The sequence below is a fragment of the Rhipicephalus microplus genome, chromosome 9 (assembly GCF_043290135.1).
Source record: "Rhipicephalus microplus isolate Deutch F79 chromosome 9, USDA_Rmic, whole genome shotgun sequence".
NCBI lineage: Eukaryota > Metazoa > Arthropoda > Arachnida > Ixodida > Ixodidae > Rhipicephalus > Rhipicephalus microplus.
This window is the reverse complement of record NC_134708.1, coordinates 126,158,767-126,302,945: the sequence shown is the minus strand read 5'-3', so window position 1 is coordinate 126,302,945 and position 144,179 is coordinate 126,158,767. Positions and strand designations below refer to the sequence as shown.

Sequence of the window (144,179 nt, the reverse complement as noted above, 5' to 3'; positions counted from 1 at the left end):
AAATATAAAATTTCCATTCATGATTTTTCTGAATTCCTGTTTGCCTTGTTTATTAGCTGCATGTGATTTTAAGCCTCACCGCGGTGGTCTAGTGACTAAGGTGCTCGGCTGCTGACCAGCAGGTTGCGGGATCAAATCCTGGCTGTGGTGGCTGCATTTCTGATGGAGGCGGAAATGCTGTAGGCCCGTGTGCTCAGATTTGGGTCCAAGTAAAAGAACCACAGGTGGACGAAATTTCCGGAGCCCTCCACACGGCGTCTCTCACATTCCTATGTTGGTTTTGGGACGGTAAACCCCACTTATCAAGCAATGAATTAATCAATCATGTTGTTTTAATAATATAAACACCCCCTATTCCTCAACGAGGGATGCTCCTTCTTCGCACACACGCACCAAACTAGGTCTTTCGGGCCATTTTAATAAAATCAATGTACATTATGCCTACTGCACTGCACTCCTACGACAGTATGTATCAGTGGCAATAGCATTGCTGCACAAGACACGTGCCGCTTGTTTCGATGCCACCAATCTCACGGCCATACACAAAGGATGATTAAAGACGATAGACTTTCTTGGGGACCTTGGACGCTAAAACTTTGGTCTGTCTGTCTGTCGGTCCATTTGTCTGTTCGTCCGCTCTTAGCGGTACTGTTTACGGCATCGAAGTGGCCAAAAGATGCTCCAAACGGCCGACCCCATCTGCAATGCCCACCAATATTGCTCAATATTCAGCGTTCATACTTGTGCGATTGTCAATTAAAAGCAACTATGGCGCATATCTGAGACACCATAACAACACGTCAATATTCTGTATGTGTATCTCTTACTAGAAAAGGCATACATAAGTAATTATATGGACCGTAGCGTTTATCACGTTGCGCTCACCAGGCAACACTTGCACGAAAAGGAAAGTGTTTCTGACCCTTTGCTAAGACGGCACGGTGGTGGCACCTACCCGTCACCTTGCATACTACATCTTATCACCTCCACGACAGGCGCACAGGGCGAGTGCACTTCTTCTTCCAAGATAACTGCCAGATAGCGCTCATGTCTCTCGTGTGACGTGGCTTGATGTGCTCGTTCGCCTCCGCTGCGCGCTCGAGGCACTCTAACGCAGCACCTCCAGTATACTATTTATCGATTTTCTTGCGCAGAACATCAAATAAATGTTTTGTTAACTCTATCCAAAGGCAAAACACTGTAAATGTCATCTTTGGACGACATTTACAGTGCAAAATGCAGATAGGGCGCCAATTTTTTTCAATACCTGAACTGTGTTCGCACGCAATATTTACTATTCTGCATGCAGCCAGAAACCAGATGCAATATTTATTCATCCAGAGGGGAAAATTTAGTTGTTGTTAGGAAGTTGTGCGCGAGTGCACAACGACCATGAAGCCGTGATTTTTTTTGAAACAGTGTGGTGTAATAGGGGAGTTAAACGCATTTGATTATCTAAGCATGGTGATCATTCAATTCGTTTTTCTTTTCACTACCCTCCGTAGGTACCCCTCCCGAATCTGCTTTGCCCTCTTGCCGAGCAGCTCTCCCATTCTTGCGCGGCATACGTCATTGATGATATGCTGCCCCGAACACTGTCTTGTTCTGGTTGCCCCGACTCCACCCTCTGTCAACTGTGTGCTTGTTGGCGAACCACTCTTGCCGTGCCAGCCCGTGCTTATACGAATTGTGCCGGTATAAACCCAGTGCTACAAGCCAGAATACCTGATTTGCAAGCATGAGCATGCATGAGGGCATCACGACAAACCACAAGTGGCGTGGACAGCTTCTTGCAGACTAACCGGATGCCATAGGTGCTTGCTTGACCAATCACAGAATGGTTATTCTGCACGTCAGCAGATTCACCTTCTTGATGTCATGTGCCAGCGTGAAAGGCATGGAGGGATTGTTTCTTGGAATTCGTGATGCACCGATGGCTTGTTACGCTGCCACGTGGAGAATGGTTGATCATGCAGCATTCTGCATACGATGCGCTTGTTTACTTGAAACATTTATATATATATATATATAAATATATATATATATTTATAAATAAATAAATAAATAAATATATATATATATATATATATATATATATATATATATATATATATATACATTGTAGTGGAAACAAATGCTCGGGCAGTCCAGCGTCTACAGCTCGTGCTCCCACTCGCGCTTCGCACTCAGCGATGGTCCCACTAGTCATTGCCTTGCGAATTCCCCACTACAATATATATATATATATATATATATATATATATATATATATATATATATATATATATATATATATATATATATATATATATATATATATATATATATATATATATATATATATATATATATATGGGGTTGGTTTCAGGGTTCCTTAAATGGACTGGAACTGTCACTGTATTCTAAAACAGGCATCGCTCTAGTTATTTGCTCATCGTGAGGAATAATACAGGGCGATTGAAAAGAGCCTGTAGCGTCACAAAGCTGGGGTAAGGAAGCTTTGTTACAGTATTTGACAGCGTAGTTTGCTAGGAACGATCCATGTTGACGTGGGGATCAATTTGTAAGCGTTCTATTTAGAATCCGAAGAAGATGGAATGAAAAACAAAACAAAAGGAAGCAAACAGCTCATAGGCAAGCAAAGAAAATTCAGACATGCTTTCAACACATGAAGAAATATAAAATTATTGCAGCTTGACATCAATATTTGCACATGTTGCTTTTTCGAAGCTTGAGATTGCAGAGCGAGATAACTTTAGCCATTTATTTCTGTCTTGATTAGACGCTAGGTGGTGTCGCAATTCAGAGGAGTCGTTTCATTGTAATTTTTTCATCAGGTTTATGGTAAGCCAGGTACAAAGCAGACTAATTCAATTTTGGGGGGGTTCAAGTGCTTCATTTTAATCGAATCTGTCTTGTTCGGGTGCCGTTTTGCGTCCATATAACATTGACACAATGCGGCCTTCATGCGTTCTATGCACATTCCTTGGCTATTCTCATGTCTTGACTTTGAGAATAGGCTCGACGAATTTAGTGTGGTTCTCTTTCATTCTTCCGTTTGATCTCTGCCCCGTTGTAGATAGAATGCTTACAAAATAGCCCCTCCGATTTATTGCACATCTAACTTGAAATGAAACTTTTTACTCTTTCTTTATATTTCAAGTGAATAATGCTTTGCTGCTGTAGTCATCAACGTACGCTATATACAGCATTAACACACAAATATATTTTTAAAACTTTTAGTCTTCTGTGCGTGAAAAAGAAAACTGAAAAGCGTATCCATAATGTAGATGCTGATTGGCTGGTCTTTCATTGAATACCCTTTTTTTTTGGGGGGGGGGGGGAGGGGCATGTGCTCGTAAACAGCACTGAAGGCCTAAAATATTTGCGTTCACGTCATCGCCTTCGGGGCTTATTTCCACCTTACAATTTCACGCCGTTTGCAGCAGGGCAGTTGTGTATCGCCTACAGAACATTTGCGAAACCACCTTTGTTCGTAAGTAGTGGGAGCCCACCCGCAGTTAAGGTTGACAAATTTGCCAGAACAGAATGTTTTCAGTTTTGAATAGTGTTCACACTTGAGACATCTATTAACATTTTACGGCACACAAAGATGGATACAAGATTTTTTATGAATAAGGATCACCATTTGGACAAAGATATTTCCTCTTCTTGGGGTATAAAAATAATAACAGGGGGAGGGTCATGGCGTTCGGGCCGCCCTTCTGAAATCGGCCAGACCTTTCAAAACCACATGGAGTGTTTGAAAAGTACACATAGTGAAGCAACACGTGTGCAAACCACACCACCAAATGTTACCTTATTAAACGCCAAAATAAAACAGTAACTATAATCAACATATTCGAGCACAACTAGTGTTTACTGAGAATTGATGGCATGCCGGAGCTACGTGGGTAATATTTATTGTTATCATGATGTAATCGACGAAGTAATGCTGTCAACAACAGCAGAGGAAAGCATGAGTAGCCACGATGCCGCTTTTAAGCTCGCACACAAGGCCGGTTTGCCGGTGCCTGGAACCACACGGTGCAACAACAGTTTTATTCTGGCATGACATGAAAAGGCGTGCTGTGATGACTCCCTATGCTGTGCAACATGTGTCTAACAGCGAACATAAACACGCATCTCATTGTAAGCAGCGAAATGAGCAACCGATCTGGGCCTTCACGTCAGCCAGCAGAAGTCAAACAACAAGGAGAATAATTTTCTGCAAATATTTTTTAGCATCTCAGTTTCCTCAGTCTGAGTAATATGGCAGACTAAAATATGTTGGCACTGCCGCCCCAACCAGCCACTACACTTTGGTATGGACACTCCATGGCTGCACAGGTGCAGCGTACCTAGCCTTCAACGTGGCAGGAATGCACTCGGCGTGGGCTAGATGGTAGCAGATTGTACACAAGGTCTATACAGCGATGTTGGGTGTTTCAAAAACACATAAGTTTCTCAGTGTCTTTTTCTTTAGCATAGCAAGTGCGGTCATCCTGCAATGATAACAAGAAGTTCCTTTTTTATTGTGCTGTTGACTCGTGGTCTGCATTCCAAAGCTTGTTCAGGGCAGTGCATCGGCTGTCGCTTGGACACCGGTGCTTGTTGAGAGTGATTTGTTTCATTTTGTCTCATAAGTGGTATCTATTCATAAAAACCAGAAAAGCTGAAGTTGCAAAGTGACGGTTCCCTTAAAAGTTAAGGTCCTGGCCTTCACATGCTCTTTAAAGCACGGCTTTTTTTAGAACTAAGGCACCTTAACTATATCTGTCTGTCTCTGGGTCTTTGTGCATATCTATCTGATCGATCGATTTATTCTAGCCTTTTAAGTTGGGTGCTCTGTGGTCATCTCCTTAACTTGACACCTAAGGTCAACAACTTACTTCGGCTTAGTGGAGACTTGCTCATACTCAAATTAAGCGATGTGCCTGGGTGAGTAAGGGTAATTAATACTTTAGCGAGCTTGAGCCCGAGCCAGTCTGATTTAACAGAGTTATCATGAGTCAGAATGAGCATCAGGCGCGATGTATGTTTAAGTGAGCTTGGGTGAGCTCTAATTTTTTGCCAACGGATGTTTGACATGAACCAAAGTTTGCACGACAGAACAGAGTATGTTATAAAAGGGTTTGATTTAACAGTCCACTGACATTTTCTTTCAATGCTATACAAGATGTTTATTTACACTATTTTCAACTACGTTAGAGAGCCAAGAATCTATGGGTGACAGTTTTTAAAATGTCACTTGTCACTGTCTCTTCGACCACTGAGTCACCCCCACCGGTCACTCTATCTCCCTTTATCGCTTGCTGCGCCATCCAGTTTACCAAGGGTCGGTGATCTAGTTCCCCAAACATATTGGGCGTGAGGCCCACTATCGGAGGCACGAGCGCTGGAATCGCTGTGGCCTGCAGGCTTAGATCACGTGATCTCGCCTCGCTTTGGCAAAGAAAAGCTGATGATTGCATGTGTGTTTTTACTATGACTTCTCGTTATTTTCCTTTTCAAAGAGCGTTATTTTGCTCAGGCTTCATGTGGGTGGACTTCTGAACACAGGTATTGGCGACTTCGATAAGTTCATTTCATTCGCCACATGCGTGGAAATAACTTTTACTTGATGGCGTCACTTCAATAATTTCATGAAACGTGCAGCCAAAAAGCAAAAAAAGTTTTCGGCGGGAGATAAATATATAAGGCAATGCTTGCTATACAATAGCCATGAGTTGTATTATTGCAGTCATGGTGGAACAAGCATATTCAAAGGGTTTATTTTAGTCGTCCATGATACGCCTAAAGATCGGAGAACCAAAATTTTCGCATTATATTTTGGAATTCCTCACAAGCACAGCGAATTAATCGGAAGTGATTTTGTCAGTGTCTGGTGCTCATAACTCTGCCTCGTTTTCTTGCATTTCTTCATGCTGCCATTTTTTTTCACAATTGTGAATGAATTGGCAAGCTTAAGGGTTTGGTGAAACAAAACGGGGGTAGTATGCTAAGCGAATGAATCACAGAATATTCTAACAATATGCTTGTTCTCTTTTCAGTTAATGAAGATTGTTTCTTTGGCTCTATATTGTTGAAGATGGCGATGTTCTTCCTAGTAAATCCGCTTTTGCAGTAGTTATAGCCGCAAAGTGATAAAAAGCATCTCGTCCTGAAATATAACAAGACCATATTCACATCGGAATAAGGAAGCAACTGTTAGCTGTGAGGCTCCAAAAGGCGTGGGTTTGTTCATTCCTTGCATGCATGTAACTGTCTATAGTTCCACCTTTGCAAACTGCCCACTACTTCGTCCTTGCAAACATCCTACTACGCCCTATCACGGATCTACCACTTTACCTACCATGGGCGCTATGCAGGATAGGCCAAGTTTCGCGAAACTCGGGATCTTCAGGAGTTTCGACACCTCCTTACGAACGAGCCAACAGTGGAAAAATTTAAATCCATGCCTCAGCGCGCTGCGTTTCATTGGTTACGATGGAACCAGTCATCGCGTCAAGGACGGTTGAGTAAGTTCGGTTGCGTTTTCAAACCACATGCATCTTCTTTCATTTGTTTATCGTTCCGATGAGTGCAGAAGTGCACCCATGAAATAAAAGCGTCAGGAATATTTCCTGATGGTATTTTTAGAGGAACGGGGTGTTTAAATTAATTTTGAAGCTCCTAATGCGCAACTACCAGTGGCCACTGTCTGTTTTAGAATAATCAGCTCGGTGGCCTCTTGAGATCAGTACCAGGCGAGCGTTTTAAAACATCGCAACCGCAGCTAAACCCGAGGCCAAATGTTAATCATCGTGGTCACCTTGTACATTCTAGCACGCTGCTCGTCTGGTGCACGTCGTCTTTGTTGTCATTGAAAGCAAGCACCAGAGCACGCGTGGCCGGCTAATTAGCTATATTAAGGGTGAAGCTCCTAAAGCCGTGGGTCTCTCCCTCATGGCTCGTTTGATGTGACAGCATAGTGAATGACTCACGCAGCAGGTGTGGATGGACGGACAAACGGACCGACAGACAGAAAAACAGACAAAGCAGATATACATACATACATACATACATACATACATACATACATACATACATACATACATACATACATACATACATACATACATACATACATACATACATACATACATACATACATACATCAGACAGACAGACAGACAGACAACCGATTCACAGTTTGAATCGATAAACCCACGAAAGCTTTACTCCCTGTATATGCTGTGGTTTTTTTTTTGCTGTACGGTATATTTAAATAGTTTTGTCAGGACATGCTACGGCCAAGCTGATTATGCAAGGTCATGGTAAGGCTGAGGTAGTTGCGCCACATTTTAAGATCTTGCTGTTGAAGTAAGGTGAGCCTAGAACTGAGCTAACTAAAGCACGCTAGTTGATGAGCTAACTCATCTGTGCTAATTACCACGATGGTAATTATGAAGATGCTAAGTGAAAGCAGGTAAATTACCCTTTCTAATATTCTTACAATTATTATCCTGCTAATTAGGATTACGGTTAATAGTTTGATACTGATCATGGCCTCCCTAAGGCGCCCGAATAATTTACTTTTACTTAAAGCCTTACCAATGAAGGCAATACAGCTTAGCGCAATGGTTGTTAAGCCTCAGCCAATTAGTACAATCAACTGATGTGGTCTTCACTTCAAAGCTGACAACGCACATGAGTAGACAACCAACCTAAAAATGTGCGAGAAACTAGGGCCCGTATTCAGAAACGCTCCTCGAATCGACCCTTCACTCGAAACGCTCCTTAAGTGGCGTTTTCCCATTCACAAACCGCCCTTCACTTGAAACGCTTCCTTCACTCAAGAAAATCTTGAGCGTTTCCTCGAGATTGTCAAAGAAGTGATCGAGCTACCTTGAATCGTCCCTCGAGTGAAATATTTGCGCCAGCATCGCGTCCATGGTGGAGCCCGTCTCACTTTGACGGCGTTGATCGATTTATTTGGCTGCTACCGCCGCGTTCTTTCGACAATGACGGTGCGCGTTTACTACGGAGCTGTCTTCGAACGGTTCAACAACGGCTACTGTGGCGCCAGGACAAGCGGGCGTGGTGTCAAGAGGAGCACTCACCAGTGCCGTGATGTGTTGCGTTCCTTGCATGAGCCAGTGGATTACCTGCCTTCGGGTGTGCGTATACACCTCGTGCGAGTGCTCCATGACTTACTGCAGATTCCAGTGCTTTGGAGTGTTTTGATGAAGCTCGCACACCGCATCAGTTCAAGCGTGGTGCGAAAGCTCGACAAGCAAGCGGCATAGCAAACTTTTGATGCGCTGGGTTCACCGTACTTTAGAATGGCTTCCTCTCCGGTGAACCTTTGCTGCCCTAGCCGAAATTTACGACGAAGCATATTTCCGTTAGACGACCGTCTGTATCAACGAGAAGGTAAGTTCTCCTGTGTTTTTTTTTCCTGCTTCGGTGAGATTACTATTAAAGACAGTTTAGGAAAAGCACAACACAATACATTGGGATACAATGGGTGCAATGAGTGTGCTGCTGTAGCTACTACGCGTGAAACATAGCTTCTTTACACAGTGTCTATGCAGCTCACAATACCAATGAACAACCAAGTACACATTTAGGGGATCAAGCAGATGATCATGCTCTTTGAAACCTGCATGTACGCAAACGTGCGTCGAGTGTCGTATGAAAACGCAAACATATGAAATATAAATACAGCAGATACATAATGAGATTGATTTTTTTAATTTAACCCCATTCCTACCCCCCGAAGAAGAATTGCTGGCTTGTGCACTGATTCGTGCAATTAGATATTGAAATTATATACCCATATGCCTGGTCAGCTGCCCAAGTGCCTGAGCCAAACATGTGTCAAAATAGTCAAAGCTCAATACTTCAACCATGTCTGTTCTTTAACGCGAGACATACTAATGAATATGTGCACCGCTAGAATTAAAGAAAAATGCGGCTTTTGTATCCAAGCTATTACGTTTTTCTGATACTATTTCTTGCCTCTTTTGTGCAGGGGACCAGCTGCCGATAGAAGATCACAGAGAAAAGGCCTCCTAAGATCTTCCGTATTATCAATGCATTGCAGAGTTTGCACGACTGTATACAAAAGCACAAAAACAGCAGTGAATGCGTGCAGCTACACTGCATTAGGCGCATTATGGTGTCTACTTCCTCAATCTTATTTTTGATGTCCTCCGAGCTCGTACTTTATCTTTACAGTGTGTAGATTGCATATGTTTGATTGATGAACATTTTCCATTTGCATTCTTATGTTTGCCACGTTGCTCCTCATTAGCCACATGTAACACAGGTCCATTTGTCATTCACAACTTCTGTTTTGTTCATTTATCAATACATAATTATCGTCGTGTTTGTCTTTTCATCATGACACAGGACTGCAAAAACCACTTCTCCGATTCTACAGAAAAGCAGTTCTAGGAAACTTAAACTTGTTTTATATAAAGCAGCACCACTCCTCTTCCACGGGACTGAGATGGCGTGGTTCTAACTGGTAGACGTGCTAATGATGCAGCAATAGCGGATATTTTATTTACAGGGTTCTGACCAGATGTATCCGCGATGACTGCAATACTCTTGAGCATTTTTCACCGCTTTGTTGCACTGGTCTTCAATAAATAAACAGAATAATATACGCTGCTCTTGACGACACTTTCTTGAAGGTTGAGAGAACCCACAGGATAGTTTTTAGAACAGAACTGCGCCAGAAGTCAGACGCGGCTTCAATTTTATGATTTCCGAAAAAATAAAACATCCCCTATAATTTATGTTGTGCCGGGGCTTTTGAATGCAGCACAGACACCACGATCCTTTTCAACAGGTATTTCCAGTAGTTATATTGCAAATAAAATCCAAAACATTAGTGCGAAGGTCATTCATGCACTAACGAATGTGCTTCTGCGCATGCAGATAAAGGATACGGGAAAAAAGTTTAAGACGTTGCCGCTGTGTGAACTTGGAGACGGAAGCTACACAAATTTAAAGGTTACGTCTATGCGAATCTGTCAAATTAGACGCATCCACAAATGCAGGGCAAATAGAAAAACAATGCAAAAATAATAACTTATTCCTTGGAAGTGTAAAATGTTAAAGTTGACACACACACACACACACACACCAGTCCCTGTTAACCGACTCTATATGTTGCTAAATGAAGAAAACAACTTTAAAATGTATTTTTCACCAATAGTGAAAGAAAAGCACACGATCGCTTTTCTTAACTTGCGTAGCAGTCTAATTCGAACGCTCAGCCACGAGTATAACATGCCTAGTTTTTAACGCTACCTTAGTATAACCTTGAATATCAGTTGCGAGCAATGTCTTTCAAATTTCCTATTATACGCAGAGGAACAACTACGAAAGCGCCACGGTGAAATTCGCAGTAAATGAGAAAAATAAACATTGCACAGGCCCCTGAAATTAGGAACTGTGCACGTACTCCAGTAGCGAGAACGAATTTACGTACGAGTAATCCTTATACATAATGCGGTGGTGAATGCTGAAAGCGCACGCTAATATAATGTGATATATAGTAAAAAAAATACTCATTCCACCGCGTTATACATTCGGTGGCTACATTAGTGATCAGAAGGCTCTCAGTAAAGCGAAAGTAAACAAAGCAACAAACCATCTATTGCGCTTCCTGTCATCACTCACGTAGTTCGTTAGTCACCCCGGCCAAAGTAGGCTCTCAAACGACACACACGTAAACACTACCGTAAATATAAACTGCAATTAATAGACGCATACAAGACAAAACAAACTAAGCAGGTAGACACGTTCAGCAGCAGACGAAATGCCATCAGCTGTTCGTTCAGCTGCCTGGGTGCGATTGTTGCCAGACTTGAAGCAGGGTTTCGCTAACTCTATCAGCACAAGGCTTAGAGAAACAACACTACCACTCTAAATTCACTTATTTTGCTGTAATGTCAATTTAGAAAAAAGAATAACTAGAAAAAGCATTCTTTTAAAGTGCAGAGATAGGCGATTCTTACCACAATTGCGAATACTCTGGATATCAGGCGCTTTTCTCGGCGCATGCAGTTCACTCAAGTGAAGGGAGCTTTTCCGAGGCCTCCCTTGACGAAGGAAGTGTGGAGGAGCGTTCATGAAACGCAGCGGCCCCTTGGGTGGAGGAGCACGCTCCACCTTCACTTCGTCAAGTCGAGGGGAGCCCTTGAGTGAAGGAGCGTTTGTGAATACGGGCCTAGGTTATCACAAACTCCGCTATGGCTTCAGCGTTGCACAAGTAGTGTAATCTCACCAAATTATTGTATATGCAAAGAAGCTGCCGCTTAGCGTTCAGCGCATCAAATGCTTGACAGTCACAAGAGCATTACCACAGTTCCGAGTTGAACTCGGGCCTTCTCAGAATCAACGAGTTTGTAAACGAGTTCACGCGTCCATCACTTGGATTGACAGACAACGGCGGCGAAGATCGGGTACGGCCACCACGTTTGCTCATGCCGGGGAGTTGTACACGCGTCAAGCGGCACGATTAATCTTATACAGCTTCCTCGCGCAGACTATGCACACACGCGAGCAGAAGTAAAAGTGATATCACCTCGTGGCTACGATATGTCGCATTCAATTTCACCGCTCTCGGGACTCATTCAGTCACAGCCACGTTGCCGATAAAATTCGAGCACCCCTGGTGACCACCTGTCTTTATATATTATCTGCAATACTTGATAGAAGCAAAACGAGCAGCACTATCGTGCTGCATGTGCACCTTTTTTGCCTTTGAGAGTAGAAATTATCATGCTGCAGGTGGAACAACCGAACCTGAGCGAAAAGGAGATACGCCTACGAACACGCCTGGAGGAGGCGCATGTTGAGTTGGCAAAAAGACAGCACAACAATCATACTTGTATACGTTGCTGCACTGCTGAAATGTTGATTTGGTGGTGGCGCTGACGTGTTCACACGCGGTGTTTGTTTCGTAATCATCCCAAATGTCCCACATGTGTTTATAGCGCCACCCGCGTTCATGTAATCATTTTTATCAGCGCTGCTATCGCGCACTCATCACTGTCTTCATGCCACGGCCACCTCAAGCGAGCTCGGAACAAACTCGGCTGCCCGAGAAGCTCGAGCCATCCTGCTTTTGCACCGCGTAAAGCAAATACTGTTGAGAAGTGCCCACCCAGTAGGAAATGCAAGATGGTCGTGTACTTGTATTCAGGTGCGCGGTAAAAAGCCATAGATTGTCCTACTGTGTCCATTCTTTGTTCGTACGTAACCCCCTGTTGTTCCACCTTTACAAACTGTTCACTACTTCGTCCTTTCAAACATCCTATTACGCCCTTTCACCAATCTACCACTTTACCGACCATAAAAAATACTGTTGAAAAGTGGCCAATAAGAAATTCAAGATGATCGTGTACTTGTGTCTAGAAGCGCTTTAAAAAGCCATAGATTGCCCCACTGTGTTCATCCCTTGCTTGTACGTGACCGCTTATAGTTCCACTTTTCTAAACTGCCCAGTACTTCGTCCTTGCAAAAATTCCACTATGCCCCTTCTTCGATCTACCACTTCACCGACCATAAAGCCGTTATAATGAAGGGAGAATGGAAGCAACGTATAGCTATTACTTAAGAATATTAAGTTATTTTGTGGAAATATATACATTGTTTGTCACGTTTTCAATTATAGTGGACGATATTTGCGGATAGTTAACGGTTAAGCTATAAAATCCTCCAGCGTTTCGCTCGACTCGTGATCATTCACACCCTGGGTATTCATTTATTTATTTAGTACCGGCCTCGAATTGGCAGGTCTCGCAGCAGGAGTGTTTATACATCACCAGATAAAACTGCCTTTTATTTCTACACTGAAAGCGTGGTAAAAATTCCCACTACATTGAATTTCTCCAATACTTGACGAAAGAGCATTGCACTCGCTAGCAGTCCTACAAAAAATTAATAGCGTAGTGTCACTTTTAAAGAAGCACTGGCATCAGATTTACTCATGCCAATTTTTTTGCATCAGAGAGTAGCTATAGAACCCGTAGCAGCGATTCACGACGTAAAACGCAACTGAGAGATGAATAACCATCACTTTTATTGATTTATAACACTGGTATTTAGCACAATTCAAAACGGACGGTAATACCGCCATTTTTAGCGTTGGGATCACCAGCAGTGGCGCTACCTCGTGGTCACCTCCAGATCACGCCACAGCTGACCACCTCCCAACAGAAAAGAGTGACATCAGGCTCAGCTGCTCCGCAAACATTTCGTCTGCTAGGCGGACACATTCAGTCATGCCTTGTCACCTGTATTGCTGTCATCGCCGTGCAAGGTGCCGATTCGGGTTCAATACGATAGTCTGCAGTTTGGAATCACGGCGATTCGCGAGGTAGCAAATTATTTTTGCTTCGATCTACTTTTTTGCAGAACAGCGATTCCAAAATGGACGCCGTTCCAAGCACCACTGCAGAGTTGCCCGAGGATGCACGCTTCAGCCATGTTCACCCGTGTGTCTCAGTTAGCTATATTAGTGTGTTTTGTCGTGTAAAACATTCAGGTATACGCAGAGGGGTCAACGCAGTATAGCTATCGCGAATGAGCATCAGCTTAGAATAGAATACGTTTCCTGCTTGCCAGGTTATTTTTCGCGCCTCCAGATGGCCCTACCCATTCAGCCTCTCGCGGTTAACACGGTATTGCCACTTTTACGCGGACGCAAAGTCTACAGATGAGCTATATTTATACAATACCTGCATGTTTCTTGTTATTGAAGATATCTGGCTATACGCTGTTCCACTTCTGATAGCTTGTCGCTGTGTTGATGTGTAACACATGCGTGATTTGAGAAGACTCCGTCATTGTGCTTTTTCCGTGCTTCGAACGAGACGACTGTAACTCGCCTGCAACTCACCGTAATTTTCCGACATGCTAACCGACAAGCACATGTTTAATCAGGCTCTTTTCTTTTACCATTCCTTTAGAGGTGGTTTTTATCTTGATAATTTCACGAAATCATTCAAACCGGTGCAACAAACATCAGACGCGACGGGCGAGGGCATATCTGCGCTTCAGTGCCGGTCGGCGCCGCGATAAGAACACTCGGATCATACACGTCATCACTACGAGGGCATAGTCACTCAGGATGGTATTTGTGGAATGTATCACACCGAACACGTAGCACTAGTGTCAATGTGAGGGGCATGCATTTTCGGTTTTTTTCTTCTTGGCATTTCTACGCCGTTTGATATCGAATTTAACTAACTTCCACGTGACAGATGCCGTTCAAATTTGGCCAAGAAGACCTATGCATAATAAGTGATCGAATCATGGGTACATCTCAATATTGAAATTCGATGTGAGTGCTTCTTTAATGAAAATTCAACAGCTTCCAAAGCATGGTTCCTTCTACGAGATATGTATGATGCTATGCGATATATTTGTTTTTGTCATTACCAGTACTTGAATGGTAAATGCCGTGAAAAAATTTGAGTCCTATAGTGCTTTTCGTCTGTCCTTTAGGTCCTGCCAATAAAGCGCACGCTTACTTTCAGAAACACTAAGGTATTTGTCATGATTCGCCAAAACAATTTGAACAGCCCTGTTTTAAATTTTTTCTAGTAAATTGACTAACTGTTCATTATGAGGATCTCAGCTGACACACGCGTACTAAAGTATCGAGCATATGTGAGTAAAATACAGCCGTTATTTCAAATCACTAGGTAGTTTTTCAATAGTTCGACATAGCACAGCTTATTCGCATGCTGCCTTTCTTATTTCCTGTACCTGCCTATTCTACTTTAAATACCCAGTAGAACGACCTCTAAGTATTTATATTGTCACGAGAGGAAACAATAGGCAGGAACTCGAAGTGGAGGACTGTTTACTCAGCCACAGCTGCCATTCACTTCTTCGCTCTAGTCTTCGGCCACCAAAAGAGCGTGGTATTACCCCCTCCCCAAAGAAAAAAAAAGAAGCACCGCATGAATGCCACGGCTCCGAAAAATAACGAAATGTAGTCAGAAATGTCTGTGTCCTTTGAAAAGAAAAAGGACGAGATGAAAAATAAAGAAGCAAGAAAATAATGCACAATTGTCTTGAAGGCTATTGCCACATCACAAAGTTCTTGACTTGCAGTCAACGCGAACTGTACGGCTTCATCCTGGAGACGTGAACCACATCCGAGGAGCGTGGTCTGCGAGAACGGTGTGACGTGTCGGCTGGGACAACTTCGTAGTTCACTTCGCCGAGGCGATGAAAAACACGTTAGGGTCCGAAGTACCGACATAACAATTTTTCTGAGCGTCCCCGTTGACGTATAGGAGTCAAACCCAGACTAGGTCACCGGGTTCGTATATTACTGCTCTGTGGTGGGTTTTGTATCGGTGAGCATCTTGATTTTACCGCGAATAAATGCGAAAGCGCGCCAGCTGCCGAGCATCTTCGGCACGCTTAACAAATACATCTGTGTCCGGGGTAATCGTGCAAGGCAGAGTTGGCTGCAGCATGATGTCAAGCATTGCGGTGACGTCACGGCCGTAAACCAGACGAAAAGAAGCAAAGCCGGTGGTTTCCTGCAAAGCCGTATTGTAGGCAAATGTTATATACGGGAGGATTTCATCCCAATTCTTCTGATCCTTGGCGACATACATCGAAAGCATGTCTGCAATCGTTTTGTTAAGGCGTTCGGTTAACCCGTTAGTCTGCGGGTGGTACGCAGTTGCTGTTCGGTGTGTCGTGCCACTCAGAAACAGGATCTGTCGGAGCAACTGTGCCGTAAAAGCAGTACCACGGTGTGTGATCACGACAGCGGGAACACTGTGGCGGAGAACGATGTTCTTGATGAAAAGGTCAGCCACCCCGGAAGCTGTTGCTCGCTAGGTGGCTTGTGTTTCGCAGTATCTGGTCAAGTAGTCGGTGGCAACCACAGTCCAGCGATTACCAGCCGTAGACTTCGGAAATGGACCTAGTAAATCCATCCCGACCTTTTTAAGAGGTTCGTGAGGAGGTCGCAAAGGCTGAAGCAGACCGGCTGGTTTCGTCGTTGGAGTTTTGCGGCACTGACAGGCTGTGCATGTCTTGACGTACTGCCGGACGGTTTTCGCAAGTTTCCGCCAGTAGTGTTTGTCTTTGATCCGCGCCAGAGTACGCGCGAAGCCAAGATGCCCTGACGATGGCTCGTCGTGACAAGCACGCAAAATATCATCGCGGAGAGCAACAGGAACGACGAGGAGGTAAAAAGTTTTCGTTGAATGAAAGTTGCGCTTGTAAAGGATGCCTTGGCGTAGACAGAAAGATGACAAATCACGCATGAACTGACGTGGGGGTTGTGGGCAACGTCCCTCAATGTATTCGATCAGTGGTTGTAGTTCTAAGTCTTCGCGTTGCTGCTCAGGCACGTTTAATGATGCGAGAATAGCAAGGCAGCTAAAGTCATCATTGTCTTCTTCATTGACCTTGACGGGTGCGCGGGAAAGACAGTCAGTGTCGGCGTGTTTCTGGCCAGACTTGTAAACCATCGTTATATCGAATTCTTGTAACCGAAGGCTCCATCTTGCGAGACGGCCCGAAGGATCTTTCAGATTCGCTAGCCAGCAGGGAGTGTGGTGGTCACTGACGATTCGGAAGGGGCGTCCGCACAAACAGGGCCTAAATTTTGTTATGGCCCATACAACAGCCAGACATTCTTTTTCAGTCGTCGAGTAGTTCTTCTCCGCAGATGACAACGTGCGGCTGGCGTGGGCAATGACGTGTTCCATGCCATCTTGATATTGCACGAGAATAGCTCCGAGGCCAAGGTTGCTCGCGTCAGAGCGGACTTCTGTGTCTGCTTTGGTGTCGAAGTGACCTAGTATCGGTGGCGTTGTAGGCGTTGTTGAAAGTTGCGGAAAGCGCCGTATGCTTGGGATTTCAGACGAAGGGGACGTCATCCTTGACAAGTTGTTGTAGAGGATCGGCAATTTCGGAAAAGTTCGGCACGAAGCGGCGGTAATAAGCACAAAGGCCCAGAAAACGGCGTACATCATGCTTTGTTTTCGGTATCGGGAACACAGCAACTGCCATAGCCTTGTCAGGATCGGGGCGAACACCACTGCTGCTGAAAATGTGGCCAAGGAATTTCTGTTCCTCATATCCAAAATAACACTTTTCCGGTTTCAGAGAGAGGCCGGCAATGCGAATAGCCAGAAGAACCGCCTCAATCGGCTCAATGTGCTGTTCAAAAGTCGTAGAAAAAACGACTACGTCGTCTAAATACACTAAACAAGAGTACCACTTGAAGCCACGTAAAACTGTGTCCATTATTAGTTGGAACGTGGCTGGAGCGGAGCACCGGCCAAAAGGAAGAACTTTAAATTCATAGTGACCGTCATAGTGACCGTTTTTTCTTGGTCCCGTTCATCTACTTCGATGTGCCAATATCCGCTACGGAGATCCAAGGAAGAGAAGTAACGGGCGTGTCGCAGGCGATCCAAGGAGTCATCAATACGAGGAAGAAGATATACGTCTTTTGTCGTTATCTTGTTCAGTTTGCGGTAGTCGATGCATAATCGTAATGAACCATCTATCTTTCTTTTTAACCAGAACAACTGCTGACGCCCAAGGACTAGTCAATTGTTGAATTACGTCATCGTCGAACATTTGTTTGACTTGATGACGGATAGCATCTTGCTCCTTCTGCGACACACGGTAAGCATGTTGGCGCACGGGTTGCACGTTGGGCTCAGTGATAATTCTGTGCGTCATTAGAGGAGTCTGCCGGACTCTCGAAGTAGTGGCAAAACAGTCACTAAAGGATGAGAGGAGACTGAGGAGCCTGCCCTCTTAGGTTCTTCCAACTGGCGATTGACGTTGAGGCGACTAGTCACGTCAGTATCGCAGCTGTTCTCAGTCGAGATCGTCGTAATCAAAGGGAAGGCGTCTAAATCATCCAATGCCTCCAAGTAAGTTATGGTTGTGCGTTTCGCAAAATGCCTGTGTTCGCCACCGAAGTTCGTAACTGTAACCGTAGTATGGCCATTTCGTATTTGAACGAGACTTCGAGCAATGGCCACTTCCGATCAAGCAATAACGTCAGGTTACTTTCGGTGATGCCCGTGATCGACTGCTCCCGTCGACACTCAACAAGCACGAAGATACTACGGCGAGGTGGTAACGTGACGCAATCATTGACTACGCCTAAGGCCACGCCACGATGTTCGTTCTCGATGTCGGTATCTGGAGAAACACAGTTAACAAAACTGACGAACAAATCACGCAGATAATTATCGCTCCATACTCTTGCAAAAAATCTATGCCCAAAATGACCGGCCGAGAACAATTTGGCAGTACAAGAAATGATGCTACAAAAGCCGACGCACAAATCTCAAGCCTGGCGGTGCACCTTCCTATAGGGAATACGAGGTGTCCTCCTATAGGAAATACGAGGTGGCCGTCTCACGTTGTCAGCACCTTGTGTAGACGGGTGGCCAATGAAGTACTCATCACCGAGTAATCAGCTCCCGTGTCGACTAGCGCAGTCACCGGATAACTGTCGACGGAAACGGAAATGGCAGCGGACGTTCTGTTGGCGGTTTCACAAACAGGCTTTAACGGCACGTCGTAAGGCAGGGGCGGAGGGTATTTGTCAGTTCGCGTTACAGCGGCTTCACCTCCGGAGGTCGCCGTTTTCAGTTTCCCCGGCGTGGGCTTGCGCCACTGACACCAGCGGACCCAAAGGCGGGTTGGGGACGCTGCGTTGATGTGGACGGATGGGGTGATGGTGACCGTGACTGTCGTCGTGGCGGGACAGGAGCGTGATGACTACCTTCCAAGTAATCCGCAATTTTTTGTGGGCGCTCACCATAGCATGGACAACGTGCATCTGGGTGGAATCCGCGTAGGCCTACTCGTCGGTAGTAACAGTCGCGGTACATGTGTCCAACTTCGCCACGATGGTAGCACAAAGGACGATTGTCGGATGCACGCCAGACGGTGGACTTCCGCGGGCCAGGACGAAAATTGGCCTGAGAAGGCGGGCGACGGGCTGGTCTTGGAAAGCGTCTGGGGATCCCAGTGGGTGGATGAGCAAAATGTGCCGTCGACGGCGTAGAGACGCATAGGGCATCCGCGTCGATGAGCGTGGGAGGTTCGACTTGCGATGGTGGTGAGGAGTGAACGAACTGCCTGATTTCGTTACGAACGACGTCCGTAAGAGCAGCGCTACTGGGAGGGCATGCTGCATGAAATTTCCGAAGTTCTTCGCGTACAACTTGCCGTATGAGTTCTGTGAGGACCTCCCAGTTATCACCTTCTGGTACAAGCGAGCACGCAGCGGACATGGCCGTCTGACGCTCATACTGCGACACCCGCTGCCGAAGCATGCGCTCCATAATTGTGGCCTCACGTATGAACTCGGACACAGTGGTAGGACGGTGGCGCGCAAGGCCCGCGAAAAGTTGCTCCTTCATGCCTCGCATTAGCAGGCGCACTTTCTTGTCTCCTGGCATGTTGGGGTAAGTCCGTCGAAACAATCGTGACATTTCTTCGAAAAACATGGCGACGCTCTCGTTTGGCATTTGAAATCGCGAAGAAAGTGCCTGCTCCGCTCTCTCTTTCCGTTCGGGGTTACTGAACGCCTCGCGAAGCTGCCGATGGAATTCCTGCCAAGATGTGAATGAAGTTTTGTGGTACTCATACCACACTCTTGCCGCGTCTAAAAGGGAGATATACACGTTCTTCAACTTACGGCGATTGTCCCAGTCGTTGATGGCAGTGACCTGGTCGAAATGGTCAAGCCAGTCTTCGACATCCTCACCGGCATCACCATGGAATGGGTTCGGTGTGCGAGGCGTGTTGATGACACAGGGTACGCTAACGAGTGGGTCATGCTCGGTTTGGGTTGCGGATGTGGCAAACATTGTCCTCACGGAACCTGCCAAGGGGCTGTACTGTGGTGGTAGTCCTTGAAGGTGGCGGCTGCTTCGATAGATATCAGCAGACCCTGGTGCACTGGCGCTGGTTGCTTCTGGTTGAGGACCAGCAGGCATAAGACGTTGCAGTGCAGTACCCAGCACGCCCACCAGTCTGTCGCGAGAGCAAACGGTAGGCAGGAACTCTAAGTTGGATGGTTGGTTCCTCAACACCTTGGCGGAACCCACCTAGGGGATAGGCCGTGAATGGGACGGTGCCTTGCTTTTTAATTTAATTCACTTCTTGAAAGAGAGGGTTGGAATAATTAGGTAATATGGGTAATAATAAAAAGTGTTATGTTTCTAAAAAACCTTGAAAAGAAAACATTATAAACATACAAAAAAGAATAAAAAATTATACATAAAACAACTGAAGTTACTTATTTTTAGCATTCAATTCTTTTCAATTCTCGTAAGAAATTTGTAACAGCGGTAAAAACGCTCCCATGGCTGAATCCAAATGCGACTGCGCCAAATGATAGAATCACCGGAAGTGTCAAGTTTGAGCCCAACTTTCGTAAGAAGTTCTTCTAGTAGGCTTTCCCTTTGAGTTTTGAATTTTCGGCATGACAAAAAAAGTTCCCCAAAGATTCCCTCTCATTACAATAAAGGCACAAAGGCGACTGTGCCAGACCCAACCTGTGAAGGTAGACGTTCAATTAGGGGACTCGACAACGCAGCCTGGTAATCACTATTTCTTCCTATCTTGATGAACACCACTTGTTCTTCCAAGGGAACTTTAGCTGTGGGAAGTTTGATACAAACAAAGGGGATTTTTTAAAGTTATTGGCCGTTGTGCGTTTTTCAAAGCGTGCTGCTTTGATATATTCCAAAGTAGGCAAAATAGGTAAAACAGGACAATCAAGGGAAGATACAGCTAGTGCATCTGCATGCTCATTCGGAGCTAAACCTCTATGGCCTGGTACCCAAACTAGTTAGACGAGTCGCACATGTATACGAATGAGCGAGTAGAAAGTTTCTAAGGTACGCGAAAAAGTTGGTGAGCTTAAGGCAGTACAGACCTAGAGACAGTCTGTTAGAACAATCACCGCTGATAGATCTTGCGGCACTTTACGCAATGCTAGGACTATTGCCAGTAGTTCAGCTTGGTAAATAGGTGTAAAGTCGGGTAATTGAATTGTGAAAGCCCAATCTAGAGAGGATGATGCGATTCCTACGCCAGCCTTCTCTTCATAAACTGAAGCGTCAGCCGCTATCACAATGGATGTTTCTAGATTGGCCAAATGATCTTCCCAAATGCCATTTATATACTGATATGGTAAATTTTTTGCATTCTTGGGATATTAATCGTCCCATTCTATCCTAATTGCATCTACAGTGTTGAGCACAAGTGTTTCCCAAAGGTTAACTCTTAAGGGCTTCAAAAGTTTCTCAATAAATATTATTGAGGACACCTTAATTTAAGCCATTGGTGGTTGAAGAATGATTGATTGATTGATATGTGGGGTTTAACGTCCCAAAACCCCTATATGATTATGAGAGACGCCGTAGTGGAGGGCTCCGGTAATTTAGACCACCTGGGGTTCTTTAACGTGCACCAAAATCTGAGCACACGGGCCTACAACATTTCCGCCTCCATCGGAAATGCAGCCGCCGCAGCCGGGATTTGAACCCGCGCCCTGCGGGTCAGCAGCCGATTACCTTAGCCACTAGACCATCGCGGCGGGGCGGTTGAAGAATGAGGTCTGCTGGTTAATGAACACATACTGTGACCTCCGCTGAGGTGATGCATAGATTTTAAGGAATGTACGTACTGTTAGAATATGAAATCTTTTGAGAAGAGAAGGCAGGCGGGATTCTTCGTATAGGATATTGTTGGCAACATATTTGGGTAGCCCTAGGCATAAGCGTAAAGATTCGTGTTCTAGCAGAATCAGTGGTCAAACTTTGTAGGCTGGAGCGCCAGAAAAAAAAACACAGCCGAATTCTAATATCGGTCGAATGTACATGCAATATATCATAACGAGCACGTCTCTACACAAACCGGCATGATAATTACTGAGCCTGCGTAGCATCCCTACGGCACGTGCTCCTTTAGCAGCCGTGTTTTCTATGTGGGGACTCCAGTTAAGTGTTTCGGTGTAGGTTACGCCCAAATGCCTAACTGACTCGACCTGAGGTATGGCGTCCTGTCGGTACATTAGGGAAATTCGCACTGGGGCATTTTGTGCAAAAACTGTGATTGTACTTTTGTTTGTATTGAGGCATAGGTTGATATCCTCCAGCCACGTTTCCAGACTATTCATGTATGTCTGCAGAATCAGGTACAGTGTGTGAATGTCCGCCGACGCAGCAAAAAATGCAATATCATCGGCATAAACATAGACCTGTACATCTTGCTGTATGGGAATGGTACATAGTAGTGCATTAAATAATAAGGGCGATAGTACTGACCCTTGCGGTATACCTCTCGTTTGCCTGTATACTGAAGAGTTGCCACCAGATTGCGAGCAGTAAAATTCTCTATCACCTAAGAAGGCATGGATCCAGGCCACAAAGTATTGAGGCAGTCCTGAATTCTGAAGTGAATCTAGAAGTTTAACATGCTCCACACTATGATAGGCTTTCGTGATATCTAAGGTTACCAAAGCGGAATATTGTTTCTGATATCGAGCAAGTTGAATTCTGCTTTCGAGATCCACGTGCGCACACCAAATGGAGCAACCACGCCTGAATGGAATCTGACATGGGCTCAGTGTCAGTTTTTCTGACATCCATCGATCTATACGTCTATATGAAAATCTTTCAACGAGCTTTACTAGGATCGATGTAAGTGAAATGGGGCTGATATTACCTAAGGTAAACCCAGCGCCTTGCTTTTTTAATACTGGAATCACTTTTGTCATTCTCCAATCAGGTGGCGTCCAAGAGCTTCTAAGTGATTGAATAATAATTTCGAGTAGGCCAAGTGGGTATATTTTATGTACTGATTTTATCACCGACGTCTTCGTGCCATCGAGACCAGGAGGCAAATGGGGTAGTGTTCTGACTACGTTTGCTAATTCTGCAGGCGTAACCTCTTCAAAATCCTCAGCCCTTTGGGGGGACTGGGCTTGGTATGAGAGAAGTGTCGTAAAGCGACTTTCTAGGTCCTGAGCAATATCTTCTAGAAGTTCCTTCAGTTCAACTGGTGATAATACTACAGATTCTATATTTATTTGTACCGGAAGAATTTTCTTAGTTCTCAGAAAGCGAAAAAGTGCTTTTCTATTGACCGGCTTTGACAGGAACTCTCATCGGTCGTTGTTAAATCGGTCCTTCGCATTAGCGATGGTTCTCCTAAAAATAGCGGCCGAATACTTATAATCACTCCAGTTCCTGGGACACTGGTTGAAGAATAATTTTATCCATGCAGCCTTTCTTAGTCTATAAGCCCGCGAACATTCCGCATTCCACCAAGGGTTGGTAGACGGTTTGGAGCTTTCAATGGTGAATTTTGGTTTATTTAACTACTCTTTTAAAATGTCGCTAATTCTCATGGCGTCTAGTTCAGGTTAGATAAGGCGCCTCGTAACGATTTCTCGAAAGTATTAAAGTTTACATGTGTTACGGAAGATCTATTATTGGAGGTTATTGGACATACAACCTCGAACAATATTGGCATATGGTCACTACTTGTTCTCGAGTTAATCGCAGACCATGATAAGATGGAGAGATTAGCGTTAGAAAAAAGTTAGATCGAGTACCGAGGAGGACTAATTACACAAAAAAGTAGGAGTTTTTGTGTTTATGCATATAAAATTATTATTGTTCACCCAATCCCATAAATGTTTGCCATTCAGATCAGTTTTAAAACCCCAAGAAATATGATGAGAATTGAAGTCACCAACTAATACAACATCTTTTTTGCAAATAGTGAACTGCAGTATCTAGGACGGAAGAATTTAGAACACCCGCCGGAAAATAAGCATTAATATATGAGAATGGGAGGGACCCAGGAATAGTAATGCTTAATGCCAAAATCTCGCTTTCTGCAGCCAATAACTGATATATAATTTTAGCTCTATGGGCGATTTTAGGTGAGATAAATATTGCCAAACCTCCACCCCGAGTTAGGCGGTCTAGACAAAATGTGCGGTATTTTTAATCCTAAAATACTCATTTTCTGCAAGCCAAGTTTCTTGTAAAGCAGCAATATCTAGGGAATATTTATCGCAAAGTTGAAGAAAGTCTGTAGCTGCTAAAAAAATGGAGCAGCAATTCGACTGTAGTACTTTTAAACTCCCTATTTTGAAGAGATACCAGCAGCACTCACTGCTTTCTCTAAGATGCTATCCTTTAAAATCCTTTTTGATGGGTTTTCCTTCTGATATCTCTTAGTTTTTGATTTAAAACTAGTTGAGGACCGTTGTGCCTCAGGAGAAGCACATCGTTTCATATTTCTTGAGTCAGAGTTCATTAGTTCTGGTTGTGAGACATGAGAATCGGAGTCCTAGCTCCAATCTAAGTCCTGTAAAAGAGGCATAATTATTGTATGGCCAGTGTTCGGCGTGTCTGCCTTTGACTTCAAAGGGCCTGGTTCCGATGGAATATCAGTACCCTAACTGGTGAAGGTAGAGAAGGGGGCACGGTACGTTGGTTACCTCCCTGCAATATTTGATCCAACTGAGTGCCCACTATTTGTGCCAATGACTCCGTTAGGCTCACGAATAGAGATTCCATAGGTTTCGTCATGGCCTTTTCCACTGTTGATGTTATTAAATCAGGCAACGACGACTCAAGCATCTGGTTCGCCCGGTTGGCAACGGAGGCATAGGCACGTGAGCGATCAGAAAGAATAGATCGGGCCTCACGCCGGGAGCATCGTTGTAGTTCGATGATCTATAGAAGTTGCAACTCACATGTCCTCATGGGGCAACTTTCATCGTCCGCCACGTGATTTCCTCTGCATAGACAGCATCTCACCTCTTGGGTTGAAGATCTGTCGTGTTTACGTTGGTCAGTGTATGTGCGACACCTCAAATCCGATCTACATTCCTTGATGGTATGTCCATACCTCCAGCATTTTTTGGACTGTAGTGGACGAGGGGATAGTGCATCTACACGATAAATTAGTGGCCATGCCTTAATTTCGGTCGGTCGAGCCGTGCCGGGAAAAGTCACAATCACTGATTCTGTGGGGACCTTTTTGTTCTCAACGTTTCGCGAAAATCGAAATACAGAGACTGCTCCTGCGGCCGCAAACATTTCAAGTACTTCGGGTGGTGTAAGGCTCAAGTCCACTCCTCGAACCAGTTCCTTCACAGGCCAAATGGACAGCTACGAAACAGCTCACCGGATTTGAGGCAAACGTTACGCAACTTAGAAGATCTGTGATGCAGGCCTGGTCCGGCGAGCAGCAAAGGATGCCTCCACGCCCAAATTCACGCACCTCACTAATCATTTGGTAATAATCGGAAATCTTTCGGAGTTCTTCCTGAATTAGTTTCGGATTTTTCACGCGAATAAACTCGCCGTTGGTTGGAACTAGGGCCACAGGAACGCTCTTCAGACCACTGCGCAAAAATACATCGATTGGCAAATGACTATGAGGAAGCGAAGCCGACCAGGCAGAATATGCCTGGCCGGGAGAGGAAAGAAACATAAGGTTATTAGGCTTAACAGCACCGCCCGATTCGGCCGCTCCCCCACAGGAGGAAGCACGAAGGTGCCCTTAAAGTAGCAGTGGGGGTAGATCCCGAATTGAAACCGGACGCTCAGGCCTCAGGAAGCACCGGAGAAAGCACCGGAGGAAGCACCGTTCGGTCCGCTTCTTCTACTGAAAGCGGAATTCATCCATGGCGGCCGCTTCACTCCGCTTCACTCCGCAACACGGCGATCGACAAGCTTCTCAAAGTGGAGGACTGTTTACTCAGCCAAAGCTGCCATTCACTTCTTCGCTCTCGTCTTCTGCCACCAACACAGCGTGGCAATATTCCGTGGCCCTGCGTAACATAACGTTATTAACTTGTACTGATATACCCCATCTGAGTGTTTCCTTGTAAACGCGATGATTGAACTTTTCAACATTTAGAGACTTCTCCCACTTCATACATCACGCTGAAACTTAGTCTAAATCACTCTGAAGGTCATAGAAGTCAGAATCACAATCAGTAAATTTATACACCACAAAGTCGTCTGCAAACATCCTGATGGATGACATGATTCTACTAGTGATGTCATTTATGTACAGTAAAAATTATTAAGGCCCCAAGAGAGCAGTGACTTTTTTATTATTTTTGAGAAATGAAAGATATGTATACTTTTTGTCATAAGAAGTCCTGCAGCAGTACAAAAGCCTAAAAGACATAGCTAAATAGATAACAAACAATTTCTCACACTCTGAGCGTAGCTGCTGACATCAGAAAACACGGAGCTTATGAAAATCAAACTGGAGAAATTTGTATTTTTCCTTGTTCCCTGCTGGCTCTTGATTCTGCAAATTGTTGGAGAAACAATGCCGCGCATATTCTGCCAGGCCTACAAGCCAGCATACCTTAGAGACAACTGCAGAACGATACTAATAGCAATTCAAAATAAATAGGTACCAACATGACGGTGCCTCAATTTCAATATCATGAGGAAGTTGCGTGCAGTTGTGTTGCGCACCAAAACTGCCCCCCCCCCCCCCCCACTACTAAGATCATTTCAATAAAAGCTCTATTTTCAATGCCTGATTGGTTCCCGTATAAGGTTCTTACTGAGAAATTTTGCGATTTTGCGCTCGTAGCACACATTTGACAACATCTCGAAGAGTACCAAGTAATAAAGGTACACAGTGCTGGCAGCGAGAGCGTTCCTCTTACATCTCACACTATAGCGGTAAAATGAATAGCGTTGGACAAGGCCATGAAAAGAGGCGCTGTCGTTCAGTTTCATTTCAGTTATATTGAACATGTGTGCACTTTTCAGATGCTGCAGAAAAAAAGAAAAAAACAACACTTGTCTTGCGCGCCAATCCATATAGCTCTCAGATAAAATCGGAAAAGCATGCTGGCACATTCGTCTCCGGTACCAGCTATCACCGAGTTACGTACACAATAAAGATGATAGCCTTTCTTGGGAACGTAAATATCTTGGTTGTCGGTTGGTGTTCAATATTCGGGTCACTTGGCGATCGATAAATTTATGCCTTGCTCAACGCCCACCCATCTTGATCTGCTGACTGCTTCTATACTGGTCAACAGTGTCAATAAAAAAAAACAAATACTACGCATATATTAGGTGCAACAACAACACTTAGGTGTTAGCCAGTGTATGTTTTTATTTAGAAAAGGCATAGATACGTAATTTCAGAAACCAGTGTTTATTACACTGCGTTGGCAACGCAAGGCTATGAACGTAAAAGTGGGCGTTTCCTGCGCTTCGCTAACTCAATTCAGGGGCTTCAAAAGATTTCGTTCTGTCTGATGCCCCACTCTACGCAAAACGGTTATCAAAGACTGGTTAAGTGCGCATGTGCGCACCTCACGCGTGTTTACCGGACATGCTCGAACGCCCAGACGCCTAAAATGCAGTCTTGTACTCACAAGGTGACCGTTCGTCTTTCTACGTTGCGCATACGCATATTTGGCGGCAACCGCTACATGGGCGTTGTCAATTTGTTTAATCAATGGAGTTAATTTCGTTGCAATATAATATAAAAAATGCGTAAAAAATATTTGGACTCTAAGTGGCTAGTAAAGGGTCCAATACACAAAGTTTGTAACAAAAAGTATTAGCAGCCTTTTAGAAAAAAGGTTAAACAATTGTGAAACATCCTGCTTTAGCAATCTAGGGATATACAGAAAAGGGGGGAAAAGCAACAGTCACATAATACAGCAAGTTCACATGATAACAATATTAACAATGCCTAATATCTCAAGAAAATGTCTGGTTAGCAACAAAGTATGGTTTACATAACATGTCAAAGCTATTGGGCCTTTTCCTTCCAAAGGCAAATTGCTCCAAAGCTCAGCACCAGGAAATTGGATTAGTCTTTCACCGTATGCATTTGGTCGTGAAGGAAGGTTAATATTTCCAATGATAGCGTGCCCTGTTTTAGCGATAGAAACGAAAAAGTGGTGTTGGGAAGAGGCTCGTCTGTGTTTATTATTTTATTTACTAAACACGAAATCTTGTAGCTGCGTCCGACTGTAAATGGCAGTATACGCAGTTTCGGAAATAGAGTACTGAAACAATAACGCTAAGGGGACAAATTATTCAGACGCACAGTTCGTTTTTGTAATCAGATTAGGGGAGTGAGGAGTGAGGTATCTTACGTTTGGCCCCACGACTCACAAGAATAGCTGAGGTGGCAATGAAATTGACTGAGATATAATCAAACTAACGTCAAAGTATTGACGTGCTCGTATGAGAGTATAGCAACTGTAAGACAACTATTTGCGCAGTGTTGATTTGCTCTCTCCAGTTAAGGATATACGTCCTAAAAGCTCGTTACAACGATACATAATGTGACACCCTCCGGCATCCTTGTACATTAGGCACGGTGGTGCAGACGTCTAACCCGCTGTCCTTCTTCATGCAGCTAGCTCTCAGGGCCTTCTTTGTCAGTGGAGGTGCATGCACCGTGCAGCTGCCTGTGATTATCAACATTACGAACGTCAACAGCACCGATTTCCCCACACTCGATGGCCTACCCTATCTGCAATGGGACAACTGGCCGCATGGTGCAGTTACCGACACGTGCTGATAGATTCATGACGAGCATCCAGCACCACATATTCAACCGGCTCTATACGGTGGTTCATCACACCTAGGATCTATTGGCCATGGTGGTACCACGAGGATGCAGACGTCTAACCCTCTTTCCTACTTCATGCAGGTGAGGAGGCGACACGATAAATGCTTTAGGTCTAGTAACCCATTCTTGTATATGGTGTTGTGCCCACGGCTTTTTGTAGCAAGTGTTGCTGTTGTTTTGTATTTATGGAGACTTCTTTGAGTGGCTGGCGACGTAGAGGAAAATCCAGGCTGCGATAACAGCCATACTTTGTAAACAATTAAAAGATGTTGCCACTGATATAAAAAAATCAAATTTCTACTACATGGATATAGAAAAAAAGATTGATGCTCTTTCGAAACACGAAGAAAAAGTGGTCCCATGTGAAAATCACGTATTGCAGTTGTAAAGGACCTTTAAGAAACTGGAAACTACGGTTGACGACTTGGAAAACTAGAGCAGACGGTCAAATCCTACTGTTCAGGAATTGCCTGATGTTGAGGATAAAAACTACGAAACACTGGGACGTAGAGTTAATCAAACAATCATGAAGAATACGCTTGGTTTAGAGCTAGTTACCTACAAAATATTACATCACCTAGGTAGGCCCAATAAAGATAATAAGAGGCTGGTCATTCACAAGCTACTCGACTAGCGAAATAAATCAATAACACCAAGAAAATGCTACAAGCTTAAAAACACTGACTACTCTATAAATGAATATTTTAGTCGTAAGGTGGGGGAAACGAAAAGGAAACTATATGAATACTACCAAGATTTCAATATCAGCCGGTGAAAGTATAAGCGATAACATACATACCTTACTTCTTTTAAATTACAATACCTAGTGCAGACACGCTTGCATAAGGAGCTCTTAAGCAAGCTTAAGAAAACAATTAACCGATGCAAATGCAATATCTCAAACATTCGCGTGCAACATTCACATCAGCCATCAGCATGACGCGAAGCCACGTCAGGCCGAATGGCCTTTAGCTTCGCTTCGTTGTTCTGTATCTCTGCAGAAATAAAATCTGTTCATTCTGTTCATTCAACTTTGCGGTGTGTTTTGAAAACGTGTCTTGGCGGCTTCACACACAAATGTCGCAGTTCATTCGTCTTTGCGAAGAGATTGCGCAGAATAGAATACACATCAAATGATTCACACTCACTTAAATGATTTTAAATCATTCAGTTATTCGAAGAATTCCAATATATTTTCTTGACTAAATGAATCACTCTACGTTATCACTTTTTTAAGAGAGCCACTTGCATGCACTAACTTTATGACCAAACTATATGTAGTTCTCTCATTCGTACATTTAATTTATATTTTATGAACCCAATTCCTCGCAGTTATAATCAAGTATTATTCACAGAGAACTGTGAAGAAAAAGCGGCAGCTTCGTCGCTCAGTAGAGGGCATGAGCCAGTGACGAAGAAGTAGACCACAACCATGAAAATAAAAGACTTCACGTTTGACCGCTACTCGAGGTGGATCTACCTGCACCAGTGCGTCGCCATGGTGATGGGTATGGGGAGCCTGTGGCGTTTCCCCACGCTTGTATACGAACATGGTCGCGGTGAGTAGCAGCTTTTCATGACACAGTGTAAAGCTAATGCTATGCGCTTCCGAGCACTTGCAATCATGCACTTGAAAGTCAATAGTCATTGGTGTACTAATTTCTTCTAGGCAAATGCTTACCAAATCTCTAGCAGCTCTTTGTTCTAGCAGCTATATTGTTTGCTAGAGCCCTACTGCGTACCCGTGTGACCCGTTGAATTCCGGTGATTTTGCGTTGCCGAGGACGATGCTCGCATGCCTGCCCGGGAGGAAGTCACGCATATAGATATAATTCTTTCGCGTAATCTCAGTGATCGAGCACGGTCGAGAATCCCCGCATGCTAGGCGCTGTCAAAAGCTTTCTTTCAGACCAAGGCCGATAATTACTTAGGTGCAAAACATGTGTTGCCTAGTCTTTCATTTTTTTAGCTGTAGCATGAAGTCCTGCGCCGAAAGGTTGTGACTAAGTTTTATCAATGTATGGAGAAATCGCTGGCATCTTCAAAGTAATCAGTCAGGCGAGTCAGGACAGCGTGTTACAAAACCTTCCCAACGCAGGACGTGAGCTAGATTAGTCTTAGGTTATCGATCATCACCTGATTGCCCAGTTTGGGAATCATAACCACGCGGGCCAATTTGCACGCGTCGGGGAGGAAGCCCGTTTACCAGCAGTCGTGCACGTAAGCCGCCAGTGCCATAATTGACTCATCGTTCATGTTGCGTAAAGTCTTGTTGGTCACCTGATCCATGCCGGAAGCAGGCCTGGTGTTGAGATTGCTTAAGGTTGCCCTGATTTCGGCTATGCTAAACACCGCGTCTTGCTTCTCAGTGTCGTCTCTGTCGTACATTGCGTGCTGCATTATCTCGTTTATTCTAAAATAGCACTCGCACATGGCCTCAAGAAATTCATCTGGTGTGCCCGCAAAGCCATGTATGAGACTGCGAATCTTGTGCCCCTGAGTGGTCTTGGTCTCCAACAGATCCGGAAGGTGCCAAAACAGGCGCCAAGCGTTTACACTATGCAACTGTCTCTCTAGGCCATTGCACGTCTCCTCCCTTTGTGTGCGGTGTACCTGAAAGGCGCGTTCTTCTGTCTCCCTGTCAAGTTTAGCTATGCGCCTGCGTAACGTCCTATTGCGTATTTAACGTTTCCATCTCTTCAGCAAACACTGCTTGGCCGCCCACATGTACAGGAGCCTAATACAAATCACGTGAAGGTTTGCCTCAGGACGCACCTTAAGCGTTGCTGCCTCCATGTCTGTCCTGATCGTCTCAATCTATTCTTTAATGTTCATTATGGGTTGGTCCCCTCTCTCGCGATTTTTGCGTGTTTTAAGGAATGCATCCCAATTCTCGAGACGGAGCTTACGTCGCCTGGCCCTTCCTTCACTCTCGAAGTGACATCCGCTAGCACGCAGTCCTCTATCTAGTTTGATCCTTATTAAGGAATTATCAATTTGGAGATCCCCCTGCATGTTGTGTCACTGCCTGTTGGCTAAGTTCACCACGAATTCATGGTCTGGTAGCGTGTCAACGCATGCACTATTGTTCCTACTCGTGGGATCAGCCGAGTTCGCGATTAGTCCTAGTCCTTGATCTGCCAAGTCCTCCAACAAAAGCCTGCCCTTGGATGTTTCTTGTGGCTATCCCCAGGACGCATAAGGTGCGTTAAAGTCTGCTGCAACGACTTCGGCCAATCCCGGCGACTGCGTGCATTTTGCGGAACCATGCCCCAAATTTGTATGGAAGAGAGGGCTTGCTCTATACGTTCAATAAAAACAGTCTTCGAACTCTCTTCAGAATTAGCTCTATGACGACATTCGGTATCTTAGCCCCTTGAAGCTCACGCTCCGCCTCTCTGAGGTTGTGACGAAAGCGCACAGCAGCGGCAGGTGGCGTCGCCTCAGCGCCGGTCGAAGCAACTCGGCGTCTTCTTTTCCTTCGTCCTTCGTTCTTGGCTAGACACGGCGAACCTAAAGCTCTGTAACATGCTAGTTTGACCGGGTCATTTATTTCCTGTAACAAGATTACGTCCGGCTTCTTTTTTCATTTGTACACCAACTACTGCTGATTGCCCTGCTTCCTTCTGTAGTTACGGCAGTTCCACTGCCATATCGTGTACTGTTGTGGATGTTGTATAGTGTCTTTGTGTGTGTGTTGTGATGTGTGTACGTGTAGTTTGTCGTGTATAGCCATCGTGTTGCGTGTGTTAATGGTATTGTCAAGAAAGTCGATTACTACACGCTAGTATCATGGTCCGCTTGTAGTCTATTCGCTAGCTTTACAAGAATTGAACTTGCTGATAGGGGGTGTGAATGGATGACGAAGGTATATGACTGGTGCAAACGTGATGATGATGAGATGCGTGTCATGTAAGATCACTACATGCCACAATCATTATGCGCTCGTGGCCATTTCGCAAAATTCAGATATACCAAATTTGGTATTACGTGAGGCCAAGCATGGAGAAGCTAAATCACACGTCCAAACATGAAAATCATGGTATGCGTGTCATCTAAAACAAGATTACATGCTACTCTAATAGTGCACTCACGGTCACTTCACTGGCTTCACACATACTGAATTTCACGTTACGTGACGCCAAAGGATGAAAAAGGTATATGACCAGTGCAAACAGGATAATCATGACAAGCGTGTCTTGTGAAAACATGACAACATGCCACGCTTAGTAAGCGCTCGCGGCCGTTTCGCTAGCTTCACATATACCAAAGTTAGTATTACGTGACGTGAATAGACGACAAAGGTAAATGACACGTTCAAACGTGATAATCATAGCGTGCTCGTGGCTGTTTCGCTACCTAGACATATACAACATTTGTTAGTACGTGACATGAATGGACGAGAAAAAAGTATATGGACGTCCAAACATGATAAGCATGATATGCGTATCATTTAAAACATAACTACATGCTACGCTCATAGCGTGCTCGTGGCCCTTTTGCTTGCTCCACATATACCAAATTTCGTATCACGAGACTTGAATTGACGGCGAAGGTAAATGACACGCCCAAACATGATAATAATGTTATGCGTGTTCGCGGCCATTTCGCTTGCTCCACATATACTAAATTATGCATCACCTGACTCGAATAGACGGCAAAAGTAAGGGCCATGTCCAAGCATGATAATCTAGGCATGAAAGTCATATACGGTATAATTTACGTCTGCCTCAGAATAGTGAGCTAATTTTAAAGTGGCATATCAACCTTCCTCATCGGTGCATCGCATATAATTGATTATCTTTGTAGGTGGGATCTGTCACTTTCTTTAACTCTGTATATTTTCAATGCGAATGGTTCTTCAAGTAAAGGAAGAAAGAGCTAAGTTTTGCCTGCCCAATGCGGCGACACGGCTAAGCTCTTTGTTTAGGGGGAGGAGAGAGGATAAAATTAGGAAGAAGAGGAAGCACTGGCCGCATAGAACTGAGATGAAAAAAAGAAGGCTTATGACAGTGGGAAAACATGGTCAGAGGAATCCGAGCACAGGGCACCGATTGGTGAGAGCTACACGAAACCATGAAATGCGCAAGACTAGCGCTAAGCTTAAAATTTACCGAGCACGTCTCTCCGAGTAGAGTGAGGAAAAATCTTTGATACACGTGTATAAATATTGCGTTATCCTGCGCACCCCTCCCACCATATGCCTAGTCTTGAGCCTGTGATGTATTTAAAGATAATTTAAAAACCTCGCACAATGATGAAATGAATGCTGATTATGGGTCGAAGCAGCCTGAATAAGATCGTGAGTTTTGACTCAATGTTTTGTTCTGGTTAACAGCCTTTTGGTTTGTTCTCGGTAATCTTTTGTTCTGTCCCATGAGTTGATTGATGCGTGACTAAATTTCACCTTTTTTCATGTGTTGTGGCATATTTTGTTTGCTCTGGCTAACAGTATCTTGATAACTTCTTTGCTGTTCAAAGATGCTTTGGGTTTCTACATCTGCTGTTGACGCCATGCGGTGGTTATGTATTAAGAGACGTAGCGTTCTCATGGTGATTCACCCCAAAAGTAATGGGCCCAAGGCAAAAAAAGGCGATGGGCTGCAGGTATCGAATAAGTCCATTCATTCAATTCAAAATGACATTTAGGTGAAATAATGACCTGGTGTAGATTTATGACCTGGTGTAGATTTTATGTGTGTGTATATATGTGTATGTATGTGTGTATGTATGTGTGTATGTATATGTATGTGTGTATGTATGTATGTGTGCATGTATGTATGTGTGTGTGCATGTATATGTGTGTGTATAAAGGTATGTGTATATGTATGTGTATATGTATGTATGTATGTATGTATGTATGTATGTATGTATGTATGTATGTATGTATGTATGTATGTGAGTGTGTCTATTTGTGTGTATGTCTGTGTGTGTATGTATGTGTGTGCATGCATGTGTGTGTATGCGTGTATGTATGTATGTATGTATGTATGTATGTATGTATTTAACTGGCGGAACATGGGAGAGGCCTTTGTCCTGCAGTGGACGTAGTCAGGCTGATGATGATGATGACGATGATGATGTATGTAAGTGCGTGTGTATGTGTGTATGTATGTATGTGTGTGTATGTATATATGTGTGTGTATGTGTGTATATGTGTATGTGTATGTATGCATGTATGTGTGTGTATGTATGTATGTATGTATGTGTGTATGTATGTATGTGTGTATGTGTGTGGTGACTACTCGTGGTGAAAATCAACATTGAAAGTCAATTCAAAACCTCGCGCTTGATTTTTCATGCATGATGTCAGAAATTCTAAAGTATATCTTGGTGTTTTGGGGACATTGGCTTTCGGTGATATTTTCTCATACTTTGTATGCTAAGCCTAGAGCACGCACAGATGCCAATGTACTTCATTTTTGTCGACTACAAGCTAAGCAGGACACACTGGACCCGCCAAATTATATTACGTCATTTTATTTGACGCGAGAATCTAAAGGTGGCGTTCCCACCCGTATTTTTCTTCGCATCTTTTCTTGCTTAGAAAACATTGTCTCACTGTAAGAGTGGCGTATTCAGGATTGCGACATCGCGCGCTTCATTATTCGACATTATTGCGACATTGTACTTCATCGTTTTGCTTATTGGTGTGTATTTAACTTGAAACGTTTGCTTTCACCTGTTGTTAACGTCTGCTCAAGAAGGAAGCCCATCATGTCACTTTGAAGCAGCTTATCTTGTGATTTTTGTAGCTAAGAAGCAAGTTTCCTAGTACATATTGATACACAACAGCCGGCACTGCCTGGCTGCATGAAAGAGAAAGATGTCGTCGCTTGCTGGTTGTTGATGAACTGTCGTCATCTTGTTCGCCGAGCACGGTCCATCGTATATAATGTAATAAATAAGTTACTCGTAACATTATTGGTGGAGGTGGACGACTCCCGTACCTCGATGGAGACGTGCCGCGGTCACAACACCGGGTACTCTTCAGCTACTTCAATGGCAAGCGCCTCATCACCACCGGCCTCTCCAGCCGAGTCGACAACATACGTCATCCTGCCACCCCTGCGGGATCCTGGCACTTTCTCCGCTTACTGTACCATCAACGTTGACTCCTGTCTGCACCGGTACGAGCGTGTCAGTGCTACCCACCACAAGGATCGCACGCTCATGCTTGCCAATGTTGTGTTCTACGTCGACGGCACGCCGCGGACATGGTTCGAAACCAATGAAGCCAAAACCACAAGCTGTGATCTCTTGAAAATGAAGATCCGTGACCTTTTCGGCGATTCTTCTGGTCGTCAGCTTGCTGCCAAGAAGACTCTCGCCACTCGCGCTCAGACGTCAACTGAATTGTACGTCGCATACATTCTTGACGTCTTGGCGCTTTGTAGCAAGGTCGACCAGCGCATGTCAGAAGACGAAAAAGTTAATCACGTCCTCTAAGGAATTGCTGACGATGCTTTCAACCTGCTGGTTTTTAATGTTGTCACGAGCATCTACACGATCCTGACAGAATGCCGTCGTCTAAAACAGGCTGAAGCCAGCCGCGTCCTCCACGGCATCACGCGCCTGCCGACTGCCGAACACAGTAGCTAATTCCTCTTGCGATGACACCGTCCGCCAAGTTCCCCGATGTGACAACCTCACCCGCATCATTCGTCGTGAGGTCGAGGCAGCTAAATCAGTAGTCACTCCATCTCCAACGCCTGATCCTTCACCGACCACGATCCCACAGATACAGGCCGTCGCTCGTAAAGATTTATCGGAAGTCGGCCTACACCCCGTTCAACCAGTCTACTCTGCCGAGCCCTTTTATCGTCGTTCCTCCGCTTCTCGCTTGGGTTTCAACTGCTCTCGACAGCACCATTTGTCCGAATGGCGTACACTGGACGACAGGCCTATATGCTTCAAACGCCGACGCGTCCATCATATTGCTCGCCACTGTTGTAATCACTGCGCTCCGCTGGCACACTATGGGCTTCCTGCCCAGCCACTTCTGTCCACCAGTCGTCCTCAGCATTTGATTTTGATTCCCATATGCCGAAAACATCCTCTGATTCTGCTGAACATCTGACGAGACCTCGCTACGCCCGCTCACCATTCCCTGCTCGCCGTCAATCTCGTTCGCCCCCACAACGCCGTCCGGTCTCTCCGACCTATTCGCAGCACCACCGACCAGAAAACTAGGCAGTGCAGCTTCTGGAGGTGGAGCTGCATTGACGACAACCTCTGCAAGAAATCCTCATGTAACATTACTGACCACCCGGAATCTGTTGAACGTTATTTTAGACCATGTACCTGTGCGCGCGTTGATCGATCCCGGCGCGCATGTGTCCATAATGAGTGCTGCTCTTTGTCGCCCCCTAAAGAAAGTTATCACACCCGCCTTTAACAGAGCCGTTTGAGTCGCCGACAGGGGTACTGCCGCCATTATTGGCATGTGCTCTGCCCCTGTGACTATTGCCGATAGAAGCACTACTGTTCTTTTCACCGTTATAGAAAATTGCCCTCATGATCTAATTCTAGGTATAAATTTTCTAACCGCTCACTCGGCCCTTATATATTGTTCAGCCAGCTGTCTTGACCTTGAGATGCCTCTACTTTCTTATCTGACCAACCCGCTCTAATGCCGTCTTTGATGCATTGATTTCGTATGCCTTCCACCTAATTGTGTTACACACATCCACCTCTTCGCTACGCCACCTGTGCCTGACGGCGATTACATGGTGGCACCGATTCATGCCAGGATACTTTGGCATGATGTCGGTGTTCCGCACATTTGGACAGTTTTTGAAAACCGCACATGCCTTCCTATTGAAAATTTTGCCCTTACTCCTCAAATTCTTCACCAAGGTATCTCCCCGGCCGAAATTACTGCGTTACGAGACCATGGGGTTGAGCCCTTCAGAGTGGATGATTGCAGCACCTCAGACCATGAACCAATCCTATCACGTTCATCTGGCGTCGACGTTGACCACATAGTACCATCGGACCTCGCTCCTGATCAAGCGGAAGCCCTCCGTCACGTCCTGGAGCCCTATAGTGACATTTTCGACTTCGCCAGCATGGTCTTAAGTCGAACGAGTGTTGTTACTCTTTTCATCAATACTGGTAACGCAGGTCCCATTCACCGCCGTCCATACCGTGTTTTTGCGTATGAGCGTACAGTCATACAACAGGAAGTCGAGCCTCCGTGTAGCCCCTGGGTGTCTCCTGTCGTTCTGATCCCAGAGAAGGATGGAACATGGTGCTTTTGTGTAGATTATCGGCATCTCAACAAAAATACGAAGAAAGATGCTTACCCGTTGCCAAGAGTCGACGATGCCTTAGACTGCCTTTACGATGCTACGTATTTTTCCACTATCGGCCTTCGGTGTAGCTACTGGAAGATTGCTGTAGACCAGATGGATCTTGAGTAGACCGCATTCGTCACTCCTGACGGTCTTTATCACTTCAAAGTTATGCCCTTCGGTCTCTGTAATGCGCTGGCCACATTCGAAAGAGTGATGGACTCTTTGCTCTAAGTGTTTAAATGGTTCACCTGCTTATGTTATTTAGACGACGTTATCGTTTTCTCGCCCACATTCGACTCCCATCTCGATCGTTTATCGGGTGATTCTTGAAGTTTTTCGTCGAGCTGGACTTCAATTGAACTCTTCGAAATGCCACTTCACTCGTCGTCAAATAACCGTACTTGGCCACCTCGTTGATGCCGCAGGAGTCCACCCTGAACCCGAGAAAATTCGCGCAGTCGCTGACTTTCCTGTTCCAAAGTCAACAAAGGACGTTCGCAGTTTTGTGGGCTTGTGCTCCTACTTACAACGCTTTGATAAGGACTTCGCGATCATTTCACGCCCACTTACAAACCTCCTCAAGAAGGACGCCGTCTTTTTCTGGGGCGCTGATCAAGCCTCATTTTTTCCCTGCTCATGACCCTCCTTACAACACAGCCAATTTTAGCTCATTTCAATCTATCCGCTTCAACCGAAGTTCGCACTGAAGCTAGTGGGCATGGCATAGAAACAAACTACTGCAACACTAACGCGGACATGACCGTGTTATAGCATATGCTAGCCGGCTGCTATCTACCACCGAGCGCAACTATTCAATCACGGAGCGTGAGTGCTTCGCTCTTGTGCGGGCAGTCGCCAAGTTTCGCCCATAGTTAAATGGGCGTCCATTCCAAATAGTCACTTATCACCACGCGCTCTGCTGGTTGGCCTCACTCAAGGATCCCACAGAACGCCTCGCTCGTTGGTCCTTACGTTTACAAGAATACACGTTCACCGTAACGTACAAAACAGGCCGGTTGCATCAGGATGCGGATTGTTTATCACCCTACCCTGTAGAAGAAGCTGCCTATGCTGACACCTTTCCAGACCTTCTGTCTGTGACGCAGCTACACAACCTTGGCCACGAACAACGCCAGGATGCTTTCCTGTGAACCATCATTGACAAGCTTGAGCCAATGACTCACGACGCATCTCGACAAATGTTCTTGGCCAAAGATGGGATCCTGTATCGCCGTAACATCGATCTATATGGCCATGACTTACTCCCCGTTATACCAGCACATCTTCGTGCGACTGTTCTCAACCAACCTCATGACGTTCCTTTGACGGGCCACTTAGGTGTTTCTCGCACATACGACCGCGTGCGTCGTCGTTTCTTTTGGCCTGGTTTTGCCCGTTTTGTTCGACGCTACGTCACCGCTTGTGAGCCCTGCCAGCGCCGCAAAAAGCCATCCTCCCTACCTGCTGGATTCCTTTAGCCGGTCGACATTCCCACTGAACTTTCTTTTCGCGTTGGCCTCGACCTGCTTGGCCCATTCCTGATCTCCAGCTCAGGCAACAAATGGATTGCTGTCGCCACTGACTATGCAACACGGTACGCTATCACACGTGCACTTTCGACGAGTTGCGCCACCGATGTGGCGGACTTTCTGGTATATGATATTATTTTAGTACATGGAGATCCACGCCAACGTCTCACTGACCGGGGCCAGACCTTCCTATCAGCTGTCGTTGATTAAATCCTGCGCTCTTGCTCTGCCCAGCACAAGTTTGCAACTTCGTACCATCCGCAAACGAATGGTCTTACGGAGCGCCTCAACCGCACCATAACCGACATGCTTTCTAAATACGTAGTGGACTGGGACGTTCATTTACCATTTGTGACGTTCTCATTAATTCCTCACGTCACGACACTGCCGGCGATTCGCCATTCTATCTTCTATACGGCCAAGAACCCACCGTAACCTTTGACACCTTGCTGCCCTCGGTCACTGAGTATGCCGGCGAAGCCACAGCGCGGACCGACCACGCACGTCAACTCGTCCGCAGCCGTCTGCACGCCTCACAGGAGCACCAAAGACAGCTCTACAATTCCCATCATCGAAACGTGCATTTTTTACCGGGTTCTCTTGTCCTTTTCAGGTCCCCCACTCGGCATGTAGGTCTTTCTGAAAAACTGCTGTCACGCTACACTTGACCATACCGTGTCGTTCGCCAGCTGACTGACGTTACATACGAGATCGTTCTAGCCGATCCAACGTCACCATCGTCCGTTTTGAGCGACATTGTGCACATAGCTCGACTTAAGCCTTATCTCCCTCCTTCTACCGCATCCGAGAAGCTTAAGCACCGAGACGGTGCTTCTACTGCTGGGGGGTTATGATACACAACAGCCGGCACAGCCTTGCTACATGAAAGAGGAAGACGACGTCGCTTGCTGGTTGTTGATGAACTGTCGCCATCTTGTTCGCTGAGCACGGTTCATCGTATATAATTTAATAAATAAGTTACTCATAAAAATACTACAGAGATGTCTTACATGTAAATCACTTCAGAACACAAGCTGCCAAAATATATTATCGAATGTGATAAAACACACTTACAGAAATAAACGAAGAAATGCAAGTGCAGACCAACTGTATTACTCTCTTCATAACTCCTTCAATCTTAAGGCGAGTAGCGCAGAGTTAGCCGTGAACATACTCTTTTCTTGAAGGCAGAGTAAGAGACTGTGAACGCTCTGCTACTTGGGTGAGGTTCCCCATCTTTGCAACTCTCGCGCCATTGAGGCGTGAACGGCGTCTGGCACTCCATCCTTGCGGAAGGAGTACAACCGAGCACCTGCAACTCACCACCAACTCTGCAAAGTAATATATTCGCCAAACTATTCGCGTGGACGCCCTGGATGATGGTATTGCGTCAAGTTATATCACAAGTAAGTCGAAATGGGGTGGCACACTGGGCCTGTGTCACCTTCTGTTCCCCCCTCCACTTTGTTTTTCCACCAAGATATGGGGTGTGGAAAGTAACCATTATAATGGAGTACCTCCACCTCTACGAAACAGGTGCACCCCCTATCCCGTTAAATCAATGGCTGTGGTAACAAGACAAAATTTAGTAGTAACAAAGCTATGGTTTTGTGATCATGAACGTTTCGTTCTGGAAAGGCGAACAGCAACACCTTGTGCTATATTATGATTTACAGAAAGCACCAGCATGCCAAAGAACAAGTACTTCTGCAGCAACTACCTTCGAAACACGGCTTAGCGTTAACATCAAACGCGTCTCCAAAAATGAGTTTACAGCAAAGAATAATTGCCATAGGATTAAGGCAGATGCTGGAGACACGAGGAAAAGAGTAGTGATTAAAAAAAAACTCACCCAGTAACATTCTAACTCACCACTTTCAAATAAACATGCGAATATTTGACCAGTACGCCAGATCCTTTTTTATTGTCTATATAAACATAGAATTCACAAACTAACACACACCAAACGAAGGACAAACAGGAAAAAAAAGAAAACGTAAATGGGCGCAAAAACGTGCAGCATATTCACGAAGTGAATGATGATGAGTAAGGTGAAGTTTTGGAGAGTTTTATTGGTGAACCGAGAATTTTCCATCCGTCCGTGTGCCTGTCTCTTCCCCCTTAAAACCACTAACGCCGTCTTATGATATCTTCAAGAACATATACACACAGTGCCACGTATTGAAGAATTCATAAGCTAGAGGTGGCTGCATACATACCAACGGAACAGGGAAGGACCCACATCCTGACAAGCTTCCCCCTAAAAAACTATGTCAGATTTCGCCACGCCGTCTGGGTGATAAAAAAACAGGTAAAAAGAAGTATGCTAAAGCAGAGTATAAAGTTGGGTGGGTTGGTGCATAGCTTAATAAAATATTTGTGGTGCAACTGATACTAGCAAGAAAAAGTTTTGGCAGATCCCACGTACAGTGGGAATTGATGATATGCGAAGCACGAATGAGAAAGGTTGGTATGTCATTTGAAAATCAGCACAACGTTGCGAGGTGGAGGTAAATGATGCCGTACACGACTTTCGTGTCATGTTTATTGTGTTTGGATGTGTCGTTTACGTTCGTCATCTATTCACGTCATGTGGTACCAAATTTCGTATATCTAGAGCTAGCGAAACGGCCACGAGCACGCTACGAGCGTGGTATGCTGTCATGTTCCTACATGAAACGCGTGTCAGGCTTACCATGTTTGCATCATAGACTTTCGTTGCCCATTGGCATTACGTAACACCAAATTTGGTATATCTGGAGCTAGCAAAACGGCTGCAAGCGCGTCATCAAGGGCCCAATATACTCCGATGTAGCGTTGACGCGCGCGCACGCTAGACACAGCGAAGCTACATGAGCAAAACACAAGCACTCTATAGCCTGACGCCAGGCGCGACCGGCGTGACCAGCGTCAGTCCACGCGACCCGATGGGAGCCGGCGCGAAATGCGACATGCTGCTTTTCACACCCACTACGTTACCCAGACCGCACTGCGTCTGCCTCTTTTTTGACGGAGGAACGCCAAACGGGCTCAAAAGCAACACAGCGTGGCGTGCGCCTGCGAGTATATGGCAGGACCGGCGACCTGCGTGGCAACGCCAGCGTGACGCGACAAAACGAATGCCGGCGCACACGCGCACCATGTAACGTGGAAGTGTATTAGTGTCTTGACTGTGACATGTAGTCATGTTCTCACATGACACGCATCTCGGTAATATCTTGTTTGCACACGTCAAATACCTTCGTCATCTATTGAAGTCACGTAATACCAAATTTGGCATAGTTGAAGCTAGCAAAACGACCGCGATCGCATCATGAGTGGGGCATGTAGTCAAGTTGCTACGTGGCACGCATGTCGTAATTATCATGTATGGATATGTCGTTTACTTGTGTCGTCCATTCAGGTAGCCTTATAATGCCAAATTTTGTAAATGTGATGTTAAAGAAATGACCACGAACGCATCATGAGCGTGGCATGTAGTCATGTTGTGACATGACACGCCTGTCATGTTTATCATGTTAGCACCAGTATCGTATACCTTCCTCATTGATTGACGTCCCGTTATACCAAGGTTCGTACAACTGAGGCTAGCAAAACAGCCGGCAGCGCGTCATGCGCGTGGCATGTAGTCATGTTGGTATATGGCACGCACCTCATGTTTTTCATGTTTGCACCAGTCACATACCTTCCTCATCCGTTCACGTACCGTAATACCAAATTTTGTATATGTCACATTAACTAAATGACCGTGAGCATTTCATGAGCGTGGCATGTAGTCACGTTGGTACATGACACGCATATCATGATTTTCATGTGGGTGTTTTTTCATGTGTTCTCCATGCAATCATGTCATACCATACCAGTTTTGCAACATGTATTGTGTACAAAACCGTCGGAAGAGCCACAGGAACTTGATATGTAAATTATGACATTCATGATAAACATGTCCAGTTATGCCGTGCCAAGTTTGGTACCAATATCATAGTCGAAACGGCCAGGACAGCTAAAGCCGTAGGCGGCTATATAGATAGATAGATAGATAGATAGATAGATAGATAGATAGATAGATAGATAGATAGATAGATAGATAGATAGATAGATAGATAGATAGATAGATAGATAGATAGATAGATAGATAGATAGATAGATACGCTCAAAGTCACCGAAGTTCACTAAGAAATCCTTCGCATTTGAAATAAGGAGACAAGATAGGACGCCAGACTTTCAACTCGTTTTTTTTCCTCACATCATTCAAATATATATGCTTCCAGAATGCGCACAAAGAGGGGGCGCAGCGCAAGCGACTTTCACATTGCACGCATGAAAGCCCAAACAGAAGAAAGCTCTCACACAGAGCTATCTAGAAACACGTATTTCTTCTAGTATAAAGTGACTGACTAAGTGATTCTGAAAGGGGGAAAAGAATAGAAAAGTGAGCCCCCAAACACTCTGCATCACGGTGCGACCCCTCAACAGTAACTCACAGGGGTTGGGGGTGAGAAGGGATTAAAATGATAGAACTAAAGATATAGAGAAAAAGAGATGCGCTAGGCCAGCGAGTGAGGACCTATCGAGAGGATAGGAGAGATAGGAAAGATGGAAAAACGGTCACAGGAGTCCGAGGATGAGGCACCACTTGCGAGAGCTCTTGTCGGCGTCAGGAGGTGGTGTAAGGCACGTCCAGTGGGTCAGAGCTACGCTGTCGTCGGAGATCGGTGTCAGCAGACGACGTAGGGCCAGCCCAGTTGGCCAGAGGTGCGCTGACGTCGGAGATCGCGAGGGTACAACAGGTCAGCACGGAATCCAGCGAGCGAGTGATCGACGCGACACTGACGCATTCGTTCCCCTTCTTTTGTAACTAATGTGTTTCAAGTACTTCACGTGCTCGCATGTCCTCACTTCGTCCTAACACGAGTGTTTCTCGGAACGAATGTGTGCGGCTGCACGCAGTCAATGTAATGGCAGGTGTGAACCCACGTCCCTTCTAATCGATAGTATACGCTCCCTAAGACGATTATTACCACAGCGTTCTGTTTGGCCTAAATACACCTTCGCACAGCTTAACGGAGTTTCATTAATAACAGCGACAATGCAACGCATAACTGGCCGGGCGTGCTTCTTTTCACATGAAAACTTGGACTTTTGCGAACAAACGCGGGCACGAAGGTTCGACAGCTTGATGGGTGCCGAGAGGACCACTATAACGTTATGCCTGTTTGCAACTTTCTCCAAATTGTGGGCAATTTTTTGCATGTAAGGTAGAATGAGTGGTTTTTTTTTTTTTTGACGCGTAAATTTGATTTTGATTTGAAGTTCAATGTTTTATTGTTTTCTTGTTCGACATGTGCTGAGCCATTTATTTTCTCTTGCCTTCTTTTTTGTTGATCATTTTATGTTGGTGTAGTTGAAGTAACAGGGATGTGTTGAAATAGAAGTGTAATTGTGAGTACAGTGCCTGATACAGTGTGCCGGTGGGACATGTGTTATTGACGCGTTGACAACAGCTCAAACCACATAGATGAAGGAGGTTGAAATCAAGGTGTCAATCATTACCAATTAGAATGCTTGCGGAACCACAAGGAGAGCCCCAGACACGTCTCACATGCTTGGACAGTTGAGTGCTGTGTGATGTATTTTGTTTCGGTGCAAGTTTTGATTATAAGACAATGTTTCGCGATGGTGTAACCTTGCTGTTTAGTCGTGAACGAGCAGCTGTTTGGAGTTCAAGAGTTTACTCTTGCGTTTATTTTTTTGCCTTGATTTGTTTTTTCATGTTTCGTTGTATGTACTCGTTTTCCTTTTTGTTTGGCCCCGCCGTGGTGGTCTAGTGGCTAAGGTACTCGACTGTTGACCCGCAAGGCACGGGTTCAAATCCCGGCTGCGGCGGCTGCATTTCCGATGGAGGCGGAAATGTTGTAGGCCCATGTGGTCAGATTTCGGTGCACGTTAAAGAACCCCAGGTGGTCTAAATTTGCGGAGCCCTCCATTACGGCGTCTCTCATAATCATATAGTAGTTTTGGGACGTTATACCCACATATAAATCCTTTTTGTTTGGTTAAAAGAAGGAAAGCATATTACTTTTGTCATGTTCCATGGACGAGTGTCCAGCAACGTTCTTGAGAGCAAAGGGTCAGTCTCAGTGTGTGTAAGTTTCTGTGAATGTGCTAGCGGGCTGCATCTTGCTATAGTTTCGAACTGGTAGGCCACAGCAAAATATTGGCCGCAGCGGAGGCGAATCCGCGGGTCCAACGCCACAAGGGGTCCTCGAAAGAGGCGGCTGGAAAGCGGTGACAGTTTTCCCGGAAATATTATTGCTTCGAGAGCTGGTGTCCGGGAAGTGAACCACCGCAGCGGATGCCATCATGGTCAGGCGAGCGTCGGGGTCCGGACCATGTTGGTCCGAACCGGAGAGCAAAAACGGGACATCGGGTTACCTTCACCGGCGATAATGGTCAACGAGTTTGGTGCTGCTGAAGGAGAGCGTCCCGCGAATTCCTTTTTTCCAGGCCGGGAGCAAGGAAGGGGGGAGCGTAAACGCCATTTTTCAAGACAATAGTCTTTCTTGGGGTACTTGGACGCAAGAATATTGGTCTCTCTGTCTGTACAGTTGCCTGTTTGTCTGCTAGACAGTGCTGCCGACCTGCGGAGCCACTTCTTTTCTCTCTGGAGGAGAAAAATTCTCTAGATTTCTTTAGATTTTCATGCAGAGCGGTCGTTTGAAGACTAATGTGTTTTTGCTGTGGAAAACGATTTCTAATTTCACTTTTATGACATAGCGGTGCATTAGTTTGAAAATATTCACTAAAACCACCGTGATAAAAATGAAAAAATATCTCAGCACAAATTGAAAGATTTAAATACATTTTATTTCATGAAATCACAAAGATAACTGGTTATCACATGAGAGTAGGGGAGGACATGCAGTATTGCAATATATCATACAAATCAATAAAAAATAGGCCATGAATATAAGCGGAAGAAGATATAAAATATCAAAATAAAACTTAGGAACACATTTTAATGCATGATGTGATGTTGGCTGCGAGTGGCATGGCTTCGCAACGGCTGCTATTTTTGTCAAAATGTACCGGTGTTGTGTTCCTGGGTGCCGCGGAAACTACGACAATGGGCCAAACGTGTGCGTGCATTGATTCTTAAGTGATGACAAGCAGAAAAAAAGTGAGGCTTCAAGCTATCCTACGGAAGGTTTTCACGCCAAGAATGCATTCGAAAGTGAAGAATGGCAACGTTGCTTTATCAAGTGTGTGTATATTCGTTCTTAGCTGCAACAGCTGTACTCCTTTCGTGCACAGTGAAAATACTTCAACACAACAATGAAGAAGCATGATTTTCTCGTAAATATTTACTGCACAGTGGGTTCATTTGTAAATGAATAGTGCTATGAAAATATAATTCCCCTATAATAGATAAAGTAACTTCTATTTTGCTCTCACTGCCATAAGGTACGCCTGCTTTGGTCTCTGTGTCTTGTTTTCTGTATGTTGATGTGATAAACTCTCCTGCGATTCCAAGCGTGTTATGCCGCAAGTAGTGTGACAATACGTATGGCATTCTCATGATGCGATGTGAGAAATAAATCATAGGAAAAAGGAAAATGCAATTTTCTTTCAATGCAACTGTGAAAACCACCTCCGAGGGAGGTTACACTGTTACGTTTCTGGCTCTCTTTCTTGTTTTAAATGAACAATTGTAGCCGCAGTAGTTGCCCGGCTCATTATTCTCAAACTTCATAATGTCGTGTTAAAAAAAGGAACGTTTCATTGCTACCCAACGCGTCCTGATGAAACATTTTTTCTCTTTCTTTCTTTGAATGACTTCGCGCGTATAAAATAGTTATTAAATATGAAGGAACAACTATTGGCAGGTTATATCTACAGATAGTATGTTTCATGTTATGTTTTCTATGTGGCATTGGCTAGACTTGTTGCACCACGAATGGTTAGACTGTGCAATGAGGTGCTCACAACAAAAATACTATACTTATGATTTAGGACGCTGGTGTAAAGTGTTGACAATTAACTTTCGATTGGAAATGCCATGCTGCGTAGTCGGTGGGGAAGTGCTTTCTATTTCGTAATATTGGGTACATCACAAATAATTAAACAGACATACGTGTCTAGCACTTTTCTGCCTCTACGCTTCTGTGGATCAGTTGCTAGAGGGCTTGGCTGCTCACCCGAAGGTCGCCTGTGTTATCATGGCTGCAGCAGCCACACTTAGATGGAAGCGAAATGGTGGAAGCATATCAGTGCACGTCAGAAAACACCAGGTGGTCAAAACTTCCGACGCACTTTATTACAGAGTCTCTCAATCACAACGTGGTTTTGTGATGTACAATCCCACATATTATTATCTTTTGCTCCTTAAACTACCAGAAGAAAGAAGGGCAGTTTCCATTGATCAATTTGGTCAAGTGTGACAATAACTCAACAACATTCCAATCATTGGAGTCGGGAAGGTCACCGACCCATGCCATGCGGAGAGCTTCAGAGTAAATAACATTCAGGACTTTCCTAGACACATCAAGATAGTATCCTGTGAGCGAATTATTTGATATATTGCCATAAAACAAATTGCAGGTGCAGGACACTGCTATCAAAACACCGTCATAAAAGCTGATCGCTAAAGTATTGGCATCCGCTCATGGCGCGGTGATAACTTTGCTTTCTGGTTAGTAAATCACTTCTGTTGGATCTTTTTTATTCGCGTTTTCTCACTTGACCTCTTGTATTTTTTTTTTTTTTTGCACAGGTGCCTTTCTAATCTGCTATCTTATGATGAACTTCATTTTGGCCATGCCTATGTGCCACATAGAGATAGCAATCGCCCAGTTCTCGAGCTCCAGCATAAAATCTCTGTGGAATTGCATGCCTCTAGGAAGAGGTGAGTGTTCCAACAGCCACACACATGTTGCACGGTAACGCTTGTGTAGAAGATTATGAGCGAGTGATAAAAATATCTTTTTTAGGCATGATTGCACGTGTGCATACACATGTCCATCTTTCTGAGTATGATGGTCAGAATTCACTTCGTCACTTTATGCATTCTTTTCCATCGGCGTCAACTAGTTGATTTTAAAATTTCTACAACTATTGTGAACATTTCCAACATCACAAAAGTTACATAGTAAATGCTGCCTTTGTAAAAAAAATTTTTCTCCGTTTGATGTAATAATAATTTTTGTCATTTTACGTTCCGAAACTACGATATAGTTACAAGGCACCTTGTAAGAGGGGGCTACGCAAATTCAAACTACCTGGTGTAATTTATGATGCACCTAAATCAACGAAAATGGCGCATTAGCACTATTCTTTTTTCTAAGTGTGGTCTCCGTGGCTAAGATTCGATCTCGCAAATTTGGTTTAGCCAACAACTGCCCTTCGCACTAAAGCACGCATGACGCTTTCAGTTTTCAGTTTTGTGGGTGTTGCCATACTTCTACATCTTTACACAAGCAGTTCAAGATCAATCAGTAGAGAGAGCGTGACCAAGTGCGCCACTCAACACTCGCCACTCAACTCGGACAAAAAATTCATGTAGCTTTTGAAGTGAGGGTTTGCTTAGGACTCTGAGTGATATCCAGTGCTAAATAGATGGGAACGGGACCACGACACCAAAAACCAATCACCCAAGCTTATTACCCATGGATATATATATATATATATATATATATATATATATATATTTATATGGGAAAGAAGTGTATACCTAAGGGCTCGTTTTTCCGTGTTTTAACACAATATTAATGAGATCTAACAGACAACAGTGCCAAGGAAAGTATAGGGGAAGATAATAGACCAAATTGTAATGTAAATATGAAGAAAAGTGGGTGAAAAGATAACTTGCCGTGGGCAGGATCCGAACCTGTGACCTTCGATTGACGTTTTCGATGCTCTACCACAGAGATACCACGACAGCTTTCCCCCCACCCAATTTATTGGGTTTATATGTGAATTGAATGTGAGAGTGTCAGTCAGCGCCACCAGTAGCCATGGCGTCCTACAATCTTTTGAGTCTGTTTGGCGTCACGTAGCACGAGAACGTATTACGATTGGATAGCTGACCAATAGTAACTCGTATACAACCTAAAGGCACTAAGTCTGCCAGTACGAGACCCTCGTTAATTAATTAAGAAAAGAAGTGTATACCACGCCATGCCGCGGTGTTCTAGTAGCTAGCTACTGACCCACAGGTTGCGGGATCGAATCCCTGCTGCAGTGGCTGCGTTTCCTATGGAGGCGGAAATGTTTTAGGCCCGTGTGCTCAGATTTGGGTGCACGTTGAAGAACCCCAGATGGTCGAAATTTCCGGAGCCCACCACTACGGTGGTCTCGTAATCATATGGTGGTTTTGGGACGTAAAACCCCACATAACTATCAACACAGTTTATTTCTTTCGACATTTCAGCCAGAGTCTGGCCTTCACCAGGAATGAGGGTACAGTTTGTTGATGCTCAGCTTTTTACAGTTTTAAAAGAGAGTGGGTTACACGAAAAAAACCGCAGAAAAAGGAATGACAACAAGAGGTAACCTCCTTCCCCCCGGCCACCACTTTCCACCTTTTTTTTCCTACGATCACCTCTAAATATCCGAGGTCTGCATATCCTTCCACCCAGTAAGCTATTGGTCCCGACCAGACGGCGCCACATTAGTTCCGGCGGTTGGGTGTAGGGAAAAAGAGCTTTTTTTTTAAGAAGCTAAGGCCTTTAACTGCTCAGTGCCTCTTGGACGTCTCGTCGTTGAAACAGGGGTGCCGCTCATTGCCGCAACGGCTGGGAAGTGGGCGGAATGTCAATAGGTGAGCAGTGAAAGAGCAAAAGATTGTGAGATGCACCGTCTGCACGGACTTCCGGTTTGAGAAGAATAGATGACGGTGAACCGCTTCGCCGCAAGGTTTACATTATTCAAGATTTGTCCTTAATAATCCTAAACCCCACATATCAATCAACATAATGAATCAATCAACGACTTTATAAGAGGATGTCTGTCATGCGTGCGACAGCGCCACGTGTTGTAAATAAGAGCGACCTGCTAAGCTGCGCAGTAACCACGTGACCCGGCTGCGATCGGTATAAAGCTGGCATATCTAGGCTACCTCCCGCTGTCCTTTTTTCATTTGCTTTTCTACCGTCGTACAAGAGACACGGCTTAGCAACAAACGGTTCACTACAATTTCACGTTTGTCTCTTCGCTTTGGAAGTAACACCTGGCGACGAGGATGGGATGGTATTGCATGCTATTTAGACGATATCCTCGTGGCCAGAAAGACAAGAGCCGAACTTACACCGGGAGAACTTGAAAGCGATTCTAACCCACATGGAAAGCCGGGAAAATCAATTAAGAGCTGAGAAATGCGCTTTCAGAAGGGATTGACCTACTTGGTGCACAAGCTGAGTTCAGATGGTATACATCCCACGCCAGACAAGATCGATGGAATGGTAGCCGCACCAGCACCAGAGAACAAACAGCAACTTCGTTCTTTGCTCGTAGCCGTAAATTACTACGAAATATTTCTACCTCAATTGGCTACGCTGGCCCGTCCCTCGTACGAACTGATGTGGGGCGACCACGTTCGGGCGTGGACCAGCGAATGTCAAACGGCTTTTAACAACATTGAGGCTGCGTTGGTTTCTACGGTATGGTCCGTTAAGACCGCCCCAAATGGCTTGCGACGCATCTCATTTTGGCGTTTCGTTCTTCATCGCCCTCTCTGCTTCCAAATCTCTGAAATCTTTTATGCGCTGTCTCAACATTTTGTCTTCTTGTTCTGAGTTGCTGGGAGAATTTTAAGCTGAATGGTTGAGCCGCCAGCTGCCTCCGACGCCAGCGTAGCTCTCGCCCACTGGTTCACCCTCCACGACCTCCTGACACTATGCAGCTCTCGCCGCGTGGTTCCCCGTCCTCTTACTTCTTCGAGCGGCTTCCAACGTTCCTATCTCCTTAATTTTCGGGCACTTCCCTGCCGTATTTCTTTATATCTTTCTACTACTCTTTTTATCTCTCTTTCTTCCCTCTCCTAGAAAGCACTGCAACGTGTTGCCCAGAAGACAGACAGAAATTAGGTGCCTTTTTCTTCTCCTCAAGAACCATTCACTCACTCTTCTTGTTGTTGCGCGTCTACCACTCGCAACTTCACCAACCTTCCTTATTTTCAGTACCTTTGGAGCTGTCTCCGTCTCCTTTGCATTTTAGCGTTCAACGATGCGTGTTAAAGGCAATGATTTCGTCGTGCTTTTTTAGGTGTGTTCTAATTCAATGTAATGCGCTTAATTCTTTATATGCGGGCTCTTCAAAGAAGCGCTATGATCTTCCTGTCTAATATCTGGAGGCATGAAAGGTACGCGCACACTAGCGGGAAGCATGCGGCAAAGGTGTTTTGACTGTCGACGTGATCGCACTGCAAGCGGTGGCGCACTGTCCACAATGTCGGCGCCACGAGATTCTCTAGGCGCGCGCACCCGGCGGCTGACAGCTTCCTCTAATGGGCAGGAGGAGGGAGGTGGTGCGGGTGAGATGATGCCCAATTGAGGAGTAGGCTAGAGCGTTGCGGGTAGGGAAGAGGGTGAAAAGGTAAAGAGCGGACACGCGGTGAGCATGCAGCAGCCGAGAGATAGAGAGAGACGTCACCGCGCGCAACAAGGAGGGTGCCATCTACTTGGCACCGCTTACATAAGTAATTTTGAGAAACGATTGAGAGAAATGGGGGAGCAGCGTTGGGCTAGGAAGGTATTCAGCTTCTTGTACATGAAGAATGTCGATACAAAATAGAGGAAGCGAACCAGAAAATTGACGGGTAAATACTTAGAAAACAGCTGGGGGCCAAACCAAAAAGAGTTATCGGTTAAGAAGGTGAAGGAAGCTGAGACCGATATGTGGAGAATTGGTATGATTAAGAAGTCCGCACTAGAGGTATATCGAACTTTTAAGCAGGAAATTGACAAGGAAAGGATCTATGATAATACTCCAGGTAGTTCTCTACTGTTTGTGGCCAGGACGAGAGTATTACAAACCATATCGGGCCACATACGAAGGGGTAGACACGGTATGCAGTGCGTGTGGAGAGGAAAAAGAAACTGCCGAACACTTAATAATGTTCTGTAAAGGGCTTCGCCCTATAGTTCAGGATGATGGCGCAGAGTTTTTCAAAGCAGTTGGGTTTAGGGACAGGGAGGGCGAAATAGACTTTAAACGGGTAGAATTAACTAGAAGGAGGTTATCTGACTGGTGGCTAAAGTCAAGGCATGAGTGAAAATTAAACCCTTCACTGCAAAGTACGAATCCTCAACCTCACTTTTTAAAAGGAAAAAAAGTCTAGTTTTTGGTTCATTAAGTATTACGGCTTGATTGTGCTAGCCACTGCCCGATCTAAAGGGTACAGCCATATCCATCCATCCGCTTATTGCGCCGTGCTGCCGACCGGGCTGCAGAAATTAGGTGCCTTTCTTCTCTTTTAACCACTACCACCAACACCTGCAGTGAGGGTACTGGTGTGGACGGAAGAACAGCATTGCACAGGATAGTCAAGGATTTGCTTCGCATCTAAAAATCCTGGCAGAGGTTCACCACTTCATTTTACTCATGGATTAATCTCGAGAGAGCTTGCGTTGTATTGATTCGAGAAAAACGGAAAAAGAACATGGCAAGACGAACGTATGGTACAACCCAAAATGGACAAGAACAATGCACCGAATTCACGTTGAAGCGCTCTAGAACAATGATATTCAAAAACTGGAATAGCTCTCTTTATCCCGGAAACCACCAATAACACAACATACCTCAATAAAATTCCGCGTACAGGGGAGAACCCAAGCTGACTCTGGCTCAGTCCCACTTCATTGCTAGCCCTAGCTGTTAGCCTTATCTCAATATGGCGTCCACAAAGAGATGTTATAACGGCTTGTCGTGTTGCGACTCTTTGCCGCGACTCGTTATCACTTGTCTTGTGCGCGCGCTCTCGGGTGACTCTTTTCTCTTCGCGAACCACGCCGTGCTTCCACTTGTGACACGCGCCCCGCGCCTCTCCTTTACCCATCACAAGGACGCGTCCATTATTCTGCTCTTTATAAGCATGACATGCCCTCCTGAGTTTGCCAAGCCTCATTAAATCCAATTCAACACCACCTGATTTCTCAAACTACACAGCTAGATTAGCCTTAGTAGACAGCGCTTTACCGTTAAACATAGCCACGTTGAGATTCCAATGGCAGCCCGTCTCGACACGGAGTTTCTCAGCACCCTCCGTCGCGTCGCAGGTCTGACCACCACTTTGAATATACACTTACAGCCGCTGAAGGCAGAAGAGGACCGAGTGTTAATTGGTCTTTCATGTGGAACCTAGGGGCGGAGTACTACACAGGGGTGGCTACTCCTGCCTCTGTGAAGGAGTGCATTACCGGCAGGTGGCCGTTAGTGAGGTAGCACCTCAGACTTTTTTCTTTTTTTAACGATTCGTTCGTCACGTGTTTTAAGTAAACATACAAGTTAATGGGGTCTGGCATCGGTATTCAAACCAAATTTCCTTATTGCACGCTACAATGATGTGCCATTTGTAAGAGGGTTCTATTACACTCCCTAAGCACTGTAGAATACCATTACTGGTAGCTCGTCTCGCATTCTGTTAGCTGTTTGAAACTCCATATTTTTATGATCAAAATGGCCCTGTGTCGGCATTTTAATCTGCAAATGTCGTCGAAAAATGATAGTCTTGCGTATGGAGAGAGTGAACAAGACATTTGTTCGATGTTCTGCGCAAGAAAATTGGTGAATAGCCTTTTGGAGGCGCTGCGTTAGAGTGCCTGGAGCGTGCAGCGGAGGTGAACGAACGCATCAAGTCATGTCACACGTGAGACATGATCGCCATATGGTAGTTTTCTATTAAAAAAACGAAGCGCGTAGCTCTGAGACGGGTGAGCGCGCCCATCTCAGAGGTTATAAGATGTACAAAGCATGGCGACAGGTAGGTGCCACCACCGTCTCATCTTAGCAAAGCGTTGGAAACACTCGCCTTTCCGTGCTAGCGTTGCATGGTCAGCGCAGCGTAATAAGCGCTACGGTCTTTAAAATGACTTATGTATGCCTTTTTTTGTAATAGAGGCGCATGCAGAATATATACGTGTTGTTAGGGTGCCCCAGACATGCGCAAATAATCCTTTTTAATTGACAATTGCACAAGTATGGACGCTCAACCTTGATCAACTCTGGTGGGCGCTGCAGATGGGGTCGACTGTTTCAAGTACCTGATGTCGTTAAGGGACAAACAGGCAAATGTACAGATAGACAGACTGACAGACCAAGATTTTCGCGTCGAAGGTCCCCAAGAAAGACTGTCGTCTTCAAAAACAGCGTGGCTTCGAATATCTTACCTTGCGAGCTTAGCCCACTTCAATGCTGCGAATGACCCTTCGTTCAACGCGTTTTTTCTGCGCTAACGTTTTTCTGTTTTGCTTAATTTCAATATTGTAGCTTCAAAAGGTCCACAATGTCAAATTTTTGCTCATTAGTGGTCGCAAGCATATTGTAAAGTTTTCTATCAGCTGTCGATTTGCGCGCTCATGCTTCGTGAACTAAACGGCTAATTCTGCGTGATTGGTACGTTGAGCGTATACATCGCGGACGGCTTGAGTGCAAAAGTAGCAAACGCGAAAAATATTCAATGGCTAAGGAATAGACTTGCACTGCCTTCAGAGCTGCACTTCTTTCGTTCGCGTTCTTGTTGATTTTCTGACGAAGTTTCACCTAACCTAAGATATTGTTTTGCTTTAGTTATGTCCCATCGAACAAATTTTGCGGTACCAGCTTTTTTTAGCGAAACGTGTAGCTTACCAGTCAAAGTGTCTAATCACTAAATGGTACGTAAAAACACTCAAAAACAATTATATTATACATTTTTCAATCAGATGAGACTGCATACATACCACATGTTGCAAACAGCTGGAGGTGAGTGCGAGAGCGTTTCGTTTTTATGTGCGGTAGGTTGCTGCGCACGCATGCAGTGTGTGCGCATGTGTCGCGCCTGAGCGTGTTCCACTAGTTCCTGCGAAGTTAGCGCCGCCTCTCAGCGTCCAACTTGTTTTACCTCGTAAGAAACGCTCAATACAGCTGAGACACAAAGCTTATCTAATACCTAATACTGAATATTAGTTACTGTGCACATCAAAGCTTGCGCGCAGTAATTAGTGGTACGTGTCGCGTGGACTTTTCATTCTGATGAGTGTTCTTACGAGAGTAGTTTGCTAGACAACATGCGAAGGCAGCCGCACGGACCATCGATTCAAGATGACGCTATGCGGTGAGTAATGAGAACACGCCATTGTTTTTGGACAAAGTTTTATGCCTTCCGCTACTCTCTTGAGAAAGACTGGCAAATCCCACGTACAGTGGAATTCGATGATATGCGAAGCACGAATGAGGAAGGTTGATATTGTTACAGAAGAAAAGAGACGCCCTATCGATGAGGCTGTGGATGAAATATATTTCAAACCAGCAGCAGCGGCGTGACCGGCTTACCAGACACCAAGCGAAGACCACTCTTCGTCCTCTTCATCCGGCACACACGCGTATTGTCCTACAAATTGTCGAAATGCATGTAGCACAATCCTCGGCGGCAGAAGCACCATCTCAGTGCATCTGGATGTCAACGTCAGCGAGAGGGGCAAGGCTGCAAGCGTGCCACATGTACAACATCGGTGGTCTTTGGGGCAGTTGAAGGCGATGATGCAGCAGGGGCAATTTCGTATGTCACAGGAGTAACCTCACGAAGGACTCGATATGAACCTGTGTAGCGGGAAATAAGTTTTCCCGACAAGCCGACTTGACGATTCGGGGACCACAGCAGCACCAATGAACCGGTTAACAAGGGCGTCCCGTGCCGTTGATCCTACAAACACCGCTGGTTCTCTTGAGAGTGTGGGTGATTTCGCGTGCGTGGGCAGCCTGAGTGATAGCGTAAAGAGAATATTCACTGGTCGGTGTCGCGGTAGACGGAATGACAGCATCTCAGGGTAATGTAGGTTCTCGGCCAAACAACAGAAAAAATGGGGAGTAAGTGGCTGTGTCATGGCGAGAAGAACTATATGCAAATCTCACTCATGGCAAGGCAAGGCCTCAGTCAGAGTGGTTGGAAGAAACATATTTCGCAAGCATGTCTGTAAGTGTTCGATTCAGACGCTCCATGAGTCCATTTGTCTGCGGTTGGTACGACGTAGTGAGCTTGTGCCTCGTTTCACATGACTGAAGAATATCTGCTATTGCCTTTGATAGAAAGGCTGCCACGGTCTGTAAGCAGATGGCGTGGAGCTTTGTGTTGCAAGATCGCGTCCTTGAGGAGGAAGTCAGCGACATCTGTGGCGCAGCTTGTTGGAAGTGCTCGTGTGATGGCGTAGCGCATGGCGTAGTCTGTAGCCACGGCTATCAACCTGTTGCCAGAAGAATACAAAGGAAAAGGGGCCAAGAGGTTTAAGCCAACGCGGAAGAAAGGTTCTGATGAAGTGTCAAGTGGTTGAAGGTGCCCGGCGGGAAGCGTCAATGGTGTTTTGCGGCGCTGACATTTATCACAAGCCGCAACGTATCTTCTGACTGAGCATGAAAGCCCTGGCCAAAAGGGGCGTCGGCGAATGTCGTCGTAAGTGCGTGACACACCAAGGTGACCTGCAGTTGGAAGGTGATGGAGTTCGTGAAGAGCTGCTGAGCGGAGGTGTTTTGAAATGACAAGCATTTGGGCTGGTCCATCTGGGTAGAAGTTCTAGTGGTATAGGATACCATCGCGGAGGACGAATGAGTGATGGGACCTGTCGGAAAATGGTTCGTTTATAGCACGCAAGGGTGCATCACGGCGTTGCTCCTCACTGATGAGGGTCAGCTGCGAAACGGAGAAAACGCAAGTATCGGTGTCGGTGTCAGGGATGGTGCTCCATTCAACGACCGGGTAGCGAAAGAGGTTGTCTGCGTCCTGATGTAGGCGTCCCGACTTGTACGTGACTTCATAAGTATATTCTTGCAGTCGTAGAGCCCAGCGCCCAAGCCGACCAGTAGAATCCTTCCGTGACGAAAGGCAACATAGCGCGTGGTGGTCAGTTATTACAGTGAAGTTTGCCCCACATAAATATTGGCGGCACTTGATGACAGCCCAAACAAGAGCAAGACATCCACGCTCTGTTATTGAATAGTTACGCTCGGCAGCTGTGAGAAGGCGGCCAGCGTAGGCGATAACTCGGTCGTGCCCTCGCTAGGACGGCTCCAATCCCGTAACCACTAGCATCGGTTCAGAATTCTGTCGCAGTGGACGGGTCAAAGTGGGCCAAATAGGTGTAGTCGTGAGGAGGGTGATAAGGTGAGAAAACGTGGCAGGTTGAGCGGAACCCCACGTAGAAGTCACGTCATTCTTCAGAAGGTCAGTGAGTCGTCGAGCGATTGTTGAAAAATCTTTCACAAACCTTCTAAAATAGAAACAAAGTGCCACAAAGCTCCGGACATCCTTGACAAACTGGGGTACAGTAAAGCTCGTGACGGCACAAATTTTCCCTGGGTCAGGCTGCACACCTGATGCGTCGACAAGGTCGCCGAACACTGTAGGGTGACATTTCAGTAACACTACAGTGACATTTCGACGAGTTTAGTTGAAGGCCAGCAGTGCGGAAGATATCGAGAACCGCTTACAAACGCTGGATGTGTCTGAAGGTGAATATACAAGGACATCATTCAGGTAGCACAGGCATGTTGACCACTTGAACTTTTGTAATAGCGAGTCCATCAGACGTTCAAACATAGCTTGGGCGTTGCATAGCCCAAACTGCATCACCTTGAATCGGTATAGGCCGTCCGGTGTTACAAACGCAGTCTTTTCTTGGTCTTTTTCTTCCACCGCAATCGGCCAATAGCCAGAAAGTAGGTCAATTGAAAAAAAGTATCGCGCTCCGTGAAGACAATCAAAGGCGTCATCATGCGGGGCAAAGAATGAACGTCCTTTTTTGTGATTTGATTAAGATGACGCTAATCAACGCAGGAGCGCCACGTGTCATCATTATTTTTAACGAGCACAACAGGAGATGCCCAAGGGCTCGAGGAGGGTTCAACAATTCTTTGGCTAGCATATTGTTGACTTCTTCTTGAATTATCTTACGCTCTGTGGCAGACAACCGGTATGGTCGGCGATGAATGGGAAGAGATTCAGCTTTAACGCAGTGCTTCATGAGAAAATTCTGACCAAGTGGACTGCTGTCGATGTCAAATAAGTCGCGGTAGGAAGCCAAAAGGCGGAATAGGGCGTCGAACTGCTCAGGTTTAAGTTTCGGGTCGATCATGGGGCGCAAGGCCGCATCGATGGATGTGGCATCCTGCGGGCAACATAGAACATCGGAGCATGCATCTGCCGCAAAAGCGGTGACGTGGGCGTCTATTAAGAGTCGAAGCGTGGTGAATGAAATTCAGTATGGTAGTACTTTCTGCGTGAAAGTGAAATTGATAATGGGCAGACATGTTCGGTTAGAGGCCATGGTTACGACAGATTGTGGCACAGTGATGTCGCGCGCCAGGAGAACATCAGGAATAGGCGCGACGACATAATCACAGTCAACAACGGGTGAATGTGTTACCAATTCAATGAATTAGAGGACTTTTGGTAATCATCTGACTGAAGCCAGTGTAACAGAGGCTTTTCATCAGCTCGGGGCGGAAGAAAACGAAATTCTAAACAGAGAGTGCTGGCGGAACAGTCGATCAGAGCAGAAGGCGTCGATAAGAAATCCATCCCCAAGATGAGGTCATGAGGGCAATTGTCGTGCATGGTAAATAAAACAGGAACGTGGCGGCCGGCAAGGCTAATATGAGTGGTACATATTGCAATGACCGCCACAGTTCCATCATCGGCGACACGAACGGCATTTGTTTCAGCAAACGTGAGTACTTTTTTTCAGGTGGTGGCAGAGACGAGTACTCATTATAGATACCTGAGCTGCAGTGTGAACTGAAGCCGTCAAAGGTAAGACCGTCCACATGCACTTCCAGCTGTTCTTATCAGTAGGTAGCGTCAACGACGCGCTTGGGTCTCTCACACTTGATGCAGCACTACTTCCAGGAGCTGCATGATCTAGTGGTTTTCCGTCTGGGAAGGTCCATAGTTAGTCGGTGATGGATAGCGGAGGGGTTGGGGCGACGGATAACGGCGGTGTTGCGGTGACGGTGAGTGTGACAATCTGTGGGACGCGTATCGTCCCACAGATTGTCAACATGCATGTAGCAATATATATTACTTTAAAATCAACTCAGCGTTACGAGGCGGACATAAATTACGCCGTAAATGTTTTCCATGTCATAATTATAAGGTTTGGACGTCATCAGAATGAAGGCCAGACTCTAGGCCGAAACGTTGAAATAAACCACGTTGTGAGCGCTCACGGAGGACATATATATATATATATATATATATTGTGCGTCAAGAATATTTATGCATATAAATATACGTAAATATAATTATGCACGATTTCACTGGTATTGAAGCTTGGCACAAAGCATTTAACCTCACGGAGAATACCAAAGGCATGTACAAATATGTGCTTTTTGTATTCTCCTACAAGATTTTATTTTGAGACCACCTTTTAATGTGTGGTAGGTATATCTTCCTTTATTAGATAAGCGTACTAATAAAAATTTTCGTCAGCTAGCAGTGCAACTCTGAAGGAAGTGTGAAGCAGAAAAGCCCTCTCTGTTGCTCTTCTGGTTTCTTTTTTAAACGCGAAAGCGTTTGATGCGAGGGTCTACGATGACTCCGCTGACGGGATGAAACGCTGTAAAATGCTGCAAAAAAACCAAAAAAAAGTGTTGTAGCGGGGCGTCGAACCAGCGACTTCTCCCATCACAGTGCATGACTCCATTCACGAGGCCACAAATTGTATGTTCTACAGCGCGTCAACCGCTAGCCATTTATATACACCATGTAGCGTTGGTAGTCCTCAGATTTCAGCAACTTCAGCACGTTTTGTTCATCAGCAGTGAGCTGGTGCGAGGGGTGCGCATGGGGCGCGCGCGTATTGAAAGTTCTAGCCCATCGCCTCACCGTGCGTTACTATGTGCGCGCGCATTCACATGGTATGGTCTAAGGTGTAAGAAATTATGGATCTTTTCTTGCATGGTCACTCACTCACACACGAAGTGTAACTAAGGTATTCGGGCAATTGATACACATGTGCTTTCCCCGCAAGTTTCTCTTGAATTTACAGTTGTTAAAGAGAGCACGTAGTTCGGTTTGCTCGCTGCCGTGGCCGCGTTAATGGAAGGAGTGCGCTGCTCACACGTAGAGGACTAAGGATTGCGGCAGTTGTTCACGGCATATTTGTATTCAGTGTTGCGTTCGTTTTGTGTGCTTGTCGTTTTGTTTAAATAGTGGGCTTTAAGGGTTGAGCCATGACAGTTGTTTATCAACACTCGTTCAGTGTATGCTCATTTCGGGTGTGCATTGTGCTACAATTGCGCGCTGCAAGTTTCGAGCTGCTTGCTGATTTTCGCGTGACACTGTTGTTTCTTGCCATAGCATTTAGTTTTTCACCCTTGCGTGGAAACAATGCATAATAAGCACTCAACTACCTCTGTGAGGACATGGTTAATTCATAGGTCATATAAATTCCAAAAAAAGATTGATCAGCCACAATTTCTTCTGTGTTTTTCTCTTTTGATATATATCTATTTTTATGTGTCTCGCTTTTTTTCTTTTCATTCTGTCGCTGTGTCTTGCTTGCTTTGTCTTATCGTTTCTTCTGTAGTTTGTGTTGATTTATATAAGTTAGTAGAAATACTGCATTTTATATTATAATGAAGGCACCCGAAGAACAAGAAAATGAAGAGAACGAAAACATTTCTTGGCAGAAAGGTGTTTGAGTTGCAAGGTCAGCTTAGACTGTTGGTATCGTCTAGAAGTGCTGGCTGTCCTCAGATGGCAACGCCAGAGGCAGTTGCCATCTTGCGGGCCCTGCCGATTTGGCTGATCTGACCGTCAAAGCTATCGCCAAAAATAGCCCTGCAGGTCGATGTACTACGTATTAGTGTAGGTTTCCCAGAGACATTAAGCAGCAAGCATAATATTTTTGTGCATTTTATTGAAAATTGTTAGTTTCGATAAGTTACTGTCTAAAAGAAGCGCCAGTCAACAGAAAACTTCTCTTTGGCACAAGAGTGCACTGATTATACTGCCTCTAGTTAAAGTAAATGTGGTTTTGCGGGCTTATGAAAAGCGACGTTCACGGCATACCACAGCCAGCCACCCCCCTTATGTTATCTGGACCTAATAGCATATACGATTTCACTATGACCACAATCCTTATATCACACCCATCATAGTTACAGCGTTGCAGGTTTTCAACGTCTTAGTAATACATTTGTCTCATTTTCTGTGATTTGTTTTTTTAGTTAGAAATGCAAATGCCTTTAACACATTTCGCTAATTTTGACAGGTATTGGTGTGGCTGGCTGCTACTGTGCCGCCTTAGTGAGCGTCTACAACGCACTCGTGATCGCATACGCTATGATGTACTTCTGCGACAGCCTGCTTTACCCAGATCTGCCGTGGACCCACTGCGGGCCTGCCTGGGGTGCCGATACTTCTTGCTATGGACTAATCGACGCCCAGGTGTGTGGACTCGTTATGAACTAAATAGACTAAAGTTGGAAAAAAAAACACTTGGTAACAATCGGAACACTGCTGATCCCCCTCATTGAAAATAAATTCATCTTTAGCATCTTAGCGCATATCAAACAAGTTCTAAAGAAAAGAGCACCCACAGACAAGTGCAGTTAAATGCCATTGTAGTCTAAAGCTACGTGTACCCTTTTATTTCATTGTTATTTATTCCGCATTTCAGCCTCAATTATCTGTGGCGGAAATCTGCTTCTTGAATACAGTGGAGGCGTTCAAGAAGCATCCGCTATCGCAACCGTCTAAAAAGAACAGATTGATTCCTCTGTAACGGAAATCGGTGTCACGAAAGTGAAACGTGCCTTTATTGTGGTAATTGAATGATTTTTCTGCATTGATATAGGAGGAATTGGAAAATGTATAGTGCTGTTTGATGACGATATTGTCGTTCAAAGTGATCGCACAGACGGCGACGCTTGATGGTACATGTCCATCGTGACGAGGAATGTCTTGGATCAATAATTAAAAAGCCTATGGGGTACCTGTAAATGTTGACAGCAAGAACGTAATTAGAAAAAGAGGTTTTATGGGCAGAAAAGCTCACATATTGGACGCCGACTTTGGGCTAAGGTCGCAACGCCACAACATAGTAGGCCCATTATGTGTCTTGTTTAGCCTGCCCACAATCTTTTTCGGGGGCGGGCTTTCTCGGCACGCTGGATGGTCCATGATTTTGCCGGCAGGTTAGAGCTGAGAACTATGGTCTTCCAGCGTTAGTGGAGGCTGGTGGTAAACAACCGAATAAATCGACACAGTTCTAGTTTTATATTAGGACCCGACACTCCCAGATTATGTGAAAAAAGTGGCCACTTCACAACACTACTTGCATCTGTTAGCTGTGTAAATGTGTGGATACATGGCATGCATGAGTCTGGGGTCCTGTCTACGCTTGAAAGAGATGGTGGGCATGTGCGTCTCTGTAAATGGTTGTCTGTGGTGATACCACATATTGTGCTGATACAATCCTGCCCCGGCTAAATATTTGCAGTACCTCTCGGGGGCTCTTCATCCACCAACGATGCTCAGTGAGTGAGGCTTTGAGAAACGCGAGAGCCACTTCTTGGGGGTGCTCAGGGCCGTGTGCACGGGTATCCATAGCAGGTGCCTTCGGTTATAGAGTTAGATCCCTCCTGGTTCTATGGCCTGTCTCTGGAGTATGTGGAACGCCTCTTGTGAGATTCATACGCTCACAAAAGTGTGAATCGGCGTTCGGGACTCACTAATCACGTAATGGAACTTGGTCTCTGTGAGGGCTAGTGCTATGATATCTTCCTCCGCCACTTCACCGTGTGGCGTTTTGACAGTAAGACTGGTGATGTGTTCGCAGCGATAGATGGTAACTGTCACCACAAAGCCTTTCCTGTCTGTATAACGGTTCGCATGCGTGAAAACTGTTTCTTTTTTATCTAGACTGATTTATTAGCACAAAAAGACAGAACTTTTAGCAAAGACACACACACACGCACAGCGCTGTACTACCAACAGATTTACTATTTCAAACGCAGGTCTTTTTGTAAACCCAAATCGAAACAACAGAAGATAACATGGTGAGAAGAGGCGATGAAAACCACGTGACAACCGCTTGTCAAAAGACAACCCCCCCCCCTCCTGTTATAAAAGGAGAAAAAGAAAAACTATGTACTTGATGCCAACACCAACCAGGCAGAACACTTTAAAATCATAGAAGCCCAGGCAGCTACACATGTAAGAAAAACAACATCTAAAACGTTAAAAACTAAAAAGAATTTTAAGAACAGTGTAAAGCACAGGTTAAAACTTAAAAAGGCATGCGCTGTAGGTAACTTATTTGCTTACTTGTGAGGAAAATGGAAGGCCTGCTTACATGTTTGTCCCCCAGTCTCGAAATTTTGGCTGCTTCTAAAATTTCTTTGCTGCTTCTAGCACTTTTCTAAAAAAAACATGCTCAGTAGATAAGTCAATATTTGTATAAAATGTACATTAGCTTCCTATCTACACACACGATCCCAGATAATTGGCACATGGCTAAGGTCATCCCCATACATAAATCCGGATCTCACGATGTAGCTAGCAATTACCACCCGGTCTCTTTAACAAGCACGAGCTGCTAAATACTAGAGCATATAATATTTATATGTGTTATAACTCACTTAGAGACTACCAACGTGCTCTACTTTAGACAACACAGATTTAGATCTGGCCTGTCAACAGTTACACAGCTAGCCTATATGAACAACGACATCGCGAATGCACTCAACACAACAGGGCAAATAGATGCCGTTTTCCTGGACTTTGCAAAAGCCTTTGATGTCGTCCCCCACCATGACCTTGTAATGAAAATGCAAAAAAAATTTGCATTGAACATGAAGTTATTCAACGGGTAATTTCATACTTAAAATATCTCAAACAATTCGTTCCCGTGAATAACAATATCTCAAGCAGCCTAGACTTCTTGTCAGGCGTACCAAAAAGATGCGTATTTGCGCCAATTCTATTTCTTATCTATATTATAGACATTTCTTTTTGCGTAGACCCATTTATTCAACTAGGGCTTTTCGCAGATGACTGCGTCGTATACACGATGGTAAGTCAAACTGAGGACCAGCTTCACCTTACTCACTACGAAAAATTCAAGCATGGTGCTCGGAATGGGGAAGGACACTGAACGCAAGAAAAACGACAAACAAGAAAAAGCCTCTTAGTTTCACATACAAGTTAGGAAGTTCAGAAATCACCAAAAGTAACCTTGTTAAATACTTGGGAGTTATATTACCATCTAATCTCAGTTGGTAACCACATATAGTGACTATTTGTGCAAAAGCGCAAACAAAGCTGTCGTTTGTCAAGAGAAGACTAAGGAACGCGCCTGCTCAGGTTAAACTAACCGCATATAAGACACTAATAAGACCAGCACTTGAATATGCCGAGATAATTTGGAGTTCTCATCTCAAATTTTTCATCAAGAGTATGTAGCGAGTTCAAAATTTAGCAGTCCAATTTGTGTTTTCAAATTATTCTTGGCATACCCGTGTTACAGCTCTGCACTAAAAAGCCGAGCTGTGCTGTCTTGATCAAAGAATAATTTCCGAACCTAAATTTCTGTATCATTTGTTCAATGAGCATTATAAAATATCCGGAACAGAACATCTCCTTCAACTTCTCGGAAACTCCTCAAGAACTTGCCACAACAAGACATTACAGCTGCCTAAAAGTGACAATTACATTCATAAAAACTCTCTTTTCCCCATTATCAATAGCATACTGCAATATTCTACCATCATATGCGGTGAACTGTGAAACGGTAGAATCTATTGCTCATTTTTGTTCTGGTTAGTGTATTACATTTTCGTATTATGCTCGCACATGATATAAACATTGTATATGTGGAACTGTTAGCAGCCATCCAGCATTGAACTAATATTTTTTTGTTTTTTTATGAAATTGTCACTTTTTACAGAATTGTAATAATTTTTTTGTATTACCACTCCTGCTTGGACCGGAAAGGTCTGCAGTATATTGAAAAGAAATAAATAAAAGTTCTCTAACAATTTGTTCGCCATGCCCGGGTACACTTCCCACGTGCTATCAGCCATGGCAGAAAGCATGTTAAGAGGCTAGAAAGGAGCTGACGCTGACAGGATGCAGGAGCAGGTGCCAACTTAAAGGAAGGGGGCTTTGGTGGTGCCGTACATGCACAGGTTGTCACACATTCTGAAAAAGATTGCCCAGCGTCGTGACATCACTGTGGCGTTTTCAGCCCCTAAAAAGTTCTCCAGGTTGTGCCGAGCGGTGAACGCTCCCTCCCGAGCTTTTCGGCGGTCGCTAGCAGTCAATTACAATACATTGCCTAGACTGTGGCTGCTCCTCGCACTTTGAGGATACAATTGTGATAGCCAGCAATGGCGAAGAAAGTGTTAGAGAAATTTCTGAAGCAGGCGAAATTCAGAGACTGGGGGACAATTGTGTTAGCAGGCCTTCCATTTCCCTCTCAAGTAAGCAAATAAATTGGCGTCAGCGCATGCCTTTTAAAAGTTTTAATCTGAGGTTTACACTGTTCTTATAATTCTTTTTCATTTTTAATGTTTTAGATCTTGCTTTTTTCACGTGTGTGGCTACCTAGACTTTTCTGGCTTCAACGTTTTCGGCCTGGTTGGTTTTGGCATCATGTACATAATTTTTCTTTTTCTCCTTTCATATTGGGGGTATACCTTGTGGCGTGATTGATTTCGGTTGTTTGTCTTTTCGGCAAGCGGTTGCCACAGGGTTTTCATCGCCTGTTTTCATTATGTTATCTTCTCTAGTTTAGATGCGTGCCTACAAAAAACCGCTCTGTTTGAAATAGTAAATCATTTTTGAGTAAAGCGCTGTTTGTGTGTTTATCTTTGCTAAAAGTTCCGCTGATAAATTAGTCTGAATAATCATAAACCAACTCACCCAAGCAACAGTTTTAGCGAAAACTGCTTTTTTGTCGTCGCAGTAACTTACGGTAATGCGTTGTGTTTGCTCTCAACGCTGTCCCACGTGGTATAGGTTGAGATGCAAGGTGTGAAAGAAAACGAGAAAATTCCAAGAAAATGCTGTTTTTCTTTCAGTTTATTTCGGCACAGTTGGGAATATTCGCCGATATTTCCGTAGGGTGAGACGTAACGAGATGAAGCTCATAGCCAGCCGTAGGGTTGGACGTGAAACTAAAGCACAGTACATGATACCGAAACGTCGCACGTGAGAGAAAATCTCCAAACGACGGCTGATCACTCGCGATTACAATCGCATCAAGTAAGCTGCAGCGTCAGCGTAGCTTCGTCGCTTGGGTCACCAATGTCGTGTCGTGGCCCGCGGCCAAAAAGACATCCAACACGCCTCCATAACACAACACAAAGAAGGACGCTTTATTTTACAACACCCTTATATATATACTTTTGAAACAGCCCAACAAGTGCTGCTATACTCCACAAGGGAACCGAAACTAGCGATTAAATAACATTCAAGTTAGTGTGGCTAAGGCCACCTCTTAGACCCCGTCATTTCCTCGCCCCGCCGCGCTGGTCCAGTGGCTAAGGTACTCGGCCGCTGACCCGCAGGTCGCGGGATCGAATCGGGGCTGCGGCGGCTACATTTTCGATTGAAGCCGAAATGTTGTAGGCCCGTGTGCTCAGATTTGTATGCACGTTAAAGAACCCCAGGTGGTCGAATTTTCCGAAGCCCTCCACTACAGCGTCTCTCATAATCATATGATGGTTTTCCGTCATTTCCTCAGTTAACCACCAAACTGAGACTGTCAAGCTCGGTTTCCTACAACTGCGTTAGCAGGATGACCGCGGTTTCATGTGCCGTGTAACGTGAGCCAATTTCGGGTTAGGCTACTTGTGCAACAACGCTTTAAAGCTTGTTGCCCTACCCGCTGTATGCAAATAACAAATACAATGCGCGAGCTGTATACGTCAAAATCTGGCGGAATGAGACATTCTCCAAAGAAGCTGTCTCCCGGTTATTGATTGTGCTAGTGAAAAAAACAGACCATTTTGTCGTCCGTAGATTGACTTGGCTGTCCATTTACGACGTACCGCAGCACTGGTCCGGCTGCTGAGCCGTAGCCCCGCCTTATACTTCACATTCCTTCTGGGAGGCGTTCATCTAAACCTCCAATACGACTCCCGTGTACCACTTCATTCGACAATTGCTAGCAGGCCCATAGCCACGTGGGGTGCTTGGTCACACCCGCCCTCGGTGTTTAGTCCCCACCTCCGGGACGTTCGTGTATGTTGAAAGGGGGCATTTTACCTAGCGAAAATAATGATAGTAGGTATTTTGAAGAGCTTGAATAAGTGGTCCCCCTCATCGCCTCCTCTCAAGACAGGTCTTGGCTAAAAGCATAGTTACTAAGTCTTATTGGTGAGCTGTCTTCCATGAAGACACCGTCTTCAACGTAATTGGTACTTTCTCTCATGACCAACACACCACCGCCCACCAACAACGCTTGGGCTGCTCCACTATTTAAAAAAATCAAAAAGTTGAACGTTTGACGCACTGTCGGTCGCTGTCCTATTTGCTTTTACGCCTTGATTACACTGAAACATCCGCTTTCTGCAGCGACGGAAATTCTCCTGCCACCGAAACGCAGCGTCGTTCGCACTGGACGCGCCCCGAACCACCATATAGGCACCCGACATTGACCAGATGGCGTGACGAAGCTCTTTGGGCCGCCCCAGCATTGTGGGTACCGACCACCAGGGATACTAAGAAAATGGAACGCTCGCTGAACTCAGTGATACACTGAAGTGTCGGTGTCCTTTTTGGCACGTGTTCAAAGAACACTCCCTGGGCGCTTACATAATCAGCCGTGGCCCCTCTTGCTCACAAATAAAAAGAAAATGATACGCACTTGCAAGTTTGGTTTTGCTGCATCTACTTGCTAGGCTACGCATTGAGAGACTCAGTTTTGCTACGCCTACTCGCAAGGCTGTGTGTTCTGGCACTACCATCAGAACTCTTAAGCTGCATTGCCGGGTGTCTATACCATCTATTACGTGGCGAACGCGAGATGGGTGCGCTGTCAGCTGGTTGTTGTCACGGGTCACAAATGCCGCTAGGCTATCCGGTGGTCTAGTCTTCGACGATTCTCGTACGCAAGAAGCAAGAAGGGACAGTACTGCTTATTTTACTGGAAAATGGCTGTCTTGTATTGCACGAAGAGCAGAAAAAACCACCGACGCCAGCGGCGTTGGTGGGTTCGTTTTGCTCTGGAATACCACAACAAGCTCGGTCACGCCAATGACAAGCTTGGTCCCCTCTTCCACGAAATAGAGACGCGAAGTAGGCACAGAGCGGGTTAAACTCCCGTTGGTTACAACAGTCAGTTACGTGCACTGCGACGTAACAAGTGAGTAGGGCTTGGCCGCCATTTTTCGAAATTTCTGGGCTAGTGCTTTTATTGGTCCGAGGTGACCGATTCAGTGGCAGATGCCATGAAAATCCGTCCGATAGTGATTGGAGCGAAGAGGGCTCTTTCGGTGGATTTCGCCGCCGCCGAACCAGGGGCCGAATTCACAAAGCTTTCTCTTTGGCTACGCATTTTCTTAGTCAAAAATTCTCTTATCTGGAGGGATTACTATAGCGCGGGTATGAATTTAACTTATTCGGCACTTAAGAGGGCAAGGAGGACACACAATAGCCGGTGAAACGACAAGGAAAGAAAGAAGTGTGTGCCGATAATATCAAGGTAGCACGCAAAGCGTCTAGCATCGAGAGTATACGATGATAGCCAATGATTTGCTGCATCTAAGTTTCAGTTCCGTGAGCGTCTGCTACAGCGCTTACGGGATGCCGCGTACGTTGTAATAGACGATTTGGTGGGCTGTGCAAAGCCAAGCACTCGCCTTTAATCAACGACTGTAGCTAAAAAAATAATTGCTCGATGGCCTTAAGCCACCGAGCAATCCATGCACTATCTCGCCAAGTACAAGTAAACAACACTCCAGGTGCACCACATAAATGAAACCACACATAAATCGATGCATGCAATGTTTGAAAATGTGCCTCGAATGTCTTCCCCTATTTAACGCGACCAGTTACCTTACATTTCATTGAAGCTGCGCTGCTACTTAACTAATTTGGTGCAATCTAGCACGGTATAGTGGTGAACGTAAGGGTGTTTTGTACCTACAGTGAAAGGCAGCCTTTGTTACAATATTCTTATTACAAGACACATGAGCGACTTTGGGGCCTGCAGACGAATTGTGCGGAAATAGATGACAGCAGTAGTCCAATGAAATTGTGAGCGCAATTTCGCTGGTTCCATGCACCGCAGCATTTTTATAAAGCCGGAATGCGAGAATGTGCATACGCTTACGCTTAGGTATATGTCTGCGTAAAATGAGGGAGACTCGTCGGGAGGTGTCTCAGTGCTAATGCTTTTCACAAAACACGGTGCAAATGTTTCGTCCAGTTGTTTGAGCGCGCAAACAAAGCAAGGGACGTGTATATGAGTCTTGAGGTCGAGAGACGTTATCACATGTGCGAAAAGAATGAAGAGAGACAGAGAGAGACTCTCGTTTTGGCTTCGCGAAAACTTGAAATTGATAGATAACAAAGACAATTTTCTGGCCCAGCAGACGTCAGCGAAAGTCTCCGCAAAGCAGCGTCAGATGCTCGGAGAGCATAAAAAAGTGGAGCACGCGTTATATGGGAGTGACAGCCACTCAGAAAGCGAGATGAAGTGTGGCTGTCCTTAGAGGTGAGAATCAATGCTAATTAGGAGAGTTGAGTTAATTAGCCAAAACTTTCCTAAATAACGATAATGGAAGCAAACTGAGCATTCATCTAGTGAAAGTGACACTAGTGACAGTGAACTCAAAATAGTTGATTAGCGTTGTCACAGGCCGATATATATTTTTATTTTCTTATATATATTTGGCAAACTAAAAGAAGGTAGCCTACGTTAGAGCCGGCTATCCCAACGTCATGGCAGTATTGTACAAGAATAAATAGCGCACGGTTACACAGTCACACGTGGCGGTTTCTATCTTCTAGTAACCTTGGGCAAACGCATTCTAACTATTTTTTTCTATTTTTTGACAAAGTTTCACCGGACGTTTTTGCATTTGGCTTCATTCGAAGGAATGGCGATATATCAGCAATAGGGCGAATGCAAGCACTGCTGCAGTAGACGAGCGGTTACAGCGCTGAACTACAATCTAGGAGGTACTTGGTTTGATTCGCAGAATCACTGAGCACTTTTTTTTTTTCAAGAGGTTGCCCGGCCTGACAATATGCGTGGTGGCGGGTACTAATTTTTTGAGAAGTAGGCTTTCGCACTTGCTTCTTTCACTCCCCTTTTGACCCAAAACCGCTGTACTGTGCTCCTTCAAAAATTAAACAATTCAGGGTTCATAATTTTCTCCTCCATCCTCTGTTATCATGAAAGTGTCCAGTGCTGAAATACCAATATCATACCTGGTATATTACTTTTCACGTGTTTGGATATTCGGCCAGCAATCAGTCTTCGCGGTGTTTTGAAGAAAATCTACACATGCAGTGAGCTAACTGCTTGCAGCCAAGTTGACTGCCTTTGTAGGGACACGCTTTCGTGCTAATTTGGTGGGCATCATCACATGCAGCAAGACCAAAGAGCACGGACAGTTAGAGCTGACGCAAGCAAAGTGATTAGCTTGTGTCTTCTCTCGTGCTATTTGTCATGCTGCACGCTTCAGTGTAATGTCGCTGTCAATAATTAAAATGAACTATAGCAGTTAATCGAGTTCTGCTGAGAGGGTCCCCTATCGTTCAGAGTCGAACAGAACAATGGCGATTTGATTTGTGTGATAAAGAAATACCCTGCTTTTGGTTACTAGAATAAATTTCTAAACTGAAGTTTATTTTTTAATAACAACAGTTCCAGTGCAGATGAAAGGTGCATGGACAAAATTCGTGTATTCAGCTTGAGTAGGTTTGTGACCTTAATTGTAATTGCGAACCCGTATCACAGTATGCATAAATATCACACACATATACAACCACGGGTGAGAGCTTGCTTATTCTGATTAAAATTGAAAGGTTGAAATCGACATATTCAACCAACGCAATGTGTACAAGATATGCCATGTAGAGTAGCTATGCTCTAAACTAATCTTCGCAGGTTCGTTCCATTTAACCCAATTTCCTGCCTATGACTGTAGGTTGGTAAATGAAACAACTTCTTCGAACACACATATTCTGTGTAGGTTACATTTATTTTTATGCAGTACAAAACAAATTGAAATGTATAATGGCTCAAAAGAGAAATAACTAGAAACAAATTCAGCCAAATCATTACCAAACTTACTCACCAATGATAAACGGATTCTCATTTAAAAATACATACGTACGTACATACATACATACATACATACATACATACATACATACATACATACATACATACATACATACATACATACATACATACATACATACATACATACATACATATACGCACACGCACATATACATATGTACACCCATACATACATACATACACTCAGGTGTAAATATTAAAATGAATGGCTATAAAACAACAATTCTAATACACTCATTTTGAATATACTAAAGAAAATAACTTACGAGAGAAATCCACCGGCACTGTTATGTCTGAACACGGTGTTTCTCGAACCATCTCGCAAAAGCTTGATGCATATTTTTCCGCTGCTGCCCAGTGACAAGCAGTTTTTATAAAAAACACAAGAATAAAGCCCTTGACAATATCATGCTAAAGAAAAGGGCTGTGCATCAATATTTTGTACATGTCTACAATATCACTCTGTTTATTTACATAGCTTGGCTCATTCACAACCCACTAACAAAGCATGTAAGGACACTTGGGCTGAAAGTTGGCACAGCGCGAGTAAATTCTAGACAATACATGAATAATACAATTATAAGCTACTAAGCTCCTTGGTGCAAACAGTGTTTATATTGACAGCTATAGGTGCCATTTCGTTTCTCCAAAACACTTCTCAAAAGTAGAATCAACTTTATTTAGCTAAAACTTTCTATTCTGGCGCGTCGTGGTGGCTCAACGGTGGAAGTGACTCTTTTGGCCAAGAAAACAAAGACCAATTATTTTGCCAGTTCGTGAACTCACCCCATGCTAACATTGAGGCAGCTGGTAAGAGTGCTTTTGGAGAAAGAAAACCACCACATTCCCACCAGTTGTGGCCTTGGGTAGCTACTTCACTTGGACAAAAATGATGAAAAACACTCCTCAAAAAGACTTCAAAGTTTGCACATCAACACAGTTCCCATACAGCTGTCTATTAGTCTGCTTGAAAAATATTGAGTTTACTGGTGGGCAAAGACTGTACACTCTGTGAGGTGATGCTCCAGTGCACTGCATGTATGCCTTGCTGCAGGCCCAAACTGCGATGTTGCTCAGCACATATGTGTAAAATAACAACTAATACTATGCCACTGCAAAGTAATTATGTGTCATTTGCATGAAACAGGGACCACAATAAAAGAACATAACAACATTTGCCTTCACAAAGTTCAAAAAATGTAAATAAATTTCTGCAGAGTTTTCACACTTCATCTGAGGATAGTAATATTGGTTGTAAACACATTCTTACTTCCACTAACAAACTACAATAAGATGCCAGATTCAATATTAGAGTATACCAGCACTTTTGTAGGGCTAAACAATTGTACAGGCAACTAGAAAAACACAAGTGAATGCATGCTATAGCTACATATAAAAATAAATACTTTTATTTCTAGTCCGAGCAGAGCGGCATAGATGATAAGTGACTTGCATTACATTATGAACAAATCTATCCGAGCAAAGTATATGTTTAAAATGTTACACTTGCGCAGTAGATAAGTAGATTCTTGAAGGACGGACAGGCAGTGGGATAATACCCAAGCACTAAAATCTACTGTTAAGATATACTAGGAAGAGTGATGATCCTCTTCCTTCCAAATAAAATAATCCACACATAGATTCACTTCCCAGAGCTTATACACTCATGGCATCATTGGTGCTATACAAATGAATGTACACTGAAGGATTACATCGACTAAGTACATGATTACTGCATCCATGGCTTTACTTCTTGTACTACAAAGAATGCAAACACAGTTACCATTGGTGACCATGGATGCTGTGATTTCTGGCATGTAAATGTAGAGGCACGCAGGCACTTAACACACATGTTAAAAACTTCAGCTCAAAAATATTTGCCCGCTAACACTACAGCAGCCTTTAAATTAGTGCCATAGTTTGGTATCTTCCATGCAAAATTTAAATAATTTCGAATGCAAGCAAATGAACTGCTGAATAATGCACTGCTAAGAAGTTAAGCAGCAGCTGCTCCTGACATCGCAATGTGCTCTTTCTGCTGTTGTAAACTTTGAGCATGAGATAAGTCACTGGCAGTCCCTTTATACTTTTTGGTCTTCTATGCTCTGTTCTTGATACACTGTACATGACTGTGGAGCACAGAACCACTTGTTACTGCTGGAACTTAGAAAAATACAGATCATTGTTACAACCATGCTACATGCAAGAGCGTATAGTGGACAATTATGTGCTCATATTTACAGATATTGTATTTTCAGAAGCCAATGACAAGCCTCAACACACACACACACAAACAGTGAAGACTGAAAATATATTTAATATGATACAAGAGCAAAACTACAATGTTATAGATGAAGGCATGAAACTTCTGCCAGACATAAAAAGCCAATAAAGTTTCTTCTATTTTGACTTTACACTAGGTGCGAGAAGCAGACCACAAATAAGTTCACTAAGAAACACAAGTTAAACTGCATTACAACACAACAGCCAATGTTCATAACTTTAAGGCTGTCTAACATAGCCAGCTCACCGTACTGCGTGTAGGAGCAAATGGGCAGTCTAGAAGACACAAAAAACTTATGGATTATGAGTGTGCTTGTTGCTGACATCTATTATTCTAAATGAAGAAAACCTTTAAAAATGCACTTCATCAGGGGAAATAGTCATACGCAACAAACACAACGGGCTCCTACAGGTGCCACCAACACTCACCATTATTGTTGATACCAGTGTCTTGCCGGATGGATATGCTGCGTCCTGCACAGAACACTAAAGGAGCGCTCCATGACTTGGATTGCATGTGTGCTAGCTGCATCGCTCTGCTGCTGAAATAGGCTAGCCACAGACAAAGAAATGAGAAGCCATGGCTTTGAAACACACTGAACGTCACCTTTAGAGATCAACAATGCATACTTAGGTCAGGTACAATTTGTAGAAAAATATATATCAGTATGCAATCGTGATGAACATGTTCGGCTGAAACACAAGCAACAGCACTGAGAGAGAAAAAGCTACATTAGGTAAAAGATGCAGTTACTGGCCCTATGTCATCTGAGGCTTCTTTAATAGGTCTTTCTCCTTGCATGTTGTTAACATCCAGGCAATTTTCACTCGCTTGCTATTTCCTTCCAGAGCACTTGATCCACAGAGGGAGTCACAAGCTCGAGAGCTCAATAAGGAATCAAAGTATTTGTGCTCGTTTCAAAGCACAAGCTTTTGAGTCTCAGATTATTGGAGTTTCATTGATAAGCTGCAGGCTTTCAGCTTTCAACATTCTCAATTATCCTGCAATTTAGTTCTATAAATGTTGAATAAGAATTATGGGTAAGAATATTACAGGTATCCACTGAAAGCAACCATGCTTGGGTTTTCAATTTGTGCACAGTAAGTGGTGTTCACATAATCGTATGTATTAAAGAAAAACTGACCTTGCAGCCAGCCGTTAGTTAGTTTTGTGCCCTCGAAGCTCCCAAGCAGATTGCAGTCCTTCCAGATCAGGCTGCCATGCATGCTTCCACGCCACATCCACTGAATGATAACAGTCCAAGCAGTGACATAGGCTTGCATAGTTAGGGAAACATGTCCTTCCTATTTGTGCACAGGTGCTCCAAGTAATGATGAGGATTGATGTGCCAGAATGTGCAACCGATGCATCACAGGACCTTAACAAACCAATCTCTGCGATCTGTGAAGAGCCAAAAACGAGATATTTAAAAACAATCATTAAAAGCACTCACTTCCAATACTTATTTGAGGAAGCTATCACTTCGTTAAAGTGACCAAAATCTGCTATAATCACTTTAAAATAAACTGAAGCCTCATGTAAAATTTACGTACCGCAATATATATGTCCTACTGAAGTATAGTACTACCACAGTGGTAATCGTCTATAGAACTAATTTTCCAAAATAACATAAATTTAAGTGCAACCTGGCTCCTGAAAAATAATTTCACATTAACTTTCCAACTATCAAACGTAGTCAATCGACAGGCCCAACCTCATAATCGAACAAGAGCTCACTTGAATCAAATCACAAAAAACGTTTTATGTATTTGCTCCATAATATATGTATGTATATAACAGTAGTAGTAAATTTTCCATGCTTCAACTTACCAAAGACAAACATTACATCTGATGGGCTTAAAAACTTGCACACGTTATAGAACTGCGTGAATTATAGTACCGGTGAAATTTAGTTCTGCAAGGTGAACTCACCGATGGCAGCATTTAGTAGCCGTCGGTGTCATGAGGAACCAAGTACGGCCAACAGGCAAAGGGCATCTGCAGACTGGAAGCTGCCAATGACAGCAATGAAGGGCTGGCCAGGCGTGCACGTCCATTGATAAAGTGTAAGAACTGGCCATGACCGGCTGTTGTCAAGGCTTTAGTGCCGTGCAAAACGATGGCCAGACGAACTCGGAAACCTGTAGTCAGGCGGTATTGGCCTACAACTTCACCCAAAGCAAGGCACCGGTGAAATCTTTGCTTTTTCTGGGGCCGGAGGGAAGCTTGACGTTCACGGGCTCTCGCTGCCACATAGAACTCTCAAGTTGTTACCGAAGAACAGTCTAGGCGCGCTTCCAAAGTAACACGATCCACAACAGAATGTAGCATCTCGCAGCTTTGGTTGATCACATCACAGCAATAGGTCATGGGGCCGGAGGGAAGCTTGACGTTTACGGGCTCTCGCTGCCACATAGAACTCTCAAGTTGTTACCGAAGAACAGTCTAGGCGCGCTTCCAAAGTAACACGATCCAAAACAGAATGTAGCATCTCGCAGTTTTGGTTGATCACATCACAGCGCTAGGACTATGGTTATCACAAAAAGGAGAAGTGATGATTTAACAAACAAAAGTGCCAAGCTGGCCCACCACAACTTCGCAGGGCAAAACAGTTATCAACGCTGTCTTTCAATTTTCGGTCACACGAGCACAGCTTGTTCACAAGTCTTGGAACGTCAACACAGAACCACTTTTCACAACGAACATCGTTTCACTCCCGAACAGTACATTGCTCTCAAGTAAATAGAAGCGTACGGGCTAACTAGTTGCGAAGCAAGAACCGAAAGCGTAGTTCATACGTTTCCATATGTACTTGGGGTCACTCAAGTAATGTGTCAAAACGCTGTCAATCCGAAATGTCGCACAGCACCCAACTGAGAGACTGGAAAGTCAAGCGAACGAACTGTTACCGGCACACAGACACACATTGCAGGCTTCTCGAGTGCTAGTTGCCGTCGATACATCGACGCCGATCCCCGCTTGATAACCACACCGACGCACAGGCTTCGCTGCGCTTCACCGTACACCATTTCACTGCCACAGCTTTCCGCACTGCTTACACGCACCAAAAGAGCTGCTTTAATCACAACACATCCGGTCAAACGCTGAAGTAACTCGTGTGAGAAGCGTTTGCTGAAAGTCGCACCGACCGATATGCTGTTTACGACGCCATGTTGTTTTCGACAACTGCGCAGCACATAAGAGAGCACTTAGAAAGTACTTGCACTATTTTCACGGCGTAAAAAAATTTTCTCTTATGTGCGAGGGGGGTGATATGACGAACAGGACAGGCGTGCTAGATGAAAGAAGTGTTTTGGCAACGTCACGGAGTGAGCTGATGTAGAGAGTGTTGCTTCACAACCAATCACAAGCTGTGCCTGTCGGCCAAGCCGTCGTCTGCTCGCGTTTGTCGTCTGCTTCGATCAGAGCATGCTACAGGGGATTCGCCTTCGCAACGCTATTATTCTCAGGTCAAATGGACGTTGCGTCGCACAAAATACATGTCAGTGGCTCGCTCTACCTTTGATTGATGTTTGTGCGCCAAGTTATGTGGCTGGTAATTGACGCAGGGATGAATTCAACCAAGGTTTGCTCCAAAATCGTGAGGGTTTGCATATTTTCGGTGTCATACAAAGTTACTAGGGTCATTTCATTCCGATTGCTTGCCATATTATCACGGTCCATATTGGTGTCTGAACAGTGAACGTGAAGATGCATGATTTGTTTGTAGTTCCATGCGTAATCACGCGCACCCCTAATACGCTTTGGTTTACAAGGTATGCTTTGTTCCAGATCGTCCCAAAGTGCATCGACAGCTGTATTTCAGAGATCGCAACCATTGGACAGTTAGAGCCAACGAAAGTACACTAGAGCACAAACTTTATGAACCACTCACTGAAAACTTCTTCCTCTCATTTTTATTTCCAATAGCGTGCAAAGAATGTGCTCCCATTAACCTCTTTGGTGGTAATTTCCACCAATGAGGCAAGGATCTTGAGTCGCACTTTTAATTGGATGAGATGGGGCGCAACACAACAACATAACAAATAAGGTTGATCCTATGCCATGCCGCGTTCGAATGCACCGACCATTCACGTATCACATTGGTTTTCATCCAACCACAAATCTTTACATGCGTAGTTTTATGCTATTGACGCCCAATAGAATTCTTCAATTACTGCGACTTCGAACTTATTGGACGATGGTGGTTGTCAACACCATCCACGGCGTACAAGGGAAACAACGCGCGAAGCTCAAAGCGCCGAAAAAAATAAAAAGGCACCAGCGGTCATCAGGCAGCCCTTAATGGGCGTGAATTAACTCAAAACCAGCCAGGGCACCAAAGTATACCGCCGCGGCAGCAGGTTCTAAGTAGCCACATTGTTCCTAAGAGTGGTCCGGACTACTCTCAGGATTTTCTCTCAGTCATGCTGTTTTTACGCAAAATTTCGCTTCGTGAATCCACTTAGAGCACTTTTCGGTGACGTAAGCAAATATAGCAACTGCATCACCATCGCTGACATGTTCCCGGGCAGTCACAGCGCGCTTTATTTGCAGCGGCCGATGTGACAACAATGGCCTCTTACGACGTTTTTTCGTTTCTTGAATCGACTTACGCAACAAAATTTCTCTTGCGCAAAAATGTTTTCGTAAGTGAGTTTTGTGAATCCGGCCCCAGATTCGGAGCACTTTCAGCGGCTGGAATGCTCGGTGTTAACGCGGCCATACAGCGGTGATATCGGCACCATGACTCGCTGTGGTTTCACCATGACACGTTTTGTTCTCTTCGGCCATAATATGACGGTCAGTGCGTCAACACTGGCTACATACTTCGTAGGGACGATGCTAGTTTTCAAGGACCTCCAGGGTAGTGGTCTGCCTATAACGAGTTGCTCTTCAACCACCAGCCATTCTTCGACCCCCGGTCATGCTCGCCACATCCTGCAAAATCGTCGTCACTGAATCAGCGTTCTTTTGTTCACCTCTGAGGCACGTATTGCCCAGCCCATGTCTAGAAAAATGAAGGTGGTGACTTCTGCAGGGTAGGGTCAGGTGCGAGCCAGAGCACCATAAAAATTCTCCAATACTGCCGCTACATGAGGCCGGTAAACATTAACGGCAAAGAAACTGTGAGTGCCAATCACCGTGTGTTTATTCGTTTACAGCATGCGACGACCTTGTTTACACTAGCGCCGAATTTACAACAATAACTCAAGACCTCACTACTTTTCTTAGGACGGTGAAAACGCTGTGCGCATGGCTATCGTATAAAAATGGCGGGTGTTCAACTATTATTACTATTTACTGGAAGATGTACAGTAAGAATCACTTGAATGTAAACATTCGACGAATGTCTGTGTGGTTGGGTATGAAAACTGAGAACACTTAAAACTCCAATGAAATGTACGTGAAGAAACCCCGACGTTTCGGAAGCAACTTCATTTCTTCTTCAGGGGTGAATGGGACTATGTAGCAGCGGCGTGTTCATATGCTCCATTTATACCGAATAAAAAAAGTAGAAGCCTGCGTAATTGCCGACCTAAAAAAACGAATATCTGAAAAAATTCATTCAAGCCGCCACCTGTCACGCAGAGCAACAGAGAATACAAATACTCCGATCAGGATTAATCGGCAGCCCTCCGAAACGCCTACTGGTCCTATACGCCCTGGGAACCAGCGAGATAATGGCGCGGGTCTTCAAAAAATAAGTGGTTCACATCGCGCACGTACCTTCGTGTATGCTGGGCGCCTCCTTTCTCGCACAAAAGACTGGCCAACGAAATCCCGTGCGCTTTGTGCCCTTCTTTGTATATCGGTGAGACAAAATATCTACCGGAATGACCCACTTACCATGCTAATGACATCCGGAAGCTCTACAAAAATCACGGCATATTCACGGGGTGAATGATGATGAATGGGCGAAGCTCCGGAGGGATTCATCGGTAAACTGTGAATCTTCCGTGTAATTCGCCCAGTCGATCATCATGTAAAGACGTGAGAAACGCTGTGTGTGTATATACACAAATCAACTTTTATTTGTTTTTAGACGATGGATGGCTTGCGAGGTCCCTTGCCTCGCGCGCTCGCACATCGGGATTCTGTCTGCGAGCGCGCGCTGCTGCCGCCTTGCGCTCTCTCCGCTGTGCAGCCTTATCCATCTGGCGACTCCGAGCGCGCGCCAACAGCGAACGGATTTTATTACAACGCTCCCCCTAGCGTACGTCGCCGCACTAAATCGAACGATTGCCTTCAACCAATGACACGCGCCATATGTGACATCATTCCTATTTTATAAGATCTCGCGTCTTTCATCAACTACAAGTACCGCTTTCTAGTATATAACATCTTGCATCTTTTCATCATCAGCTACAAGTACCACCATCTAGTAAACACTACAAGAACTAAACGAGAGTTGGCTACATAGAGGATACGGTACCGCCATCTAGTGAACACTGCAAGAACTAAACTAGAGGTGGCTACATACAGGGGACGGTACCGCCATCTAGTGAACACTGCAAGAACTAAACTAGAGGTGGCTACATACAGGCTACAGGGGACGCACAGCCCACGCCCTAAGGAGCTTCGCCCCTAAAAGTGCAGCACAGTCACCGAGCATGCTGAGACGTTGGACAACCGGATAAAGTTCAACGCAACGACCATGCTTGCAAGTGAGACTAACTGGAGGAAAAGGATACCACTCAAGTCGAGGCATATACAGCGAACCGCTCAAAACATCAACCGCTCTCTTAGAACACTTCTCCTAGTGTATACACACGGACGGCGCTCCACGACACAACGGGAGAGAGAGAAATAAAGTTCATTACCCACCCCACGAGTGCTTTAAAGACGCTGCTGCTACGTAGTCCTTGTCACCCCTGAGAAAAGAACCAAGTCGGTTTCAAAACGTCGGGATCTTCACGTTTTTCTAATTAGGGTTTAACTCTTTTCACAGTAAGAATCAACATGGTAGGATCTCCTTTTGTTGCGACTTTCATCGTGCTTCAACTGTGCTGAACAGATTCGATTAAAACAATTGACTTTCTACTAGAACATGGTATCGTAATTGACATCACAGACCACGTGGTTTCAGTTCGTAAAAGTCCTGGTTCGAATGATTGTTTATCAATGCAACACAACTCACTGCACTTAAGTGCGACGAAGTACACACTGGAGGGGTGCGTGTGGCTTAATTCCGGCTGAAATTAGTCTGCTTTGAGAAAAGACAGGACAGTTACTAGCCTTAGCTTTGCGAGTGATATGCATCTGGAAAACGCCTCCCTCTCCACCCTGCTCTACCCATTGCCTCAATCAATTTCTTATTTACTGTGTCCTACCTGTACCTACAGCTGCTGTTTCGACATCGTCATTGCAGTGCAATTGGCTGTTTCAGCTGAAATATCCACCTGCCTGCTAGCCACCGGCCGTCCCTCCTCATGTTCGACAATCTGGTTAGGTTATCTGATCATGTTTTTCACATTTTATTCCCGCAGCCTCTGACGAAAATTCTCGGTGCGCTACTGCACGTGAAAACATGAAAAAGAAAGAAAACATGGCTTGTTTAGGTGAATAAGCAAATAAGTCTTCATATACCTAGGTGGAAAAAATCCGTACAAATACATATTTACTGGCTTAATTACAGTTTTTTAGGCAGAAAAACCACTAACATCGTTTCCACCTTCGACGCTGCCTTAGCGAAGCTGTCGCGTATTCTGGGTACAATTGGTATTGCATCAACATAAGACTGCGCATACACATGAAATCAAAAGAAGCAAAGAAAAAAACCAAGAAAACGAGCTCTATCGGGTGAAACTTGTATTCAATGTAAAAAAATAAGACTGGCGCTATAGCTTCTCCGTCTTCTTCCCTTAAATGGAACACCTCAATGCACGTGATGATGATACATACGTCTGCACACTTGTGACTGTACACTTTCAGGTACCTCTAAGGCCTACATGATTACCGCTTTGTCCTACGCTGGCCTCGTAGAACCACAGCTACCCGTCTACTGTGCAATACTTGGGAACACTTCGATTGACCGAACGTGACCAAAAAAAAAAAAACATTCGTGGTTCCGATGACCGGGCTTCTGAGGCACCTTGCGAAGTTAGCTCTAATATGCGCTGGCTGCCGCTGTCAATAAAAAATCCGCATGAGACGCCTTCGTGACCCACGGTGAACCTACACATGTCCTGTTTCTAGAAGGACTGCGTTCTTCCTGCTCAGGGCGCTTGGGTTCGATGCCACGAGAGGCGAGTTCATGATGCGACACGTGTTACAAGGCTTTTCTGAATTCACTGTCGTCGCGTTGGTTCGAGTCAGTGCAGCAGGTCGGAAACACTCACAGAGGACCATCCAATGTGGACAATAGCACTTGTGCACATGCTGCCGCGCCCATGTTGACAAAACCGTGACATGTGGTTGCACCAGCTGCAACGCTAGCAGCATCGAGAATGACGCAAGGGAGTCCGTTTTTTTTTCCGCTGATGGTGCACTTCGTGATGTTATGACGATAGTCGTAGCATAAGAGGCAAGCTTCTTTCGTAAGTTCAAAAGACATCGCATCTAGTCTGACTGGTTCTGTCGGATTTTGAACGAAGGCTTCAAGTAGCAAACACAAAAAAGTAGACGCTGCTCTTCCTGACCAGCCTTCCTCTTCGATTTCAATTTGGTTGCACAGGAACACAGGTAGTTATGAAGCCTGGTCAGCTCTCTCCAAAGTCGCGAAGGCAGACGTAGTTAGGGATTCTTCTTTACGTTCTGGCGGCTTAGAATTGCAAGGTCGACAGCTAGGTGCCTCATTAACACGCGGTTGAGGACAACGCCAAACTGAATAGGTGAGCCGCCAAGCCACTCAGCGCAGAGACTCGAAAGTGGACCTTGGCATAGAGCAGGTGAAGTTTCTTGACATCTGCCTTATATTTCACTGGCGCTAAGGCGAGGAGATCGCCAACGTGTTCGTTAATCAGCAAGTTTTGCCGACCAACTCATTCTGTGAAAATTTTCATAGTGATGTCATAAGTATCATCTGTGAGTTGGATGCCTTCAATTACTCTCTTACCCGTACCGCTAAAGTTACACAGCCGGTACTTGAACTTCTCGTTCTGCGAAATCTCTTCGCTGAAGGACATGGTGGCACTGAAGTGTTTCCAGAAGGACTCCTTCATCTTTCATGATCTCAAGGATCGCTTGCTTTCGTTTCGCACGGCCCAAAGCAATGCCGAGTTCCTCACGAATTTCGATGAGTTCCTTCATTTTAAGGTTCTCCATCGTTCACACTAGCCTCTTCCTGTTTGCCCCTGTTAGGAATCTACTTGCCGTACCCACTATAAGCCTACTAGCAAGACGCGTAAGAAATTTTTAACACTACCGTGTTTACCCCCTCCACATAACTTCGGTTTCAAAGCACTTCGACTTTGCTTGAAACGATCAAAGCTCACTCTAATGCTTCACACAGCCCTTCTCTAAACTACTATAACCTGTGCTAGAGTAGTCGGGTGAACTGAGGGGAAAACAACAGGCACTCACCGCATCGATGTTGTTGATGCCAGCTGATCCCGCAGCTGCTAACCACTGTTACGAAAGACGGCGACGCCAACACGGCCCCGAAGGCGCCAGTGCTTCGAACTCCGCCGGGAAGGCCACCAGCCGTTTGGCAGCGTAGGTTTCTCCGCTCGCGACTGCTTCTGCGCAGAGCTGATAGACGAGCGGACGAGACGACGGTGAGTTAAACAAGGTTTATGTACAGCATATATACATAGGCGTTACAAATTCGGCACTGGGGCCGACAGCTTAGAGACTCGAAGAGCCGAGTTCTCTTCTCTGACACGTAGATCTGCTGCTCGCGACGCGCCGCAGGGCTTTTTTATATGCACCGGAAGGATTCTTTGAGTAACCAAATGTCCAACCAAAAGCGCTGCTGGCCGTGAGGTCAGAATCCTCCAATGGGGTCGCCGCTGGGCCGCGTAATTCTCATCGAATCTGGAGCCGCTGCGCTGCACGTGGCTGCACCCAAGGACGAGTGACGTCGCCACGCATTGCGTCAGACTCGCCAGACAGGAAGGCGCTATTGCTTCGACGGGCTCACTGTGCGTGCGCGACAGAAAGGCACCCCCGCGTGATGACGCCGTTGAGTTGTTCGCGTCAAGCGGGCTCGCGTGCTGGCCTTCACACAGATTGCCTTTTTCAGAGGCATGGACGTTCGGTGTGGACCCGCAGGCATCAAAAGAGTCACTAATCTTGCTCTGTGCTGAGGGTGGGGCCCCACTAGCATCGCCATTTGGCAATCTAGCCTCTGACCGCGCAGCAGTTGTCACCATCGCCTTGCTTTCGCTTATCGGAGGACGGACCACGTTCCAGACACTACATAGGAGACTCTGTAGCCGTACCTTTACGCGGCCTCGAGCTTTTGCTCATACGCATTGTCGTCAGTCACGTCTAAGACTTTTCCGCTGAGGTTGACGAGTTCGACGTTCTTCTGGGGGAAGTAGGAAACGTGGGAGACCATAAGACTATCACCAGGAACGACAACACATTGTTACGACACAGCAACATATTGTTATGAAGCATTGTGCATGAACCCTGCCATTGGTAACGAACGGACGAACAAGCCTATACACCGCATGAGATGCTTCCAGTCTTTCAGGGACATAACTATTTGTATATAATACACTCCCTTCCATCTACTGTGTATTCACGATCCCCGAAATGATCCAGTCAATTTCCAGGGACAACAGAGCGCTGTACAACACAGATGTCCAGTGGTCGTAGAATGGTTTCGATGTGTTTTAATGTGAAGAGCCGACAACATTCCAAGAACAAGGGATAAGTTTATTACAGAACAAGCTTTGGGCCTTTCAGATAGCACCAGCAACAGAAAACTGTTTCAGCTGGGCTTATATAACACTTTAGAGGAGCTGATAGAAGCGCAACAGATTGCCCAGTTGGAGAGGCTAGCCAGCACGCGCACAGGACGGAGTATCCTTGAGAAGTTGGGGATAAATTACCATAGGCAACAAGGAACTAAAGTGTCGGTTTCAAAGGTGATCAGGGAAAAGATCCAGGTCCCCAATCTGCCCAAAAACATGCATCCCGAATTTAATCAGGGCAGAAGAGAAAGCCGCGCTAGAACTCTGCTTAAGGCCTACGGCAGAGACAAGGAAGCGTTGTTCATAGACACAGTGGAGTACCCTAGTCACAAATCCTACTTTGCGGTAGTAATAAACACCGACCGCAAATGCGTAAACGCGTGCTCCATACGCTCGGATAATTCAGAAATCGCGGAACAGGTGGCTATTGCACAGGCCATAATTTCCCCAAAGTGTAGGTATGTCATCAGCGACTCGCAGTCAGCAATCCGTAACTACGCACGAGGAAGAATATCTCCCGAGGCAGCCAACATACTCCTCCGCAAGGCAAATCTCATATCATCCGAGTAATTTGAAGAAAGGTATATTATATGGTTTCCAGCCCACACCCCGTGTGCATCGCTCATTCCCAGCCTCAACGAGGAGGCTCGCCGCGTAGCGCGAGGTCTCACTTACCGCACTCGCAATGGAGCTTCACATGAGGTACTGGGAGGAGATGAGTGGTGGGAGAGGGACAGAATGTTTAGGTTCTGCGACATTATCCAATTCTACCAATCGTCGAGGCGCAGATTTCCACCTCCTAGCTCCACATTAGACAGATCTCAGGAGGTTGACTGGAGGCGACTTCAAACTAGAACATTTCCGAACCCGAAGCACCTAAATCGCATCTACCCCGAACTATACCCAGATGACTCGTGTAAACTATGTAGCATGAGACGCGCCTCCCTAGAGCATATGTTGTGGGAATGCACACAGTTACAGGACGCCAATGCAGTCTCCCGAGAACAGCTTGGGGCGCTGTGGAGAGCCGTGCTGATCAGCTCAGATCGGACAGATCAAATATGGGCCATCCAGCGAGCACGGGAGGCGGCTGAAAGACAGGGTCTCTCCACCGCCCCTGCTGCGGCGTAGGCCCACGCCTCAATCCGCTGGTTAAATAAAGTTTGCTCACTCAGTCACTCCACACAGCCACACAAATATATATATATATATATATATATATATATATATATTGTCACGTCACTCCAGGGGGTGTCGAAGAGATTTACTGACGTCTGAGCAACAGGGCTCTAACCAAGCGCGTTGGTTGGGCTTGTTTGCCAGAGCGAGGGCCCACGTGCACTTCTTTCTTCTCTGTGGTGTGGACCTTCACCTTGGCATACGACCCACCACTAGAAAGAGGTGGCAATATTCCCCCTCAACAACAAAAAAAGAGCATCGTCCCGATGCTGCAAAGTTATTGAAAAAAAAACCAAAACAAAGTAGTTTAAACAATGAAAAAGGGCACCAATAATGAAATGTTAGACGCGATAAGTTCACCGATGATGAGGCAATTGTCGGAGCACAAATAAAAAAACACAGGAAAAGTGGTCTTTTAGGAACGCGCAAAATAGGGCTTCATGCGCACCACGTGAACTATGTCAGAGGTCGGTTGTTTTCGTTGTACCCATCGTGACGACGTAGCGTCCGGAACCACTTCGTAGTTTACGTCGCTCACGCGGCGCAATACTTTATACGGACCGAAGTATCTGCTGAGCAACTTTTCGGAGAGGCCACGGCGTCGAACAGGGGTCCAAATCCAAACTTGGTCTCCTGGTCTGTAAGATACGTCATTGTGACGCATATTGTAACGTCGTGCATCAACCTGTTGCTGCTGACCAATGTGTAGCCGGGCGAGCTGGCGAGTTTCCTCGGCACGCTCTGCAAATTCTTCTGCGTCAGTTGTTAATTGATCGGCGCCTTCACAAGGAAGCATTGCATCCAGCATCGTCTGAACTTCGTGGCCGTAGAGAAGGCGAAACGGTGTAAATCGGGTTGTTTCTTGAACGGCGGTGTTATAAGCGAACGTCACATAAGGCAAAATGCGATCCCATGTTTTGTGTTGGACGTCGATGTACATGGAGATCATGTTTGTGACTGTCTTATTTAGTCGCTCGGTTAAGCCATTGCTCTGCGGATGGTAAGCAGTCGTCGTTCGATGCCTAGTGTTACTTAGTCGAAAAACTTCATCAATAAGTTGTGCAGTGAACGCTGTTCCTCTGTCGGTTATCACTGTAGATGGAGCACCGTGGCGCAGAACAATGTGGCACATGAAGAACTGTGCTACCTCAGAAGCCGTGGCTCGTGGTATCACCTGTGTCTCAGCATAGAGGGTCAAATAGTCAGTTGCAACAATGACCCATTTGTTGCCGTCAGACGATAAAGGAAATGGGCCGAGAATGTCCATGCCAACTTGGTCAAATGGCTTGTGGGGTGGATCAATTGGCTGAAGTAATCCAGCCGGCTTGCTTGGTGGCGACTTTCGACGCTGGCATTCGCGACAGCTTTTAACGTACTGCTTCACGCTTGCAGAAAGTCCCGGCCAGTAGTACGCCTCACTTACTCTGGCGAGCGTTCGCGAGTAACCTAGATGACCAGATGTGGGCTCGTCATGACACGCAGAGAGGACTTCATCCCGCATGTCCTTCGGAACGACGAGGAGGTAAGCGCGGCTCGTAGGACGGGCATTTTTTTTGTACAGGACATTATCTCGGAGGCAGAAAGATGTCACGACGCGAGATAGATGGCGAGGTATAACGGCGCTATGACCCTCCAGATAGTCGATGAGCGGTCGAATCTCTTCATCCTCTCGCTGGCGTCTGCTCAAGTCAGATGAGCCAAGGGCGCCCAGGAAACCGTCATCGTCCTCTTCTTCTTGATTGACTAAAGGTATGGGTGCACGTGACAGCGTATCAGCGTCTTCATGCTTCCGTACAGACTTATATACGATGGTAACATCAAATTCCTGTAGACGCAAGCTCCATCGGGCCAGTCGTCCAGAGGGATCACGAATGTTTACCAACCAGCAGAGGGCATGGTGGTCCGTCACCACTTTAAATGGACGACCATAGAGGTACGGGCGAAACTTGGTGATCGCCCACACTACTGCGAGACACTCTTTCTCTGTGGTCGTGTAATTCACCTCGGTACGGGACAGTGAGCGGCTGGCATAGGCTATGACTCTTTCTTTGCCGTGTTGATGCTGGACGAGCACTGCGCCGAGGCCGATGTTACTGGCGTCAGTGTGCACCTCTGTGTCAGCATCTTCGTCAAAATGCGCAAGAACAGGGGCTGATTGCATCCGCTGTCGTAGCTCGGCAAAAGCAGCCTGTTGTTCGGTAGCCCATACAAACGGTGTGTCGTCGCGTGTAAGGCGAGTCAAGGGTTCCGCTATCTTCGAAAACCCTCTAATAAATCGTCGATAGTAGGCGCACAAACCCAGAAAGCGCCGAACAGTCTTTTTGTCTGTAGGATGCGGAAACGCGGCTACAGCGGCAAGTTTGTCGGGGTCGGGTCGTACTCCATTCGCATTGACTACATGGCCAAGGAATTTGAGCTCTTCATAACCAAAGTGACACTTCTGCGGTTTGAGTGTAAGATCTGCTGATTGAATAGCCTGTAGCACACTCCTGAGGCGGTGAAGGTGTTGCTGGAAGGTTTCAGAAAAAACGACAACATCATCAAGGTATACGAGACAAGTTTGCCACTTCAGACCAGTAAGCACAGTGTCCATCATTCGCTGGAAGGTTGCGGGCGCTGAGCACAAACCAAAAGGAAGGACTCGAAATTCATACAGGCCATCAGGGGTCACAAATGCCGTTTTCTCGCAGTCTCGCTCGTCAACCTCAATCTGCCAGTACCCGCTTTTTAAATCCAAAGAGGAAAAATAGTGGGCGTGGCGTAATCTGTCTAACGAGTCGTCGATGCGTGGCAGCGGGTACACGCCCTTTTTAGTCACGCTGTTCAGCTTCCGGTAATCGACGCAAAAACGTAGCGTTCCGTCTTTCTTCTTGACTAGGACGACCGGAGAGGACCACGCACTGTTGGAAGGCTCGATGATGCCGTCGTCAAGCATTTCTCGAACTTGCGTACGAATGGCTTCTCGTTCCTTCGCTGACACACGGTAAGGCTGTTGGTGTACTGGGCGGGCGTCGTCGTAAGTGATGATTCTGTGCCTAGTGATCGAAGTCTGGCGCACCTAAGAGGAAGCAGCGAAGCATGACTTGAATTCAAGCAAGAGTTTCCGCAGTGCTGTCTGGTTTTCTGGTGTGAGGTTAGAATTAATATCGATATTGTTTAGAGACGTATCGGCGGCCTCCACTGCTTCCGACGAGAAGCAGATGGGAATGGTTCCTAATTCATCTGCAAACGCTAACGAAGTGCCACGGAAAAGGTGTCGGTGTTCGTTGCTGAAATTTGTAACGAGCAGTTGAGATCGGCCATCACGTAGCTGTATGATACTCCTAGCCACACAAACACCTTGAATCAGCAGGTGTTCAAAATTACTTTCTGCAATCGCTTCACCATTTCGCAATCCACAGCATGTGACGTCGACAATAACACTGGCTCTTGGAGGAAGCGTTATACTTTCAGCAGAAACACGAAGAACGTCGGTACGTTGTTGGTCGTCCTGCTTGTCGATTGCTCGGTCGGCTGAGAAGGTGATGCGATTCTCTTGAAGATCAATGACAGCTCCGTATTCGTGCAGGAAGTCAATACCAAGAATAACGTCGCGTGAACATTCACGGAGCACAAGGAAACTTCCTACAAAAGTATAACCGCAGACCCGAACTCTACTCGTGCAGGTTCCAAGCAGAGAGACGGCGTGGCCACCAGCCGTTCGAATCACGGAGCCATGCCAAGGCGTGATTACCTTCTTTAGTTGTCTGGTCATTTTTCCGCTTAGTATCGAATAGTCAGCCCCGGTATCAACTAAAGCACCTACTGCATAGCCATCTATCAGCACCGGTATATCCAGAGAAAGCCGCACATATCTCTCACTCGAATCTACACCCTTTACTGTTAGCGTCGATCGGAGGTCTTCAGCACGTCGACTGCCAGCGACCTCGCCTCCAAGGGTCGCTTGCGTTAGTTTTCCCGGCGGGGACTGGAGAACCGTGCGCCAGCATGGCGCTGTGGTGAAGATGAAAAGCGCCTCGGCGACGGTGAGCGCGACTGCCGTCCAGAAGGCGGTGGCATGCGCTGTTGAGCCAGGTAGTCCTCAATGTCCCGGGGTCGCTGGCCATACCGAGGAGGCGCTGAATATACTGAAAATCCGCGCAGCCCGAGGCGCCGGTATGGACACTGGCGGTAAAAATGGTCCGCTTCACCGCAGTGGAAGCACAAAGGTCGGCGATCAGGAGTGCGCCAAACATCAGATTTCCGAGGCGAAGCACGTCTGTCGTCAAGGTAGTGTGCTGGTTGTTCCGCAAGATGCACAGGGCTGGCGTAAACGAGGGGTGGCGGTGTGCGTGTGTTCTCGTAGTACCGTAGAGGCTGCGCCGACTGAAGTGAAACCGTAGGAGGTGCCTGAACAAACAGCGGGGAAGAGGAAGCTGGGCGTTTCAAGGCTTTTGCATAGGTCGGACGGTGGTAGTCAGCCGGGGCGGGTGTGGCGTTATTCAGACTCACAGGGTCACGAAGGGCATGATGCAGCTCGTCCTTGACGATGCTTGCAATGGAACTCACCGTAGGTAGTGGTGGTGTGGCAGCCTTTTGCAGCTCCTCGCGTACTATGGAGCGGATAAGGTCGCGCAGACACTCGGTGTTGCTCCCAATATTCGTTAGAACTTGAGCATTGGACGTGTTCACTTGCCGCTCATACAGGGTGGATCGATGCTGAAGCATCTTTTCCATCGTGACAGCTTCAGACAAAAACTCGGCGACCGTGTTCGGAGGGCTCCGTACAAGACCAGCGAAAAGCTGCTCTTTAACTCCCCGCATCAGGTGACGCACCTTCTTTTCTTCTGTCATACTCTGATCGGCTCGTCGGAACAGGCGCGTCATATCTTCCACATAGGTCATGACAGTTTCATTGGGCATCTGGATGCGGGCCTGGATCGCTCTTTCCGCTCGTTCGTGGCGATCAGCACTTCTGTAAGTATCCAACAGCCGGCGGCAGAATTCGGGCCACGATGTCATCTGTTCCTCGTGATTCATGTACCAGGTACGTGCTCCATCCTCTAAATAGAAGTACACACGTCGTAGTTTGGCCGCGTCGTTCCAGTCGTTCAAAGCAGCCACGCACTCGAAGTCGACCAACCAGCCCTCGACGTCTTCGAGCTCGGTGCCATGAAACGGTGTCGGAACCTGCGGACTTTCGAGGGTGTACCGAGTCACCGGGGGGTTTTCCGTACCTGTTAGAGTGGTTTGAACGGACGTGCTCATCATACTGATGTGAACTATAGGGTCAGCTTCGGGAGGCAATCCCCTGATCGTGCGGCTTGTCCGATGAACGGGAGTGTTGACTCGAACTGGGCTTGTGGTGCCGCTTCCAGGAGGGGTCTGCAACATCCGTGAGGGGCCTACCCCGCGCCTCCACCAGTTGTCACGTCACTCCAGGGGGTGTCGACAAGATTTACTGACGTCTGAGCAACAGGGCTCTAACCAAGCGCGTCGGTTGGGCTTGTTTGCCAGAGCGAGGGCCCACGTGCACTTCTTTCTTCTCTGTGGTGTGGGCCTTCACCTTGGCATACGACCCACTACTAGAAAGAGGTGGCAATATATATATATATATATATATATATATATATATGTATATATATATATATATATATATATATATATATATATATATATATGTATATATATATATATGGGAAAGTTCAGTGGGTCTGGTATGTATAAGAAAAGAAGCTGGTACACGTACGAGAAAGCAAGCAGTTCCTTTATAGATTTATGTTTCGGCCGTGGCATGGCCTTTGTATATATATATATTGTATGTATATATATAGAGAGAGAGAGAGAAAGAGAAAGAGAGAGAGAGCCACGTGATCGGCCCCACAGTAATGCCCACTCAGGATGTGCACCGATATGTGACGTCACGCAAGCAATCCTTCCCCCACAGATTACTTCCGAAAATCACTCGGCTGCTATCTGTCCGGGGCGCGTAGGACACGTTTACTACACCGCATGGTTGCACTTTGAGCTGCCGGTGGCGCACCTGGAGCGCCAAAATGGTACGACGAGCCTTAGGCATGTGTTCCGGCCGTGCTCCGGAACCCATGCCTCCGGCTCGTCGGCCACACTCAACACATGTGGGCTTTGCTGTCTTGCCCTAAGTCACTGTTCCAATAATGGTTCTATTCATTCCGTCGCAATCCGGTCATGTGGAAAACTGCGGATGATCGGCCGATCTACTTTAACTATCTGCACATAGTTCACGTTGCGTGGTATTCCCACCATTGCTCTTTGCCCAAGAACCAGCATACCACTGCTAGCCGCACCGACAGCTACCACCATTTCCAGCCTCCTGAGCTAAGCTGCGATAATTACGAGCTTATAGACATACAGCTTCAATGCCTCTGCTACGCCGCACAGCCACTCGCCATGGCCCCGAGGTCACCACTACTGTTCGCCGCCACACGTCTCCCGCCGTCTTCGTCATATCAATGACGATGTCTATGACGATTCTCATTTCACACACTCCCTAAAAGAACCACACTTCATCGACGCGACGTTGATCACCTGACTGCTTCTGGGCTTGTTGGCAACGAGCACATTAGTTTGTGATGAGTGCTCGACGTCGTCACTGCCACAGGAAGGTGCTCACTGCCGGTGCGGCTGGTAATACTCATGTCAGTGACAAAAGTCCTGCCACAGTAGGAATGTACACTGCACGCATCACAATCGCCGATCAGCATACATCTCTTTTGTTTTTTGTGTATTGAGCAGCGCCCGAACGACGCAATATTTGTATTGAATTTTTTCTCCACTTCTGCCTCTTTCATCGACTGGGCAACCGTCGTTCTCGAATTTGCTGCCTCGCCGTGACGATTCGCACTTCACTGTCACAATGCTCGTGCTCTGTCAATTGTGTTCGGCTGTCACCGCGAGCCACCACGTGTTTGACCTAAACAACATCCGCAACTCTTCCTGGCGGGGACCCCATAATGTCTCCATCCGTGGACGTGCTCTTGGCTGGAAGTGTTGCTGTTTCATCGGGAGGCAACTTTCAAGATGGTCATTCAGCAAGTTTCCTCGGGATGTGCCGACTTTCACTCGGTCAATATGTGTGCACTTGGCAAACACGCGCCGTATAACCGGAGCGTAAAGCATAAAGGCCAACAATTTTAACTAGTTATTCCTCAACATATGCGGCACCACCGCGGTGGTCTAGTGGATAAGGTACTATGCTGCAGACATACAAGTCGCGGGATCAAATCCCGGCTGCAGCGGCTGCATTTCTGATGAAGGCGGAAATGTTGTAGGCCCATATGCTCAGATTTGGGTGCACGTTAAAGAACCCCAGGTGGTCGAAAATTCCGGAGCACTTTTATACGGCGCCTCTCATAATCGTATCGTGGCTTTGATACGTTAAACACCACATATCATCATCATCATCATGAACATCTGCCGGCTACTATTCTCCAATATCGACATGATGCTCCGACTTCGGGACACTTGGACGCTTCACGCACTTATGACCTTCTTTGTCAGCAGTTTTTTTGGCCTGTCCGAAATCGTTCGTCGCCAATATGTCACTGCCTGCTAGCACCACCACAGCGGCAAACGTCCTGCTTTGCGTCAGACTATCTTCCTCCAACCTATCCACATTGCCTGGAAAACGATATTCCACATCGGCATCGACTTGATCTGACAAGTTTTCTTTCTACGTCCGTGTCCGGCAACAAATGCATCGCTTGCGCAACTGACCATGCGACCAGATACGCCACAATTTGAGCCATGCCAACTAATGGAGCTGCAGACTGTGCAGATGCTCTGCTGAGTGACTTCATTCTGCCACATGGGCCTCCGCGCCTGCTTGTTACGGATCGCGACCACTGTTTCGTCGCCAGGGTTATAGACAAAATTATCCGAAGCTGCTCTACCGAACATCAACCTACCATAGCCTACTATCTACAGACTAACGCTCTTATCCACCACCTCAACTGAACTCTTACTGACATATTGTCAATGTACGTCTCTGCTGACCACCATAATTGGGTGCAGCGCCATCCTGCATTACGTTTGCACATAATTCGCCAAGGCACGATACCGCCGGCTATTCACCGTTCTTTCTTCTGTACATCCGCAACCCTGCGTCGCCATTACAAACGTTCCTTCGTGTGGATATCGTTATGCCAACGGTGTGTGCTCAGGACATCGCTTCATAGATGCCCTGTCACTCGCAGAATCACTCACACTGAAGCACAAATTTGTTCTTCTCAGGCCTCACAAAATGTGCGCTACGATGATCGGCACCGCGACATCGACTATGTTTCTGAATCCTGCCACTTACTCTGGACGCTGCATCGACGTGAATGCTTGTGTGAGAAGTTCCTCCCTCGGTACACAGGGCCATACATTTCACAGTCATCGACTACCTTATCATTTCCGTAAGTGCATTTCTATTCTGCTAATCACCTGCTGATATTCGTGTGCCGTGCCTGGATCTCTACTATACTGCCAGTCCTGATTTACTTATAGGAGGTGCCATGACAGGCTTACTACCGCAGAGATTAATGTCACGCAGCATGGTATGGAAGCCCACCATTGCAAACGAATCGACAAAGAAGTTGGCTGAATTGCCACGCTTAACGCTTGCAGGCTCTCATTGACACAGCTGCTTGCAAACATTTTAAATGCATTGTAGCTAAACAGCCATTTAGGCTAGTTGGTGGTGGTTCGTCATAAAAGACAAGGGGAGCGCAGTACGTAACATCGACTGGAGGAGAGCGGTCTGCCTTTGTTGTTTTGCTCTTCTTCAGTCCCTGTTATGTAGAAAACCCTACTTCTACCGTTCATTGTAAGTACGCTGGTTTCTGTATCCCGTCCATTAGTGATACCGGTGAGATATTTGCATGTGTGTTATTGTGGTGTACTTGCATTAGAACCGTAAAGCCTGTGCAATGCTTGGCGCATATCGTTTCTCAAGGTTTCATAAGCATCAAGATTGGCTGAGCGCATTCCTTTTGTACTACGTACAGGACGTGAAAAGTTTACATTATTTGAAAGCTTACGCGTGCACCAGCGAGGAGGGTCGAATGTTGGATGCTGCTCACCGTAGAGTAGGTGTAGCCATGGTCAACGATTTGTTCGACGTTATCAGTGCACAAAAAACTAGTTAAAATAACAATTAACAGATCGCCTATCATAATGATGGTTAGGGTTCCAAATCCTAGACCCTCGATATAGCTGTGAGAAATGGCGTATTGGAGAGCTGCAGAACTTTCGAATCGAGGACGTTTTTCAACATACACTTGTTTTCAATACACTGCAGACCTCGGTCCAAGCACGGGTGGTAATACATAAAGTTATTACAATTCTGTAAAGTGACAAACTCAATAAACACAGTTCAATGCTGGATGGTTGTTAGCACTTTGAAACATACAGTGTTTACACCACATGCGAGCATAATACAAAAAATGTAGCACCCTAACTAAAACAAAAAGTATTGCTAATTTTTTGAGAAAAAGATTTTGCAGTTTCCCAATCATTGATCATTCAGTGTTATTCATCATTCAGGGTTATTCCTTTTTCAGTGTTATTCGTGATTCAGAGCACCACACCTGAATATTTTGTAGTGAGTAATAAAGATGAACCTTGTTCCAGTTTGACTTACCGTCGTGTATACGACGAAGTCATTTGCGAGAAGGCTTAGTTGAATAGGTGCATCGATGCATCAAAAGAGTCACTAATCTTGCTCTGTGCTGAGGGTGGGGCCCCACTAGCATCGCCATTTGGCAATCTAGCTTCTGACCGCGCAGCAGTTGTCACCATCGCCTTGCTTTCGCTTATCGGAGGACGGACCACGTTCCAGACACTACATAGGAGACTCTGTAGCCGTACCTTTACGCGGCCTCGAGCTTTTGCTCATACGCATTGTCGTCAGTCACGTCTAAGACTTTTCCGCTGAGGTTGACGAGTTCGACGCTCTTCTGGGGGAAGTAGGAAACGTGGGAGACCATGAGACTATCACCAGGAACGACAACACATTGTTACGACACAGCAACATATTGTTATGAAGCATTGTGCATGAACCCTGCCATTGGTAACGAACGGACGAACAAGCCTATACACCGCATGAGATGCTTCCAGTCTTTCAGGGACATAACTATTTGTATATAATACACTCCCTTCCATCTACTGTGTATTCACGATCCCCGAAATGATCCAGTCAATTTCCAGGGACAACAGAGCGCTGTACAACACAGATGTCCAGTGGTCGTAGAATGGTTTCGATGTGTTTTAATGTGAAGAGCCGACAACATTCCAAGAACAAGGGATAAGTTTATTACAGAACAAGCTTTGGGCCTTCCAGATAGCACCAGCAACAGAAAACTGTTTCAGCTGGGCTTATATAACACTTTAGAGGAGCTGATAGAAGCGCAACAGATTGCCCAGTTGGAGAGGCTAGCCAGCACGCGCACAGGACGGAGTATCCTTGAGAAGTTGGGGATAAATTACCATAGGCAACAAGGAACTAAAGTGTCGGTTTCAAAGGTGATCAGGGAAAAGATCCAGGTCCCCAATCTGCCCAAAAACATGCATCCCGAATTTAATCAGGGCAGAAGAGAAAGCCGCGCTAGAACTCTGGTTAAGGCCTACGGCAGAGACAAGGAAGCGTTGTTCATAGACACAGTGGAGTACCCTAGTCACAAATCCTACTTTGCGGTAGTAATAAACACCGACCGCAAATGCGTAAACGCGTGCTCCATACGCTCGGATAATTCAGAAATCGCGGAACAGGTGGCTATTGCACAGGCCATAATTTCCCCAAAGTGTAGGTATGTCATCAGCGACTCGCAGTCAGCAATCCGTAACTACGCACGAGGAAGAATATCTCCCGAGGCAGCCAACATACTCCTCCGCAAGGCAAATCTCATATCATCCGAGTAATTTGAAGAAAGGTATATTATATGGTTCCCAGCCCACACCCCGTGTGCATCGCTCATTCCCAGCCTCAACGAGGAGGCTCGCCGCGTAGCGCGAGGTCTCACTTACCGCACTCGCAATGGAGCTTCACATGAGGTACTGGGAGGAGATGAGTGGTGGGAGAGGGACAGAATGTTTAGGTTCTGCGACATTATCCAATTCTACCAATAGTCGAGGCGCAGATTTCCACCTCCTAGCTCCACATTAGACAGATCTCAGGAGGTTGACTGGAGGCGACTTCAAACTAGAACATTTCCGAACCCGAAGCACCTAAATCGCATCTACCCCGAACTATACCCAGATGACTCGTGTAAACTATGTAGCATGAGACGCGCCTCCCTAGAGCATATGTTGTGGGAATGCACACAGTTACAGGACGCCAATGCAGTCTCCCCAGAACAGCTTGGGGCGCTGTGGAGAGCCGTGCTGATCAGCTCAGATCGGACAGATCAAATATGGGCCATCCAGCGAGCACGGGAGGCGGCTGAAAGACAGGGTCTCTCCACCGCCCCTGCTGCGGCGTAGGCCCACGCCTCAATCCGCTGGTTAAATAAAGTTTGCTCACTCAGTCACTCAACACAGCCACACAAATATATATATATATATATATATATATATATATGTACATATATATATATATATATATATATATATATATATATATATATATATATGTACATATATATATATATATATATATATATATATATATATATATATATATATATATATATTGTGACGTCACTCCAGGGGGTGTCGACAAGATTTACTGACGTCTGAGCAACAGGGCTCTAACCAAGCGCGTCGGTTGGGCTTGTTTGCCAGAGCGAGGGCCCACGTGCACTTCTTTCTTCTCTGTGGTGTGGGCCTTCACCTTGGCATACGACCCACCACTAGAAAGAGGTGGCAATATTCCCCCTCAACAACAAAAAAAGAGCATCGTCCCGATGCTGCAAAGTTATTGAAAAAAAAACCAAAACAAAGTAGATTAAACAATGAAAAAGGGCACCAATAATGAAATGTTAGACGCGATAAGTTCACCGATGATGAGGCAATTGTCGGAGCACAAATAAAAAAACACAGGAAAAGTGGTCTTTTAGGAACGCGCAAAATAGGGCTTCATGCGCACCACGTGAACTATGTCAGAGGTCGGTTGTTTTCGTTGTACCCATCGTGACGACGTAGCGTCCGGAACCACTTCGTAGTTTACGTCGCTCACGCGGCGCAATACTTTATACGGACCGAAGTATCTGCTGAGCAACTTTTCGGAGAGGCCACGGCGTCGAACAGGGGTCCAAATCCAAACTTGGTCTCCTGGTCTGTAAGATACGTCATTGTGACGCATATTGTAACGTCGTGCATCAACCTGTTGCTGCTGACCAATGTGTAGCCGGGCGAGCTGGCGAGTTTCCTCGGCACGCTCTGCAAATTCTTCTGCGTCAGTTGTTAATTGATCGGCGCCTTCACAAGGAAGCATTGCATCCAGCATCGTCTGAACTTCGCGGCCGTAGAGAAGGCGAAACGGTGTAAATCGGGTTGTTTCTTGAACGGCGGTGTTATAAGCGAACGTCACATAAGGCAAAATGCGATCCCATGTTTTGTGTTGGACGTCGATGTACATGGAGATCATGTTTGTGACTGTCTTATTTAGTCGCTCGGTTAAGCCATTGCTCTGCGGATGGTAAGCAGTCGTCGTTCGATGCCTAGTGTTACTTAGTCGAAAAACTTCATCAATAAGTTGTGCAGTGAACGCTGTTCCTCTGTCGGTTATCACTGTAGATGGAGCACCGTGGCGCAGAACAATGTGGCACATGAAGAACTGTGCTACCTCAGAAGCCGTGGCTCGTGGTATCGCCTGTGTCTCAGCATAGCGGGTCAAATAGTCAGTTGCAACAATGACCCATTTGTTGCCGTCAGACGATAAAGGAAATGGGCCGAGAATGTCCATGCCAACTTGGTCAAATGGCTTGTGGGGTGGATCAATTGGCTGAAGTAATCCAGCCGGCTTGCTTGGTGGCGACTTTCGACGCTGGCATTCGCGACAGCTTTTAACGTACTGCTTCACGCTTGCAGAAAGTCCGGGCCAGTAGTACGCCTCACTTACTCTGGCGAGCGTTCGCGAGTAACCTAGATGACCAGATGTGGGCTCGTCATGACACGCAGAGAGGACTTCATCCCGCATGTCCTTCAGAACGACGAGGAGGTAAGCGCGGCTCGTAGGACGGGCGTTTTTTTTTGTACAGGACATTATCTCGGAGGCAGAAAGATGTCACGACGCGAGATAGATGGCGAGGTATAACGGCGCTATGACCCTCCAGATAGTCGATGAGCGGTCGAATCTCTTCATCCTCTCGCTGGCGTCTGCTCAAGTCAGATGAGCTAAGGGCGCCCAGAAAACCGTCATCGTCCTCTTCTTCTTGATTGACTAAAGGTATGGGTGCACGTGACAGCGTATCAGCGTCTTCATGCTTCCGTACAGACTTATATACGATGGTAACATCAAATTCCTGTAGACGCAAGCTCCATCGGGCCAGTCGTCCAGAGGGATCACGAATGTTTACCAACCAGCAGAGGGCATGGTGGTCCGTCACCACTTTAAATGGACGACCATAGAGGTACGGGCGAAACTTGGTGATCGCCCACACTACTGCGAGACACTCTTTCTCATTGGTCGTGTAATTCACCTCGGTACGGGACAGTGAGCGGCTGGCATAGGCTATGACTCTTTCTTTGCCGTGTTGATGCTGGACGAGCACTGCGCCGAGGCCGATGTTACTGGCGTCAGTGTGCACCTCTGTGTCAGCATCTTCGTCAAAATGCGCAAGAACAGGGGCTGATTGCATCCGCTGTCGTAGCTCGGCAAAAGCAGCCTGTTGTTCGGTAGCCCATACAAACGGTGTGTCGTCGCGTGTAAGGCGAGTCAAGGGTTCCGCTATCTTCGAAAACCCTCTAATAAATCGTCGATAGTAGGCGCACAAACCCAGAAAGCGCCGAACAGTCTTTTTGTCTGTAGGATGCGGAAACGCGGCTACAGCGGCAAGTTTGTCGGGGTCGGGTCGTACTCCATTCGCATTGACTACATGGCCAAGGAATTTGAGCTCTTCATAACCAAAGTGACACTTCTGCGGTTTGAGTGTAAGATCTGCTGATTGAATAGCCTGTAGCACACTCCTGAGGCGGTGAAGGTGTTGCTGGAAGGTTTCAGAAAAAACGACAACATCATCAAGGTATACGAGACAAGTTTGCCACTTCAGACCAGTAAGCACAGTGTCCATCATTCGCTGGAAGGTTGCGGGCGCTGAGCACAAACCAAAAGGAAGGACTCGAAATTCATACAGGCCATCAGGGGTCACAAATGCCGTTTTCTCGCGGTCTCGCTCGTCAACCTCAATCTGCCAGTACCCGCTTTTTAAATCCAAAGAGGAAAAATAGTGGGCGTGGCGTAATCTGTCTAACGAGTCGTCGATGCGTGGCAGCGGGTACACGCCCTTTTTAGTCACGCTGTTCAGCTTCCGGTAATCGACGCAAAAACGTAGCGTTCCGTCTTTCTTCTTGACTAGGACGACCGGAGAGGACCACGCACTGTTGGAAGGCTCGATGATGCCGTCGTCAAGCATTTCTCGAACTTGCGTACGAATGGCTTCTCGTTCCTTCGCTGACACACGGTAAGGCTGTTGGTGTACTGGGCGGGCGTCGTCGTAAGTGATGATTCTGTGCCTAGTGATCGAAGTCTGGCGCACCTTAGAGGAAGCAGCGAAGCATGACTTGAATTCAAGCAAGAGTTTCCGCAGTGCTGTCTGGTTTTCTGGTGTGAGGTTAGAATTAATATCGATATTGTTTAGAGACGTATTTGCGGCCTCCACTGCTTCCGACGAGAAGCAGATGGGAATGGTTCCTAATTCATCTGCAAACGCTAACGAAGTGCCACGGAAAAGGTGTCGGTGTTCGTTGCTGAAATTTGTAACGAGCAGTTGAGATCGGCCATCACGTAGCTGTATGATACTCCTAGCCACACAAACACCTTGAATCAGCAGGTGTTCAAAATTACTTTCTGCAATCGCTTCACCATTTCGCAATCCACAGCATGTGACGTCGACAATAACACTGGCTCTTGGAGGAAGCGTTATACTTTCAGCAGAAACACGAAGAACGTCGGTACGTTGTTGGTCGTCCTGCTTGTCGATTGCTCGGTCGGCTGAGAAGGTGATGCGATTCTCTTGAAGATCAATGACAGCTCCATATTCGTGCAGGAAGTCAATACCAAGAATAACGTCGCGTGAACATTCACGGAGCACAAGGAAACTTCCTACAAAAGTATAACCGCAGACCCGAACTCTACTCGTGCAGGTTCCAAGCAGAGAGACGGCGTGGCCACCCGCCGTTTGAATCACGGAGCCATGCCAAGGCGTGATTACCTTCTTTAGTTGTCTGGTCATTTTTCCGCTTAGTATCGAAAAGTCAGCCCCGGTATCAACTAAAGCACCTACTGCATAGCCATCTATCAGCACCGGTATATCCAGAGAAAGCCGCACATATCTCTCAGTCGAATCTACACTCTTTACTGTTAGCGTCGATCGGAGGTCTTCAGCACGTCGACTGCCAGCGACCTCGCCTCCAAGGGTCGCTTGCGTTAGTTTTCCCGGCGGGGACTGGAGAACCGTGCGCCAGCATGGCGCTGTGGCGAAGATGAAAAGCGCCTCGGCGACGGTGAGCGCGACTGCCGTCCAGAAGGCGGTGGCATGCGCTGTTGAGCCAGGTAGTCCTCAATGTCCCGGGGTCACTGGCCATACCGAGGAGGCGCTGAATATACTGAAAATCCGCGCAGCCCGAGGCGCCGGTATGGACACTGGCGGTACAAATGGTCCGCTTCACCGCAGTGGAAGCACAAAGGTCGGCGATCAGGAGTGCGCCAAACATCAGATTTCCGAGGCGAAGCACGTCTGTCGTCAAGGTAGGGTGCTGGTTGTTCCGCAAGATGCACAGGGCTGGCGTAAACGAGGGGTGGCGGTGTGCGTGTGTTCTCGTAGTACCGTAGAGGCTGCGCCGACTGAAGTGAAACCGTAGGAGGTGCCTGAACAAACAGCGGGGAAGAGGAAGCTGGGCGTTTCAAGGCTTTTGCATAGGTCGGACGGTGGTAGTCAGCCGGGGCGGGTGTGGCGTTATTCAGACTCACAGGGTCACGAAGGGCATGATGCAGCTCGTCCTTGACGATGCTTGCAATGGAACTCACCGTAGGTAGTGGTGGTGTGGCAGCCTTTTGCAGCTCCTCGCGTACTATGGAGCGGATAAGGTCGCGCAGACACTCGGTGTTGCTCCCAATATTCGTTAGAACTTGAGCAGTGGACGTGTTCACTTGCCGCTCATACAGGGTGGATCGATGCTGAAGCATCTTTTCCATCGTGACAGCTTCAGACAAAAACTCGGCGACCGTGTTCGGAGGGCTCCGTACAAGACCAGCGAAAAGCTGCTCTTTAACTCCCCGCATCAGGTGACGCACCTTCTTTTCTTCTGTCATACTCTGATCGGCTCGTCGGAACAGGCGCGTCATATCTTCCACATAGGTCATGACAGTTTCATTGGGCATCTGGATGCGGGCCTGGATCGCTCTTTCCGCTCGTTCGTGGCGATCAGCACTTCTGTAAGTATCCAACAGCCGGCGGCAGAATTCGGGCCACGATGTCATCTGTTCCTCGTGATTCATGTACCAGGTACGTGCTCCATCCTCTAAATAGAAGTACACACGTCGTAGTTTGGCCGCGTCGTTCCAGTCGTTCAAAGCAGCCACGCGCTCGAAGTCGACCAACCAGCCCTCGACGTCTTCGAGCTCGGTGCCATGAAACGGTGTCGGAATCTGCGGACTTTCGAGGGTGTACCGAGTCACCGGGGGGTTTTCCGTACCTGTTAGAGTGGTTTAAACGGACGTGCTCATCATACTGGTGTGAACTATAGGGTCAGCTTCGGGAGGCAATCCCCTGATCGTGCGGCTTGTCCGATGAACGGGAGTGTTGACTTGAACTGGGCTTGTGGTGCCGCTTCCAGGAGGGGTCTGCAACATCCGTGAGGGGCCTACCCCGCGCCTCTACCAGTTGTCACGTCACTCCAGGGGGTGTCGACAAGATTTACTGACTTCTGAGCAACAGGGCTCTAACCAAGCGCGTCGGTTGGGCTTGTTTGCCAGAGCGAGGGCCCACGTGCACTTCTTTCTTCTCTGTGGTCTGGGCCTTCACCTTGGCATACGACCCACTACTAGAAAGAGGTGGCAATATATATATATATATATATATATATATATATATATATATATATATATATATATATATATATATATATATATATATATATATATATATATATATATATATATATATATATATATATATATATATATGTATATATATATATATATATATGTATATATATATATGGGAAAGTTCAGTGGGTCTGGTATGTATAAGAAAAGAAGCTGGTACACGTACGAGAAAGCAAGCAGTTCCTTTATAGATTTAGGTTTCGGCCGTGGCATGGCCTTCGTATATATATATTGTATGTATATATATAGAGAGAGAGAGAGAAAGAGAAAGAGAGAGAGAACCACGTGATCGGCCCCACAGTAATGCCCACTCAGGATGTGCACCGATATGTGACGTCACGCAAGCAATCCTTCCCCCACAGATTACTTCCGAAAATCACTCGGCTGCTATCTGTCCGGGGCGCGTAGGACACGTTTACTACACCGCATGGTTGCACTTTGAGCTGCCGGTGGCGCACCTGGAGCGCCAAAATGGTACGACGAGCCTTAGGCATGTGTTCCGGCCGTGCTCCGGAACCCATGCCTCCGGCTCGTCGGCCACACTCAACACATGTGGGCTTTGCTGTCTTGCCCTAAGTCACTGTTCCAATAATGGTTCTATTCATTCCGTCGCAATCCGGTCGTGTGGAAAACTGCGGATGATCGGCCGATCTACTTTAACTATCTGCGCATAGTTCACGTTGCGTGGTATTCCCACCATTGCTCTTTGCCCAAGAACCAGCATACCACTGCTAGCCGCACCGACAGCTACCACCATTTCCAGCCTCCTGAGCTAAGCTGCGATAATTACGAGCTTATAGACATACAGCTTCAATGCCTCTGCTACGCCGCACAGCCACTCGCCATGGCCCCGAGGTCACCACTTCTGTTCGCCGCCACACGTCTCCCGCCGTCTTCGTCATATCAATGACGATGTCTATGACGATTCTCATTTCAGACACTCCCTAAAAGAACCACACTTCATCGACGCGACGTTGATCACCTGACTGCTTCTGGGCTTGTTGGCAACGAGCACATTAGTTTGTGATGAGTGCTCGACGTCGTCACTGCCACAGGAAGGTGCTCACTGCCGGTGCGGCTGGTAATACTCATGTCAGTGACAAAAGTCCTGCCACCGTAGGAATGTACACTGCACGCATCACAATCGCCGATCAGCATACATCTCTTTTGTTTTTTGTGTATTGAGCAGCGCCCGAACGACGCAATATTTGTATTGAATTTTTTCTCCACTTCTGCCTCTTTCATCGACTGGGCAACCGTCGTTCTCGAATTTGCTGCCTCGCCGTGACGATTCGCACTTCACTGTCACAATGCTCGTGCTCTGTCAATTGTGTTCGGCTGTCACCGCGAGCCACCACGTGTTTGACCTAAACAACATCCGCAACTCTTCCTGGCGGGGACCCCATAATGTCTCCATCCGTGGACGTGCTCTTGGCTGGAAGTGTTGCTGTTTCATCGGGAGGCAACTTTCAAGATGGTCATTCAGCAAGTTTCCTCGGGATGTGCCGACTTTCACTCGGTCAATATGTGTGCACTTGGCAAACACGCGCCGTATAACCGGAGCGTAAAGCATAAAGGCCAACAATTTTAACTAGTTATTCCTCAACATATGCGGCACCACCGCGGTGGTCTAGTGGATAAGGTACTATGCTGCAGACATACAAGTCGCGGGATCAAATCCCGGCTGCAGCGGCTGCATTTCTGATGAAGGCGTAAATGTTGTAGGCCCATATGCTCAGATTTGGGTGCACGTTAAAGAACCCCAGGTGGTCAAAAATTCCGGAGCACTTTTATACGGCGTCTCTCATAATCATATCGTGGCTTTGATACGTTAAACACCACATATCATCATCATCATCATGAACATCTGCCGGCTACTATTCTCCAATATCGACACGATGCTCCGACTTCGGGACAATTGGACGCTTCACGCACTTATGACCTTCTTTGTCAGCAGTTCTTTTGGCCTGTCCGAAATCGTTCGTCGCCAATATGTCACTGCCTGCTAGCACCGCCACAGCGGCAAACGTCCTGCTTTGCGTCAGACTATCTTCCTCCAACCTATGCACATTGCCTGGAAAACGATATTCCACATCGGCATCGACTTGATCTGACAAGTTTTCTTTCTACGTCCATGTCCGGCAACAAATGCATCGCTTGCGCAACTGACCATGCGACCAGATACGCCACAATTTGAGCCATGCCAACTAATGGAGCTGCAGACTGTGCAGATGCTCTGCTGAGTGACTTCATTCTGCCGCATGGGCCTCCGCGCCTGCTTGTTACGGATCGCGACCACTGTTTCGTCGCCAGGGTTATAGACAAAATTATCCGAAGCTGCTCTACCGAACATCAACCTACCATAGCCTACTATCTACAGACTAACGCTCTTATCCACCACCTCAACTGAACTCTTACTGACATATTGTCAATGTACGTCTCTGCTGACCACCATAATTGGGTGCAGCGCCATCCTGCATTACGTTTGCACATAATTCGCCAAGGCACGATACCGCCGGCTATTCACCGTTCTTTCTTCTGTACATCCGCAACCCTGCGTCGCCATTACAAACGTTCCTTCGTGTGGATATCGTTATGCCAACGGTGTGTGCTCAGGACATCGCTTCATAGATGCCCTGTCACTCGCAGAATCACTCACACTGAAGCACAAATTTGTTCTTCTCAGGCCTCACAAAATGTGCGCTACGATGATCGGCACCGCGACATCGACTATGTTTCTGAATCCTGCCACTTACTCTGGACGCTGCATCGACGTGAATGCTTGTGTGAGAAGTTCCTCCCTCGGTACACAGGGCCATACATTTCACAGTCATCGACTACCTTATCATTTCCGTAAGTGCATTTCTATTTTGCTAATCACCTGCTGATATTCGTGTGCCGTGCCTGGATCTCTACTATACTGCCAGTCCTGATTTACTTATAGGAGGTGCCATGACAGGCTTACTACCGCAGAGATTAATGTCACGCAGCATGGTATGGAAGCCCACCATTGCAAACGAATCGACAAAGAAGTTGGCTGAATTGCCACGCTTAACGCTTGCAGGCTCTCGTTGACACAGCTGCTTGCAAACATTTTAAATGCATTGTAGCTAAACAGCCATTTAGGCTAGTTGGTGGTGGTTCGTCATAAAAGACAAGGGGAGCGCAGTACGTAACATCGACTGGAGGAGAGCGGTCTGCCTTTGTTGTTTTGCTCTTCTTCAGTCCCTGTTATGTAGAAAACCCTACTTCTACCGTTCATTGTAAGTACTCTGGTTTCTGTATCCCGTCCATTAGTGATACCGGTGAGATATTTGCATGTGTGTTATTGTGGTGTACTTGCATTAGAACCGTAAAGCCTGTGCAATGCTTGGCGCATATCGTTTCTCAAGGTTTCATAAGCATCAAGATTGGCTGAGCGTATTCCTTTTGTACTACGTACAGGACGTGAAAAGTTTACATTATTTGAAAGCTTACGCGTGCACCAGCGAGGAGGGTCGAATGTTGGATGCTGCTCACCGTAGAGTAGGTGTAGCCATGGTCAACGATTTGTTCGACGTTATCAGTGCACAAAAAACTAGTTAAAATAACAATTAACAGATCGCCTATCATAATGATGGTTAGCGTCCCAAATCCTAGACCCTCGATATAGCTGTGAGAAATGGCGTATTGGAGAGCTGCAGATCTTTCGAATCGAGGACGTTTTTCAACATACACTTGTTTTCAATACACTGCAGACCTCGGTACAAGCACGGGTGGTAATACATAAAGTTATTACAATTCTGTAAAGTGACAAACTCAATAAACACAGTTCAATGCTGGATGGTTGTTAGCACTTTGAAACATACAGTGTTTACACCACATGCGAGCATAATACAAAAAATGTAGCACCCTAACTAAAACAAAAAGTATTGCTAATTTTTTGAGAAAAAGATTTTGCAGTTTCCCAATCATTGATCATTCAGTGTTATTCATCATTCAGGGTTATTCCTTTTTCAGTGTTATTCGTGATTCAGAGCACCACACCTGAATATTTTGTAGTGAGTAATAAAGATGAACCTTGTTCCAGTTTGACTTACCGTCGTGTATACGACGAAGTCATTTGCGAGAAGGCTTAGTTGAATAGGTGCATCGATGCAAAAAAAGTGTCAATATTATAAATGAGAAATAATATCGGCGCTAATCCGCATTATTGTGGTACGTCGGGCAAGAAGTATAGGCCGCTTGAGATATTGTTCTTCACAGAAACGAATTGTTTGCGTATTTTTAAGTATGACATTGCCCATTGCATAACTTTATTTCTAATACCGATTGCTTGCACTTTTATTATAAAGTCATAGCGGGGAACGACATCAAAGGCTTCAGAAAAGTTATGAAAAACGGCATCAATTTGTCCAGTTATGTTGAGTGTATTCGCAATATCGTTGGTCTTCTCGGCTAGCTGTGTAACTGTTGGCAGGCCAGATCTAAATCCGTGTTGTCTAGAGTATAGGAGGTTGTAAGCCTCAAAGTGAGGTAAAACGCCTTTGAAAATATATGCTCTACTTTTTACAGCTCGTGCCTGTTAAAGAGAATGGGTGGTAATTGCTAGATTTATCTTCGGATTCGGATTTGTGTATCGGTATGACGTTAGCCGTGCGTGAAAAAATAACCAGCCGTGCGCTGGTTATTTTTTCATCCACTTTTCTTTCTTCTTATTTACATTCCATTGGTTCTAATAACTTCCCCTGTACATTCCTTGGCAGTACTGTGTGTTAGATCTCATATATATATATATATACGTATATATATATCTATATATATATATATATATATATGAGGCCAGACTCTAGGCCGAAACGTCGAAATAAACCACGTTGTGACCACTCAGGGAAGATCTACTGGACTATATATATATATATATATATATATATATATATAAGGGAAAAAAGTGTATACCTAAGGGCTCGTTTTTTTCGTGTTTCAACACAATATTATAATATGAAATATAACAGACAGTAATGCCAAAGAATATACAGGAAAAGTTCTTAGAACCAATATAATGTATAAATAAGAAGAAAGAAAAGTGGATGAAAAAATTACCAGCCGTGAGCAAGAATCGAACCTACGACCTTCGAATAACGCGTTCGATGCTCTAACCACTGAGCTACCACGGCGGCCTTCCCTCCATCCACTTTTTTGGGTTTATATGTGAATTTAGAAGTAGGAGTGACAGTCAGCGCCATCTATAAGCCAAACGGCGAGTGTGAAAACACTCTTATGCGCATGTTTTGGCGTCACGTAGCACGTGAACTTATTATGAGCGGGCAGCTGAATAATTGTCCCTCTTATACAACCTAAACACACTAAGCCTGCCAGTACGAGACCCTCGTTCAATGAAATAAGGGAAAGAAGTGTATACCTAAGGGCTCGTTTTTTCCGTGTTTTAACACAATATTAATGAGACTTAACAGACAGTAATGCCAAGTAATGTACAGGGAAAGTTATTAGAACCAATATAATGTAAATAAGAAGAAAGAAAAGTGGATGAAAAAATAACCAGCCGTGGGCAGGAATTGAACCTACGACCTTCGAATGACGCGTTCGATGCTCTAGCCACTGAGCTACCACAGCTTCTTTCCCTTCTTCCACTTTTTTGGGTTTATATGTGAATTTAAAAGTAGGAGTGACAGTCAGCGCCATCTATAAGCCAAACGGCGAGTGTGAAAACAATCTTATGCGCATGTTTTCGCGTCACGTAGCACGTGAACTTATTATGAGCGGGCAGCTGATTATTTGTCTCTCTTACACAACCTAAACACACCAAGCCTGCCAGTACGAGACCCTCGTTCAATGAAATAAGGGAAAGAAGTGTATACCTAAGGGCTCGTTTTTTCCGTGTTTTAACACAATATTATAAATGAAATATAACAGACAGTAATGCCAAAGAATATAAAGGGGAAGTTCTTAGAACCAATATAATGTAAATAAGAAGAAAGAAAAATGGATGAAAAAATAACCAGCCGTGGGCAGGAATCGAACCTACGACCTTCAAATAACGCGTTCGATGCTCTAACAACTGATCTACCAAAGCGGCCTTCCCTCCAACCACTTTTTGGGGTTTATATGTGAACTTAGAAGTAGGAGTGACAGTCAGCGCCATCTATAAGCCAAACGACGAGTGTGAAAACACTCTTATTCGCATGTTTGGCGTCACGTAGCACGTGAACTTATTATGAGCGAGCAGCTGATTAATTGTCTGTCATACAACCTAAACGCACCAAGTCTGCCAGTACGAGACCCTCGTTCAATGAAATAAGGGAAAGAAGTGTATACGTAAGGGCTCGTTTTTTCCGTGTTTTAACACAATATTAATGAGATATACCAGGCAGTAATGCCAAGAAATGTACAGGGGAAGCTATTAGAACCAATGGAATGTAAATAAGAAGAAAGAAAAGTGGATGAAAAAATAACCAACCGTGGGCAGGAAATATATATATATATATATATATATATATATATATATATATATATATATATATATATATATATATATATATATATATATATATATATATATATATATATATATATATATACGTTTAAATTCAAATATAAACCTTACAAAGTGGCTGGGGGATAGCCGCTATGATAGCTCAGTCGTAGGAGCATCGAACACGTTATTCGAAGTACGTAGGTTCGATTCCTGCTCACGGCAAGTTATTTTTTCACCCACTTTTCTTTCTTCTCATTTACATTGCATTGGTTCTACTAACTTCCTCTATACATTCCTTGACATTATTGTCTGTTAGATCTCAATAATATTCTCTCAAAACACGGAAAAACGAGCCCTTAGGTATACACTTCTTTTCTTTATATATATATATATATATATATATATATATGTGTGTGTGTGTGTGTGTGTGTATGTATGTATGTATGTGTGTATGTATACATATATATATATATATATATATATATATTTATATATGTATATATATATATATATATATATATATATATATATATATATATATATATATATATATATATATATATATATATATATATATACATGTGGTCCGTCGTGGTGGCCTACTAATTACGGTTCAGAACCTGAGGGTTGCGTGTTAGATCCTGGCCGTGCCGGTCGAATTTTGACGGAAGCAAAGCGCTAGAATCCCGCTGGCTGTGTGATGTCAGTGCAACCTAAAGAACACCTGAATTGCTTCACTGCAGCATCCGTCATAATTATTTGTGTTTGTGACGTAAAACGGCAGCTTCTATATGCTTGCAAATAGACTTGTGAGCGTCTCTATTGTCTAGGTATGTATACAGCAGAGCCCTTTGTCATCCAGTTCCTATGCGGCCGTACAGCGAGACCCCCGGTGTATCTGATGTCGGGATTGCTGGGAAAAAACAGCCGAGATCGCGATGCCGTGCCTGTGCTGAAGTTCCCGGCCATGCCAGTTAACGACACGCTCCACTGCAAGAACGCCACGCTGCCGTCGTCCGAGCAATTCTTCTAGTGAGTGCCATCCACCGACCAGTCACAAGCATTTTGTAGCCGCCCTGCCAGCATAGAATTAGACTTAAAATCAATTTCATGAACCACTGCTATCTAGGTATGTGTATTATTGCTACAGTAATTTGCCACTAACAAACCGTAAGTTTCACCCAAGCATCGCCATTGCAATGACAATCCGTACAATGTTGATGTGCGATAACACAATATCGTGCTTTGCGCGATGTACAGGGTAGGAGTTATTGGATACTTGGATTTTCACCACATGTAACAAGGGTAAAGAAGAATGGTTGCAGGCGATAGCACGTTGTCTGCTGTTGCCTGCAAACCGTGGTAGTTACATTGATTTTTTCCAAGTGGCTGGCCTTTATCATTGAGGTAGCCTTCAGCAGGTGCAATTGTTGAGCGTCGATGGCTGCTGTCTTCATACGCACTGTCATGCCGCAAAACTGATGGCGCATTATCGTTAGCTTTGGACACTTGTTGAGTCGAGAGGCAAGGAAAGCAGCTCTGGCATTGCTGCTTATCACTTTAGGGTTTGGATAGCGGATGATCACCGGCTTTAAGATGGGTATATCCGATATTAATTGTTATCGTTCTTATTATGATGATCAGTAGTAGTAGTAGTAGTAGTAGTAGTAGTAGTAGTTGCTGTGCTGGTAGTAATGGTGGTGGTAGCATTAAGTGTAGGGGTTTAACGTGCGCGATTCACCATATTGTAATAGAAGATGCTATAGTAGTATTGGTTGGTATTCAGTCATGAGAGCGTGGTGGTGTCAGTGGCTATGATGATGGGGTGGCACCACTTCAGATGGAGGGGAAAGTGCTAGAGAACCGTGTTCTTTTATACAGGTACCTGTCAAAGAACCCCAGGTGGTCGAAATGTCCGGAGCTCGCCACTACTACGTTTTTTTATTATACTGTCACGAAATCGTGACTTGGGTGCAGGAACGGGGGCGAAAATGCAGCCGCTGCAGCCGGGATCCGTTTCTGCAAGCTTGCCCCGCCGCGGTGGTCTAGTGGCTAAGGTACTCGGCTGCTGACCCGCACGTCGCGGGTTCGAATCCCGGCTGCAGCGGCTGCATTTTCGATGGAGGCGGAAATGTTGTAGGCCCATGTACTCAGATTTGGGTGCCGTTAAAGAACCCCAGGTGGTCTAAATTTCCGGAGCCCTCCACAATGGCGTCTCTAATAATCATATGGTGGTTTTGGGACGTTAAACCCCACATATCAATCAATCGTTTCTGCGAGCTTTGGGTTAGCAGCCGAGTAACCTAGCCGCAAGACCACGGTGTCGGGTCATAGGCGATAATTGATTGATTGATTTGTCCGACAGTCCGAAATGGCCGGCAGTGGGAACGTTAAGGAGCTGACCGATTACGCTCGCACGTAAGTGGGTAGATAATACTAGAAGCAGTTCGTGTCCAGCAGGGCGAACGTTGTAACGGTACAATGTGCCATTCTTGAGCACAAAAAATCGAGTAGACAGATCGGTGCCGCAGAATGAAGCTTCTCGATGATGTTACTTAAGACGGGATCTCAGCACTATTTTCACTGATGTTGCTTAAAGTGAAGAGAGACGCACCCACGGCGCTTCATTGCACGCCTCAGGGGGTCCACTGAACTTCGAGGGAAGCAGTCAGCGTCATAGTGTATACGGCCAGTTTGTAGGACACCACGTAGTTATGCTCCTGGAGCTATAGTGCCCATAGACCAAGGCACCCAGTGGGGTACAATAAAGACAAGAGCCAGCAAGTGCATGGTGATTGGTTGTGACGGGGGAATGTGGACGATGTAAATAGGGCCAAAATTTTCCTACCGCCTAAACAAGAGCAAGGCATTCCCTTTTGGTGATTCAGTAGTTTCTTTTCGCTGTGGAGAGGCTGGCATAAGGCGATAACGCGGGCGCAGCCGCTTTGATGCGGGACCAAAAAGCACCAGCTCTGTGGCCGCTGCCATCGGTGCGGACTTTTGTAGGGGCGGCAACGTCGAAATTGGCCACAACAGGGGATTCTGTTAGCAATGACAAGTGCTGTGAACGCTGTAGCCTGCGCGGCGCCCCATTTGATTGAGGCATCTTTTCTCAGTAAGTCTGTGAGAGGACGGCCGACTTCCACAAAGCTGCTCACAAAACGTCGAAGGTATGAGCACAGACCAAGAAGTTGTAGACCTCTTCAGTGCAGGTTGGAACGGGAAAGTTCCACACGGCTCGCACTTTATCGGGATCAAGGTGTACACCAGAGAAGTTGACATGGTGGCACAACATGGTTACTTTCTGGCATCCCAAGTGACACTTTGACGAGTTCAGTTAGAGACCGGCATTGCTAAAAAAATAGCCAAGATTGAGGAAAGGTGGTCGAGGTGGCTCTGAAAGGTCGGAGAAAAGACGATAATGTCTTCAAGGTAACATAGACAAATTGACCTTTTGAACCAACGCAAAAGAGAGTTCATCATACACTCGGGGGTAGCTCGAGCGTTGCATACCTTGGAGGGCATAACCCCAAATTGGTAATGACTATCGGGGGTGACAAAAGTGGTGTTTTCAAGGTCCATGTCATCGACAGAAATTTGCCAGTACCCTTATCTTAAATTATTAGAAGAAATGTACTTAGTGCCATGAGGACAACCGAGGGTGTCGTCTATGCGCGCTAGTGGATAGACGCCTTTTTTTAGTAATTTTGCTCAGATGTCGGTAGTGAACACATAATCGCCAAGCGTTGTCCTTCTTTTTGGCAACAACTACAGGAGAACGCCTTGGATTACATGAAGGTTCAATTATCTCTGTGGGAAGTGTTTTGTTGGATTCTGCTTGTATTATATCACGCTAGGTTGGAGATACGCGATGTGGTCATCGAAGGACAGACGATGCGTCGTCGGTGTCAATGGCGTGCTTTACAGCACTGATTTGACCTAGCGGACGATCACAAAAGTCAAATTCGTCGCTGTATGGCTAAAGTACGCGAAGGAGTGCATCAGTTTGATGCTGCAAAATGTGTGACGCGATCATTTTTTCAACGTCAGGAGACAGGCTTGTTGGCGAAGATCGAGCGTGTGTGTAGGTGGAGTGTCAGTATCATTGGAAGACAGAGCTGAGATGACCCAGTTGTCATAGGAAGTCGGCATGACCAGGACAATTCCAGGCGGGAGCGCCTGTCGTAACAGAGCAATGTTGAGCACAGAAATGCTAACGTTGTTTGCACGTACATTAATAACAGCATGTGATAATGTAACACTGTGACTCAAGAGAATGAATGCGATAGGCACGAGCTCATGGTCACCATCGAATACAGTTAACGATGTCGTTACGGTGATGCAGGTCACAGTTTGCGGTGATAAATGGACATGTGCAGTATAGCACATACAAGCTTGGGGTGGAACGGGCTATCACGTCAATATACTTACAAATTCCTTTACTGCTACAAAAAGGCAGCAATCGGGAAATTGGACACACTTCTTAAACTCGCGAACCTTACACAAAACGCAATATCTTATGTCTTATATCAACCGCCTTGGCACGTTCCATTTTCACGCACACACTTTGGAACACAACGCACCCGACACATCGATATATATATATATATATATATATATATATATATAAATATATATATATGTGTGTGTGTGTGTGTGTGTGTGTGTGTGTGTGTGTCAATCATATGCGCATGCATATCAGTATATAACTGCGCATTGTACATTTTATTGTAATTGAAGTGCCTAATATATTTCTTTCCATTTTTTGTTTTTTTCTTTTTCCCTGGCCTTGTTTTACTTTTTGTTTTGTTTTTTGTGCTTGTTTTTCTTTTCGTTTTCTTTACTTTTTCCTCGTTATTTATCTTTACCAAGTGTATAATTAGGTACATTTGACCTTGTAGTGCACATGCGCCCGTAGTGAATGCACTATGATATCAATTTGAAACTGTTTAGCGACTATTATTATGCATTTTTCCCAACTTTTATCAGGTGCTGTACCCTGTCGATTTGCCACCGATCAGCTGGGGCTTTGTCAAGCTGTCATTGGACAGCTTTTTTCCCGGCCACCTTTTTTCACCGTAAATGTTTTTGTTTTTGGTGAAAATAGAGTTCTTTGATTGATTGATTGATTGATTGATTGATTGATCAGTCGGACACGGTAGGTCAAGTGGCGCTGTACCAGCTGAACAGTCGACGAGGGTGGAATGAGCATACAAAAAGTCAAGACCTAGGATCACATCATTGGCGCAGTGATAGAGAACGGTGAAGAGAGCTGAATTTTGACGGCCGGCAATTGGGTGAATCAGCATGTCCAGGACAATTCCACGTGGGAGCACTTGTCGTAACAGAGCAATGTTTAGCACAGGAATGCTAGCGTGGTTTGCACGCACCTAAATAAGAGCTTGTGGTAATGTAGCACTGTGACTCAAGAAAATGAGTGCGATAGGAGCGAGCTCATGGTCACCATCGAATACAGTTAACGATGCCACTACGGGGATGCAGGTCGCAGTTTGCGGTGACAAATGAACATGTTCCCTAGAGCACAATGATCTTGGGGTGGAATCGGCGGATCAATCGGGCACAATTTATACATCTAAGTACATCGGCTTGGTCTCCGACCAAGCCAATGTAAATAAATATCTCTTAGATAAAGTAAAGAAACTATAACTGAAGGTTGTGGATATAGAAAATCAAAACCGTAGAAGAAACGTTTTATTCTACTGTGTAGAGAATAATGGTCAGTTTGAAATTTGGGATGAATTGGAGCAACTGAATAATGATATTTTTAAATCTTATCTGGCCATTGAGCCTAGCTCTCTTGAAAGGGCACATCGCGTGGGACGTTATGACAGCGAAACAAAACGGCCAATCATTGAAAGTCTTCCATCTTTTAAGGAAAAGCATTGAATTCTGTCAGACACCAGAAAACTTAAAGGGACCACGTACGGTGTCGACAAAGATTACTCACCCGAAACGCGTGCTATCAGAAAAAAGCTACGGCAATATGCTAAAGTTAGAAAGGCTGATCAAAAAAGTAAAGTTAAACTGAGTTTTGATAGGTTCATCATGAATGGTAGGGAATTTCACTTGGATAAAAAAAGCATGTTTTCCCGTATTTGAGAACATGAGCAGTAAATAAAAGTAAAGCTCAAGAACACAAAGATTTTAGTAGGTAATTGCAGAAGTGTCACAAACAAAGTACACCAGCTTGCTGGATTGATAAAATCAGTGGAATCAGATATTGTAATGGGCACTAAATTTTGGCTCAAACAAACTGCTAGAGACAGTCAGGTGTTTCCACAAGACTACGTGGTTTATCGTAAAGATCGGCCGAGCATCGGAGGGGGCATTTCTCTGCTTGTTCATACGACACTGCAGTCTAGAGCTCCAGATGTCTACCACGGAGCTATCGAAATAGTCTGGTGCGAAATCGTGTTGCCTAATAACTCTAGTTTGATTGTCGACTTGTTTTACCATGCGCCGGACTCTGATCGAAGCGCAGTTTGTGCCTTGTCTGAGATTATCTCAGATGTCTCTGGTGAAATGATCTATTAAGTGGTAATTTTAATCTGCCCGACTTGTGTTGGCAGGATCATTAGAGTGATATTGTTGCTCGTTGTGCTGTGAACTCTGAAATAAAAAAGGTTGCAGACACATATGGTCTAGTACAATACGTAAAAAAACCACCACGAGGAGGTTATATCCTAGATTTGTTGTTTTCAAGCGCACCTAATGTATTAAGTTCTGTGGCAGTCTTTCCAGAAATTAGCGACCATTCGGCTGTTGGTACGACCGTCAAAACCAAAGTTCAACGATTGAGTTTTTGTGAAAATAGAAACATATTCTTTTATGATAAAGGGAATTTTTTAAGTATCAACCAAACACTGCTTCAATACCTACCAAGGTTTGAATGCTTAGCGGACGACTGTAACATTCATGAACTTAGAAATACGTTTAGAGTGAAATTGTGTGACCTTGTGAGGGAACATATACCACACGTACATTTTTTAAAGCTTAAATAACAAAAAACCTTTAGTAACATCATCTATTATATGAATTACACAAAACACGGATTTTGTCGAAGTATAAAAAACGAAGAATAAGGCTTATTACGAGAGATTGGCAAAAAGAACGCTTGATTACAAGCTAACAACTAAGTTCACACAAGAGAATTATTTCAAGGGACTTGATGGAAGGTTAAAAACCAATCCTAAGGCTTTTTCGAAGTACTTAAAAAGGTGGGAATCAAGTGATCTGGGCATTCCAAAAATCATTTGTAATAACCAAATATACGAAGAAGCAAAGGCAACATATCTAATTGACTTTTTTCATTCAGTATTTATTCCAGCGAAACCCTACACTATAACGACAGCTGCTAGCAATGTGTCGCTTATGATGAAGGTGGATCTTGGCGTGTCTGGTATAAAAAATTTATAGGAGCAATTGGACAAAACCAAGGCAGTTGGCCCCGACGGTATTTCACCTCGCATGTTGAAGCACTGCGCTGCGACCATCTCCTTTTATCTTTTCGTTATTTTTACGCAGTCGCTTCCTGCTAGTTAATTGCCTTACGACTTGAAGATGGCCCACGTTGTGCCAATTCGTAAAGGGGGCTCGAAAAAAAGATGTGCAAAATAGGCCCGTCTCCCAGACATGTATTGTATGCAAATTAACGCAGCATATAATTAACTCAGCCATCATGAGTCACCCTACCGAGAACAATATCCCAATAAAAGTACATCATGCTTTCCGCGAGGGCTTGTCCTGCAAGACACAACTTGAAAATTCTATCATGATTTAGGGAGTTAAAATGATGCTGAGGGCCAGATAGATTGTTTGTTGTTAGATTTTCGATAAGTTTCGACACGGTTACGCATTCGCTTCTTATTTACATATTACAGCGAATAGGTATACATAGAGATGTTGTCAAATGGGTTGAAAATTTCTTATCGGAGTGCAGGCAATGTGTTGTTAATAATGGCGAAAAATCGAGTTACGCAAACATCACCTCAGGAGTTTCTCAGGGCTCTGTATTAGGACTTATATTATTTTTTGTGTAAAAAAATCATATAAATTTAATAATTACGTCCTGCCTGCGACTGTTAGCAGATGACTGCGTGGTGTACCAAAGTTTATCTTACGACGAAGATGCGACAGCGTTACAGGGAGACTTGAACAGAATATGAGATTGGTGTGAACTGTGGAACGTGTTTAAACGCGAGAAAGTGCATCCATATGTGTTTTACTAGAAAGAAAAAACCAATAATAAATAACTGTTCGATAAAGAAGGAGGTTCTTACCACAGTTAATGTCTTTAAGTACCTAGGAGTCGTGTTTTCTGCTGACTGCTCAAGGAATGAGCACATGAGTGAGACAGTTGGTAAGGCTGGATGGGCGCTGAGCTTTGTTCAACGCAACCTAAGATGTCGAGAAGTGAATTAAAATGGAGTGCATTTACTACACGTGTCAGACTTATATTAGAGTACGCCTTCCAACTATGGGATCCATTGGAAGCCAGTCTCATTTTCCAAATAGAAGTTATCCAAAACAGAGCAGCCAGGTACGTACTGGGCATGCAGGTACCATAAAATGAACTGTTTCAGCAAGGATGAAAAAATATACAAATTGAGAATTGTTGTCTTCACCAAGATTAAAGTTAAGGATAAAACTGTTTTTGAAGTGTATAAAAATCTAGTCATAAACAAAGATAAATAATTAAATACACTGTGTTATGTTTCTATGCGTAATGATCACAAACACAAAATCCGTGAATACCGCCCCAAGACGTGCATGTTTGCGAATTCTTTTTTTCCGAAGTGTGTAGCCGAATGAAACAAGCTCTCTGAAGAACAATTCTGTTGTGTAAATGAAGATCCATTAAAATCTCTGTTGTAAACTGCGCTGCTGTAACGCTCAAGGGCGATGTGGGATGATTCTTGAATAAAAAAAAAGTTGCACAGTACCAGCTGAACAGTCGACGAGGGTGGAATGAGCGTACAAAATGTCAAGACCAAGGTTCACATCATTGGTGCAGTGAGAGAGAATGGTGAAGAAAACTGAAGTTTGACGGCCGGCAGTAGTTAACTCGTGCACTACAGATGCCAACACAGTAGCCGTACCACCATCAACAACACGAACACTGCGTAAAGAGCTGGAGTAAGGACTTTCTTCAAGCACTCACGAATGTGCTAGCTCGTCACAAAAATATGGGCGCCAGTGTCTACCAAGGCAGAGACAGACCAATCATCCATATTGTAAAGGGGGTTTATTGAAGGACTGAGCAAGCGGGTGGTAGCTCTGAAAGGAACGCAGGCGAACCCAGATGACGGTGCTTGATCGCCGATCTCGTGCCTTCTTCTTGTGCTGATGATAGCTCACCTGATGGTATCAACGTCTTTCTTCTTCACTACAATTACCCCCGGCGAAAAAGTTGAAGCCATCCTGGCGATCTAACACGTGGGGACAAGCGGGTCAAAGTACGGCTTCAGACGGTTTACGTGAACGATATCACGTCCACGCCGACGACGGTCGCTCGGTGGCGTGAGGGGTTCAATGGCGTAGTTCACGGGTGAAGTACGCTCGACCACGCGGTAGGGACCATGATAATTGGAGAGTAGCTTGGGTGATACACCAGGGGCGCAGGGCGGTACATGAAGCCATACAAGTGCTCCAGGAACGAACGTTGGTGCAGAACGATGGTCGTCGTCACGGATCTCCTTCTGGCGCTGTTGGTCGGATGTAGTAAGCCGCTTGGCTAGCTTGCGGCACTCTTCTGCGTAACGAGCGGCTTCCGAGACAGGCTTGTATTCGGAGGGATCTGGCGAGTATGGGAGTAAAGTGTCGATGGTGTGTGATGGTTCGCGACCGTACAGGAGAAAAAATGGGGAAAACCCTGTAGTGACTTGCGTAGCGGTGTTATACGCGTATGTCACAAATGGGAGAACGAGGTCCCAGTTTGTTTGATCAGAAGCGACATGCGTAGCGAGCATGTCCCCCAGAGTCCGATTAAACCGCTCAGTCAAGCCGTTCGTCTGTGGGTGGTAGGCTGTACTCTTCCGGTGAACCATATGGCACTGTTGAAGAAGTGCTTGTATTACATCGGAGAGGAAAACACGCCCTCGGTCACTGAGGAGTTCTCGAGGAGGACCATGACGAAGCACAAAACGATTGAGTATGAAAGTTGCGACGTCTTGTGCTGCAGCTGTGGGGAGAGCAGCAGTTTCAGCGTACCGTGTTAGATGATCCACTGCCACGATAGCCCATCGGTTGCCTGCCGTTGTTAATGGGAGTGGTCCGTAGAGGTCAATTCCTACACGGTCGAATGGGCGGTCTGGGCATGGAAGTGGCTGCAATGAACCTGTTGCAGGATGTGGCGGACTTTTCCGCCGCTGACATTCGTGGCAGCCGCGAATGAACTGGCGGACGAAGGTAAACATTCCGCGCCAGTAATACCTTTTTCGTAAGCGCTCGTAGGTCTTGAAAACACCGGCGTGAGCACATTGCGGGTCGGAATGAAACGACGCGCAGATGGTAGAGCGCAGCGTTCGGGGAATGACTAGTAGCCATTTCCTACCATCTGCTGAATAGTTGCGCCGGTACAAAAGGCCATCCCGAATACTGAAGTGCGGAGCCTGGCGGCGCAGGGTTCGAGTGGTTGGAAGTGTCGGTGCCTCAGATAACGCGTCAAGAAGCGAAGCGATCCATGGGTCATTGCGTTGTGCAGAAGAGATGGTGTCCTCGTCAAGCGCTGACAACGTGTTGTCCGAGGAAACAGATGCGATGTCCGGGGATAGGGGAGATCGTGACAGTGCATCAGCATCGGCATGCTTGTGGCCGGAACGATATACCACGCGAATGTCATATTCTTGAAGCCGAAGAGCCCAACGGGCAAGACGACCTGATGGGTCCTTAAGCGACGATAACCAGCATAATGCGTGGTGGTCCGTTACTACATCAAAAGCACGGCCATAAAGGTATGGGCGGAACTTGACAAGCGCCCAAACGATCGCCAAGCATTCCTTCTCGGTGACGCTGTAGTTTGATTCAGCCTTGGTAAGAGTTCTGCTGGCGTAGGCGACGACATACTCGGCGAATTCAGGCTTGCGTTGCGCGAGAACCGCACCGAGGCCGACACCACTGGCGTCGGTGTGGACCTCAGTTGCTGCCGTAGGATCGTAGTGGCGCAGTATTGGTGGCGAAGTGAGGAGACGACGAAGGGTACAGAAGGCTTGGTCACACTCAGAAGACCATGCCGAAATATCAGTGGTGCTGCCTATAAGTTCGGTCAAAGGCGCAATGATAGAGGCGAAGTTGCGCACGAACCGGCGAAAGTAGGAGCATAACCCCACGAAGCTCCGTAACTGCTTCATAGTCGTTGGTTTGGGGAAGTCGGCGACAGCACGTAACTTAGCCGGGTCTGGAAGTATACCGTCCTTTGATACGACGTGCCCGAGAATCGTAAGTTGGCGAGCAGCGAAGTGACACTTCTTGAGGTTGAGTTGGAGCTGAGCATTCTTCAGGCACGTGAGAACGTGTTTGAGGCGCTCGAGATGTGTTCTAAAGTCTGGCGCAAAGACGACTATATCGTCGAGATAGCAGAGACAGATTTGCCATTTCAAACCCCGAAGAACCGAGTCCATCATACGCTCGAAGGTGGCAGGCGCATTGCAGAGGCCGAAGGGCATGACATTAAACTCATACAGACCGTCCGGTGTCACGAAGGCTGTTTTTGGTCGATCGGCATCGGCAAGGGGGACCTGCCAATACCCTGAGCGCAAATCTAATGATGAAAAAAACTCGGCACCTTGTAAAGTATCAAGGGCATCGTCAATCCTGGGTAAAGGATACACGTCTCTTCGAGTGATCTTATTTAGGCGCCGGTAATCCACGCAGAAGCGAACGGAACCATCCTTTTTTTTTAACGAGCACTACAGGTGAGGCCCATGGACTTTGGGAAGGTTGAATGACGCCACGTTGCAGCATATCGTTCACCTGTTCGGTAATAACTTGGCGTTCCGTCACGGAAACACGATATGGTCGCTGTCGTATTGGCGCATGGGAGCCGGTATCGATGTAATGTAGAGTGGTAAAAGTGCGGCCAAGTGAAGGTTGAACAACATCGAAAGATTCGCGGTACTGGTACAGCAGTTGGAGGAGTTCAGATCGTTCAGATGGTGACAGTCCGTCTGCGATCGCCGAATCGAACACTTTTGAAGCCTGTATATGAGAGTGGTTAAGAGCACTGAGGGCGGCGAGGTCACTTTGGGATGATTCTTGCGGCACGGTAAAAGTTTGTCCGTTATCAATGGGCTGTACGCATCCAAGAGACTCGCCTTTAAACAGTTTGATGGTATGCGGAAAGGGATTGGTAAGGCAGAGAGCACTGGCTCCATTAGAAATTGAGAGGGCTGAATAAGGGAGCAGAAGTGGTTTCCGACTTAGAAAGACGCGTGATGGCTCGAAAAATGCTACTTCATCACGCATGCCGTCGGAGACCACAGGGAGCAAAACAGCTGTTGTCGGTGGAATGTCAGTGTCTTCTTTGACAACTAGCTTGTGCGCGGCTCGATTAGTGTGGTCGTAGGGCTGCTCGAAGAACGGAAGCAGTTCAAGTTCGGAACGGGCACAATCTATAACGGCACGATTACGGGATAGGAAATCCCAGCCAAGTATGATGTCATGAGAGCACGAGGAAAGGACGATAAACTCAACAATGTAGTGGTCCTCCGCAATTTTGAGTCGGGCAGTGCAGGCGGCTATAGGTCGAACAGGTTCTCCATTTGCTGCACGTAAGAACATATCAAGCGGCGTGGTCACCTTTCGGAGCTTGCGGCAAAGTTTGGCGTCTATAACAGACACAGCGGCACCGGTATCCACAAGAGCGTATGCATGGGCGCCGTCCACAAAAACTTCAACGATATTTGACGGCAATGTGCGAGGACTTGAACATTTCGATAGCGCAGTTCTTGCCCCTTGAACTGCGACGGCTAGTTTCCCTCATTTTGAGGGGCTGGTCGTGGACGCATGGGTGACAAGGAGCGTCGATTGGGTGAAGGTGAGCGACGAGACGAAGTTGCCGGATAGTCACGGGAAGACATGTTTGACTGACGATCCGAACTTTCATAGCCAAAAGGTGGTCGGTCCATGTAATTGCTTCGTGGTCGGACGTCTGTGTAGGCGGGCACGCGACGACGGCAGTATCGGGAGATATGGCCAGGTCCGCCGCACGCAAAACAAATCGGCCGGTTATCGCGCGTTCGCCAGGCATTTGCAGCAAGGGGCGCCGCCCACGCGGCATACGACTGAGTCGAGGCTGTGGTAGCGAGGGGAGGAGCCCATGCGACGGAAGACTGAGTAGGAGCGGTGACATGCGGCAGTCCGTTGAACGGCGAGGGCTGGTGTGGCTGCTGCCTCTTTACTGCGTCAGCATAAGTAAGGGGCGCGGCGACAACTTGCTGCTTAAAGGGCACTGGCATAGCCTCGGCAATCTGGTCCTGAAGTGCATGTCGGAGCATGGGAGCTAACGGTGTCGGTCGTTGCTCTTGCTGCTGCTGCGGGAGCTCTTGGCGCTGACAAAACGGCAGGAGGGAAAGCTGACGTGCGACCTCCTCACGCACAAAGTCTTTCATTTGTGCTAGAAGGCGGGAGTGGTCAGGTGCGACGTCCAGGGCAGCGAGTGGTTGGTTAGGCTGAAATGGACGACGGGTGAGAGCTCGTTGCCGTCGCAATTCGTCGTAGTTCTGGCACAGAGTTACCACTTCAGACACCGTGCAAGGAGACTTTGCCAGGAGCATTTGAAAGACGTCGTCATCAACACCTTTCATAATGTGCTGGATCTTGGCACTTTCGCTCATTGCGGCATCGACGCGCTTGCAGAGATCGAGTATATCTTCAATATAGGCGGTAAACGTTTCGCCAGGTTCTTGTGCCCGTGAGCGCAGGCGTTGTTCGGCGCGCAACTTCCGCACGGCAGGGCGACCGAAAACCGAGGATATTGCCTGCTTGAAAGTGGCCCAGTTCTCGAACTCGGATTCGTGGTTTGTATACCACAGTTTCGCCACATTAGCCAAGTAAAAGTTGACGGTGCTCAACTTAGCAGCGTCATCCCACCTGTTTGGTCCACTGACTTTTTCGTAGGACGACAGCCAGTCCTCGACGTCCTGGTCTTTGGCGCCCGAAAAGATCGGGGGGTCTCGCTGGTGAACCGGGCCGGGGCAAGTTGGAGCCGCGAGAGGTGCTGTCTGTTGGGCAGCGTCAACTTGCATGGTCGACGGCAGCGTGCGGGATCGGAGTTCCAGGGTGTAGGTGATGCAGTTACCCAGCACGATCCACCAAATGTAAAGGGGGTTTATTGAAGGACTGAGCAAGCGGGTGGTAGCTCTGAAAGGAACGCAGGCGAACCCAGATGACGGTGCTTGATCGCCGATCTCGTGCCTTCTTCTTGTGCTGATGATAGCTCACCTGATGGTATCAACGTCTTTCTTCTTCACTACAATATCAACATTCTTCAGGTTCTCATGGGTCGGGACCATCAACAGAGAAATTAGAGAGCAACTGGTATCAGCAGCGTCACCTCCAGGAGCTGTAGCCGTTAGTTTCCCGAAGGAAACTGTCGGGCAGAGAATGGGGACGGGGAACTAGGTGGCGACGGAGACCGGGAAACTCTACGGCGAGGTGAAGGTGAGCGACTGTACTGGGTAGTGGTCCTAGTTGTCGGGTCGTAATTAGCTGAGCCGTCACGCCGTGGTGGTTGTTGGCTAAAGTGATGGACTGGTGAGTGGAGTTTCGGGAAGCTAGAGTTTACCGGATACAGCGAGGTCGACGTGCTTCGGCAATGACGGGAAATGTGTGCACTCGTTAGCATCGAAAACAAATCAGCCTGTAGTCAGGCGTCCTCCACGCGTTTGGGTCATGGCTACGTAGAGCAGGGCGTGATAATGCTGTGCTTGGTTCGAGGTAGACGAACTGAAGGCGTTGGGATGGTGCACAGAAGAGACCGTGTGAATACCCACGTTGGGTAGTTATTGGCGAACAACGGTCTGTATCAGTGATATGGTCGGCTGAGGATCACACGGTGCCAGTGCTCTCAAGCGTGCGGGTGATGTAGCTTCAATTTCGTGGCGGACGATTCTCTTGATAGCACCGGAGTGTGGATTGGGCTGGGTCGCTATACGAAGATCCTCACAAGTTTACGTTACAGCAGTGTTAGTAAGGGGATTAAAGTGGTGGTCAATGCGACGGATTTTAGCCTCTTGAAAGCACCGGCACTACAACACTACATCTTGAACGGTGGAACAGCCTTTGCACGCAAGGAGGTTAAATTCATCATCGGCGCTTCCTTAGGGCACGTACGGTACTTTGTCAGCTTTAGTCATGGTTTTGTCAACTTTACGGCAAAGGGTCAAAACGTCTTCATATACGCCAGGTACGACTACGTGGATATCTGAGCACGTGTACCACGTTCATTCTTAGCGGCCTGCTAGCAGCAGGCAGATTGACCAGACAACTCGTGTGACTTAGTCTTGCATACTTCCTCGCTCATGATCGTGGCCACGAGAAAAACAGGGGAGGTTAACCCCGTTGATGCATTGGACCCGCCAGTTCACGAAGCATCGCTACCAGTGGACATGTTAGAAGCAGCGACTTGGCGTCCGTTGCGTAGTTCCGTCATGCATTGTTACCCAGCACCTTCCACCAAGATATTACGTGAAGGCACACGGGAAACTAGGCGTTATAAGATATATTTACACAGCGCCAAGGCACAAGCCAAGATGAAGAACAAGAGCACGCCCCACAACAAAATCACGTCTTCTGTCTCGGCGCCTATTTCAGTGCCCAAGTGTGACATTGCCTCATAACAATATGCACGAATTTACAATAATACGTAAACGGGCAGTGCACAGATTCTCTCACCCCCTAAACTGGCTTAAAGCGCACGACATGAATTACTTCGAGTCACGCCCAGCATCGTTCAAGCGGCTGTAAAGCCATCCCAAATAACCTCGTAGTCTGGAACGCCTACACGTTGGATTACCTAGTATGGCCCAAAGTATCATGGATAGAGCCTTTCGCTAAGTAATGCTCGTCGAATCAGTGTCCACACCCAAACGCGCTCACTGGGCGCGTGCCGTTGATGACACTTAGTGCTGTCGAATATTGTAGTGTGAGCTAGCAATCTGATAATTCTTCACGCGAGCGTTAGTGAACTGCCTGGCGTGCTGTAGGTAGAACGTGACATCAATGCTTTCCTCGTTGGTAACGTTTAGTAACAGGGCGCCGAAAGCAGTTACCGGGCTACGCCCGTAGATCAACTTGTACACCGTCATCGAAGTCGTTTATTCTACGGCGTGTTTACGTCGTATAAAATATCCATTGCCTACGTGTTGTGCATGTCGTTGATTTATTTGTTGAGACTTTCATAGAAGCCAATGGTGTGTGGGTGGCATACGTGGTGGTCCGGCGGTGGCTTGTTTGGTGGTACATTGTAGCGGGCACAGAGACTTCGAACTTGAGTAACATCACGTTCTTTTCTTCAAAATAATAGAACGTGTATGATCTACAGCGGATGATTCATAAATGATCGCTTGTGTCATTGCTCCCACCAAAGAAGTATTGTGTAGATGCTGAAAATGAAGGTAAAGAAAAGAAGGTTACTATAGAAGCGAAAGGGCTGTCCCAAGTGCAAAATATCGTAGGTGGCTGTTAAGTCAGCAGTCAAATAAAAAATACAAGATTACAATTAAAGGAGGAAATGTAAGGAAAGAGGAGGAGTCACTGTAGTATGGTTTGAATCTCGAAACATGAATGACTTGAATTCAAGCATCGTGGTGACTTCACGACCGCGGACAAAGCAAAAAAGGTGAAACCGGTACTTTCTTTACCAGCAGGGAGGAGACTTGGCTGGAATGAGACGCTGTGTGGACGTGCTTCGCATAAGCTCCGGCCCGGTGGCCGACTATCGGCGGACGCGCTTTGTTCGGGACTTGCTGTCAGTGGGCTGGTCTGCAAAAGGTTGCCCTGTACCTATGAACACCACTCGTATAGGCAAGTTTGTCCCCGTTTTCGGAGTTTTCAAGATTTTCCTATCAACCCCACGGTGGCAAGGCTAGGCCTATATCCTAGGCCAAGCCTGGGCCGCGTCGCCGGGCGTCTGGCTTGCGCCTGGTGACCGTGGGCCTTGGTAGGCTGAAGATTGAATACTACGTCGAAGGGGAGACTATAACGCCCGAAGATTTTGAAGCGGGAGAGTGGGCTCCAGTGCTGAAGGCACAGGACCAATTCAAGAAGACTCTGCATGGCGACAACGCCAAGAGTAAGCCTTGCGAGACGCAGGCCGGCAGCGAGGGGCGCAAGACGCACGGAACGCAGCAAGTCAAGCGGGGGAAAGCGCCGGTGTGGAAGAAACGCGGACCGTTTCTCAAGTTGCCAGCCACAAATTTCGTTGTTTTTGGGCGCATGCTAAAGAACCCCAGGTGGTCGAAATTTCCGGAGCCCTCCACTACGGCGTCTCTCATAATCATATGGTGGTTTTGGGACGTTAAACCCCACATTGCTATCACTCAATCAATCAGATTTCAGTGTTGTGGACAGGCCCCAGAACTGGGACTTGAGTGTTGTGATGGCGAAACAACTCAGATGTGCACTGAGAGCAGAAGCGCGTCTAAGGAGTGCGATTGCCGCGGAAGAAGACATTGTGCGGGTTAATGGCACAAATGACACGTTGACGGTGAGCGCACCGTGCATAAATCGCAGTAAGGCATATGCGACTGTGAAGACGCTCAAGCTGGGTGATCGTGACCTGCCGGTTGCAGCGTTCATGGCGCCATTGGAGAACTCCGTGCGGGGAGTGATTTACAATGGTTATGAAGGATGCCCAGTGAAAGAAGTTCGGTCGGGATTCCTAAAGAAGAATGAAGGCAAAGACATTCTGGACGCGAGATCTCTGGGAAAGTCAAAGGCGATTCAGATTACGTTCGGGAGAAAACGCATACTCCTACAGGTTACTTACTGGAACTGTCTGTACGCTGTGATCCCGTATAGAAATTTAGTCGAGACCTGCTACAACTGCAGACGAGTTGGACATCGAGCGGACGTTTGCTATCGTCCGAAGAGTAACCTATGCCAACGTTGTGGGAAGGACCATCCTGTCCCGCTAGAAGAAGAGCCACTCACATACACGCCGGACTGCATCGTGTGCCATGGTGCGCATCACACAGGGAGCCAGAACTGAAAGTTTCACCTGGCTCGCAAGCCACCAACAGGCCGGCAGCAGAGCATCGAAAGAGAGGGCAAAGCTGGCAACGATAAACGGTCCTCGAGGGCCAAGGAGTGGTCATCGAGGGGTAAAGAAGGCACAAGCAAAAGCAGGGACCAGTCGAGTTCCTTGCCGCCATTGCCAGGGCGCGGGGGTGATCAAGATGGTGGACGAGTATCCAGTCCCAACAGCTACGCACGCGACACCAACAAAAAGCTGAGCTTGTCATGCACGGCCTCCCAAAACGAAACTGCTCGAGAGAGAGAGTTAGCAGCGCTTGTTCAGCGACAGGGAGATTTGATTAAAAGAATAGAAAACGGAATTGCAGAAATGGAACGCGCACTTAAAAACGACCAACGGCAGGGGACACAGGCACCAGCAGTTCAAGGCGTGCAGAAAGCGACGCGAGAGGTGTCTGCTCACGTACAGGAGAGAACAGCTATGGAAGTGGAGAATCGGGGGACAGTGAAGAGACCACTGCCGGGGGATGAGAAAGCTAACGCAAAACGATCAGCCGAAACATCACCAGTAGACATGCCACAGCCTGTTTTTAAGGTCACTAGTCTTAAGTCGGATGTAACTACACTTGCGGATAAAGTAGGCAAACTAGGAAAAAGACAAGTTAAGTTCGAGGCTCGACTCGAAAAGATCGAAGCCAGATTAGACACAATGAAGGAGCATCTCGGCGTGCTCTCCAGTGAATTTAGGGATTCTCAAACCCAAGTCATGGGCATGTTTCAGAAGCGTCATGCTCGATTGGAGGCAAGACTGCCTCCCTTGGGTGGCCAAGCGCCATTAGTCAACCTGGTACCTCATCATGGTGCATCGCCAGCAAATTGAGGTTTGGCAGTGGAACTGCAGGCGTTTTCGTCAAAAGCGAGGTAACCTGCAGTTGCACGTACAAAATCTGGACAGTAAACTCGACATAAAAGCCTTACAGGAGGCTAGTGGTTCCGTAAAATTACCTGGATTTAAGGCATTAACAGCGCCAGGAATTGACCCAAGGGGTGTATCACGCATCTTCACAGCCGTGCTAGTCCATCGCAACATCACTGCCATTCAGCATTCCGTAGATAGCAGCAGGGAAGACTATGTCCTGCTAGATATTTTGCCTAAACGAAAATACGAAAAGAGTCTGTTTTTAATTAATGTGTATAGTTCTCCAAAAGATAAAGGACTAGGCTTGCCACAAGTCCGGATTCAAACTCAACGGCCAGCAGCTTGCGCTCTGCTTATAGTGGTAGGAGATTCCAATGCGCCTCACCCGGAGTGGGGTTATATTCGAGCCAGCCCAAAGGGCAATCAGCTTTGGCAAGTTGCCCGGGATCTGCGATGGACGCTGTTAAACAATCCACAAGATCATACGAGGATAGGCAACAGCATAAGCATGGATACCTCTCTAGACCTTACGTGTTTTAGAGGCATCAGTAATGCAGAGTGGATTAACACGGGACAAGCACTAGGAAGTGATCACTATATCCTTTCCACGACGTTTAGCGCTGCGAAGCATAAAGATAAAGTGAGGGGGCATAGAATTACAGATTGGGACAAATTTAGGAAAAACACAGCAGACACTGAACGTAAAAATGAATGACTTGGACGCATGGGTAGAGGCGCTCAAGGAGGATGTAAATAACACCACGGTAGAAGTGCCAGTCGAGCAGGAGGAGTTTACCGCTGACTCTAGACTACTACTTATGTGGGAAGCGCACGCGAGTCTCTTGAGATGTTGGAAGAAAGAAAAACATACTAGCGTCCTTGGCAGAAGGACTGCCAAGCTAGAATGTAAAATCGAATATTATACAATTGAGTTGCAAGCCAAGCAGTGGGGCCAGATTTGTGATCGCATGAATGGACAGTTTGGATGCAAAAAGATATGGCAGCTGCTAATGCATCTTTTGGATCCGGCAGCAACTAAATCGGCGCAACGGGGACAAATGACTCGGTTAATGCATCAATATGAAGGCAAAATTGGAGAGTTTATACAGGAACTCTGGAATCGGTACATAACTGATGGAGTAGACGGTTGCTTACCACACTACTCGGGGGTAGAAAACTCAAACCTAGATGAAGAGTTTACAATTGCGGAGGTGGAGTTTGCCATGTGGCAGCTGCGTACTACGTCTGCCGCAGGTCCGGTTGGTGTTAGTAATAAAATGCTGGAAAACCTTGATTTCAAATCGGTCGGGGCGATCACTGACTTGATAAATGAGTATTGGGTGGCCGGGGAGATCCCAGCACAATGGAAGCATGCTAGGATTATATTTATTCCTAAGCCTGGCAAGAAAATCTGCTTGGAGAAACTGCGCCTTATATCACTGACATCATGCGTGGCAAATTGATGAAGCACGTGGTTCTCAACAGGCTTCAGAATTATGCAGAGGACAAGGCCATCTTTCCTCCAACTAGACAGGTTTCAGGGCCAATTTGTTCACACAGGACGTCATGATACAGTTGAAACATGATGTAGTCGATCCCGGGCAATGCACGAGCACCAAAGCTGTATTGGGGCTTGACCTGAATAAAGCTTTCGACAATGTTTCGCATGAGGCAATATTGAACCTATCGCAAATTGGCCCAGGGGTCAGGACATTCCGCTACATCAGATCATTCTTGAAGGGCCAAACTGCAGAAATTTCAATAGGAGATATCAAATCGGACTCTTTCGCGCTGGGAGGCAAAGGGACGCGTCAGGGTTCAGCTTTGTCACCATTCCTGTTTAACCTCGCCTTAATTAAAATACCGCCGAGGCTGGAGGAGATACCGGGACTCAAACACATATTTGATGCAGACAATATTACTCTATGGGTAACCAGGGGTAGTGACGTGCATCTGAAAGAAACACTACAACAGGCAGTTATTATTGTCGAAGAGTTGGCAGGGGAGGCGGGACTTTCATGCTCTCAGCTCAAGTCCGAGCTCTTTGTGGTTAGGGACAAACCCAGTTGGCTACATGCAAGACACTATATTCCGCCACCATCATTGTAGGTAAAGGTAGGGGGTAGGCCAGTAGCTGAAACTCAAACGATTAGAATTCTTGGCCTATATCTGCAAAATAACAGGAAAAATAGGGTGGCCCTTGAGAAACTTAAGACCACGGTGAATGCTACTGTCAGGCTTACGAGAAGAATTGCTAACCGTAAGAGTGGGGTTAAAGAAAAAGAACTCTGTAAGCTGGTACAGGCGTTTGTGCTCAGCAGGATTACTTACGCGACTTCTTATGTGAAGTTGGATGCTGCAGAAAAAAGCAAGGTCGAGGCAATGATCCGGCAACCTTAAAAGGCAGTGCTTGGGTTGCCTAACAACGCGTCTACAGAACGGCTGTTAAAACTAGGGGTACACTAAACCCTGAATGAATTATGGGAGGCGCATCTGGTGATGCAGCACGCTAGGCTTTCGACAACCAAATCGGGCAGGATCATATTAGAAAGAATTGGCATAGGAGCAGAGGCTCCCACTGAGGACACTAAAATTCAGCTGCGGTGAGAGTTACATAAGGCCCTGTACATGAAACCTTTGTCCAAAAGTATGCATCCGATTCACCATACGCAGCGCAGGCAGGCAAGAGCCAGAGCTTTACACGTTGAGTACGGAGAGTACAAAGCGGCAGTCTATACAGACGTTGCGGAATATAAGGGAAAAGACACTTTTGTGATTGTGGTGGTGGAGTGGCAGCGACGCTCGGTCGCCTCTGGATTTCTCAAAACCCACTCCTCAGAAACTGCAGAAGAAGCGCCAATAGCGCTAGCTATACCTAATTCGTGGTCGGATCTGATTCTCAGTGATTCAAAGACAGCCATCCGAAATCTGGCGAAGGGAAGAATATCGGCGACTGCCGCTCGATTTCTGCATGTGGCCACGGGACGAGAAATTAGAGAAATAAAAAGTGTCTGGGTACCAGCACACTATGTGAACCCTGGGAACGAGGCGGCTCACCTTAATGCTCGAGGGTTCGTCAGCCGGGTAAGTGAGCCGCCAGTTCCGGGGTGGTCCACGAGAGATGGGCTGGTGTCCTTTCGTGACATAACGAATCATTATAAACTAGAGCGGAGGATTTATCCTCCCCCGCACAAGCGGTTGACTAAGGCGCAGGAAATCGTCTGGAGAAAACTGCAGACCCAATCTTTTCTCAACCCTTACGTGTTGAATAAAGTGTACCTGGAGGAGATAAAGCAGCAATGCAAATGGTGTCAGGCTGTGGCAACATATGGTCACATCCTTTGGGAATGTAACATAGTGCCGCCGCCGGTGGATATTATGTGTGATCCCTGTCTTGAGCACTGGGAGGCCCTGTTGACCAGCTCAGACCCAGTCGTCCTGTTAAGGGTTGTGGAGTGGGCCACACATATCGCCGCCAACCATGAGTTGATGGCCATCTAACACGGAATCATCCGCAGTTGCTTTCTGACGAAATGAAGTTCTACGATCCATCGATCCATCTTGAACAGCAGTACTATACTCAGAAAGGAGGTATGGAAGGATATCGTCCCAGTTGTTGCGGTGAATGTCCACATACATTGTATTTGAGTCCAAAATCGACTTCTTGAAACGTTCAGTGAGTCCATTTATTTGTGGGTGTTTAGCCGAGTTTTTACCATCTTCTGTGCCACTCAGTCTCAAAGCTCGGCTGTGGCAGCTTGTGCAAGTGCCTTTGTTTCGCAGTAGCTTCTTCAGTAGTCGGTATCGACAACAATTCACTGAATTTCAGATGAATATCTAGGGAATCATCCAAGAAAGTCAATGCCAATGTGATAAAAAGGTGAATATTGCTTGGAGTAGTCCCACTAGTCGTAAAGCTGTAGCCTTTTGTCGCTGACAGGCGTGACATGTGCGAACGTAGTGCTTGACAGTCTTTGTGAAACGCGGGCGGTAATATGAGCGGAGAATCCCTTGCTACGTATGCGTAGGGCCTGGTTTCCCGGACGATGGCTCGTCGAGACAAACAAGTGAAATATCACCACGAAGCGTGGTTGGTGCAACAGGCAGATACGTAGCTTGCGTATCTGCTTTTTTTGTAAAAGAAATTCAACAAAAAAAACAAAAGGAGGCTAACGAACATACAAAATTTCAAGGACGGTCAGAACTGCACCCTTCCAGGTAGTCACTGAATAGAATGAGCCAAGCTAGTTGCTGCTACGGCAGAAAGAAAACTGTCATCGTCTTCAAGGTGGGTGTTCACATTTGAAGGTGGTTCTGTTGAAAGGCCGTCAGAGTCAATGTGTTTCCGTCCGGACTTGTGGATGATGGCGACGTCGAATCCTTGTAGCCGAAATCTCTATTGTGCGGGATGATGTGAGGGTAATTGAGACTCCCAAGCTAAGTGCGCATGTAGTGGACACGCTGAATGGGCGGGCATACAAACAAGTTGGGGCGGAACACAGTTACGGTGCAGACAACAACGAGGCATTACTTCTTGGTTGCAGAATAGGTATTCTCAGCTAAGGATAACGTTATGTAAACATAAGTAATCACGTACTTGGTGGCATTATGCCACTGAATCAATACTATTCCTAGTCCAGCGCTGTTGGTGGCTGTGTGTGTTTTCGTGTCAAAGATTTCGTCAAAATGACGTAGTACAGGCAGAGCCTGAAGATGGTCTCGGATGGTGTCGAAGGTGTAGCGCTGATGTTGACCCCGAAGAAACAGAACACCGTCTGTTGTAAACTTGTTGCGGTTTCAGTGATTTTTAAAACGTTTTTGAAAAAGTGCCTGTAGTATGCATAGAGTCCTGGAAATCGCGTAGGAAGCGCCTGTTTATGGGCACGAGAAATGTAAGAACGGCTCAGGTTTTCTGCGCATCTGGGTGGATGCCAGAATCACTCACAACCTGCTAAAAATTTCAGTTCTTCGTATCCAAAATGGCACTTCTCAGGTTTAATAGCAAGGCTAGCAAATATAATTGCCTGAACAACTCTCTGCAAGCGCCGGACGTGTTGTTTAGACGTGTCTGTACAGACCACCACGTCGTAAACGCAAACTAGAGGGGATTTACGTTTGAGCCCGGTGAGAACCGTATCCACCAATCTTTTGACAGTGGCTTGCGCTCAGTGTAGACCGAGTGGCCGGACTTTAATCTCATTGAAACCGTCGGGAGTAGGGAAAGTCGTCTTTTTGCACTTACGCTCGTCAACTGCAGTGTGCCTGAAACCGCAATGCAAATCCAGGGAGCAAAAATACTTAGCAATGCGTATATATTCACTCCAAGAAGTCATATATCCGCAGCAGAAATTAAGCGTCTTTTTTGGTGACCTTGATTAATTTTGCATAATGAGCGCAAAAGCGGAACGCACCAACTTTTTCTTTACTTACACATTCTGCGAAGCTCAGGGACTGGTTCATGGCTGGATGTTCTAGTCTTGAAGAATATGCTGGACTTGGTCACATGTAGTGTCCTGTTCCTCTTAAATCACCCCACAGGCATTGTCATTATTTGCCTTAAGAGCGCTCGCGAAGGGTTGGGTTTAGAAGGAAACGCAAGTCTGTGGTAACACGGCCAACTCATTTTAATACTACACAATATCGCGAACAATCTGACACTGAAAACTCACCCCGAAAAATAAGAATGTAGACAATGATTGGCTATAGATGGAAACCGGAACTAAATTGATCTGATCTAAGTTCAGTCCTAAGCCTAATCTCTCCCTAGCCGATATGGTGTATCGGCGGCTACTTTCACGCAATATCGCAATAATAGAACATAACTGGTGAGATGCGTTTCCCCGAAACACGAAGAAGTGGTGCCGTCTCACCATCATGATTGTCGGCGCGCGTCCACTTGTCGATCCACTCGCCATCAGGGCCGGTGTACAGGTCTCAATTGTCATCTTCAGCCAGCTTAGTCAAACCCAACTCTTTCATGGCCTCAATGATGATGAACTTCGATGACTAGTGTGGGCCACATCTGTTCTGACTCGAAGTGGAAGAGCTGTAGTCCCCCAAGGAACTGCTATAAAAAGTGACGGGAAGTCCGGGCAGCGACACTCGAGACCTCCGACGTCAACGGCCTCTTTTGGGGCCTCTCACGCCGACATCCTTCAGAACCAGGTGGCTACTGCTTCTGCCACCGTATCCACGCTGATCTTCCTGATATTTCCAGTTCCAAGCTCCACAGCACAGTGCCAGCTCCTTCTCCGTGACTTCTGATCACAGCTCGTGTCGCGTGCCTTGAGCATTTCCAACTGATCTCCTACGCGAGCGTGGCACGTCTGCCCACCATCGAGTTCTCGCGTACGTGCGCCACATTCGACCACCCGGCACGTGCCCCACGCCCTTTTACTCATGACAGGGATGTTGTCGAATGCGTCTCTGTGTGTTTCTTGATAATGTGGTGCTGAGCAAGCGGCGCCTGGATCAGCTCTAATGTATACGAAGCAGTCTTGAAATAGGTCGAGTACACGCAAAACGCGTTCTCGTTGTGCTGAGGTTAGACCCTCGTTTACATCGAGAGTGTTCGACAAGGCTTTAGAAAAATGGTCGCTCAACAAAAATGAAGCTAACGTGGACGAACCTTGTGCAGCGTTGGCAATCAATCACTATCACCCGCCCATCCCCTTATCACTTGTTAGCACGCCAGCCCGGACGTACTGGGCTGTCACTCGTGTCTCACGTGGTTTCAGACTACAAAAAGCCATGTATAAAGGAGTAAACTGTTCAGTTCGTGTTGCCATTACGTTGCGTCACTTCAGTGGCGAAGAGGATTGCATCGAGGCCGCCAGAGTTGGACGAGGCAGAGTTCAGCTGGGATGCCTACCGGGTGCGTCTCGACGCCTACTATGAAGGCAATGATATCACGGACTCCTCAAAGTGTCGGGCACTCTTGGTAGCCTCACTCAGTGACAGCGCGGTTCGAGTCATTCAGGGACGATGCCCGTCGACGCCCGTGAACAGCCTAACGTAAGAAGACGTCTCAAAGGTGTTGGAAGAACACTATAAGCCGCCGGTAAACAAGACTGCGGCAAACGACGCAATTTTTGTGCGGAGGCAAGGAGACAACGAGATGGTCAAAAATTTTGTCACAGACTTGCTACGTCTTGCAAAAGACTGCAACTTCAGCAGCTTTTTGGACAGAATGTTACGTGAAAGAATAGTGTGCGGCATTTGAGATGATCAGGCCAGGCGGTTTCCGCTGACCCAAAGGAGGCTGATGGTGCAGGAAGCTGAAGAATTCACCACGTCTTCAGAAACAGCTGACCATAACGTCCAGTCTATGAAAGATGTAAACGGCGAGAACGACGCGGGTAACGTGTACCTGGTTCAAAGATGTCGTTGCAGCGGACAAAAAAGAGGCAGCGGGTACGGCACAGGCGCACTGCGTCAGTCGTGCTGAAGGTGTGGCTCCAACCAATCAGAACACGAATGTCATCATGTCGGGAAGGTGTGCCACAAGTGCGGCACTAAAAAACACTTGGCTAGGATGTGCCAGCACAGTGGCCCGCAAGGATCGTACGCACTCAGAGAGCTTTCGGACGGAGAGGACAACAAGGAGGAAATGCTTTTCGCCTTATCTGCCCAGAACAACGTTGACCAGCCAGATACATGGCCTATCGAACGGAGCCTTGTCTGGGGCAGCAGGACACTGCGGATGCTGATCTACACGGGTTCATCAGTTAGCGTGATTCCAGAAAATGTGTGCAGAGAAAACCGTAAGTGGTGGCCGAGACTAGAAAAAACGCCACTTCGGCTATTCTGCTTCCTCGGCCCTCTTCCAGTGGTCGGCAGAGTCGTTATGAGCGTCGAATACGACAATACACGAGTGAATATTTCGCTTGTGGTAGTGGATTGTGACGGTCCACTCCTGTGCGGCCGAAACACCATTCAGGCTTTCCGTGAAGCGGGCGTGTCACTTTTAAAAGAAAGGCCTCTTCCGAGTGTCTACGCGCTGAAGGCGGAAGTTGACTTGAAAGGAATGCTGGGAGAGTTTTCAGACTTATTTCAAGATCGGCTCGGCTGTTATAAAGGTCCACCTGTCAAGCTGTACATGAAAGAAGGGTCCGTGCCTCAGTTTTTGAAAGCCCGCCCGGTGCACTTCGCGCTTCGCAAAGCAGTCTCAGCAGAAATGGACCGCCTCGTGCAGCAAGGTGTCCTAACTGTGGTGTGCGTTTCCGAATGAGCTGCTCCCGTCGTACCAGTGGTGAAAAAAATATGGAGACATGAGATTGTGTGGTGATTTTAGGCTCACTGTGAATCCGGCCACTCACCTGGAACAATACCTTTTGCCTAAGGTGTATAATATTTTTGCCGCACTTTACGGGGGAGAAGTCTTCACAACACTGGATTTGAGCAATGCCTATAACCAGCTCCCGCTTGATGACGAAGCGAAGACGATGACTGTCGTCAATACACACAAGGGCTTGTACTTGTACAACCGACTAGCCTTCGGCATCTCGTCAGTTCCCGCATTGTTCCAGCGGCGCATTGAATCATTATTCTGGGTCTTGTCAAGAGTAAGTGTATACCTAGACGACATCATAATCGCAGAAAAAGAACGGGACACTGCCACGCTTCGACAAGTTTTCCAGAGAATTCGTGACAATGGCCTCCAACTGAACAAAGCCAAATGTCGGTTCCGTGAAAAAGAAGTGCAGTTTCTGGGGCAAGAGATAGACGCAACGGGCCTTCACCCACTGCGGGACATGCTCGAAGCCCTAACAGTTGCTCCAAGGCCAGCATCGGTAAGCCAACTCAAGTCATTTCTGGGGCTCATAAACTATTACTTAAAATTTTCGCCGAATTCGGCCACGACCGTGGTTCCGCTTTATCGCTTACTGGGCAAGGGACAATGCTGGCATTGGGAAAAAGAGCATCAAAGAGCGTTCAAAGGAGGAAAGCCCGCCTTGTAAAGGCGAACTTTCTGGTTCACTACGATACGCAGAAACAGTTGCGACTGGAGTGTGATGCTTCATCAGATGGCTTAGGGGAAGTATCATTGCATCGCACTGATGGCGTGGATCACCCGAAAGCTTTTCGTTCAAGAACGCTGACGTCAGCAGAACGCAATTTTTCTCAAATAGAGAAACAAGCGCTGGCTTTGGTGTTTGGAATTCGCAAAGTCCGCGATTTCTTGCTAGGGAACCGTTTCACGCTGGTGACAGATCATAAGCCACTCACTGCGCTTTTCAACCCCAACAAGCCCTTCCCGCAGGTGGAGGTGAATTCAGCGTTGGGCGCTTCTTCTATCAGCTTACCAGCAAAATCTAGAATACCGCAAGGAAACCTAAAACGGTAACGCAGATGCCCTCAGTCGCTTGCCTTTGCCAGGACACCATGAACGTGGAAGTCAAGAAGTGACATAATACGTACTGTATACGCAAGGTCTGGACGCAAGTGCACATCCGTCTAACCAAATCATTACTTTGACCCAGGAGGACAGCACACTTCGGCAAATCCGGGAGTGGATCAAGCAGGGCTGGCCATCACGTCTTACAGGGAAGCAGCAGCATCTGCAACCGTACTTCACGCGCCGACATAAACTTGTCGATAGCTATAGCCTCGTTTACTGGGGTGATCGTGTGGTCGCGCCAGAGGCAGCCCGTAAGGGCCTGATAAACGAGCTGCACGACACGCACCCCCGGTGTTGGGGCCATGAAGAGGCTCGCTCGCACGCTGTTCTGGTACCCAGGATTAGACAAAGATATTGCAAGGTTGGTGCAACACTGTCCTCAGTGTGTACAAGGATGGTCCAAGCCGGCGGCGCAAGTGCCACCACCTTGGCCTAGGACAGGGAAGCGGTGGTTCCGAGTTCACATAGATTTTGCAGGTCCTGTTGATGGGTACCTAATTTTTGACCTAGTTGACGCCAAAACAAAGCGGATAGAAGCAGTGCCGCTAAAAACAGCTACCACAGACCCAACTATTCACTTGCTTAGGGAAATTTTTGCTCGTTTTGGTATCCAACAGTGTGTGGTTTCTGACAATGGCCCCCAGTTTTCGAGTCGATGGCAGAGTTCATGCGTGAAAATAGCATACGCCATGTCCGGATGGCACTCTACCACCCTCAATCAAATGGATTAGCGGAACGAGCGGTGCGAACAATAAAAGAGGGCCTCAAGAAAAACAAGCACTGCACATTGCAAGAAAAATTGTCTCGTCTTCTGTTCCGTTACAGATCTACGCCTCTCGAGAGTGACAAATCACCAGCTCAACTGCTGCTGGGATTCGAGCCCCAGACAAGGTTGTTCGCCCACTTTCCTGCAGGGGCAGTGCCTGCAGAGGCTGAGGCTACCCGAGAACGACCTTTGTCGGTCACAACGCCACCCCTTTTCCCACCCGGAAAGCCCATCTGGTCCCGCCAATTTCAACAAGGGCAGACATGGCTTTCAGGGACAGTAATAGCAACGAACGGCAAACGGATGGTGAAAGTGCAGACCTCCCTGGGGAGCCTGCGCCGGCATGTCGGCCAGCTGAGGGCACGGCTGATCTCAAGAACGCCGGAAAAGAACCTATTGGCAACCGGCACAAGTCCAGCGGAAACTCAGCCAGCCCCAGACGCTCGAGAAGCCAGTCCAGCGACCATTGACTTCAGTCCGGTGACCCCTCAGTCGCCCGTCTAGACGCGAGCAACCAGGGCGCCGGAAGCAGTCCCAGATCTACTCCGTCGTTCAACGCGAACACGACACCCTCCGGAACGACTGGGATTTTTAAAGGGGGAAGAGATGCAGCGTTGGCAATAAACCACTATTACTCGCCCATCCCCTTATCACTAGTTAGCACGCCAGCCCCGATATACTCGGCTGTCACTCGTGCCTCACGTTGTTTAAGACTATAAAAAGACCATGTATAAAAGAATAAACTGTTCAGTTCGTGTTGCCACTACGTTGCGTCACTTCACCTTGGAGGTCGGCAAGTTCCTCGAAGTATGTAATGGGAGTGTGCCTGAGCATTGCTGTCGCTATGCTAAATTGTTTATTGGGCAACACAAGTTTGTAGTGAAAAAAGCCGAGACAAATTGATCTCCATAATCAATGCCGGACAAGTCCTGTCACGATTCCTCTTTGACAAAGACGCTTCTTCGTGGCGGGAAAGTCAACAAATAATCGGTAACACGCAGCGCTTTGCGAATTGGGCAATTTTTAAATTGCAGCACAAGTAATGACACAAGTAATTCACGTACATAAACTACTGCACCGTATTCAACAAGAAACTTCATTGCCAGGATGACTGGTCCATATGGTGGTTTTGGGACGTTAAACCCCACATATCATCATCAGGATGACTGGTCGCGCACATGCATTTTATAAGAGGAAAAAACCCGTAAAAAGTGACATACAGATTTAGAAGCGTGTCGTGCACATTCCAATAGGTGTTACCAGATGGTCACTTGCCGTGTGCCGCTAGCATTCCTGCCCTAGTGTTGTAACTTTCTTTAGTTCAGATTCCGACGCGGCACTCAATGCAGAATGGCCGACACCGGTTTCGACGAGCGTTCTGACAGCATAATTGTTTACAAAGATGGCAATTTCAGCCAAAACAATTTTTCTGCTGTCAGAAGACACTGAAAATCTGGAATCGTCATTGTCGGGTCATTGCGTCATAGGAGGTTTTTCACAATACGCCAGACCATGCACTACTTCACCACCAGAATTCACCGATTTTAGTTTCCCCTGCCGTGGCTTGGTGACTAACTCCTGAAAGGAGTAGAAGACGATGACAGCAATCTGGGTGACGCAGACCGGCGGGCCGATGGCAACCGCGATTGGTGGTGTTGAATAGCTGAAGGAGTACGCTAGCCTGTGAAAAGCGCTTGGATTTTGCGGAGGCGCGCACCGTAGCCTGGGCATCGAGCATCAGGGTGGAAGCTGCGAAAACCTATGTCGGCGGTATTGACAGTTACAGAACACGTGACCACTTCGCTGCAGTAGCAAGAGAGTGGACTGTTATTCGACGTGCACAACGTGGTTGCTTTGTTACCAATTTTATCTCGAGACAGATGGCAGATATGAGGGTGCGCTCCGAAATCGTCAGCCGGGAGATGGCTTCGAACTAGTGTACTGGACTGCGTGTGTAGCCTGGTTCATTGTCCGCGCAGTGGGACCTGTCGCCAGTAGTGCCGGGGATCACAGTGCCGCCGCATATGACAGGACTGGGTTTTCAGGTATTGGTGGTGCGATTGGCGTAAGGGGGGCGATTGCCTGCCTGATTTCTTGTCTCGTTACATCCGCAAGTCTTGGCACAGATGGTTGGGATCCCACTGCATGGAGCTGTCGTAGTTCGTCCTACACGAAACTTTGAAGTATGCTAGGCTCTCACACTTGCTGTCAGAACCAATGGAGCATGTAGTGACCGCGACGTGCGTTTGTTTTGTGATGACAGCTGCTGGAGAGTACGCTCTATCTTGGTTGCCTCACTGAATAACTAAGCCACTGTCGTAGGTGAATCGTGCAAGAGTCGAGCGAAAAGCTTTTCTCTCCCTTCACGCATCGCATTTAGTTCCCTCTTTTCCTCCGGCAAGGCCGGGTCTGCGCGCCTGAAGAGCCGAAACACGCCCTAGACACACAATGAAGCTAGTTAGTTCGGCCGCTTGTTCTCGCAGAATAAGGCTTGTTCTGCTTTCTCCTTTTTTTCCGCATTGTGGTAGGCGTCGCTAAGCTGTGGCCCAAACTCTCACCGTGTCGCAAAGCAGCCGTCGTGGTTGTCGTGCCTTATTTTCACAGATTCCACCAAGGCGAAGTAAGCTCTACGCAGCTTGCGAACATCGTCCCATTTGTTCATACTGGTTCATCGAAGTTGTTGGGCCAGTCATGAACATCTTCAAAAATGTCTCAATGGAGTGGTTTTGCTGTCCGTTGTGCATGAAAAACACGTGCTAGAGGACAACCAAGAGCATCTTTAGTTTGAACCACTTAAGTTGTCGTCAGAGTTACCTCTTTCTGAGTGGCGATGCCAAGTAACTAAATTCGGGGCATAACTCATGCAGCCAGTAGCTGCTGCTTGCTCTAAGTGACATAGTCTCTCAAAAGTGTTAGGAAGGACGGCTCGCGCAGCCAACGTACACGTACTTGACATCTCTGCCAGTAATATCGTGGGAAAAGCAAGGCCGACAGCTGAAAGTTGCCCTTAATGAAAGCAACAACGCTCTTCTTCTTTACACCTCCAGAACATGTACAAGACGAAGCGAATAGTTTATCATTGATGGTATGTGGTGATATCACCTAATTAGCTCAACAGTAGTGGGCACCCTATGATAGTATTAAGAACCTTTGGGGAGCCACGGCGCCAGACAATGCTCCCACGAAGACTTTGGCTACCTCTGCGGGTAGCCCTGCCTTCGGGCAGGGCCCTTGTTTTTGTGCAGCGGGTGAGGTAGTCGGTAGCAACTATGATCGACTTGTTTCGCACAGTCTGCGTCGGAAACAGACCCAGTCAGTATATGCCGATTTGCTGTAATGGTCGGCGAGATGGTTTGATGGGTTTCAGAAATTCCGCTGGCCTTCTTGACAGTGTCTTGCTTCACCGGAAGACGCAGCAAATCTTTACGTACCGAGCGACGTAAGCGGAGATGCATTACCAGTGGTACTTATCCTGCATCCTCGCGAGCGTGCTAGAAAAACCTGGGCGGCCAGCCGTCACGTCGTTGTACAAGAGCTGAAGCCTTTATATTTGAAATGCCGGCGGTACAAGGATAGGCTAATTGGCTCAGGCTGCAGAGACTTCTGTTATGTCGACGCCGTTTTTCAGATAAAATGACGCCAATTCTCACCTGAATAATTTTGGAACACCCCAGCTTTGGCCCTTGAAGTGTTCCAGTGGGCCCCTCAATACTGAGTCGGTTCGCTGTCCTTCGGTGAATTCGTCAGCACTTACGGTTCGCAAGAACCATTCATCATGGTCTTCGTGCAGTGGTGGGGTGACTGGGGTATGAGACAGGTAGTCAGCGTCGCAATGTTTCTTTCCGTACTTGTAGCGATGGTGTATTGTTGAATTCTTGAAGCTTGAGGCTCCATCATTCGAGGCGTCCAGAAGGGTCCTCGAAGTTTGGTGATAGCTCTGATATACAATCCTGTGCAGTTATTTGTTTATCACTGTCGCATTTAAACAGAATGGTAGGTGGTCTGACTATATGAAATACGAATTCTCTAACGAAACAACCTCAGAATTTTGAAAAAGTGATTTTCGCTATTAACGCATTTCTAGTGCGCTCAAGTAATCCCGCTGACTAGAGGACTGCTGATGACTTGCCCTTTACTTCAACTGCCACCGTAATGGCCCGCTATTTCAGTAATAGGCGGTATGGGCGTTAGTCTTCCTACGGCCACAATTGTCGCATAGTGGCAGACGATGGCCACATTGAAACTCACCGCGAGTCACCTCAGCCGACTGGTGGCGACGTTTCGTGAATCTCGCATCGTCAGTCAACATCCCCTTATGGCTACCCTTCCCACTCAGTGCTGTCTCATCGCCCATCGTCACGTACACCCCAATTTCACCGTTCTCCTTCGCCGACTGCACGCCTGGCTCGGAAAAAGTAGAAGATGCAGCTCCCAGAGATCATGCTGCATCGACAACTTACCAGCAAAGTCCTCTGACAACACTGCCGACACGATGCAACCTAATTTACCCTAAAGTAGACGACGCACTTGTTTTTGCCTCATAGACAGAGGTGCCCACATATAGGTGAAACACCGCTTCGCCGCCGCCTTAGGAAGACTCTAACACCACCCACAGATCTGCTCATCCAAGTCGCCGACGGTGGAACGTTTCCTGGGCTTAGTATGTGTTCCGCATGTATTAGTGTTGCTGATCCTTCCATAACTGTGTTATTTGCCATGCTCGTAAAGAAGTCTCATAAACTCGTCCTGGGTATGAACTTTCTTGACGTGCACTCTGCCTCAGTTTAC

At 46.3% G+C, this 144,179-nt stretch overlaps 1 protein-coding gene across 1 annotated transcript; it reads left to right on the top strand.

The window, feature by feature from the left end:
• Nucleotides 1–48,291: 48,291 nt before the first annotated feature.
• Nucleotides 48,292–111,141, top strand: LOC142771454 (sodium-dependent noradrenaline transporter-like). Its single transcript, XM_075872921.1, has 3 exons — nucleotides 48,292–48,416; nucleotides 61,972–62,147; nucleotides 110,956–111,141. The coding sequence occupies exons 1-3, from the start codon at nucleotides 48,308–48,310 to the stop codon at nucleotides 111,124–111,126; spliced, it is 456 nt and encodes a 151-aa protein (XP_075729036.1). The 5' UTR covers nucleotides 48,292–48,307; the 3' UTR covers nucleotides 111,127–111,141.
• Nucleotides 111,142–144,179: the final 33,038 nt, after the last annotated feature.

What these genes read in the sequence shown, in the direction of transcription:
- LOC142771454 (XM_075872921.1), top strand. Translation starts at nt 48,308, where the DNA reads ATGATGAACTTCATTTTGGCCATGCCTATGTGCCACATAGAGATAGCA. An exon ending in TTGCATGCCTCTAGGAAGAG is followed by an intron (nt 48,417 to 61,971) that starts GTGAGTGTTCCA and finishes TAATTTTGACAG; the next exon opens with GTATTGGTGTGGCTGGCTGC. An exon ending in ATGGACTAATCGACGCCCAG is followed by an intron (nt 62,148 to 110,955) that starts GTGTGTGGACTC and finishes TTTGTCATCCAG; the next exon opens with TTCCTATGCGGCCGTACAGC.